The sequence below is a fragment of the Blennius ocellaris genome (assembly GCF_963422515.1).
Source record: "Blennius ocellaris genome assembly, chromosome: 7".
NCBI classification, from domain to species: domain Eukaryota; kingdom Metazoa; phylum Chordata; class Actinopteri; order Blenniiformes; family Blenniidae; genus Blennius; species Blennius ocellaris.
Window position 1 is genome coordinate 13,862,247 of NC_137656.1, and position 144,179 is coordinate 14,006,425.

At 39.7% G+C, this 144,179-nt stretch overlaps 7 protein-coding genes across 8 annotated transcripts; 4 read left to right on the top strand and 3 right to left on the bottom strand.

Annotated features, from left to right (window-relative positions):
- Positions 1 to 557: 557 nt before the first annotated feature.
- Positions 558 to 10,343, bottom strand: golm1 (golgi membrane protein 1). Its single transcript, XM_080498937.1, has 11 exons — positions 10,193 to 10,343; positions 8,321 to 8,462; positions 6,746 to 6,925; positions 6,540 to 6,594; positions 6,333 to 6,435; positions 5,859 to 5,979; positions 5,478 to 5,616; positions 5,214 to 5,363; positions 4,449 to 4,613; positions 3,941 to 4,039; positions 558 to 3,004 (listed from the first exon to the last, which is right to left on the bottom strand). Exons 2-10 carry the CDS (start codon positions 8,447 to 8,449, stop codon positions 3,942 to 3,944), a joined length of 1,140 nt encoding a protein of 379 aa, XP_080355063.1. The 5' UTR covers positions 8,450 to 8,462; positions 10,193 to 10,343; the 3' UTR covers positions 558 to 3,004; position 3,941.
- Positions 10,344 to 12,427: 2,084 nt separating this feature from the next.
- On the bottom strand, positions 12,428 to 22,248 carry LOC308132965 (G-protein coupled receptor-associated protein LMBRD2B-like). The gene is made up of 18 exons (XM_080500198.1): positions 22,193 to 22,248; positions 21,220 to 21,437; positions 20,946 to 21,055; positions 20,102 to 20,197; positions 19,835 to 20,002; positions 19,522 to 19,732; positions 19,278 to 19,352; positions 19,043 to 19,147; positions 18,217 to 18,397; positions 17,166 to 17,347; positions 16,803 to 16,936; positions 16,509 to 16,614; positions 16,248 to 16,345; positions 14,263 to 14,366; positions 13,808 to 13,854; positions 13,547 to 13,655; positions 13,108 to 13,198; positions 12,428 to 13,027 (listed from the first exon to the last, which is right to left on the bottom strand). Exons 2-18 carry the CDS (start codon positions 21,409 to 21,411, stop codon positions 12,964 to 12,966), a joined length of 2,073 nt encoding a protein of 690 aa, XP_080356324.1. The 5' UTR covers positions 21,412 to 21,437; positions 22,193 to 22,248; the 3' UTR covers positions 12,428 to 12,963.
- Positions 22,249 to 32,807: 10,559 nt separating this feature from the next.
- On the top strand, positions 32,808 to 47,290 carry LOC308132931 (excitatory amino acid transporter 1-like). Its single transcript, XM_080500148.1, has 10 exons — positions 32,808 to 32,941; positions 33,484 to 33,773; positions 34,579 to 34,716; positions 41,641 to 41,845; positions 42,149 to 42,191; positions 43,395 to 43,663; positions 43,781 to 44,014; positions 44,362 to 44,556; positions 44,910 to 45,044; positions 45,623 to 47,290. The coding sequence occupies exons 2-10, from the start codon at positions 33,590 to 33,592 to the stop codon at positions 45,828 to 45,830; spliced, it is 1,611 nt and encodes a 536-aa protein (XP_080356274.1). The 5' UTR covers positions 32,808 to 32,941; positions 33,484 to 33,589; the 3' UTR covers positions 45,831 to 47,290.
- A 1,335-nt stretch (positions 47,291 to 48,625) lies between these two features.
- nipbla (NIPBL cohesin loading factor a) lies at positions 48,626 to 73,737 on the top strand. Of its 2 annotated transcripts, none has more exons than XM_080499678.1 (49): positions 48,626 to 48,923; positions 50,432 to 50,504; positions 51,857 to 52,006; positions 52,265 to 52,430; positions 53,240 to 53,340; positions 53,447 to 53,558; positions 53,765 to 53,928; positions 54,673 to 54,821; positions 55,088 to 55,178; positions 55,497 to 55,718; positions 55,888 to 56,142; positions 56,238 to 56,989; positions 58,774 to 58,987; positions 59,112 to 59,288; positions 59,443 to 59,616; positions 59,889 to 60,050; positions 60,150 to 60,253; positions 60,339 to 60,425; positions 60,613 to 60,844; positions 61,295 to 61,446; positions 61,541 to 61,621; positions 61,822 to 61,922; positions 62,246 to 62,375; positions 62,468 to 62,550; positions 62,937 to 63,069; positions 63,619 to 63,762; positions 63,912 to 63,998; positions 64,281 to 64,501; positions 64,653 to 64,755; positions 64,851 to 64,949; positions 65,096 to 65,242; positions 66,122 to 66,256; positions 66,369 to 66,467; positions 66,563 to 66,616; positions 66,702 to 66,810; positions 66,981 to 67,111; positions 67,246 to 67,386; positions 67,494 to 67,587; positions 67,789 to 67,943; positions 68,209 to 68,299; positions 68,592 to 68,765; positions 68,999 to 69,189; positions 69,309 to 69,416; positions 70,095 to 70,295; positions 70,656 to 70,802; positions 70,909 to 71,294; positions 71,390 to 71,564; positions 72,120 to 72,317; positions 72,483 to 73,737. In XM_080499678.1, the coding sequence occupies exons 3-49, from the start codon at positions 51,943 to 51,945 to the stop codon at positions 72,843 to 72,845; spliced, it is 7,659 nt and encodes a 2,552-aa protein (XP_080355804.1). In that variant the 5' UTR covers positions 48,626 to 48,923; positions 50,432 to 50,504; positions 51,857 to 51,942; the 3' UTR covers positions 72,846 to 73,737. The 2 variants fall into 2 exon arrangements, with proteins under 2 accessions (XP_080355804.1, XP_080355805.1); XM_080499679.1 differs by having other exon boundaries at positions 56,238 to 56,413.
- A 1,229-nt stretch (positions 73,738 to 74,966) lies between these two features.
- On the top strand, positions 74,967 to 81,221 carry ndc80 (NDC80 kinetochore complex component; the record flags this gene model as incomplete). The annotated part of the gene is made up of 17 exons (XM_080499997.1): positions 74,967 to 74,974; positions 75,627 to 75,722; positions 75,949 to 76,032; positions 76,160 to 76,286; positions 76,440 to 76,612; positions 76,869 to 76,971; positions 77,116 to 77,205; positions 77,325 to 77,418; positions 77,581 to 77,681; positions 77,794 to 77,938; positions 78,367 to 78,572; positions 78,831 to 78,980; positions 79,619 to 79,708; positions 79,800 to 79,892; positions 79,981 to 80,111; positions 80,238 to 80,340; positions 80,866 to 81,221. The coding sequence occupies 17 exons, from the start codon at positions 74,967 to 74,969 to the stop codon at positions 80,992 to 80,994; spliced, it is 1,923 nt and encodes a 640-aa protein (XP_080356123.1). The 3' UTR covers positions 80,995 to 81,221.
- Positions 81,222 to 97,819: 16,598 nt separating this feature from the next.
- LOC308132010 (glial cell line-derived neurotrophic factor-like) lies at positions 97,820 to 99,192 on the bottom strand (the record flags this gene model as incomplete). The annotated part of the gene is made up of 2 exons (XM_080498945.1): positions 97,820 to 98,391; positions 98,979 to 99,192. The coding sequence occupies 2 exons, from the start codon at positions 99,190 to 99,192 to the stop codon at positions 97,820 to 97,822; spliced, it is 786 nt and encodes a 261-aa protein (XP_080355071.1).
- Positions 99,193 to 111,026: 11,834 nt separating this feature from the next.
- On the top strand, positions 111,027 to 139,396 carry egflam (EGF-like, fibronectin type III and laminin G domains). Its single transcript, XM_080499727.1, has 24 exons — positions 111,027 to 111,196; positions 117,381 to 117,490; positions 118,555 to 118,641; positions 120,121 to 120,147; positions 120,264 to 120,381; positions 120,490 to 120,625; positions 123,365 to 123,531; positions 127,590 to 127,702; positions 127,966 to 128,240; positions 128,891 to 129,078; positions 129,264 to 129,364; positions 129,461 to 129,561; positions 130,205 to 130,349; positions 131,218 to 131,407; positions 132,745 to 132,870; positions 133,236 to 133,479; positions 133,881 to 133,992; positions 134,474 to 134,590; positions 135,170 to 135,350; positions 135,894 to 135,972; positions 136,106 to 136,249; positions 136,682 to 136,765; positions 137,151 to 137,254; positions 137,364 to 139,396. The coding sequence occupies exons 1-24, from the start codon at positions 111,091 to 111,093 to the stop codon at positions 137,513 to 137,515; spliced, it is 3,207 nt and encodes a 1,068-aa protein (XP_080355853.1). The 5' UTR covers positions 111,027 to 111,090; the 3' UTR covers positions 137,516 to 139,396.
- The last annotated feature ends 4,783 nt before the right edge of the window (positions 139,397 to 144,179 follow it).

Consider the following 144,179-nt stretch of genomic DNA (forward strand, 5'->3'; position numbering starts at 1 on the left):
TACAATAGTGTCTTTGTGTAGTTTTTAGTAAGACGTGAACCTTTAACACATTTCCCTGCCACAATCGATACTGATCACCGCAAGAAGGTCGTGGCTTCAAATATGGCCCGTGGCCTCTCTGTGTGGAGTTTGCATGTTCTCACTGTGTGTGCGTGGGTGGGTTTCCTCCCATATTAACAAAAACCTGTCCATGTTTTAATGCAGCTCCATATTGGACAATTATTGTATCTTTACAGAAGATATTGGAGCTTGTACATTTGCTTTATTCATTTTGCTTTCCAATTGCAGGAATATTGATGCATATTTGTTGTAATGCTGGCAAGAGTCAATGTCATGAGAAAAAAACCTGACCTGTGTCCTTTTTGTTGCAACTCCAGTGTGATTCCAGTGTGCAGCTTGAAGTCTCAGCGGTGAGACACTGTTTGCTTGCAGATAACCGTTTTGTCTCATTATCAATCTGACACAATGTACTGGCGTGCGCACACGCCTCAAGCTCAACCACTATCGTTTCAAGGATGTATAACAAGTAACATTAACATAAAACAATGGACACCATATCACGGTCATAATGAAAAAACTATTTTTATTCTCTTATCAACAAAAGCTATGGTTATGTAAACCTTTCACAGATGTCTCCAGCTGTTGAAAAACAATTAACATTTAATCAACACAAAAATATGAATCCCATTAAAAAAAAAAAAATCATACAACAGTGTCTTCAAATGATTCACTCCAGTGTCACAATCACACAGACAAAGCAGAAGCTCTTCAGGTTTTACAGCGTCAGACGGTGAAAAACAGCAATAGTATGACCTTGAAAAGACAAAACATCGAATTAAGTCCCTGGCAGGATGTTTGAGAACGAAGACAAAGTAGAAGAGAAGTATTTGTGTTTAACTTCTGGCATGCTGTTGTGAGGTTTTCTGCGTTGGCAGGTCTGAGGCTGAAGACATGACATTCATTGTTTTAGGTTGTTTTTTTTCTCACAACTATTCAGCATTTGCTGATACAAATTGTATTCAACCAGTTAAAAGAAATAAAAAAAATCTATATAAATAAGAAAATAAGTTACCTTGGCTTTGGTTGGGAAAGATAAACTAAGCTGATTTCTCTCTGGGTAGGTTCCTTCACCTTTTGCAGTTTGCATTAAGTTCAAAAGCTCAAATATTGATGAGAGATTGAGAAATTTCAATATGTGATGACATGCTGTGTAAAATCCCATACAGACTTCTCAACAAGTTGAATGACATCAGTGTGCTGACTGAAGATGTTGAAAGAGAGGAGGGAGTTCTGAATAGGAAACCTCAGATGACATTTTGGAGACCGTGTCCCTCCAGTTACTTCTTGTGCGCCAGTCAGATGACAATATGCATCACAAAGCATTCATGTACTCAGTCCGTCTTCACTGAAGGTTAAAAAATAAGTAGTATTATATTAGACCAGCGCATTGGACATCGAGACCGGGCATCAGTTCAAATCAACACGTTTCTGAAATCAAATGCCAGTTTTCTCCTTCAGACCCATTCGAAACCAAGAGCATTAAAAATACAGTAAAATCCATTCCTTTGAGTTTAAAACTTCTACCTGCAGCATAAAGCAGCAATGGACGACATGTGACACAAAAAGTATCATTGTAAATATGGCTATTACAACTACCAACTGAGTACTCCGTCAATTTCCAGATTCCTACAGATTGCCGGATGTGTGAAGAAATATCTGTCCAGCATGAAACAAGGCAACTATTCAACCCACCTCAAAATTAAAGTACTATTATATTACATCTGATGATTAATATTTCTTAACATTTGCACCCTGCCCAATGACTTCCAGTTTAATGCGTTTGAAAGGACGACTTTGGACGAACTCCGCACTTTCAACAGAACTTAAAGTACACTTGATTCAACAAACCATAGAAGGGATCTACTATGTACAGTGGGGAAGATGACCACGTGCACAACTAGTAAGGCATCCGTCAAAAGTCATGAACATGTACAAATATAATCAGAGTGTTTCTAGAGATGGCTTTTACCATCATTAAAACAGTTTTGCTTTCAAATAAAATGAAGCCTATGTTTGATTTCTGCTGCTTCGTGAACCGACAGCTCAGAATTAATTCCCCGCTGCAGTAATGCTTCAGAAACACTTGCACTCTAAACAAGAAAAGTCCAGTTACAGCCATAATATACAACATATTCAAATCCTGGAAATTTAGCATGCAATTAGCATTTAAATAATGTAAAGAATTTCCTTTCTGAACTTAATAAAGCATTTTCTATTATACGCATGGGTTTCCTCCAATAGTTAGGACCTTTATCTTTAAAAATGGCATGTCGAATTTGAAAATTAGATTCCTTCGAGCATCAACAAAACATATTTGGAGTTTAACGATAAATCCTATCAGGTTCTAGTTATCTGCATTCATGGAAATAAACCTTCACCTTCCAATATTTAACAGCTGCTGCACCACAGAGCCAAAATCCAAACTATTCATGTGAGAGGCTGTTGCTGAGGAGACAAATAAGGCTTTTCTTTTAAGATGTCATTGGATCTCAGTAACAGAAGAGCAGTGCAACAGCGCCATCTAGTGGAAGAGTTGCGACATTGACGCCATTCAGATATTTGACAGTATTTTGCACCTTGTAGCTTCTACTTTATGTCTGCACACTGTCCGTAGCAAAGTGAACATTAACCCAACATGAAAATGTACCGATTCCAAGAAGTTTTCAACTGAACTTATGTCTTAAGTTGTGATTCTGATTCCCAAACAGCACTAAACAACATGTAAAAGAAAGTACCAATTACAAAAAGACAAGAAGAACAGGATCTTAAAATGAATGTAAAAAGCTGAAATTAACCACCCGGTTCATTTTTCCTAGAGAAACATGAGCCTCACTTTGTCCTGGGCGTAAAGTCTTTTCCAGGTTGCATTAACCTGTTTGATGTTGTGCTGTGATGTCAAAAAGGTCCAGTTGTCTTCGGTGCTGTGCAGGATCAAACTGGAGCCCTAAAAAAACAACAACAATATGATGAAGACCGACAGAAATGTATGATTGTGATCATATTAAATGTTGACAACATTGTATAACAAGAAACAACTGTAAAACACACAAAGCCATTTCTATAGATTCTTTTTTTTTTGTAATTTAAAATATTCAGTGGTTTTCCCCTACTTTCTGATATCATTAAAAGCAGCAACAGACGCACTATGGAGATAATTGAAACTTAACAATTTATCATGGCTGCTCAGATAAATATGACGAATTTAGCTGTGACTCGTTTTGTAATTGTGTTCATATTAGATCTCAAATGTAAACAATTAAGGCAAAAGTTTAACATAACTTCAAACTTTCTTAAAATTCAGGCTTTAATATCACAATGCACTTTATCCTTAACGGCAAGTCTCGCCTCTTTAGTGTAATTAAGTGGGATCATCTTGTTTCATGTTGTTGAGCTCAATTCAAAGTAGCAGGGAAGTAGAGCCGATCCCAGCTGATTATGAATGGAATAAGAGTACGCCTTTCTCTCAGTCAGCTGACTTGTCTGTATCCTTTACAATCCTAAAATAAGACCTGCTGTGCAGCATCGAAACCCGGATTCCTCGTCTTTGACTCCGTCTCCCAAAATCCCACAACACAAAGCAAACACACAGAGACACAAAGTCTCACACGTTCACCCCTTTAGGCCATATCAGATTCAACAATTCACCCCAAATGCATGTTTCTTAATGGAGTGGCTACAGAAACTTTTTGCACCCACAGGGAGAACATGCAAACTCCACACAGACAGGAAATATTTAGGGTCAAAGTTCTAAGCAACTGCATCACCGCACAGCCCGACGTGTTTCATTTAAAGAAGAAAATGTATTGGAGATCCACTTGTGTGTTCATATAATAATGATCTCAAGAACAAGAAAGCATGTCAGACACATCTGTGTGTGTACCTCAGAGATTAGTTAGCTCAGCTTGTTTGTCCGCTTCAAACTCTCCTTCGTTTTCATCATCCCCGTTGTAGTCGGCCGTCTCCTCTTCCATTTCTTTGTCTGCCAAACAGTCCATTGTTATATTCACATAACAAGCAAGACTTCCCTTTTGGTGTAGTTCCCAGTAGCAAAGCTTCATCTATGGCTTTTAAAATGTGACTCATAACCAGGAAAATGACAATAGAGACAGGATCAATTCATCCCTGGATTTTAACGCGCGCGCGCGCACACACACACACACACACACACACACACACACACACACACACACACACACACACACACACACACACACACACACACACACACACACACACACACACACACACACACACACACACACACACACACACACACACACACACACACACACACACACACACACACACACACACACACACACACACACACACACACACACACACACACACACACACACACACACACACACACACACACACACACACACCTGGTCTTCCAGCCATTTTCATCTGCTCTCGTTGCTTCTCCAAGTCAACTCCGCCCACTACAGGTTCGTCTCCGTCATACTCTTCCGGGTCCTCAATTTTCTGATCATTGCGAGTCTCATCGGCCTTCCCTTGAATCAGCATGCCTTCCATTCCTGGGTCGTCCTCTGAAAAACCAAGTCACCGTTTAGTTTGATTTTTGTTTGTTTGTTTTTTTTTTAAACGAAAAAAAAAATATTTCACTGTAAATGCAGTCAGGATCTGGAGACCAAATACTTTTAGATATTTTGTGCCGAGCAAATGTGTTGAATTCAGAGCTTCTCTGCTGGCATAATCAATTAATGTACGTCTTTTGAGTAAATACTTGCAAATTCATGCCAAATGATTTAAACTGTTATTTAATAATGAATTAGAAATGGTAAAAAAAAAAAAATCTAACCTAGTATTGTAATGTAAAAACTACAATTATTATTCATCATAAATTTTAAGTGCACATTTCAAATGCCAGTTCAAATATCTGAGAAGTACAATAGATTTATTTGGGGAGTTATTGTTTTATTGTATAAACCAAATTGAAGTTTGAGCTTGATACAAAGAGGCTCGTCCTGTCAGATAATCCAGATGTGATTCAGATATCATCCAGTTCCTTTAATAGCATTTTTTTCCCAGTATTGATTAGATGGGGTGAAAGGCAACAGCTTTTTATTTATTTTTTTTTTTTAAGAAGCAACTGCGGCTGTAATCAGTTATTAGAGTTACAACTCTACCTTCTTCCTGAGCATTCATCCCCTCCATCTCTCTATCCTCAGTCAGATTATTGTCCTCTGGGTTTCCGCCCTCAGCCTGGCCTTCTTGAGGCTGAGAGTCGGCTTGAGAGAGACTCTTCGTTGGACCCAGGTCTTTTGAGACAATCACAGCTGGAGGAATAACAATGAGGATTGTTGTTAGCACTTCTGGACCAAAATGAGTAAAGCTGAAACTAAAAAAAATAAAAACTCTTGACATAAAGTATGCAAGTACATGCACGTTACCTTTATCCACGTTGATGTCGTTACTCAGTAGCTCAGCTATTCCATTTTCTTTCTCTTCCAACACGACTGATGCATTACCTCTATCAGGTAAAGTCTCGGCTGGATCCTCGTCGTTTTTTACACCCGTGTCTGCATTTTCCTGCAATAGAGTGCACATCCCACGCGATGTGTTTTTTTTTTATGTCAATTACATCAGTGTGTTTTATTTTATATGTTTTTTTTGGGACAAGTCTCAGAAGCTCCAATGCAACAACAATAGTGGATCTTTTCTGGACACACTAATAATTGCAAATGTTAGATTAAAAGAGGAACACAGGCCTGCACAGAGGCTTGTGACGATCTAAGTGAATATGGTTTCCTTTCACTGAAAAGCAAACTGACCTGTGGAGCACCAGGAAGAACAATGGGCTTCTCCATATTGCTCTGAACTTCGAGTCTGGCTGCCTCCACTCTCTCGTCACACAGCTCCTTCTGTGACATAATCTGGGATTGACAGTGGGCCCTACAGAAGTATAAACACACACATGTACATGTCAACACTGAATAACTCTCAGGATACCCTATATTTTGATTTAGAACATACCTAAAAGTAATCAACTACATTTAGCCGAGAGGTTTGCACAAAATAATCGAGCTGGCTACACACAGCCTGATAAGTCTTGCAACATCATTTTGTACCACAAGATGGTGCAGTGAGTCACATTACAATTGAAAAAGTGGATTTAGGTGGAGCTAATGACTCATTGTTGCAACCCGCCAAACAAATCTCACATACTGCATCTACAGATATAAACTAGTTGATCATTCTTGCTCTGATCAAACATTAGTGGAAAATTAACAATTGTAAGGACTCACATGTCATAGGCGAGTTTGTTGTTCAGAATGTCGATGTTGCTTTGGCAACCCAGCAGCTCATTCTGAAGCTTCTCTAAGTTATCATTCAACTGGTTCAGCTGGCCTACGAGACAAATAGGAAACAAGGATGAGATGATGCAACTTTTCAATACAGAGCAAGTAACTGGTGCGGGGGTTCCGGCAGAGAGGTTCCATTTTAACAGCTACCTTTGAGTTCCTGGATGGTAATTGTACTGGAGGAAATGTTCCGCTGCATTGTGTCCTAGAAGCAAGCACAAAGCACGTGTCAAAATGTACAGTTGCTTTACAATTTGCAAGAGAGGCAAGGTCAAACAAGTGAATCAAACTCTAACTTAGTTAACATTGAGAGACAAAAGTCAATATCTTTAACTGTTTGTGGTGTTTGTGTGCACCTTGGCTTGGCTGCAGGTGTCATGGACTTCTTCCAGCTTTTGTTGGTAGACCATTTCAATGTGGTTGAGTTGCTGCTTCTGTTTCTGGATTTCGTCCTCGAACTCATTCTTCTTCAACTCGACTGCTCCTCGCTCTGCTGCTGCACGTCTCACCTGGCCCTCCAACTCATACAGCTTAGTCTGCAGCACACATATGATAAATGGATTAGAATAGGTACAGGGTTCGGTTGGTTTTTTTTAGGTCATTATTAAGGCTTTTCCACCAGAAAGAGCCAGGAGCAAGTTCAGGGCTGGTGCCAGTCCTTAAATGAGCACCGGCAAAGAACCAGTTCGTTTTCCACCGTGGATTAAATTATCTCGTCCCCTCATATTATTAATTTCAGGGAGCGACTTATTATATCGTTCCCACACCTTATTTTAATTTTTTTCTCTATAACTACTCTGGGGCTCCGTGTTCGCTGTCGATGTCAGAAAGCCGGTTCAACCTCTCTTCCGCCTTGGAGGTAGCGATAGCACCGGCGATAACTCCGCCCCCAGCTGATGACGCATCTGGCCCCAGTCTGGCTCCGCAAAGAAGTGCAGCCAGCGGAGCACCGATACCGCTCCTGTTTGGAGGGGGCTTTGGCAGTGTAAAGACAAAGAACTGGTGCTAAATCTGGCCCTGGGTCCGAAGTAGCCCCTGGTTCTCTCCGGTGGAAAAGCCTCATAAGAGCATCTGATACCATTAGACAACGGAGGAGGTAACATAAGCAATGATACGAGCATTTATCAAGAAAAAAACAAACAAACGGTGCATCATCTGAGAAAATTGATTTTGGAAAAAAGAAAAAAGAAAAAGTACATCAGTCCCTACATTTTTGACATGTACTTCTTTATGCACCCATTACATAAAACAGAATACAAAGTTCAGTATAGGGCCTGAAATATTTAAACAAAACCAGTTGTCATGTGGAATGTACTCTTTCTTGTTCTAAATCACATGTATGCAAATTCCCTCTTTACGTTCGTTATTTGCATCAGAAAACAACTTTGTGCCAAGTCTGCTTATGGAAGTCAAACAGTAAACGATCAGCTGAACAAAGTATAGACAGAAACCATAAAAAAACCTAAGAACCAAATGAAAAACACCATTTTACAGCACTTGTAAATGTGTACCAATGAAGCCGGATGAGAAATAATGTTCAACTTGACATAAGAAGTGACTGATAGATCCGCAGTAAGACTTTAGTTAGCATCTCCATCTTGTTTTCAAGTTTGGAGGCCTTCCTTTGTCGAGTTTGCATGTCTTCCCTGCGCAGACATGGGGTTTCCCCATATATAGCAGTTTCCCCACAAAGTCCAAAAACATCCACTTTAATTTGAGATGAATTGGTGACTCTGGCCATTTGTGCGTGTTTCCTCTGAAGCACTGGTGAGCTGTCCAGACTGCACCCTGCCACCATCTCCAATTCCCCACAAACTCAAAGGTGGAAAAGCAAAGTGATTGAACCCAGTGATTCCCAACTCAAGACTTTCAATATATTGTGCGTTGGTTTGGGGTTTTCTTTGCTCCAAAACACACGTTGATACCCCTACCTGTAGCTCTAGGTTACGGGAGCTCGACATCCAGTAGTTGAAGCCCAGAACCAGAATGCAGGCGATGAGAGCAGCGATCATCAGAGGTGGCGATCTTCCTCCACGGCGCCCGTTCCCCAGCCCTCCCATAGCTGTCGATGAACTGGATACATAAAAACACAACCAGAATAGTCACACAACATTAATTCTGCAACATGCTTGAAACAAACATTTCTAATAAATGACCATGAGGACAGCTGTTGACTATAGTGTGAGAAGGGTGCTTAGACTTGCAAGATGAGTCTAAGCAATTAAAAATGTTGTCAGCCCTTCAAATGGTGGTGACCTACTTATATTTAAGGCAGGCAAAAACCATACCAAGCCTCAATCCTGGGTCTCAGCAGAATCGGAAATGCTAATTGTTCAACATGGACCTAGTTGTTTTTTCAATCAATTTCAGTAGAAACACAGAAGTTTCAAGAACACTGACTCACTGCAGAACACAACTACTTACAATCAATATATAAATATTGAATACTAAACCATAATGAGGTTTGAGATGAGACTAAAAGTAAAAGCTCAAACAAATAGGAGGGCATTTCCAAAATCCAATAGCAATACACCCACACACACACATCATCATCATACCACAGATTATATAAGAGATTATATTTGTCTCATACCACATGTTATAGTGGGTCAGATATACTATGCACGTTATCTTTAAAGTTGATGTGTTGGAAGCAGTAAAAATAGGTATAAGGATGTGAGTGAGTAAGACTTGGACTGGTCTATGGCGGTCGGTCAAAGGTGGTCTCAGAAAGTAAAGTTGTTGAAATAGGCTTCCGGGTTGTGAGCACCCAAGTGAAGGCTGGTTCATGTGGTCTGATCCAAAGAACAAGCTTCTGTCATTAAAACTGCTAAATAAGTTAATACTGCTTCTGAGAAAAAGAGTGTCAGAATAAGCCGTGCATCAGTTTGTTATGAGAGAGACTGCAACGTGAGCCAGGCCACCATCACATGCAGATTTTCTCAGACTGCACGACAAATACATGATCAATCAATGAAAACCGACTGAGGAAGTGTTATTTAATCATGATACTACATACCTTAGAGCCGGTATTTCTGGCTTTCTATGCTCCTTACCTTTCACCTGTCTATCTGCAAAGTGGAATATGCAAACTTGTTTCTCTTTGTGAACCTCGACCCGATCAGAAAGTTTCCACCTCTTGAGCTGCTGTCCTGTTTCTTCCGGACGACAGGAACTTTGTTTTTGCACTTCATCACTCTCTCTTACACTTTCACATGTGGAAATAGTTTGGGTTCTTCCCTGTATTGTTTTCTCTTTAGTCCCATCAAATGGCGAGGTTTTGAACGGTCCTTTATGAATAAACTGAAATGAGTCGAGCTGATACTGAATTAATGTTCCTTTTTCAGCGGGACGTATTTAAGATTACAGAATATTGAGTGGGTGTGAATACAAATGTAATCTCTATGTTCCTGAAAGTGACTTCTACATCACAGCAACGGGTATCCAGAATAATTGGCAACCACTGAGATATACAAATGCTATTTGCTCTGGTTTCGGAGTGGGGTACATCTTACAGGGGTTTGTTAGTAAACAAAGGGAGATCAAGCTGTCAAACCTCAAATATTATCTTTCAAAAGAGTCACTGGCATAATCGATCATTCACAACCAGGTCAGAACTCCTGACAGCCAGCAAACAAGCTGCTCGGCTTCCTGAATGCCTAACCGAATAAAGAATTGATCTGATATTTTTACAGGTTGTCTTGCTGGAGTCCGGAGAGCTGCGAGCAGACGCTCTGCGTTAAGCTACGGTCGCTAGCGGAGGTTAGCATCGAGCAATCGCAAACAGCCGAAATTCTACTTACCAACTATCTTTCACAGTCAGAATTCAAAGAAATGTGTTTAATCCAGTGTCTACTGTGACGCGCAGTGATATATTCGACAATCTCAGACCGTATATCGCTCAGTTAAATATCCCATCCGCACTCGTTGGTTAGCTTCCAGTCCATTACTGCCGTGAAAGCAGCCGGTCTGAGTCCTCCCTGGTAACTCAATCAGGTGCTGCCTTCGCGTGCTGCACGGAAATGTCGTCATTTTCCATCAATGCAATTTTAATAGTCACAACTGAAAATATCAACAAATAAGTGCTTGCGAATGAATTATTTATTGAAATGAATAAAAATACGAGAGCTTTCTTATATGTAGCAACTAACAATCCAGACTACACGGATTATGTTTGTATTTGATTGTTCTGGGAGTGAACGATTAATATGTTCATACTTACGACGGCATGAAAAAGGCATCACCGGTCCCGAGTATCTCTATCCACTGGATAATACAGTTTTCCAATTGCTAACACACTAAAATGACATGCATAGCACAATTATTTAAACCGACACAAGTCTACAAAACCTTTAGCACATTTCCTGGCCATACATACATTTTGCAATTCACAATGGTACCTTTAAAATGCACTGAACACGGTTCTCTGCATAAGACTGCACTATAAAAAGACTACAGGTGCTCAGCTTTATTATTATTGTTTAAACAATAATGGAGAAGTGGTAAGGTAAGAACAACAGGGTAAGGAATAGTGATAAGAAGGGGGAGAGCTGGTTTCAAGGAACTTTCAAATGAAATCAGAGCAACCTTAAGTTGATCATGTCATCAACCCTGGGCTTATCATGCCAGAGGCTGGACAGAGAGTGAAGCCCAACAAATGGTTGTGTTTTTCTAAAAGACTAAGACAAAACCTTAGTAGAGGAAGGGGCCAAATGGTCACCAGGATCAGTCAGTATGTCCACATGGGTCACATTCTCAAGTGAAACCAAATCAATATGAAACAACTTTATAAGGTGCATTTTGAGACAAACTCAAAGACCACATGTAGATGTAAATACAATATATACATCTTTATTGCAGACACTGGTCCATATAAAAACAAGAACATACAAGTACACAAATAAATGTCCTGGGAAAAAAAGTACATACTGACTGCAGTAAGCTATAAGCAACATTGTTTACCAGTATATGACATAACACCACGTTGACTGATTTGTTTTTCTTTGCTTCAGAGAGTACTGGAAATGATGCTCATGCATCACACATGAGTTCATCTTCATATGAGGCTGGGTTCAACCTGACAAAGGCCAGAAGAAGGGGAAGAAATGTCACTGGTGACATATTATAGAAGTTCCTGGCCATGTAAGAGGCATGTGATGGAAGTGATGTTGATGCGATTCATGGATGGACCAGGCCCTCAAAGCCCTTCTTCCCTCGATGTCTGGCAAGATAAGATATTGGCTGTGACATGGACGAGGCGTTGTGGTCAGACCCAGCTGTGCGGCAAGATGCTACCTAATTATTTTCTATCCTCTTCTTATTTATGTGTCTATTTTTTTTCTGCGATTTTCATTTTCAGTTTACTGCTTTTTGTGAGCATATGTTTGTTCACTCCGATGTAAACGTATCTGCTGCGCATATGTTGCACTGACTTGTTTGGTAAAAAAAAAAAATATATATATATATATATATATAAATGTTTCAACAGAATGTGCGTATAACTGCAAACAATTATGTGCATGTGAACAATCTGAAGAATTTTCTACAATTTGAACTATTTTAAGTTGATTCTGACAATGTGTAGTTCTGGTTGCAGGGCTTTATTTTGTAGGAAGTAGGAGGTATTTTGCAGTTTGAGTGTTTGGTTTTGTGAATTATGTTAAGTAATTTGATGAAAGCAGCATAGTTTACAAAAATGTGTTTTAGCAAATGGAAACAGTAATCTAAATTAGATTAAAACAGGTGAGTTTCAATAAGTGCAATTTTCTCACTTGAATTGAACTTGAATCACAAAAGTATGATTATAGTTGTGGTATAATCATAATTATGGTAATTATAATTGCATTCAGTGACATGTTGCCTAATTTTCCAGGTTTGTATTTTCTACTTGTGGAATCAGAATATGTTAATTTAATAAGCAATGCAAATTTTGTCATGATTTACTGTGAAACGGAGTAGATAATTTTATACAAGAGCATAAGAAAAGAACAGTTTTATTGTAGGGATTATTTTTATAAACAAATTAGATTTTCTTTTAGACATGGAATCAAACTACTTTATTTGATAAATTATAGACAGATTTGCAGGGGATTGTTGTACAAGGTAATGTTCTTCAGTAAAATACAATGTACGTAGTCCACATATACAACATTTTCAACAAATTACAATTCCAGGCATTAGATACTGTCTCTTTAATTTTATTATTAAAAAAAAAAAAAAAAAGGAACAAAAAAAACAAGTATCAATAACAAATTCTCAGACACAATTTCTGACATGGACATGGCCATTTATCAATCTGTTTACAAAGCAGATGGGAAAAATATTCCTTTACACATTCTGATCTCTTTGAACCAGCAGAACCCTGCAGTGGCAGAAATCCCTTCATTAGAACTATTATCATTGTTACCATCGCTATCCCTTATCTGGTCAGACTTGTGCATCTCAATACTTCACTATTGTTTCCAGGGAGATGGACACATTGCTTCACACTTTCTTTATCAAAGTCAATTTAATCAACAAATATCATCTTTTCCCCCCCAGAATGCATCATGGAGCTTTCTGTATGAGCTCTTCTTCAAACATCATTAAATAGTCCTGTCATAGAAGGCGACAAAGATAGGTAACGTCCTCCAGTGGATCTAAGGTATCAAACACAGAAACAGGGAGTGATTGACAAATAAAACATCTGAGCATATTAAGAGACTGGTGAAAAATATACCTTCTGTTGGGTGATCCGTTCTCACTGGAGTAGTCCTGAAGTAAGCTTGTCTGCTGGTCGTCTATATTTCCATCTCTTCTGGTAAATGTAACTGACATGGGCAGAAACAAATTTATAGAAATCACTGTAAGCATGGAGACTAATGATAATATCATAATCAAATTATATATTTAGCAATATATGAGGTAATTGTACAAGATTCTCAAACACAACAACTAATTTAGTTAAAACCAACAACTTGAGATTATTGTGATAAAACCTCACAGAAATTGTCACTATTTTGTGTTTCTCTGTGTGTGGTGCTTTATGGCAAAATGTCAGATGCTGAGTTTGTGTGACAAAAACATGCACAATATAGTTCTAAACAAAGTGTATTATATTCGTTGCTGCTTGCAAGCATCGGAAAAATTATCAGGAAATGTTTTTCAATTGGGCCTACCACTTCTCTTGATCTCTGTTTCAGGGCTGTTCTGGTTATCCTTTATCTCAGTGTAACTTGCTCTGGACTGCCCGGCGGCTCCTTCAGCTCCATGCCGCTCCCTCCAGACCTAAAACAGAAAACAATATCTGTACTTGAAACACGTCAGCTCACTCAACGCAATCAAGAAGAGCCAGTCAGACAACATATCTGGCATACTTTGACTTTTGGTTTAGGATATTTAACATCTAAGAAAGATCTCAATAGAGTAAAAATGCTTACGAATCTTCGATTGTCTCCATCTTCAGCTTTCTGCCTTTTCCTCTTCTCTGAAAAAAAAAAAAGAAGATTAGAGAATAAATGTTTAAAAAAAGTCTGTTAACTCTTTGAGATAAATTCCAAATGTCTTCTTGTGTAGTGCAAGTGACAGTATAAAGTCATATATAGGCTCTCTTGTTGCAAAATGTATTGTCAGACTGTGTGTAAGAAAAGGGTAAACAACAAACAAACAAACAAAATATGTATTCCAAAATTCAATGTGAACATGAACCCGAGGAATCACATAAGAATAAGCCAGAAAACCAACTTAAAAAAGCAAAACAATACACTTTTTAAATAAGACCTAATATTGGACCCCTGGAAGACTAGCAACCACTTTGTGGGAGCTAATGGGGATTCTAATAAACAATAAATAGTACCTCACAAAGTAGCTAATGACAATTATTTGATTGTTTTACCTCTTCTGATGAGTTCCCTGCCTTCATCCACTAGGTCAGAGATCAGGTCGTCATCAGTGACGTACTGATGGATGCCCAGGAGGTTCAAACAGCGAGAGCCCAGTCTACAAACAGTTACAAACATATTATTAAATATATATTTATTTGTGAGCATCGTGTCAATGAGAATCATTTCTTTAATCATATCAGAGGTGAACGGCGCAGGCAGTATAGAGTCAAGCAGATAGGTTATTTGCATTCACAGCCAGAAATTGACAAAGTAAGTCTAAGAAGTTTGTTGATCGTAATAATGTAATATTGTGTCATTCTGATCTTCTCAGACTGTTCCAGTTGTTCAAACACTGAAGTTATTAATTCCACATGAAAAAAACTTTGGGAATGTTTCCACTTGTCAGGTTGGTATATCTTGCAAATACAATTCCGTCTCAATGCCATTGCACACCAAACAAGTAGAGTGAGTTTGATTGAAAAAACAGGTCTTTGACTTAAAACACAATTTAGTGACATTTAACTGAAGTCTGAACACTGCCTGGTTAAAAGGACTTCCAAAGATTAAATGCCACGCTATATTTGCCTCTGAATATTTCTGATGAGCACAAAGGAGACACTTTTGCCATTGGAGTCACAGTATTATACATTTTATAACCTATTTTGAAATGTCAGTTTATTGGCTTGGTTACTTTAGTACCACAATTCTCTGCATCGCATTTCGCTGAACCCAGCAGTGTTATGGAGACTGTTGCCATTACTTATTCTGACATCAATATCAAGCTAAGTCGTCACACACATTAGGATGTTGTGACAGATTAAGATCTTGGATTGTGATTGCCAGAGTTAAGCACTTTGGCGGCTGCTAAATCAGTGGAAAAGCATGGTATACCCGAAATCGCCTACTATTCACAACCAAAACATACTTTTGCTCGGTTATCACCTAAAAAAAGTGTGTTGAGAATGAAACAAATTCTGTTCTTTTTGCAGTTAAAGAATTACAATCAATAATTATTTTGCTCAAGCACCATTAGTTGTTTTGTTTTAGGGCTAGTTAGTAGTTGCACAGATCTCTATGTATATTTAACGTTCAGCTAAATGAGCAACTGTATCTTTCGATACTAAATGAATTTTTTTTATTTTTTTACATTAAACTTTATGAAAGCAATATCCACTAAGGTGGCATATGACCTTGTAAACGTTCCAAATGCAAAGACAATAAAGCAATCTGACTAACCATTTACTTGACACACCCAAACAGGTTTTCATTGCGCATCTGAAGGATATTAGCACACGACATATTGTATTGTTCCGATTATAAGCTGACATTGATGAGGTTTGTTTTTTGGGGAAAAAAGGTTTCACAGACCAAATCCTGTTTTTGAGGAGATATGAATTAGATTTTTTAGAATGAAGATAATAAATAGGGTTAAACTTTAGGGTCAGCTGTTCCTAATGTTGGCTTGCTCACAGACTTTGTCAAACTTCTTAAATGTTTCCTTGTTCCAAACGTTGTTATATTTGGACAACGTTGATAATAATAACTGATAATTTTATGAACATAAAACCCCATTTACAAATTAGTTAGTATTTGAATCTGAAATCAGGATGAAATGTGCTCAGAAGACTTTCATCTTAATGTGTTAGATTTTACTGGTTTTGCCCTCATGCTCCGGGTGTGTCTGTTCCACCATAGCATGTCAACCTCATTGCAATCCAAAGCATTTGAGATTTCAAAGCTTTTGGACAGCCAGCACCAGTATCTTACTCATCACTGCCAATGTATGATCACATTCATTGCGTGTACCCGACGTTTCACTTAGTAAGATGTCTTAGTAAGATTTTTTCTCCTGTTTCTGAGGCCTCTGACTGTGTATATTGGACCCCAGAAACATGATACAACCCACATGAAAAAAACCATGAAAAAGTGTGTTATATTGTATCTGTGCCAATATGACTTGAGATTGCTGTTTAATCATTAGTGGTTGTGGACATACTTGTAAAAAGTGGCGAAGCAGAGCAGCAGCACCAGCATGGGATAATAGATGTAAAAGCCATCAGATATGATAGACAGCAGACGCATCGAGCCCATAATCTGACACAGGGGAAGAGATATATTGTTACGTCACTTGTTCTGAACACATAAATATGTTGAAATTGTCATATTTCTTTTCATAAACATGTTGACGGGGTATTTATCTGTAAGAGGTGTGATTTACACATTTATCATTTGTGCATGAGCTGGCGCGTGAACTCACCGAGGTGTATGACGTCTGGATTCTATCCTGATGAGAGATTGCAGAGTCCATGTGAATCAGTCCCAGAAAGTTGAGACACAACGGAGGGGTCAGACGACAAAATAGCCTAAGCGGAAAGAACGTAAAGAGATGAGATCCAATAATAATCTATGGGTACTTAACTCAAACAGACCAATATATATATATATATATATATATATATATATATATATATATATATATATATATATATATTCTAAACCATATGTGCCTTTTATTATGTGAAAGCTACTACTCAGTTGATGGTGAACATACATGCCACTGAATTGCAGGCTGTAAGCATCAGTCTGATGATGGGGAACCAGGTTATAGTAATTAAAAAAGCGAATCCTGAACACTGTGGAGTAGACACACACGCACATGAAGAGGATGCTGGCAAAGCAGGCCATCTAGAGGACAGACACAAAACAACAGAAAGAGAAAGTATGCAGGTTTATATACATTTGAACATAAAATAGTATATTTACTATTTTTTGTGAATGGCAAATACATTTCCATGATCAATGATATAATAATCAGCAGCTACCATGCAATGATTAATATATTATAACCTATTATAACCCTTATAACCTATTATAACCAGAAAAGTGTGGTATCTCTCAACACATTTATACCTACCTCAATATAAATGTAGTTATATTGGTTTTCAGCCGACTGAATAAAAACAGCAAACAGAGACAGAACGGGGTTTGTGCTGAAGAAGGTGCACTCAGACCACACCACTGCTGCCGAGAGGAGACACAGGAGCGCAGCCAGGAGCCGGCAGAACCACTGCCTGAAAACACACTCCCAGTACCACTCTGAACAACACACACACACACACACACACACACACACAAAACCAATGTTATACATGCAATACAGGTAAAGAATAAATAGGCCAATCAGAATAACTACAACTTGAACGGATGTGCCTGAGATAGATCTTTCAAAATATAATACTGAATACTATCTGAGATCACGACAACTGAAAACAATAATCTTTCTTTTTAAATACTATAATTACATTGCGTTGCAGTAGTTTTTATGATTCTGACACTCCAGGAACACCAGAACATGACTAAGTCCCAGATAACCTTTTATGTTTAGTAACTTTTCAAACATAATGATGAGACTAAAAACAAAGTGTGTTTACAAATCCTTTATTATAGTATAAATTAAAACAAAAAGTGCTGACAAGATCAAACTTGTTGGGAAAAATTGTTGTTTGGCCTTTAGCTATCTAAACATAGACTGAATGTTTATGGTAAAACATATTACAGGACTATTAAGACTGAGGACAATAAAAAGCTAATTTTAGGATTACAACTATAAACAATATTTAAGTTAAAGAAAGTAGCAGGCTAATGAAACAGTTAAAATAACATTAAAGCTTTTATTTCAAATGTAATGGGGCTACCCTAGGGTGAACTATACGGCTTTGAGGAAAGGGGGGTGCCTTTCCTGACATGATTTTTTTTCCCTTTAAATTTTAAGAAGACATCTTGTTAAAAATAAATATGTGGAGGGTAAAATTAATAGTTATTATATAGCAACATTTTTCGATGTTTTTTTTTCTGTTTGATATAAAGTAACTAAAATGATTACAAACAAAAAGTACAAATGCAAAAAAGACTTCTTCACTTTGAAAATCCCTGGAATAGACCATGTCTCATAACACTGAACCCACCTACAGTCGGGGTGTAGATGAACCTGCGGATCTGACTGTTGGGAGTCGCAGGAAAGCTGTGGGTGAAAAGTCTGGTTGGGCTGCTCTGGCTCTTTGTAACATCTTCAAGATGAAAGGCCTGGTCTGACAAGATAGACCACTGAACCTGAGTCTGGCCATGTCTCTGCACAGCAGATATGACCTAACACACACACACACACACACACACACACACACACAGACAATCTATTAAGAGGAGGAACTCTCCGATGCACTGAAAAACTCAGAAATAAACTATTATATATTTTGAGTAGTGTTTCATTCCCATTGTAGTCCAGCTGCACTATAGTGCACTGTTGCTGCTACATTTGTTGCCCAATTTTGATCATCTATTAATCCATCCATCCATCCATCCATACATACATACCTCGACAGGTGACCAGTTCGACATATTGAGAAAAATCACTGCATTCACATCTGGGGGTAATTTATAATCACCAATTAGCCTCATACACATGTTTTTGGACTACTGAAGGGAACTGGAGCATGCAAACTCTCCATTTAAAGAAGCCCAAGCCACTGTGGGGCCTGATTACTGAATCAACCACATACATTTATTTATGCATTATGTCACCATTTGCATGAACACTATGTACAGAACTTTGACCAAAAAAAGATCATCAAAGTCGGAATCTCCATTCATGTGTCTTCAATAATACTCAGTGTCTAGTCATTGTCCATTATTCGTGTCCATATCATTGTCCATTGGGATTTTCTCACAAAATTTAAGATTCACATTTTAGCATTGTACAGCACAAAAACACATTAAAATGTTAAGAATACCTACTTTTTTGTGAAGGTTGATTAAACTTTTTTTAGTAGGAATGATACTGGGCTCTCCTCCAGAGCTTTCCACATTTCTTCCAATCTCTTCCTGGTACTCGATTGGACACTGAAATGAGATTATACTCAGTTAAAGGGGAGACCAGCATACAAACAGGGTATACACACTCAATTTAAGCAGGATTGTATACATTTGTGAAATCCAGCCAAAGGAACATACAGCTTCACGCGATTCTCACCTTTGTCAAAATGGTGTCGACACACTTTCTGAGACAGTGGTTATACCTGATGGATTCATGGACACCTGCCACCTCCTGAAAATAGGAAATGTTGAAGCCAAACGTTAATGAGAAAAGTAGAATTTCATTAAAATGAATAATGATGGAAAGTAACTTGCCAAATCTTCTACCAAACAACAGACTTTGTTTTACTGAATTCTGGAGTCTCAGCTCCTACAGTGCGGGGTTGATTCTGAATCCTCACCTCCATGATATCTACTAAGTTCTCTTCGGCCTCTGCTTTTTCAACAGCCATTTTTGCTGCTTTGAAGTAAGTCTTGGCGAGCAAGTAATCAGGGGAGGATGAGAGCCAATAAGAACGTGGAATCTCCACCAGGCCGTAGCCTAGCAACAGCACCAAAAGGAAGAGGCCCCAGGTATTGGCTGCTGTAATACCGATGGTCTGGAGCTCTGTCCTGCACATGTTTTAAAAAGCTGATCAATAAACTGGCGTTAAACCACTGTAGCAAACACATTAACACAGTCTTACATTAAAAATCAAGATGTACTTGACCTACCATGTGAGTCTCCACTTTAGGTGAGCGGCCAGGTAAATGAGCAAAGAGATGAAGATTAGGAGGTAGGTGCCATAATAAATAGCATTTTCAATCAGAGCAGTTTTCATCTTTCCCACCCTGGAGAAAGCTCCTGCGCGTGCGTAAGATTGCATGAAGGGCAAAAGCAGCCTGTGTGCACACAGATGAAACAACGGTTGATCACAGCACTTGTACTTAATGTCTGAGTACCACAGTGCATCTGTGGTTTATTCACTTGTAGGAGCTCACCATGTCAGGAACTGTGACGTCCAGTATACAACTCTCCAAAACACTGGTAGAACACCATCTGGGATATAGCTCCAGGGCTCCTCACACTTTGGTATACTGCGCGCACGCACACGCACGCGCGCACGCACGCACGCACGCACGCACGCACGCACACACACACACACACACACACACACACACACACACACACACACACACACACACACACACACACAAATGATGGTATAATTTAACAAGTTTGCCCCAGTTTTAATGTGTGCAAGGACTAGTTCATTCCAATTAACTGACATAAAAACTAAAACAGACATAGAAAAGTAAGCATAGCGCAACATAGAACATAACAAAGCACCACACATTGTTAAAAAAATTCAAGCCAAAGAAAACAAAGAATGTTACTGTGGAACATTATGATTGTCTTTCAGCACCATAAATAGACTCATATTCATCCTCACTGTTAGGATGATTAAATCTCAGACAAAATATTTCATTAGGGAAATAGCTATTTTTATTTAAAAGTACATGTGTTGTTGTTTTGCTTTGGAATAGAATAGTCAAGGTACAGGTAAGGGCAAACAATGTGTTGTAAATCATTTTATCTACAACATTTCTTGTCAAATCTGTAGAAAGGGTTGATCCCAAGGATCAGAGAATTAAGTCAAAGGAAAATATAAAAAAAATTACAGATATAGTTCATGGCTTCTGTGATATAAAATTGTGAAAGTGATTATCTGCAGATGAGGCAAAAAGCTGCATATCGTCTGTCATGTCTGTCTTGAGAAACTTTGTTTTGAAGTGAGCAAACGGTAGATCTAGTTTTGTTATGAATCAGACATGTCTTATTTACCTTATTGACAGATGAGAAGATGTGCTGGCTTCTGTCCGATTCGTGTGTGTTGCTTGAATTACAGGTGAAGTGTCTTTTAAATGGTCAAGAACACACTGCTTGTAGATTGTCTGAGAGAGGAGCAGAGTTTACAGTAAGTTAAACCCACTGAAAATAAACATAGTATAGGTTAGACACCACAGTAAATAGCATACACGAACACCATTTTGACCATCTGACATAAATTCACGACAAACAAATTTTGTTGAGGGGTGCGTCAGCTGTGGTCTCATACCGTGCTGACATCTAATGGCAAGATGAAGACGATGAGGAAACAGAGGTACCAGGACAGCAGTGTCCCCAACAGGACCATCCGCTGCTGCTTCCGCAAATCTCCATAACGCTGCAGGAGGTAGAGGGCTAAGAAGAAAACAACTACGACCACGACAGCCAACGCAGCACCACTCATCGTGATGATGGATCTCATAGAATTTAGGAGGTCATGATGGCAGCCTGTAGGGGATCACCACAGAGAGTGAGAGAGAGAGATGGGGGGGGGGGGGGGGGGGGGGGGGGGGGGGCACAGTGTTAAAGAAAGGAAAAAGTTGATAGGACAACTAGGAACAGATTGAATATCAGCTGTTATCTCCTGGATACCAGAGGAAACAGCTTGACCTGATGACTCAGACTAAGGATGACGTAAGGGAGACAAAGAGCTGGGAAGACAACAAGTACGATTTGACAAGAGAAATACTTTTAGGGGGAAAAAATACAAGCGTTACCGGACGGCATAACCTTATTATGCTAAGGCTATTACAAGTGCTGCTCAGAAGCATGTTGGTGATTTGATTTGTAAGAGATTAAAAAAGAATGAAATAGGGACAAAATGAAAGCAGCAGCTCCATAAAATCGGTAAGTGAGAAACAATATTAGTAATGAATTGTAATTTGCTTACTTAAACATATCACATATGAACGGTATGTCGAAACCCGGCAGCAATCTTCACAACGGGAATAACCGTACTATTAATTTATCAAATGAATTCAAACGAATTAAAAACATTTTTTAAACATTTTTCTTTTGTCGGTTTTCAGTCTGAACGTTGTCTGATCACTCGTTTTCTTAATAATTACTACAAGCCAACCAACAGCGACAGTTTGTTTACATGCGGTGGTCCGAGATTTACATTTATAAACCAGACTGCGTGTTATGGTGGGTTTGACACGCACACGGCATTTATAATTAGTAAAGTGGCTTTAAATCTTTACCTTTGGATGCTCTTCTCTCGGACCGGCGTCCTCACTGTGTTTACAGTCACATTGTGTTCCTCACACAGAAATCCACAACCTTTGACAGATTACGTAACTAACGTACAATGTCACGTGCTCCGAAGCACTGCGAGGAATTGTGGGTATTGGAGGCGAACTGGAAGCTTCGCTGTTCAGTTTTAATAAACAACTCGATATCAGAAATACGGCACTTTAACACATTTATTCTTTTTTCACATTTCACATCTGTTATACTGTATACCACATACACACATACCATTTTTTCTAAAAAAAAAAAAAAAAAAAAAAAAGCTCCATTATACGAAAAATACAGTCTTTGGATGTTAACAGCATTAGGTTTCACAAGCGTTTTCAGAAACAAACTCCAGTAAGTATTTCACATGTGCAGTATAAAATACACAGGCATGCATTTTGACAGGGAGTTATTCTATGCAAGAAAGCGACTTCACAGTACAAAACAATGTAAATTATGATCAACATGGAGTTTATACAACTTTAGCAAAGCTCGAATCAAAGGTCATACTCATTACCAATGCGGTTACCTCATCTCTCCCATTTTGGTGTGTATTCTTTTTCAGAGCAGACACAACTGAAGGCAAAGTGGAATTGTGCACAGTGAAAAGAACATTTTGGTTTTCCAGAAGATCTCTAGTCAAAGTTGATCAAAAATTGAATGGAGATAAGAAAAGGAAACGAGACATGTTCAGTCCATTTCAAATATGGGGGAACATCCATAGATAAGGGTCGTCAGCGAATAGTGGACCCATTATATTAAAACATACAGCTTGGTGCTCCAGAAGAAAGTCCATTTGTCCCAGCAGACCCAGAAACAAATGTTCCACAAGATTTGCACAAAGAGCCCAATCTTCAGCTGCTGCAGACACACCCAGTGCCTCCATCCAAACCGACCCCAAAATATCCAGAGATTCTGGCCAGTCCTCCAGAAGATTGTCGAATCGATTTATTTGGCTTGTAAAAAAATTAAAGCTTCCCATTTCTGATAATCTGGTAAATCCTCTGATGGTCAGCTGTATATTCACTCACTCAGGCCAGTTGAACAATCTACAGCATCTGTGTTTGTCCATTCACAGGCTCGGTTACGCCTCCATGTCGCTGTGGCTCCGTCTTGCTTCTGCAGTGCTCAGCTTATTGACCTGACCCAAACCATTGCAGTGCAGATAAAACCCAGTCAGGTGCTTAGTGAGGCCATCTGTCAGCCTCACATTATCCTAGTCTCTCTCTCTCTCTCTCTCTCTCTCTCTCTCTCTCTCTCTCTCTCTCTCTCTCTCTCTCTCTCTCTCTCTCTCTCTCTCTCTGTCTCTCCATTTTTTTATGACACCAACAGTGTGATGGGACATAAGTAGGATATTTCCCTGTAAGGAAAATGGCTCAAAAAAACAAAAACCCTCATTCACTGCAAGATTTTATGTTGTCCTTCCTCTGCATCTTCTATTTAATAATTAGAATAATTATGATAAGTATTATCAGATAAAATACCTTGAATCATTTACAGTTTATAACACTGTCATTTGATGGCAAGGATGCTGAAAATAAGTCACTCGTTTCTCTGAGTTTGTATGTTTTCCTCATGGTTATTATATCCAGGGGTTGTTTTTATTTTCACATGTACTCTCGTTTCCTTCCACAGTCCACAAACATGCTTTTGTTGTAAACTGGTGGCCTGAAATTGCCTTTTGGTCTGAATATGGGTCTGTAAGGTCTCTCGCTCTCTCTTTCTGACCTTTGATGGGTGCAACCGGCCCTCACCTTCTGTTAGTTGGATGGATGGATGGATGGATTCTCAACACCAGGGATACTAGTGAACAATGAATGTGGATGGTCCATGAAAAACGACTGTTGTCTCGGGCCGAGTAACTCCAATTGCTCAAGTAAGTGAAATATAGTTATGCATTCTCTTACAATTCAGTACAGGAGCTGTTATTTATTGACTTGGTGGACATCTGATAGTAGCCGTTGTTCACAATTTCTACCACTAGGGGGGGCAGTGAATTTGCTCCTCAGTGTCTTCACCGTCCCAGGTCAGACGAGCGCTGCAGACAAAAACACTAATTTTAACAAGAAAGTGAGAAGATCGTTGCTATTTAATCATGTTTTTTTTTTATCATTATATAATCTAAGAGGACTTAAAAGAAATACAATTAAAACATATGAATTCAAATTGTGTATCCCAAACATCCATGGCCATACACTCACATGCATGCCTATAGACAATTTCAAGTTATTAATTAACCTTATATGCATGTGCTTGGGCTGAGGGGAGGAACCCAGAGTATACAGAAAAAAATCCGCTGTCAAGAATAACGTGAACTCCACTTAGAAAGTAAGTACATATTTAAAATGTATTTTATATGGACCTGCCCTGGACTCAGAACCACAATGTTCTTTCTATGGGGCAAGGATATAAATCTCTACAACACTCCACAGCTCTATTGAAATTGTTTAATTTATAAATAATTGAAAATGATTTATATTATGTAGACAGTGACACAGTTCCACATGATGTCATTATGCTACTGACTCTGAACATAATGACTTGTGATTCATTTATTCAGAAAGATTAAATGAATCATCCATCATCACTGAGCCAAGGGAGGATTCTCCATTACTGTTAACCAGTCCATCACAGGGGAAAAAGCACAGAGAGGCGCACAGCCATCACACCATTCAGACCTATAATTTGTAATTATTCTATAATTTGCTTTTCAAACATGGAAGGAAAACCCATATATTGAAAGGAGAACGTGCAAACTCCACACCATAGGGCTCCAAAGCCATTGTGATTTTCTTGCTGTGAAGTAAGAATGATTAATATACCCTGGCCTTAATCCCAGGTCAATGCGGTATGATTGGCACTTCGTCTCAGAAAGGTCAAGCTGATTGAAACTGGCATGTGGTGAAGTCTCACATGTGTTCATGTTCTTGTTCATATGTACTTTGTGCTATTGTCCTTTTTTGTTTATACAATTGTCATCAATCACATTGATTCTTTGGAGAGATTGACTTGATTGTTTACAATCAATTGGAGGGTGTCATGTTTGAGGACCTCAGACACGTCTCCCACAAAGACCCGGTCGGGTTTCTGGTCACTCCCTTGGCATCACACAGTACACAGATTATTTGGGGAAACTCGAACCTCATATCAAAGCTTTGTATTGTCTAAGATGATTTATAGTGAAATTTTATACATGTCACCCAGGGTAGTTTACTCCTTTGCAGATCTTTTATTGACTTGTTTTTTTTGTACAGTGTGGCTGTAACAATGGCCTTATTATATCTGCTGTTGATTATAAAGAATATTTTGAATAGTCTCAGCATTGATAGATGGTAAATTTCCTCTTTGTCACTTTATTATGTACTTGACTTAAATGGGTGGGAGTAATTTGTTGCAAATTCTGTTAAAAGTCATTATTAAACCTCAAAACTATCATTTGAGGTTCATGCTGCTTCATCAAGTAGAATTTCCTTGTCTGAGAGAATCTCTACAGGTATGGAAGTTGTAAACCAACCATTATTACTCTTATAAGTCCTGTTTATGCTATATGGTGATATTGGGGGAAATACAGACTTATTGCCTTTGAAGTAAGTTCCTTTTCCATCAAATCCCAGGTTTTTCTTCATGAATTCATGGATGTGGCTCTCAAATTGAGTGAGATTACTGTTTTTAAGTACAACTTATTATCGTGTTGTTGTCCTGTGACTCTGTAACCCTTAATCTCAAAATGACAGCTGTTCCAGTGACACACAGTCCCATGGTCAGACAGGAATAGGTACAATCCTATTTGATTTCCACACAGATTTTCCATGCTTTGATCCTGTACACAAAATGATGAATCGAGGCAGCAACTGATCAGAACTCATTATTTGTGATTTTCCGAGTTTTAATTTAATCATCAATCTCCAACAGGACAATTGTGCAAACTAAGTTACTCACCTAATTATATACAGTAATTCAGAGAAAACTATATATTATAACTATTGAATGTCATTATAGTCGTTCATGGTTATTAAAAAGGCATGTCTACTTGTTTAGTGAATAGGTTGGGGATAGGCACAGACATGCAGTATTCCAACCCTGTTTCAAAACACATGGATATGGATTGTGTACATGTATAAAATGCACATTTATTTTGCAGTAACTCAAATACATAGATGAGCTTAGTTTCGGTCATCGTTACTGCACTCTGCATGAGATCAGCTATTTTCCAAACCATCCAGCATCTCATGCAACTATTTCGGAAAAAACCTGCAAGAGACTGGATACAACACAAGCTTAAGTTATGTCAGTGATGTTTCCTTGTTTGTCGGTAAGGGAAGTCTGTTTTCCTGTGTGGTGAACTGTAATGCTTATGAGCCTGCTCAGTGAGTGTCCAGACTTCCTCTCTCTTTTGTGCTGTTAAACTTTCTTTCTGTCTTTGCGGCTCCACAGCAAAGACATATGATAATATTGTCACTTTGTAGAGTTAAATTAACAATTCTAAAAACGACAATTCCTGAATACTGTGAAAGAACAAAGGCTGAAAAAAACCAATGTTTAGTCCTTGTTTTTACTCATGTGGTGCTATGCATACTAATGCTATTAATTCATATTAATAATGAATCATTATATTAATTTGCATCAATGACAGTTATAGTAATTTTGTGATATTTGTCATCATTTGGGAAATGTCTTTCTTTTAGCATAAATAGTCATTTTTAACTGATTTGCCATGTGAAACTTTGCAAACTTTAAAGTAAAGACAAACAGTGGTACTGGCTCTGTCAAAGTAATTCTCAGGTCTCTCACTCAAATGACTTGTATATTTTCCACATTAAAAAAAACACACTATACTCAATTGCAAAATAAAAAGATTTGAAACGCAAACAAATAAACCAAAAAGCATGCTCTATGAGGATCACTGAATGAGATGGAGAGGGGCAATAAGTACCAATGACTTTTTCTATCTGCAACCACAGAGGGGCAGGGTCAAACTGTACGTGGAGTTTATTTACGCTACAAAGATGTTTAAACAATGATCTGATAAATTGCTTCCAATAAACTAAACCCTGCTTTTAAAATGACATGTGGGTTTTTTTTTTCAACTCTGCATTTTCCAGATGTTTTGGAGACTCGTCATCATTACTTCTTTCCCGCTCTGCATCCAGACGACAAGCCACTGGGACGACGTCCAGTGTGGCCTCATTCAGATCATTGAGGAACGGTGTGTGAACAGCTTCGTCTCCCATCGTGCTCATTGAACAGCTATGAGTGCGCTGAGACCCCTGGTTTTGAAGTCTGTAACATTTGATCCATGGGAAACCCTTGTGCACAATGACGCTGGTGAACAATGGGGCCCCAGTTCTGTTGGTCCCCAGAGGGCCACAGTAGACTGCAGATCTTATAACCTGTCCTGGATACATCCCCCCCCTGGGAGTGGACCACTCCCATCTGAAACTACCAGCCTCTTAGAGCAGCCAGCAACAGTTAAGGTTACACACACTGATGTTGAGATTGAGACGATGTGTTTGAATATAAAATGTGCTTGTTTGTAAATGAGAGCAGTGTGTGCGTGTGCGTGTGTGTGTGCGCGCACGCGTGCATGTGTGCGTGCATGCGTATGTGTTGCCACGATTACTGAAGGTTTAAAGAGTTTATTGAAATCATCAGGTGGTGAAGGAATCCAAAAAGGGTCATCAAATGTTTATATACACAGGGGAAGACAAAGGTTAAACAAACTAACAACAATTAGATGGACAGAGGAAGGACAATAAAGGGATTTTCAGTGTGGAATGACAGGAGAGTATCAAAATAAAATAGGAAGAGATAAAATAGGCAAGATTTGACTAAGACACAGAAGGCGACGTGGCAGATCTAATTCATCCAACAGTCCAGATTGGCTTTTTTTGTTTCAATGCGTGACTCAGAATGTTTGTTTTTAATCTTTTTTTTTTTCATCTTTCATCCAAGCCATGATACAGGATATCGCTGTAAAACACATGCCACCTACAGTCAACAATGAATCAACAGAATGTCAGGGAGCCATAAGATAAACTCATTCTGTTGCACATTCTTTCAGTAATCTGTTTAACAGTGCTGAAACCAGATTGACTATCACACTATTGCTAAACTGCTTGAGAAGCAGAATCTCCCAGATCAAGGAGATTTTAATTGGGCCAAACAAGCAGAAAGATAGCATAATAATCAAAAAAATAAAGAGTACTCAAAAAGTGCAAAGCACTCTGATGATCTTGTGAAAATGCTGACTTTTTTCCCCCCGATGAAATTTGATTCAAAAACCATGGAATATATGAAATCCGACCTGTCTCATTTTTTTCTTGTGACTATTGTCTGTTAAAGCCTCTTTCTTAATGGGCTGCTAAATTCCTACAACTTTTAATATGCATACACTTGGCCTAATAATGTGGATTTCATGCTTACACAATTTTGGCTTTTACTGCTGCAATACTCTTTGTCATAGACTACTGTTTAGCTCTAAGATTAATTATTATAGCTACGCTCACTAAAACAGTGCAACCTTCTGTGGGTAATTTCAGAATAGTTCTTATTTATTACAAAAACAAAAACCTTACACATTCCATGTTGCTCTCAGGATGACTAAGTAAGTTTAGGATAGGATAAACAAAAGTGTAGCGAAACAGTAACAGAGCTGATATACACTTCAGAAAACAGCTCCAGGTAATGTTACTGCCAATTAATACTATTAAGTAACAAACACATTGAACCAGAGGAGACCCATGTTTACATTTTTCTGTTTTACCTGTTCTCCCAGTTTGGTGTATTTACGGTACAAACTTACGATACTGATATCTTTTGTGTATTCCGAACATGTAAAAAACAAAACAAAACATGATTGTTGTTTTTTTGTTCTTCAGTTTACAACACTTGCTTTGCAGTAGAGCCCATCAGCCGATTGTCTTGGTTTGCCCTCTGAAGACAAAGGAGTCTGTTGTGTGTTGTTGCTTGTGGGGATAGCAGTGAGACGGATGCTGTTTGGGTCACTGCGGTGAGGGGTGAGGAATGGTGGGGTGCTGATTTAAATCTTTCCAGATGAGCTGAGGTTTAATGATTTGAACACCAGAGATTTGGGCCTGTCAGATTTAGTAGCACACGCACGCACAAAAGCATGCATGCATGCATGCTCACACAGACAAACACACTATACTGAAAATCCTCTGCATTCATTAGAAAAATCCTGTTCACTGGAAGACTAAGTCATCCATTGGCACATGGGCTATAGTAAAGTATAAACATGGTCACATTAGGCAATTCAACAGTCAATGTCAATGGCTACTGCTGACCACAGATGTGAACCACATAATTGTATGCACAACAATTGTTCTTCCATCAGTGTAATTTGTTTTAACTGACTAAGTGTTTCTGCCATACAAAAGGATTTTATGAGCAGGACAGACTGCACTACTAAAAAAAATGTCACTGCACATAACAATAATCATTCCACTGAAGCAGTGAGGCACACATGGAGGATGGTAATGAAATGCTGACGTGAAAAGTTTGCCATTCGTTTGCCATTTCCACTCATGAATTTTCGGATTGAATTAAAGAAAATACAACAAAATTCTATATATATTTTGGTCTTGTAAAATCACTCATAAATGCTGTTTTGTCTAACTTGGTTGCAGAGAGCTGGAGCCAATGCTGGCAGCTCATCTCCAGTGAAAGAAATCTGCCAGAAATATTTATTTTTTCATATATTAGCCATGCTGTATGACACCATTGCTATAACGGACCAGCTCCACATCCTAGTTGGCTCAGCGACCCGTTATCACCAAGGTGTATCACACAAGGCCACCAGCACTGGCTGGAATTCAGGTCTTTGTTGATAGTAAAAGAACACTTGCTAACAAAACATTTCCTCCTTGGTTTGAATAATTCAAGGGGAGGATTGTACTGTGGCTTGTTAATTTGATCAAACATTATGGACTGAAAAGAACAATGTGTCTCCTTTCTGGTTTCCCTCGGGATATTAAAACTATGCTCCAAATGTCTTAACTGAAGTCCCAATTGCTTTGGCAACCTGAATCCCAGCACAGACATTTTCCTTTGTTATACTGACTTTTGCTTTGAATCGGAAATATTTGGTAAGTCTTTCCATGTCATCCACCACTGCCGTAACTGTTACTCTTATGGTTTTGCACTAAAGCTTAGTTTATTATTTTTATTTATCTTCTGTACAAACAAAATCCTATCGGGATAGCCAGTGATTAAAAGTGTGGAGAGGAGCTGTTCAGTGCTTCTGAGGCCCATGGGACAACACATTGAGAACACAGCACAATACAAAACTGATAATCACCTTTTGTCCCCTTACAATAATTATCCAAGAATCCTGCAAGGTTGATCATTTCATTAATGACCCTGTGCCCTGGGCCCAGTCAAGTTAAGAATAATGACTTAGCTGTTTGAAGCATGTGCACCTTTTTGCAAAACCGATTGCTTGTTCTACAAACTCTTTTTTGTTTAATTAACAAGAAAAAAAAAAAGCTAAAACATACTCATCTAGACACTATGCCACCAAATTCTTATCAGTATTGCTGTAATGTCACTTGTGTTGATGTGATCAAAGCAGTGACAGCTTATTGTCTAATTCAAAAGGTCTACCCACAGGTTCTAAGAATAGCACATAGACTTTAGGATGCTTTCTGATATCAAAACATGGATGACTACTCAGAGAAAATAAATTGTTCACTGGTAATAAGCGTGTCGATATCTCAAATGTATTTCTCCTGAACTTATTTGTTAGCCATACCCCGTTGTAGTAGTCTCGCCTCAAAGATAAAATACACACAGTTAAAGTCTGTCTTGAGTTTGCACCATCACATGCAATCTTTATTTCTCCCAGTACTCTGGTTTCTTCACACACTTAAAGCATACATTTAAAACAAATTGGAAATCCGATATTGCCAGTAGCTGTGATTGAGAAAGAGTGTCACTGCCTGTGTGTGTGGTGGTCTATCCAGGGTGCATTTACCCTGTCTTCTTCATTCATATCTCCAGTGTCCCTCATTTAAATGAAGCCATTTCGAAGATGCATGAATGAATGAATGACCTCAGTTCTTCCAATTCCTCAAACAATCTGCTATTCTAAAGGTTGCAAACTAAGCTAAACCAAACTCTTGCACACTGAACAATTTGCAGTAACATGAGAGACATGCAGATTTTTCAGCTCCTGTCAACAGAAGTAAACTGTTGGCTGAATTATCTTCAAATTCTTGGAGCAACCGAGAGCCAGAGAGGGTATGTAATTTCAGTGTGGTCACATAAAGAATGAGACAATCTGTGTGAGTTTGTGTGTGTGTTTTGAGCGTGCACGTGTGCTAACGGCTGAAACATTTCACAACCCTGTTGCCATACATAGATTCCCTCGCAATGAGTCCGAAGAGATGCCATAACTTTTCTTCTCTCCTCTTTTAACTTCTTCAACCCATTTTCACACACATTGCCATACATCTTTTTGCACTACTTTTGTCTGTACTTCCCAGTCTTGGTTTTCAACATTTTATACTTAATAATCTATCTTCTCAACATTTTTGTATTTGACTCTTGTGGTTTTATTGCTGCCACTGAGGTTTCTGTTTGACATGTCACTGCTGCTATCACTGTGTTTTAACATTCCTACAGAGTGACAATAAAGTACTATTCTATTATATTCTATTCTCTTCTCTTAGTATAAATCCCATGGCACTTGCCAAACTGAACTCTTGAACTGTGCAGCCAAAATACATTTCTGATTGGCCTTACCTACCCTGTGAAAAGCCTGGGTAGTCATTATGTTTTATGGATCAAATGGTCACAGTTGGACAGTGAGTGAGCTCACTGGCTACCATACACCTCTCACTACTTGCACACACTTGTTTCTTTCATATTGCGAAGTTGAGTACCAATCTTGCTTCTGGCACTTGGTCAATATTTACCTTCTCTGTTTAGCTCCCCACAAAAAAAAAAAAAAAAAAAGTTTTTTCCAATGGGAGAAAGCACAGCCAAGTGGACTTTGTAAGCATTAGGCCTATACGCTCAAATAGAACAAAAAAGTTAAACCAAAACTAACTAGTGGAATGTGTACATAAGAACAATTATGAATGGGTAATCTGCTTCCATATTTATTGATGGCTAACGCTTTTTTTCTCGTTTTCCTGCGTATAGACTCACTCTGCAGGAATCTGCAATCAGGATGAAGCCACCAAGCGTGAAAACCTATTTGAAAGGGACAGAGGAAAACAAGAAGGTCCTTTCTCTGTTTCCTGCTTTGGAAAGCTCATTATTCATGAACCCCCCCCCCCCCCCCCCCCCCCTTTCTGTTGTAAAAGCACTCCCTCTCTGTACCCTTACTTTCTTTCTATTTTTCTTTTTTTATTTCCTCCTCCCCTCTATTTCCTCACCTCCTCAGAAATTCACGCTGGGCGAGGGACTAGTAGTTTCTCTCTCCTGCTGTGGCACCGCCTCCTGTCTCTCACTGGCTCATTCACGGTCTCGTCTCCCCCCCCCCCCCTCGACCGCTGCTGCTCCTTTCCTTTCCTTCTCTCCTCCTGCTCCTCATTGCTGGCTGTTCACGGCAGCCAGCGCGAAGCCAAAGAGCGCATCTGTCCTTCTCACACTGGCCAAGCATTTTTAACAAAAAAAAACCCCAGAACTTACACGCTGAAAACCTCAGACATTACTCCAAAGGAAGGCTTCTCTTCTCTACGAGGCTCAAGGTACAGAATCAACTTCAAGTTTCTGTTGTTTTTTGCAACGCATTGGATCATTTGACCAGTGTGTGTGTGTGTGTGTGTGTGTGTGTGTGTGTGTGTGTGTGTGTGTGTGTGTGTGTGTGTGTGTGTTTGCGGTACGAAATCTGGAAATCTGATTTTCAACCCAAACTGTACACGTGTGTGTTGCAGAGCACACAAGGGAAAATGTCCAGTGTTTCACAGCTGCATAGTGGTCTCACTCAGAAAGCTTTGATTGCCAGAATCATTGAAGTATTGTGTGTTGGTGGTGTTAATGTGTAGTTGAGAATGTTTTGGTTTTTTATTTTATTTTTTTTATTTGCAAAACATTCTCACCAGATGCTTAACGTTTATATATGCAGCATATATGTATTTTTTAATTTGCAATGTTTGTCAAGTTTTACAATCAAAAGATAATGAATTGACACATTTCATTTCAGGTCTGATTGAAGTGGAAGTGTTTGGTGTTCTTCTCGTGTTTTTGTTTTGTTTGACTAACCAAATTTTTTTCTCCCTCTCGTTATCAGGAAAGTTTTAACATTCAAACCAAAGAAGAGGTGTGACAGAGAGTACTGGAAACTTGGGAGTCAGGTTTCTGCAAGTTGGTAACTGTTGTGAGGAGGGAGTGCAGCTATGACTCAAAGCAATGGGGAGAACCCACAGAGGACTCAGGGGGGTCTCCGCCGGGTCCGAGACAGGATCCAGGATCGATCACTGCAGGCCAGGAAGCGAGTGCAGAGCATCACCAAGGACGATGTGAAGAGATTCTTCATTAAAAACGCCTTTGTGATCCTCACCATTATTGCTGTCATCATTGGTAAGTGTGGAGGTCTTCTAGGAAATTGTTTACATTTCAGACCCTGTATGGACACGAATCTCTTAAAAGTCGTGTACTTTATTTCAGAGGTGATGTTCTTGTATGTACCATTCAGCTTGATTGAAATCTGTAATTAGCAATTCAACATATTTTCTGTCACCCCAAAGAATCCTACCCTCTGTGGTGGCCAAAACACCAAAAGCAAGCTAACACAATTCACCGGATGGGAAAACAGAAGAGCCTGAAGTGAGCAGCCTGGCCTTCGCCTGGCCCTCTGGCTGACCTCTGACCTGTCACCATTAACCTTTAAATCTTACTCAGCAGGAAGAGGCCAGGCCCACCTACTAAATGCACTTTTGCAGCCCTGCTGAAGTTACACCATGCCATGACAAAAACTGATTAAATCGGGATACTTTGTCACTTCAGGCTGCTAAATCCGTCACCTGGACCTGTTGGTGGGTCAGTTGGATGAAGTGTTTAATGATACCAAAACAAAGAAACTACACCCATTTCATGCCCAAATGCAAATCTAAAAATAAACTAAAATAGGAGTAATGGTCATTGCACAAATCTTTTAAGTTGAACCCTTTACCCTTTATACCAGCAGTTGTTCATGTTTACACCTCATATGTCACATGCTGCTGCGTCTTACTCTAAAGCTCCACCTTCCCCATGACTGTATGTTCCTCCAAAGTATTTCTATAGTATTATTACATCATACACATGCTGAATTGTCGATACAGGGTCTTGTCTCCTCATGTCTGGGATAAAGTTTCTGTGTGTTGTCCTCCTCTCCACGCTGCAGGTATAGTCCTGGGCTTTTCCCTGCGTCCGTACAGAATGTCCTATCGTGAAATAAAGTTCTTCTCTTTCCCTGGAGAACTGCTCATGAGGATGCTTCAGATGCTGGTGCTGCCTCTGCTAGTTTCAAGTCTCATCACAGGTATTCACAGCATCACACTTCAAAGTGCAATCAAAAGCATATTTCATTTGTTAAAATCATATTTTGTATGGTGCTGTTCTTTCTCAAATTCAAATCTTTCCAGTGAGAAATGGACACACTTAGTCAGCCCTCCTGTGTAAGGAAATAATTGATTCGTAATGCTTAGAAATACACGACGGGGCATGCACACAGCACTCCCACATACTCGTCTCAGTATTTCTTCAAAAAAGAGTTTTATGGTTAGGGTTAGTCATTGTGTTTCTGCCTTTCATATGATCAAATATCTAAAATTAGCCCTTGCTTCATATTGTCAGTTGCTGCTGGTTTTGTTCTAAATTTAACACCTTTGCTGCAGCTCCCAAAACATTGTCTCTCACCCACACATCTGCTGGACATCTGTATGTGTGTGTGTGTTTGCTCCACATGGCTCCATGGCTCTCTTCACCTTTTGTAAAATAGTAGCCTCTAAAGAAATAACCCCCTGCCAAATAAAGTCTACTTCACTATCACCTGACACAGTATTTCAAGTATCTGGGAGTAGAAGTGCAAAAAACTTTTTTTTTTCTTCTTTTTGATACAACTCCTACAATAGTTGTTCCAAAAGCAACTTTGATAAGTGTGTGCTGTATAAATGAAAAACATTCCTGATACTTCATTAAAAGTTTTATTTTATTTGGCTCCATTGATCATCAATGAGCCCCCTATTCACACAGTGTTTTATTAGTTTTAGCATTTATTTATTCTTTTAAAGTCATGCGGTGGGTTAAAATGACCCTGTGAGCCAGAGAGACAGTCAGAAAGTTGCAATTGAATTTTCAAATCTTGACCACATGTGTCACACGTTGGGTAATGGTAGTGAATTATACAAGGACCAAAGTAGCTCAAGTGAAATACTATAGAACTTGTGAAGTATTCGTTTTTGATCCAGTATATCTGGAAGTGAGTTGCGTCACTGGATCACATTCAGTCACAAAAACACACCACTGGAGGTTTCCAGTTGACAATCCAGGTCAGACGCCCGAGTATTGTTCCTTCTGGAGGCAAATCAGTTTGTTATTAATTGCAGTCCCGCCTTGTTAGAATTGTTTAGGTGCATGCGGAGAACATGTGAGTTTCTCAAAACAGGGATCAACAGTGCTGAAAATAATGTCCAGTCCCTGAGCAATGACTGATGGGGAAAGAGGCCATTCTCCTGAAGGGATGACAGGGACTGATAATGACCTGCTTTGTGCTGCGGTGAGGCGTAGCGTCTGACCTCATGTCACATGACCACAGCTTCAATGTGTGGAAATCAACAGAGTGCTGTTTTGTTAGTCAAGACTCGACTGTGTACAGTATATATGCCTTTAAGCAGGTTGCTTGGTGTTTGCTGTGGACTTGACAAGATGAGAAAAAGCCAACTACTACATGACCACAAGCTCTCTATTTTTAAACATCTGAATGTAGTTTTCTACAACTTAGTAAAAGAGATAAATATCTGGCAATTAAAGTAAAACATTTTTTTTTATAGCTTTATTATCTAGCAGCAATTTAACTCTGCAGCTTCATTGAAATACATATGCACTGTACTCGAGCACAAAGCTGATAGTTGCATGTTTCTATGGAGCAGTACCCATCTAAACATACATTAACCCAAAAGGCACAGGATATACAGATGATTGGCTACAGGCAGATACACACACACACACACACACACACACACACACACACACACACACACACACACACACACACACACACACACACACACACACACACACACACACACACACACACACACACACACACACACACACACACACACACAAATATATATATAATATTTGTTCTTTTTTTGTCATTTTGTTACTCTCTGAATGTGACTAGAATAAATTACTGGGTTGGTTCAACTTGAAGACCTGTATTCAAATTTAATTAGGAACTATTTCTGATGCATTTTGACCGTTCGACCGATATTTTCTGGAAAGCCTGGTGAACTTTCACCGTGATAGTAAACAATTTTCTGTGAATGGCATCATATCCATCTATAAAACATCTCTATTGTTTCTCTTTCCAACCCCAAAATAAGTTTTTGTGTTTTACTTCTGTGAGACATAAAACTGACCAATAACATGTTGCAAGCAGAAGGTCAAACCCACTATCCAAATAAGCCAGTTTTCTGCAGCATAATCAGATTTCAGTTCAGTTGAGTTATCAAAGTCACAACAGAAATTTAACATTACTGCAGCAATAGAATGCAAAACATGTTGGAAGTCATAGTAACAGTAGCAATAAAGAGTGTTGCGTTATTCTGTGTAAAAAGCACACAGACGCAGAATGCCAGTACGTGCGCCAGAAAAGATTTTTCCACTTTGAAAACAGTAAGACGGGAGAATAAATCTTCTTATTAGATACACCTGAAGCACATTTTTCACTTTTTCCAGATTTTCTGCTGAAATTAATACCACTTTTTTTTATCACATTCGAGTAGTTCTCTCTGTAAAAATTCCCACAAAGATCTTTTTTAAAAAAAGAAGAAAAAAACTGTTTGACAAACGTAGCTGAATGTTTATGAAACACTGTGGCACTGGCTGCTTCTCTTGACTTTCTCATTTTATCCTGGGGCCCTCAGCCTTAATGTAATTGTGGTAAGTGCTATATACTGAGCCTTACATACCTGAGTTGAACATGTTTCAGAGCATTAGAACATCACAGCTGAGTTCCTATGACTTGTTTTCTATGAACACGTAGTCCCATTTGCAAAATGACAGTCATGCTTCCAAGACTGAATAGAGCTTCTGTTTGAAATCAGTGGCCCTGGATGGAAAGGACTTTCCTTTCAAATGACGCATTCTAAAAGTGAAAATGAATTGGCAGAAAACTTGAGCAGACTCCGGGGGGGGGGGGGGGGGGGGGGGGGGGGGTACTGAAAGGTATATTGAATACAGAAGAGCCTGGAAAAGTTAAGAAACACAGAAAGCAAGGCCATCAGTAGGGCAGACAGGAGCCCGGAGGATCAAGGATTATGAAAAGGGGGGTTTCGTGAGAAGGAGAGAGTACAAATAACTCTGAGGTTCACAATATCTTTGTTACTGTTACTGCATGAGCTCAGTCTCTCGCGGAAAAATGCTTCAATTGGACCCTTTACATGCCTTAAAATCTATACGTCTTTCTTTCATTTCATGGTGAAGAATGAGAGTCCGCCCCCGGGTATTTATAGAGTAGTCAGACGGGACGAGACAGGGGAAGTAGGTGGTAAAAGAGGAAAAGGATGGAATTAGAAGAGGTCACCCTCAGGCAAGTTTTAATGACCTTTTTGGGAAGGGAGAGTAAAGTGAGAAGACCAGGCCAGAAAAGATACATGCTTTATATTTCAAGTCAAATTTAGAAGGGTAAGCATGTCCAGGTGGCTCAATATGTTTTAAACATGTAGACTGTTACTCAAGACCTCCTACCATAACATTTTATGAAAATACCTAACAGTGTGTGAGAGATATTGAATTGACATAATAGCATGTCAGAAAATAAAAGAAAATATACCTGCTGAATTATTTTGTTAATTCAAAACACAACCTTATTTTCAAATGAGAAAACATTACACAATGTTAACATTGTTAAAATGTAGTCTGACAATGCATGAAAAGGTGCCACACGTCTTCAGTTAGATTGAAATTTTAAGGACATTTGAGTCAATATGAAATGTTTGCTGCAGTAAATACACTCAATGAACCACCCAAAAATGATTTGCAATCCATTTGAATATTTTTGTTTTCTTTTAAATCAAGTTGCTGTCCAATCAATCAACAGATCAGATCACATGGCCCATTTCCTAAACCTACAGCCAACTGTTACTACAGTATAGGCCTCAGGGTAAACCCTGGACAACTTGTCAGTCTATTGCAAGCCAAACACAAAGAGACAGATAACCAGACACACCTCTTCAAATACAAGATTTTGGACGGTGTCGAGAAAACCAATGGAGCAGAAGAAAGCCCACTGAAAAACTGAAAAATTCCACACAGAAAAGCTAAGAAGCCAAGCATGGATTTGAACCAGGTGTTCTCTCGCGCTAACCACTACACAGCATATAAAGGTAGATGATTCAGAAAATGGATCGTCAAAGCATAAGAGAGGGGTATTCTGCTTGTGTCCCGCGTTTCAACTCCCCCCCCCCTAAGTGGGCCTGCTTGCGTTTGATGAACATTCCCAAAAAGAGAAAGAAAGTCATTCTCCTTGTTCTCCTTCAATCTCTGTTCTTTCAGTCTTTTGAAAAGATGGGATTGGTGAGGCTGCATCCGTTGTTGCCTGGACAACAGGCTGGAGATCATTGTGTGCATGTGGGGCTGACTAAGTCAACAAGTTTTCCCAGGGCTGTCAGAAAGGAAATGGGTGGAAAGCAGGAGAGAGGGGGTGAGGGTGGCACTGAAAAAGGATTGCGGCAATAAGATCAGTGTTCATGGGAGAAAAAGATAAGGGAGGTGAGATGTAGGGTGGGAGAAGAGGAGGGGAGGGGAGGGACAGAGGTAATAAGGGGCTCCCTGAGACATGGGGGTATAGGCAAAGAATTCGGGTGAAGAAAATGAGGGAGGGAATGAGAACAAGGGGATGAAGAGGATAGAAAAAACAGGAAGAAAGCCAAAGTCTTGAGCATGTTGAGACAAGAGGACCAAAGAGGGCCAAAGCAGGGGCAGCGAGTACCAGTGCGTACAGTTGCGCACGTTGTAAGGATACTCTTTAACAAAGTGTATTCCTTCGCCCTCTAAAATCTTGGTTCCGAATTTTTCACATCCTTGTGAGTGGTTAAAATGTAATCATTAAAATGCCTGTGTCCCAAAGATGTCACAATCTGTGCTCTGACTAAATGAGATTACTCCTGAAAACAATGCAGCACATAAATGCTTCAACCCAGTAGCATCTACAGTATGTGCTGCATTTCATGTTTCTCTCTTGTATCATTTACTGTTAGTAAATCATTTTTGAAAAGTGGTCAAACTTTCTGGAGTGAGGTGGCAGTCTCTTAATGTTATCATAGACAGGGATATGAGTTCTACGGGTTCTGCTTTTCAGCTCAATCAGTTTGCAGGATGAAAACCCAGCTCAATGGAAAACTCTTACAGTAGCCGGAGTTAAACTTCATAAGTGGTCTGTTACAACATTTTGAGTGTAATTTTCTATTTGGTGTAATTTATGGCTAAGAAGATCTCGGCACATTGTTTACAAAGGCTTTAATCATCACACTGGATGGTTAAAAATCAACCAACATCTAACATTGACTTTAAAACCGAGGTGAAGTTCAATGTCTAAGGTTTCACAGTCATACGCTCAAACACACACACACACACACACACGCACACGCACACGCACACGCACACGCACACACACACACACACACACACACACACACACACACACACACACACACACACACACACACACACACACACACACACACACACACACACACACACACACACACACACACACACAGTATATCAAAGTACCACATCTGAAAGAGACAAACATCTTCTCCCACCACACAAAGCCTGCTTTTCCTCTTAGCGCCCGAAATGAAGATAATGGCCATAATTGAACTTGACACTGTGAAAATATAGCACCATTATCACTTCCATGCCTATTGAGGCAGCATGTCTGTTTCCAAACCCCAGTTGATTGAATGGCTGTTTTTCTTTCTGCCACCATTATTCTATCTAATTTTAATGCTATTAAGCTGTGGAGGATGGTGGAGCGTCCAGGCTCTGAGAATCCTTCTCTGTTATTGACTAGCAATAAACTGTTTTCTCCAACATCAGTACTTCACTGAAAACCCGGCTTTCCAAAACTCTTTCTTTTTAAATCTCAAATTCATTTGTGGTTTTTAATGGGTTGCGAGTAAATTCATAGTATCTGAGCTTTCTGCTAGGCACAGGAAGAAGTGAAGCTTTTATTTGCAACTGGATCGTCAGATTTGCCCTGATTCCTCTTGCAACATATATATTTTTTCTCTCCATAGAAAGTCACTCTATGCTGTTTTGTCCCAGCTACTCTAAATGCTTCCCTGTTCAGGCAATGTAGTAGACACATTTCTTGTTTATTTTTACCCATTACACAAACATTACACAAACATCGACCTTGTACATCGAACTGTAGCTGACATCTCTGTTCTCTGTGTTCACAACAAACAAATGTCACTTTTGATGCATCAGTACAGATAATTCTATTTTGCACAATTGCACAGTATTCTGTCAACGAGAAAATGCTCCACGGGACCTGTGGCGACATTTCAGATAGCTTTTGAAGAGTTCATCCAGCTGAAATTTTAAACGTTACCCATAAATGGATGTAGAATATGTTAACAGATTTGGCGTGTAAGATCTTCCCCTGGGTGCTTTGCACAGTTAGGTTTTGTTTTTCCGCCAGTAAAGGTCAGAGTCAGATTGTGTTTCCTGCTCTTTGTTGTCGCAGATAGTAATTCAGATAATCCAGATGGGTGTATCCCACATAATTATTGTACATCACTTTTCCTTGGATGACTGTTCATATAGACAAGAAAAATTGAGATATTAGAGATATATTTTGAACTTATGTTATGCAGCATCTTTAGTTCTTTCCACTGAAAACCAATTGTATACATGTATTTTTTTTTAAATACAAATATTATAAGTAAACATTGTTTGAAATGTGTTAGGCAGACAGTGAAATAAATGCTTGATGCAGAAATTGTTTATCGCCTGGTAATAGGACTAATTTACACAATACCCAGCTGAGCTCTTTATTTTTTTTAGCACGTTTGCTACACTGCGACTCCCTCTACAGGAATTCTTAGAACATGAACATCTCTCCATGCTTCTGGCCATAAATACAATTGCAGATACCAAATATCTGGTTCAATCTTGTTCCCCTCTACGACTGATGTATGTTCGTTGACTGTGTGCAATTTGTCCCCAGGGATGGCGTCACTGGACAGCCGAGCTTCTGGTAAAATGGGTATGAGGGCAGTCATCTACTACACCACTACAACCGTCATTGCTGTGTTCATCGGTATTGTCATGGTGCTCATCATTCAACCGGGAAAAGGCGCAAAAGACGGGTTTGCCAAACAGCAGCAGATAGAGCAGGTCAGCGCTGCTGATGCCTTTCTGGATCTTATCAGGTATACTCCAAGAACCATGTAGTTTCTCTTCCATCAACAAAAAAGAAAAAAGATCTCACTCACTGACTGGTCCTCTTTTGATCCTGATCAAACCTGATCCTGTTTGTGGGTATTCAAAGCAGGACATGAACATTTGTGAGCTCCTGAAGGTGTAAATTATTTCAAAAGGCCTCAGAAAAGCAGTGCAAGGTTTACATTTTTTTTTTTTTGCTGACATGCATTTGTAACTGGAAAGAACAAAGTTATTCAATAACTGATCAAAATGTGGTGCTTTTTTTCCTTTTCTTTTTTTTTTTGCTCTAGAAACATGTTTCCTCCTAACATCGTAGAGGCATGCACCAAGCAGGTACCTCTCCCACAACATACTCTCTTCTCTTCATGTCGCTGTCACATAGAACCCTTGGTTCCTTTATTTGATCATTGTGTGGTTTTGTGGAGTTGACAGGTTGCTTCTCGGTGAGAGAGATTTTTCTTCTTTCACATTTTTTTTTTATTGCATATTAATTTTTTCATACATAGGCCTCAATTTCCAATCCACCTGACATGGTAAATTAATTTAAAAAATGTTTTTGTAACTGTAGGTGGTGTTCTATGTCTAAAGATTCCCCTTCTGATAATATTTGTGGCTTGTTCTTGTACAGGAAATACATCATTGTTAAAGTTAAAGACCCAGCAGTCGCTTATGATTAAGTCAAGCCAAAGCTAACTAACATAATTGGCTATTTTACATGTCATTGACAACATTAAGAAATGCATGGATACAAATATGTTGGAAGAATTTAAAACATTTCATACGGTCCACCATAAAATTCTCGTCAAAACTTCACAAATATGTTTTACATTTGTTTTTCTGTTTGTTGTTCCTTCATCCTGTGCTATTTTTATTTCCATTATTGTGATTTAGAAATGTTTATTGATTCAAAAACAGTCTCTCCTGCACTGTTTGATTCATTCTTGTAATTGTGTAGTATTTTTTTTTTTCGTGGATAAAGGAAAAAACAAATCTCAATTTTGGGAATGAATGTAATTTTGGAAGTTTAGATATTCCACTAAAATAAGCAAAACAATTGCTTCAGTCATTCTTTCCTGCTCATGTTTACAACCAACCCATGCAATTTTGATTTAAGGCTCTTATCGTAGTAGCACTGTCATTTCCCAGTTTCTCAGGATTTCAGGTGATTTTATTTCATAATGTTATATTTAATTGTTTATTCACTCCTCCTGTGGGTACCCTGCAAAAATGTTCCATATTTACAAGATTATACTATTTACATTCTGGCTGTTTGAATTTCAAGGTCATTGTGACCTCAAAAAACAAATACGTGGCGACAATTCAAGAATCCACATGCTGTTTTTCTCAGGATTTCACACAAGGCGTTTTTCCATACTGGCTTTTACTTTTCAATTTTGCAATGTTTAATCACTTCCTATACTTTTTTGGACAATATTCTTCGATGGTACGACAGAAAGTGGTCTCTCTTGTTATGGAAATCATAAATCCGCTCATTTATCACTATTTAACAAGGTGTCTCTCATTTCAAATGTCCAGTTCAAGACACAATACGCCAAAAGGATAGTTCACATCAAGATGACGGTGAACGACTCAATGGTCACACTCAACGGCAACCAGAGCATAACAGAGGAGGAGCTGATCCCGGTACCCGGGGCAGTTAATGGGATCAATGCCCTTGGCCTGGTGGTGTTCTCCATGTGCTTCGGTCTGATCATCGGGAGCATGAAGGAGCAGGGTCAACCACTAAAAGACTTTTTTGACTGCCTCAATGAAGTCATTATGAGACTTGTTGCTATAATAATGTGGTAAGTCACAGAGAGAGAAAAAACCCCACATTCAATTTAACATGGATAAAGGTATAAAAAAATTTAATGTACTGTACTGTAAGTACTATATCTGTATAACCATCCTTTCATCCACAGGTATGCCCCGATCGGTATCTTGTTCCTGATTGCTGGTAAAATTGTCGAGATGGAGGACATCACCACCATGGGTGGGCAGCTGGGATTGTATACAGTGACAGTCGTTTCTGGCTTGCTTGTTCACGCCATCTTTGTCCTGCCAACGCTGTACTTCATCGTCACCAGGAAGAACCCCGTGGTTTTCATTGCTGGGCTGTTGCAGGCGCTGATCACTGCCCTTGGAACATCCTCAAGGTATGATGACTAATGTGTTGATAACAAATAATCGCACAAAAAGAGAATATGAAAAGGAAAGCACACAGTAAATAAACCTTGTTGCTGTTCTTTCAAATATCTTATGTGAGGTCATGATTTTTTTTATTACAAATGCCTTGCAATTATGGCAGAAAATGCATTTTATAGAATTGCTATCAGTCATTTGGAGGTTTTTTTTTCAAATTTAGAATTGTTTTTAATGCAATAGTAATACTAACAGTTCAAAGTTTTCAGTCTTTGGTTTGTTGACTCCATAATGGCGGTAAATATTTATAAGCTGCAACCTCTGCCTTGCCAATATCTTTCCTCTTCACCTGTCTTCTCAGTTCAGCCACATTGCCAATCACTTTTAAATGTCTGGAGGAAAACAACAAGGTGGATAAACGTGTGACCCGTTTTGTGCTCCCTGTCGGCGCCACCATAAACATGGATGGCACAGCTCTTTATGAAGCTCTGGCGGCCATTTTTATTGCTCAGGTCAACGATTTGGACCTTAACTTTGGACAGATTCTCACCATCAGGTATGTGATACATAGTGTACTAGTGTTTTAACTTTTAAAGTTTAAATATTTACTTTTTATGGGTTAATTCACTATTTCTATGGCTGAAACACAAATCCTCCTGAAAGGACTTAATTCAAGAAACTGACTTCAATGAAATCTGGATTTGCAAGGGATTCGCAGAAAGATATTTCTGTTACAGTTTCCTTTCATTATGACAAGAAACTTAACCCAAGTTAAGCATTTCCAGGCCTCTTATCTACAAGTACAAATTTCTTCCCAATAGTCTCACTTTTTGGCCAGTGATGACATTTCTATGTCTAAAATGTGTCTGTTGATAATTTCATTAATCTTTTTCCATTTTTTTCTTGAAGTATCACAGCCACAGCAGCCAGTATTGGAGCAGCTGGAATCCCTCAGGCAGGGCTGGTTACAATGGTGATCGTGCTAACATCTGTTGGCCTGCCGACGGACGACATCTCTCTGATCATCGCTGTTGACTGGTTTCTGTAAGTAACAACTATGTCTTGTTCTCGGTACCTTATTTTCGTAAAAAAAAAACAAACAAACACACACCAAACACCAAATAACACCATTTTATGTTTGAGTGTGCAAACATGAAAGAATTTTGGATTTTATTGTGAAAAAGAAAAAAGGTTTATTCTTAGGAAATCATAGTGACATTGGATGAATGTAATAAAATTCCATCCAGAAGCTTTTTTTTGGTTGTGCTGTTCACACTCAAGTGGATTACAGGGTGGCTTCCATAGACACTCCCATCACATTCCATGTCCCTCCACCCATCTGGTTTTTATTCAGTCAGCAGCCAACCGCTGTGCAAAGCCCCGCTTCCTCCTGTCGACTCACTGTGTTCATGGTGGTTCCCTTTGTGCGATTAAAAATATATCCCTCAGGATTCCCCGATTATTTTTTTTTTTTTTGCAAACACATATAGGGAAATCTTTGAGCATTTAATTTGACATGTTTTAACAGAAGCTGATTGATCTTGTTTAGTCTTGTGTTTCATTCCTTCTGGTTATGTCTTTTCTGTTGTACTGTTTTCATTGGGCCCTGTTGCTCTCCTCAGGGATCGTTTGCGCACCACCACCAACGTCCTCGGCGACTCCATCGGCGCTGGTATAGTGGAACACCTGTCCCGCCATGAGTTGAAGAAAAAGGACCCCGAAGTAGGCAACTCGGTGGTGGAGGAGGCCAACAAGAAGCCGTACCAGCTCATCTGCCAGGAGAACGAGTACGAGAACGAAAAAACTGTCAACAGTGAGACCAAGATGTAAGGCCGTGATATTTGCTCAAAGCTGCACAATAGTTTCTGAAAGCCAGTGCACTGTTTTGAAGCACTCGGAGCCTTTCTGAATGTTCAATCCTCTATCTCACAAGATTTTGATTTTAAATGAAATGGATCTACAGAGACAATATATTTCTGCCAAATAAGTTCCACTGATGTGCGAGGCCTCCCTCACCACACACTGCAGACATGAAATGGATCGCATTGTTTTGAGGTTGGTTTTTTTTACGAGTTTATGCTGAGATACAATATGCCAGAGGCTGGCAGCTGTTTACGATTAAGAATGAGTGGTCTGCAGGGCAAATCTAATTGATCTCAGAACTGTGATGGTTAATCTCAACCACTAGAGGCCAGTGTTGTTGTGAATCCTAATATCACACACATTTTCACTGGCTTTGTGTTCTTGATTTTGTATGTGGAAGAAGTCAGTGAATCTCATCTGAAAAACAGTATATATCATATATAAAAGGGCTATTCAACATTTTTGTGCAGACATCTCTGAACCTTTATGTTTTGATAAACATATTTCACCTTAAATAAAGAATGCTGTAAGTTACCTCAATGTCTGCACGTTAGTGTGGCTGAACTGTCCAAAGCAGCTTTGCTTTATGTCTGTCCAAAAAGCAACTACAGCTAAAACTTGTGTCAAAGTTAAAAATGATTATGTTTTGGCAATTCTTAAGCTTTTTTCCATTATGATATGTTTTCCCTCAAATTATGTTAACAATCACAGACAAATTCTCTCAGCCTCACACTGACCTGTGAATTGGCTTCGATGAGAATCTAATTTATCATAAGAGTAGATTTTGAGCATTTCGACCAAAAAAAAAAAAAAAAAATGCACCAAAAGTATGAACCAAATTTCTATAGTTTAGTCAAATTATATGCAAACACAGTGGTACCACCAACACGGGCATCGTATTAAAACATTTTGATTACAACATTCACATGTCAGCTTCGAGTACCTTTTATTTTTTCTATTTTACATTAAACAAGTTAAATGGAAGGTTGGATGTATAATTGTATTTTTGTAGTCTGCTCAGTTTAGTTTCCATTTCAGAGATTGCACCACAAGGCTTGATATCGTAAAGTAAAATCTAATTTCTGTCTTTTTTTCTGCTATCTGCTGTTTTGTTTCAATATCTAGTTTTAGAACATGTTATAACAAATGTAACATTTACATAGTAATTTTTTTGTATAGAAGAGTCATTTGAATATAGTGTGCGTGTATAGAGAATTGTAGATAGAATATGTGTATTAATGTAGATTTCTAATGTGAAAGTTGCTTTACTATTGTACATGTAAAGATGTTGTAAAAATTGCAATTACCAAACCAATCTAACAGTTTGTCTAGTTCTTCTGCAAACCAAACTCTGCAAATGTCAATGACCTTTTTCTTTTTTACATGAGGAAATGGGGTGATTCCTTTGTTTACAGTTGCTGGTGTCTCTTTCGATGTGTGTGATTATCTTATGAATTCATACATGCACACATGTACAACTGAATAATAGTAGATTTATCTTGCATCAATCTTTTCCAATAAAAAAGGTCATAATTTTATTCATCATTTTTCAATCATTTTATCTATCAAAATCAAAACAATGTTCGAATTCTAAGCTCAGATTTGTCAATTTCTTTGATCTCTTCTGATATAAGAATGTTTTAATAATTCTAAACGTGCTGAAGGCAAATTCTTATAAGCTATTCATACCTACCTCGTGACTAATTTTTGATTTGGAAGACACAGAAAACTGCACAAATTGCATCAGTACTGCTCATCACATCAAATAGATGTTGAGGTAGTTCAAGACATTTTAGTTAAACATTCTTCACTCAAATTAGATTTGTTTTTCTTTTCATCCCATGGGTTTCTATCCACTAAAGTTTTTCTTTCCTTACAGGGAAATATCCTACTTATGTCCCATCACACTGTTGGTGTGATGGGACATAAATGGAGAGAGAGAGAGAGAGAGAGAGAGAGATGGACATGGAACACATTTATGGACATTACGTGGTTTCAAGTCCACAACAATATTAGTATTTTATTTTATTCTTGTTAACTTATTTAGTTACTTATTTATCGCCCTGGTCCTTTGTTTTATTTTCATCTTCTAGTTAATTATAGGCTTGGGGACCAGCAAAGTAAGCTTTTCGTTGTACGGTGTTAATGTCTATTTGTCTGTACATATGACAATAAATATCTTGAATCTATTGACAAGTAAGAAAGGGCTAAAACCTTTGCCAATTAAAAAGTCAACAGAAATACAGAATACAGTGTTCTATTGTTGAAGGCTTTCACAAACGTCACAATTGTGCATTTCAGAAGTTTTGGAAAATGCATTTTGACACTTTTTGCACCCAAAAAGTTGAAAGAAGTCAATCAATAGATGGATCAATTCTTGTGTAAGTGTTATAAATTTAAAAAAATATATAATTTTAACAGGATAAAAGATGATGTATGAGGTATTGCTGTGTTACAGATATGTGAAGTCTGCTAGATACCCATAGACTTAAAAGACCTAAGATAATAAAAGCAAACTGTTGCAGATTGTTTATTGTGCAGAATAAAGCAGACTTTGGCGTTGTTGTGCAGAATAACGCTGTCCTGCACCGCCCCCTGGCGGCCCGCCCGCGGAACGTCGCGTGGCATTTTGTTTGGCGCCGATGGAGGGAGTCACTCCTGAGATCTTTGGTCAGTCAGACGGCAGAACTTCCGGTCGGCATTTTGTTCTACGAGAGGAGAGCCTCTTGATGATCGCAACAATCGTCATATTTCTCGTTTACTGTCGAAATTGGCTGCGCTCCCTGTTTATGTCGGCGCAGTCCGACTGAAACTCCGAAGAACGAATGTTTCCCCATGAATGTGCGGTGAAACATTCTCTCTCGGGTGACGGAAGAAGAGCGAATCGGTCCGACCCGGATTATTGTTGATAGCTAGCAGGCTAGCTCGGCGGCTAGCTGGCGAGCCAATCGAGTTCCTTCTGGAGGAGCTGCGAACGAGAAGAAAGGGGGAGCTAGAGATACGGACACGGACCCAAACCAAGCTAAAACATTCCCCTCCCTTCGAACGCAACATCCGAAGGTAAATACAATCGCACGTCTGGCTTTATTTTTGACCCAACTTTTTTTTTAAATTTGCAATTTATTGGCAATGACGCAAACCAGCGTTCCCCTGCAAGACCACCTACGGCGTCGTTAATCGTTGACCGGGAGGTAACGGAAGCTAGCGAACTAGCCAGCCGTGCTAGCTAGGTGTGTTTTTGCTCCGCCGAGGCGCACGGCCTCGGAGTGGATGTCATTTGTTGAGCCCGACGATTGGGCCACTGCCACGGGATTGCGATCCGTGCCGCTGCCTCCACATCTACTCACAAACCCCACGCTTTTTTTTGTTGTTTTGTTTTGTTTTGTTTTTTCTCGAGCTCCGTGTAATTCGGCTAACATCCTTTAACTCATCTGTCGCTTCCTCGTACTCTTGCATTTGCTTTGCCTTTATTTGAGCGAAGAACGACGTTAAAGGCTAACTAACAACACTTACAGCTAGTTAGCATCGCCAGTTAGCCGTTAAAACACGACTATTGTTGTTAGAGAGTGTAAAGCAGCGAACGCTACTGATCAGAGCTGCGATCGTAAGTGGAGGCAACAGCTTTTTGTTGAACCCGAGATCCAGACAGTTAACTTCTTTGCAGGGAAACGTGATGTTTATGGTTTTGTACGCAACAGTGCCAAGATAAACATTGGGAAGGATGCTAATTGCTTGTGGATGTTCGCTGGCTGTTTTGCTCCCACTGCGTTTGTGTCATTTGAGGTTTTACGCTGCGCGTTGAGTTTAGTTGAAACATCGGCATGGCAAACGGCGCATTTTTTTGGTATTGTTTTTTTTTTTTTTTTTTTAGCCGCGATCATGTTTTGAAATGTGCGCACCAACTACGGACCGAGCGCGAGTTGCTTTGGAGCCTGACTTTAGCATCCACGTTAATGTTGTTAACTCAGATCGCTCCGGAGCAGACGCAAACAGTTTTGATCGCGCTCCGCGATTCAGCCAGTGAGCAGAGCGGGTTGCTGTTGGCTTCTGGAGGATGCAGCCCCCCGCTCCTGCCGCCACCATCAGAGTGCATCTGTTCCTTTGTGCTGCCTCCTGCCTGTCAGTCTCACAGCTGTCAGCCAAGCCCCTGCCTACAGAGGGAAACCGCACCGTGCATGTTAACTCGACTGCTCGCTAATGTCATGTTTACTATGGACGTCAGTTCTCCATCTCTTTTGACTGATGTGTCAAACGGGGGGTGGGGCAGCAAAGTTTGAAAGAGTTTAGTCTGCTACCCGACTGATGTCTTGGTCCCAGGGCCGGTGTGTTTGCAGATCAACACGGCTTCTGTGATATCTAAAAGTTGTTCTGAGAAGTCCTTTAACTTGGATCACATATGCAAGCTTTTTTTTTGCAATGAAAGCTCAATGCATGCATGTGAATAAACAGTGCAAGTCTTGCTGTATGTTTATTTGTTGTCTCTGCTACTTCATTACTGTTTTGGTGATGTGCGTGTGCACCTTCAGTCCAAAAGAGTCTGAAGCAGAGCATGTGTTCTCTTTCAACAGATTGAAGGGGTAGAATTGTTTTCTCTGAAATGTCAGTGAGTCCACCAGCGACTGCACAGAGTTCTTCGGAAAGGTATTTTCTTCAGTAATTCACATCTCGCTTCTTGTTTGTGGTGATAGTATTGCTTGTTGGTGGCCTTTGAATACAATGCATGTCATTTATTCCTTATTTGAATGTCTTTTTGTGTGTAAAAGAGAATAAACTAAATGGGGCAAGTTAAGGTTCAGTAGTCTGAACATTGATTTCTCTATTTCTGTCTCGGGTTGTCATGTTGCCCACTATCATTTGATATTTGAATTCTATGTTAATTTAACATACTTAAAATATGTGTAATATGGAAACCTACTTTGTGCAGACCTTTTGTATTAAGCCATAAATCATTTAAAATTCACCTGGAGCCATATATGAGATATACTTCAAATAACTACTGGGAGTTACTTGAAAGTGATGGAAACTCATTGACAGCTGCATTGATGTTATACTGTCTTTACTGTTTTAGTTGAACAGACTATCAGGGTTCAGGCTTATTGTCACAGAGCTGTGTAGTTTTCAGAAAGTTTTAAAATATGAAGACAAAACTACTTTTTTAGTCCAAACTTTAAATTTACTGTGGTGCTCCCTCTCTGCTACTTGTTTTTTCCACATTTCTGTGTTAAAACATGTACAATGCAGGGAATGCTTTGTGTTGTATTTTTATGGTGAGCATTAGTACGTGTGTACATTGTTTATTATTGGAGAGCTGAGTAATTTGACGTGACATTCAAATGACTCACACAAACCATCAGTTATACTTAGACTGAACTAACTTCAGAAGGTGCAACAAGACCCACATGGGAACAGTGTACTGTTGCTGGAGGAGAAGCTTTATAAAACCATGGGGCTTTTTGAACTGCAGGATTTCCTTATAGTGACCTTGTTTTGTAACCTTATGACCCCAATTCTCTGTGCCTTTTGTTTTATCTGTCTTGAGTAAGACATCTAACCGTCAACTTGTGCTTGCAGAATGACATAACTGATTGCAGAGACTGCTGACATTTCCTCCCTTTCTGTCCAATACCTTGTTACTTGTTGTGTGGCACAAATTGATGTGATGATTAGATGTACACTGAAGAAGAAGCTCTCATATCTTGATTTGAAACATTTTGTTAAGAGATTTAGTCATGGCATGCAGACGATGCAGCAGGTATCCTGGATCTGTCATGTGAAATAATCAGTATGAAGGAAGGCATACTGTATGAATCTTTCCTTTTGTTGTGATTGTGTAGGTATGCACGAATTTCGGCGGTTAGTTTGTCTCAAAATGTCATTTTCTAAGTCGTTGATTTCTCTCCTTCGCCAGCTCTTTATCTGGTTTGTTGTCCCTCGCCTGCCTCGTGTCGTTTTCGCCCGTACCTCTCTTGCTTATGTTTTCCTCTCTCTCCCAGGTGCCAGGAGATGTGAGGACGGGTGTCGTCCATCGGCCCCCTGATCAGCCTGTGTATCAACACACTCCCCCACCCTCACCTTCAGCATGAATGGGGATATGCCTCATGTTCCCATCACCACTCTCGCTGGGATCGCTAGCCTCACAGACTGTGAGTGACACTCGGTTGTCTTGCAAAATCATTTTCACAGTGTTTGTTCCGCCTCCTCTCCTGCCAGTGTAAAATGCCAAGCTGAAATGCTCTGTCTGAGTAGATATGAATTTGCAATTGCGATTAGATTGTTTTTGTATCGTTTGATTCTTTCTTTCTTTTTGTAACTCTACCTTCACCTCTCTGCACGCGTCCTGAAACGTACATGCAGTATGATTTTCTTAGTCCGTCCCTCTGAAATGTGTCCTCTTGTCTCAGTGCTGAACCAGCTTCCCCTCCCGTCCCCTCTACCCGCCACCACCACTAAAAGTCTCCTGTATAATGGGAGGATTGCAGAGGAAGTTACCTGTCTACTGGGCTGTCGAGATGAGAATCTGGCATCCCAGTTAGCCCATGGCCTCAACCAGGTCTCCACAGAGCACATGTAAGTATACAAGTAAATGTGTCGCTGTGACAGAATGGTTTCTTGCTTAAACGAACGTCAGAAGCAACACAATTTGCATGTAAAGGCTGGTTGGTCAGTACATGAGCTTCTTGTTCACAACTTTGATTTAAAGCTAATCACAAAGCGGAGGAAATGCTGTTGTTGAATAGGTCAAGGTGGAGCACTGAGATGATATGTGATGCTCAGCACAGAAAACAGGATTATTGTTTATGTCTTTCATGGGAGCAGAATTGTCTGTTGCAGATTCTACATTTAAAAACCTTAAGTAGTGATAGCTCCAGCACATTCTTTTCTTTGAGTCAATAGAAGTTCATTTCGTCCAGGTCAAAACTGCTTGTGCTGTTTCGTCTATTGTGACAGGAACACCTGTTTGATCTTGTACGGAACAATACTGCACTCTCACAGTTTGTACTTAGTGCTCGGTGAGTTTGTAATGAGCAATGTATTGAATGCTGAACAGGTGGATGGCAGACATCAACTTGGTGCCAAATTCCTGTGAACTCAAATTGCATTTGTAGTGTTGACATTCTTTGTAAAAGACTAAAGCAAGTAAGCATGTTTAAAAAGTCTGCCTATTTCCTTTTGTGCCTTCACACAATATTCAAGTAATTCTTTATTGTTGACATTCATCTGTTGGCTTCAAACGGGTTTCTATTGACATATTTCGAGCGAGTGCATGTTTGTATTTATGTGTGAGCAATATTTTCTATTGTTTCTTCTAGATTGGTTTTTCCCCTATCTTCCTTAACCGTCTTGTGACAACAAAACATTTGTGTGTGCGTTTCCAGAGAGCTGAAGGACAACCTGGGTAGCGACGAGCCAGAGGGAGATGCACCACTGTTGCTGCAGACCATGCTGGCCAGGAACCCTGGCATCTTCAGGGAGAAAAGTATGAAGGCCTTTTGCACATTACTGTATTATCATGTTGGTGTAATGCAAGTGGTGCTTCATGTTTTTTGAACCAAAAAAATCTGCTTTGTTTTGTTTCTATTCAGATGTCATGCAGCAGCCAATGGTACCACCATTCAAGATCACCCAGAATTCCATGCATAGCCCTGCCCAGTCTGCAAACTACCAGCCAGCTGCAATTTCTCCCAATCCATCAAGGTGGGTCCGACAGCAAGACTGAGCTCAGTCTAAAGTATCACAACTCTACAGGTGGTATGAGTCCAATAGCTGAGGAATTAAGACCTGTGATGAAGACTTTTACATTCAACTGCTTTGTACTAGTATTCATTTACTTCAATTTGTTAATGTCCTTCTCTCCCCCCCCCCCCCCCCTCGGTTCCTGTCATCTTGTCCTCTTTGTCCAGCCGGTTTGTGCCGCCCCAGCCTGGTTCCAGTAGCCGGTACATGGGCCAACAGAACAGTCCAGTGCCCAGCCCCTACACTCCTCAGAGCCCAGCTCCTGGTTACATACAGCAGTATCCACATCAACAACCGCCCAGCTATAACCAACACCAACAGATACAACAAGGTAAATCTTGACTGTATGTGTGTTACATGTCCATTATGGACCCCAATCATTTAACAAACATGTCTTAAAAGCATTTATTTTAGTGTGTCGTCATGTGAAAAGCATCTTATGATCTGTAAAAAAAATTTCAAAAGAAATTAAATGACATAAAACCTCTTTGCGTATTTGTGCAATCTAAAATGTGACAATTTTGTGGGGCTTGATTTGATGGTGCAGTTGGGCTTACTGCGTTTTTTGTGGGTTCACACCAGAGTTAGTGTTATGGCTTAAAAAGAAAAACACTGTGTCCTCCCAGGATGAATAGAAGGTGTGATTAATTTTACGACAACTGTGACAATTAGAGCCGCTTTATTTCAATAATTGGTTGAAATCATAATTTCCTTTTGCAGCACAGCCTCTCCTGCATTCAATTATACCTTTCTACCTCATTTGCAAAATATACAATCAGGAAATCGTTTCTAGCATTTAATGATTAACAGCCATCTGTTTCTCCATCAGGTCGAGCGCTAATAATAACAATAAACTTGCAGTTCACAGAAAATACTTATTTTAACTTTGTGTACAATCTTTAGGCTTATACAAATTGCATTTGTTTTATTTAGTGGTCAAAATTACAATACATACCACTTTGGTATCATGAAACCTCAGAAGTTGTTACAAGAATTCTAGTTTTAATTGTAAACTCTGCAGTTTATCTAAGTGTGTTTCAAATGTCCTCTTTTTTTTTTTTTTTTTTCCTGTTAGTGTCTGTGGCCAGTCCTATGGTGCCCGGTGGGATACGAAATATCCACGAGGGCAAAGTACCAGGACAAATGGCCAATGCTGCCAACCACCACTCAGACAGACATGGTACTGAAGACTACCTGAACATCGTACACCGACTGGGCAATGAGGTACGACGCCATCGATTTCATCAGAACATGGATTATTTTTCTTTTTGAACGAGAGAAAATAAATACAAATATTTGTACAATATTATTGTCACTACGGTCAGTTTTTTAGCATTTATTTATTTATTTATTTAACAATCAAATCCCTGCGACTTGCATGTCTCTAATAGTTGTGTAAATGAAATGGAGAGCCAAATGGAAAGTTTTGTTACATCTCATACCTGCTGGCTGACATTTGTGGTGTGTGTGTGCGTGTGTGTGCGGTCCAGGAGGGCGACTCTGCCATGAGGAATCCTTCTTTCTCGTTGAGGTCTCCACACTCAGGCTGCTCCCCAGCAGGAAGTGAAGGCACGCCAAAACGTAAGGACACTGGGAAAATAAATGAGGCACATGAGTGCACAGACCTCCCCTCGCTTCTGTTCTTTAAGAAGGAGAGAAACTGGTATTTTCTTGGTTACATTCTTGATTTTTCATTTGCCAAGTCTTTTGAGATGTACATTTACAAGGACAAATTCGGGAACAGTATCAAGATTAGGTCTTTTACATACAACTCAAATGTGCAGCTTGTTTATTTTCACCTGGCTCTCTTCATTCGTTCTTCCCTGGGAATTCTTTGTTTAGCAGGATTTGGCGTTCTTTGAGCTTTTATCATCTTTCATTGATGTTGCTTCTTTGCAGCGGGTTCTCGTCCCCCTCCGATTCTCCAGTCGCCTCCTTCCTATGCGATTTCACCGAGGGATGGAGGACCTGACCAGAAACAGCAACTCCAACAAAGGAAGAAAACCCCGACGGTGAAAGAGGAGAAGGATTTGTATGACATTGTTAGCTCTCCAAACAAGGACTCAACTAAACTCACCCTCAAGTTGTCCCGGGTCAAGTCCAATGAATCTGATCCTGCAGGTAAGATTCTAAATCAGCTCAGTGGTTTTGCTGTCAATTAACCGCTTTCACCGCTAATTGCATCGGCTGGTTGTGCTAAAAAGAGATGTGCAGCACTTGGATTTTTTTTTTTTCATATTTCAGTGCAATCCTGTAACCTTTCTTTTTTTTTTTCTCCTTCATATTGCAGGGGATGTTGAAGGTAGCATGGACCAGAACTCGGATAACATGGAATCAGAACTGGGCTTTCAGCAGGTGCCTGTTCTCCAGCAAAATCTTGGAGCCAGGCTGCAGCAGCAGATTTCCCAGCAGGCAGGTGGTGCCAGTGGTCTTCAGCCTCCCAGTTCTCCTTATGACGAAGCGGAGCTGGATGCCCTTGCTGAAATTGAAAGGATAGAACGAGAAGCGGCGAGTGAAAAGTGTTCTAAGGAAGTGCAAGACAAAGGTGCGTAGGATGTCTCGGCATATAATCATGATATATTTAAAAACGGGTTCAGAAAAATCTAATGATTTCATGTCTTTCTTTTTTCTTCCCTTCAGACAAGCCACTAAAAAAGCGGAAACAGGACTCTTTTCCCCTGGAACCAGGAGCAGGGGGACCCGGTGGCCCCACAGGTGCCCCAGGCAGTGGATCAACAGGAGGGGGCAATGCTGGCAAAATGACCCCGCAGGAAGCCACTGCAGCTGGGAACAGTGCCAACCGCCCTCCCCTTATGGTGAGCATCGACCTCCAGCAGGCCGGCCGAGCTGATGGCCAGCTCGACCCCTGTCTGGCTGCCCCTATTCCTGCCCTCGAAGCCCAACGCTGGCCCGAGGAACCAGCTAGCGGGCCCGCCGCGGTGGAGGGTTCCGACACCGCGTTGAGGTTGAAACCAGACGGACGGCCAGAAGTCATCAAGAACAGGGTCGATAAACATGACAGCAGGAGAGAAGGTCGGGAGTCATCAAAGCACCGACATGATGAGAAATCCTCAGACAGACGGGGAGAGATGCCAAAGTCATCGAACCGAGGGGATCACGGACGAGACAGGGACCGCGATTCTGACAGGGATAGAAGGCATCGGAGCGAGGCTGGCGGCCGAGACAGGCGGTCCCCGGACTCTCGCTGCCGTAGCGATCGAGATAGGTCTGGCTTTCGGGCTTCTTCCACTGGAGAGCCTGGTCGGAGCAGCAATAGGCAAGATGGTTCCAAACCAGCCTCGTCTGCCTCTGGTGCCAAACTTCCAGATTCTTTTCCTGCTCAGCTCCTTGGAGGGCATAGTGGCGCACTGAAGAACTTCCAGATCCCTAAGGTGATCTGGGCTTACTCGAGCCAAACATCTACCCACCTATCAATCATTCAATTGTCACTGCCTGCAATCTCACAAAATCAAATCACACCACTGCTCACTTTTATTTATTTTTTGGTTTTTCCATTTGTAAGCATTGTTTATTTCTGGGTTTGGTTGGGAATTTCAATTAACACATTAATTCACATCTAACCATCTGTTAAACAGAGGAAATTCTTCTTCTTTTTTTATTTTGTTAGTTGTGAGTGTGTAAACAAACGCAAATATTTTAAAGAAATCTTCCACTGCTGTCTTTCTGGTATGGCATTGTGGGTCAATGATCATTTAAAGCATTTAAATCTGGACTGATAAATCAAACTTTCACCTTCCACTTTCTGCCAACAAATTGTCAACCTGTGACCCGAAGCACACTTAACACCACCATTAAACATGCAGCATGTCTGCTTTGTGGTTTTTTTTTGTATAGAAAATCAAATCACACGTTTGCACATATTCCATACAGTAGCCACTTTTGCCCATCTGTGGAGGGTCTGATGAAGGGATGATTATAACATTTTGTCTTGACTTTGTTTAGGCAGAATTCGCTGCCAGCTGATTGGTGTTGAATGTTGAGACTAATGTTGGTAGTTAATCATCAATCACAATATGGCATACTTGGACTGATGCCATGTTTAACAACAAGCTTGTCTTTTTGCAAGGGTGGTTACGCTGGTGGTTTTAGCTTGAAGTTGTGTTGGAAACATTGTGGCTGTCTTGTGTCTAAGTTGAATGGACGGACCTGCTGCATGTCTGTGATTGGAAGTGTGGAGATCTGCTGTCTGACAATGTGTTGATATTGTATAACAAGTTATGACTGTCTGCTAAAATTGATGGGAGGTGAATTTATAGGATAGGATATATTTTTGATCACATTGGTATTTATTCCCCGTGTTGTATGAAGAGAAATCAGACTTACAGCAGTTGTTGGCTTACCAGTGAAGCCAGTTTGTGGTTGTGATAGTTAGAAATCGTTATTGGACATCAGCTTTTTGTTTAACTGTTTACCAAATGAGATGTATGTCTTGCAGCTCTTAGCTGGTTCTAGCTCTATACTGCATTTACAATTTTGTGAAGATAACTTGTCCACATTGTTTTAACAAGAGCAATCACATTTTTGATGTCCGCCAAAGGTTGACCTGGACTCAATCTCGCTAAAAGTCATACAGACAGACAAACTAATATACGCTGATGATTTTATCACATCAGTAATTGATACAGCCTTCAGTGATATACTTACTGAAGGCTGTGTTAATAACACACAAAAGAAAACACAGTTAGTACATGCATTGTCTCGAGCAACTTTGCATCCGTGTTCTTGTTCAGTTGTTAACATTCTCATGACCTTTAGCATTTTCACTGAATACTGGCAAGCTGTTGCTATTTCATAGAGATGTGTAAAGATCCACATTTATCATTATTCACCCCAAGTGGCTGAGGGTATTGGTGATCTGGGCACTGCACTGTTGACAAGTATTGATTGTTAATCCTGCATACTAGGCCCTAAAGTGCATGTTGGCAAACAGTGGAATATATCTTTAGATCTTTGCTGTTCGACACTTCAAACTAACATCAAATTCACTCAACTCATGTCCGCTTGAATCATTGTATATGTGTTGTTTTTCTTGGTGTTCTGTAAACAAAGTTCATGAGTCCTTTCCATAATTACCATGTTTCTGTTAAATGATCTTAAACTAAAATGATGCAAAAAGTTAACCTAAAATCCCTTCTTTTGTTTTCCCACCACTCAGATCAACCGTGATAAGGATGGCAGCAGGTCGACTGAAACTCAAATCTGGGGCCAGCCTAAGGTTAAATTGGAGAGGCTTGGTCTGGTCCAAGATTTTGAGAAGCGACCCAAACCTGTGGTGGTTCTGAAAAAGCTTTCTGTCGACCAAATCCAAAGGATCATTCGGCACAGCAAGTCTGGAAAGAACAGAATCTCCTCAGGAAAGTCTGGTAAAAGTAAGAACAAATCGCCTTTCATCTGCATGAGATGTGCACATTTTGTTTTTATGCAAAGGCGTTGGTTTTTATCTTTTTGGGAAAAATTCTAAAATGTGTATTTTTTTTGTTTTGTTTTATTCAGGCGGTATGGACCCGGCAGTCCTAAAAGAACTGCCTCCAGAGCTGCTGGCAGAGATTGAGTCAACCATGCCTCTGTGTGAAAGGGTGAAGATGAATAAGAGAAAACGAAGCACTGTAAATGAGCGGCCGAAATACGCCGAGGTCAGCTCTGATGAAGACTTTGACGCAAACGGAGAGTGTAAGTGCCTTCTGCAATTCTTGTCACTTCTCTACCACTTCCAGCACACTTGGTCATCTAAATTGAAAAGGTAGAGGCTTGATTTGAAGGCAGGAACTGTTCCGAGATGGACTTTTGTTGTATGTAGTATGAAAAGAAATGTGCTTTTCTACAGCTGCAAGGAAGCGGCAGCGACGAGACAAAGACAGAAGTTGGGAGTTTGAAGAAAGGGAACGACGAGGCTCGGGGGAACATCGGAAAAGCGGAAACCGAGACAGCCGGCGAGGGTCTGGAAGCCGCTACAGAGACTCCTCCGAGGAAGATTCGCCACCTCCCAGTATGAGCGAAGGTATGTATTTAAATATCCGTCTGTGGTTGTCTTGGACTCAAAATGGATGCCATTGTCGCGCATGTTCAATAAAATCAAATATTTCGTAAGAGGTTCGGCTTTTCTCCCGAATATAGCAATATTTTGGTTTTTGGTCCCAGCTTAATGCGACGATGTCAAACAAACAAGGCAGAGTGCTTGCGAAACATGCTGAACTTGCAAAATAAGTTTTTGGTGTCTGCATATATGAAGAAAGTAAAAACTCAAAACTGGCTTCCCCTCACCCCTCTCAGTTGCCAGGAAAATGAAGATGAAAGAGAAGCAGAAGAAACGGAAAGCATATGAACCCAAGCTGACGCAAGAAGAATTGATGGATTCGTCCACATTCAAGCGCTTCTTGGCGAGCATTGACAACATCCTAGAGAATCTGGAGGATGTAGATTTCACTACCATGGGCAAGTATCAGTGCTGATGTTTAAATTGTCAAACCGCTTCTCTGAAATTAGTGGGCTTTTTTTATTGAGACGTCTTCCAACATTGTGTGTGTCGAGCAGCAGACGACGATGAGATACCTCAGGAACTGCTTCTTGGTAAACACCAGTTGAATGAGCTGGGCAGCGAGTCTGCCAAGATTAAGGCCATGGGAATCTCCAGCAGGGTACAGTATTATGTTGATTTAATACGAGAATATTTATTGGGTTATAATTGATGCGCAGCTCTAAATAGGTGCGCTGTTGTTGTAGATCCCATCGGACAGGTTAGTGAAACTCCTGAACATCCTGGAAAAGAATATTCAAGACGGGTCCAAGCTCTCTACTCTGATGAATCACGTAAGCGCCAATTCCCTCTTATTTTTGTGCATTACTGATGTGGGTGCACTTGCCACTGTTGCGGACTTAATTGTGTGAAAACTACAGTTTTTTGCTCTTCTTCTAGAAACAGTAAAAACTTTATTTCTAGTGTTGTGATTTGAAGTGCTTTAAAGTATTGACTGTCTTTGTCCTCGCTACTCTTAAGGACCATGATGCTGAAGATGAGGAGAAGCTTTGGAGAGACCTCATCATGGAGAGAGTCACAAAGTCTGCAGACGCCTGTCTAACAGCTCTCAACATCATGACCTCAGCGCACATGCCAAAGGCGGTTTACATCGAGGACGTCATAGAACGGGTGTTGCAATACACCAAGTTCCACCTTCAGAACACGCTGTATCCACAGTATGATCCTGTGTACAGGGTGGACCCTCATGGAGGTAAAAGAAGAAAAAACCTTGCTTTTTTGGGGGGGGGGGATTTTGCTATAGTGTAAACTTGCCACTATTTTTGAGGTGGTTATCAGAAATAAGTGAAGAACAAATCTGAGGAAATACTGCAGACCTCAAGAAATCATGCAGGCCATGTCTTCTGAGCATCTCCACATTTTTGAATTCCTATTTGTTCATTATTTCATTCCATCATGTTTACCCTCTGATCTAACATACATCCTGAAGGTGATATAGAACATATAATGTGTCTTGTCTTTGAATTGCCCGCCATTCACCCATATTTACTATATGCATTAATACTGCAATGTTTCTTAAACCAGATTAATGTGCTAATGTGAACCTGAAGCATCCCAATTGGTGTCTCATTTTTAAATGCAGTGTTCCAAATTGATCTGCAAGTACCGGTTCAACAGTCAACTCTTGTTTTGTTTGTTCTAGGTGGCATGTTGAGCTCCAAGGCAAAGCGTGCTAAATGCTCCACTCACAAGCAACGTGTCATTGTCATGTTGTACAACAAAGTGTGTGACATTGTCAGCAACATCTCTGAACTTCTAGAGATCCAACTGCTCACAGACACCACCATCCTCCAGGTAAAAACTGAAGCATTCACACATTTTCAACCACGTGAAGCCAAACGTCTCATTACAAATCAGACGATGGCTCATGTCTGCCTTGGTTTTCCAGGTTTCGTCGATGGGAATCACTCCATTCTTTGTGGAGAATGTCAGTGAGCTGCAGCTGTGTGCCATCAAGCTTGTTACAGCGGTAAGTCCTTCTGGACAAAAAAAATCAGTTTTTATCTAATGACACTGCCAGGAGCCTTAGATGCGAGTCCTTCAGTCTAAAATATTGCTCTGTGCAGCTTTGATGGTTAAGTATTGTCCCTCTGGCTTTAAACTGTCTCCCTTGTTGTGTCTCCATTGAACCATGAAGGTAGTTACAAGACTATTATTTATTGTCTCAAGGTGTTCTCGCGGTATGAGAAGCATCGGCAGCTGATCTTGGAGGAGATCTTCACCTCTTTGGCCAGACTGCCCACCAGCAAACGCTCCCTCAGGAATTTCAGGTAACTTTGCTTCAGTTATTTTACTCATGCGATTTAATTTAACCTTCATTTAACCAGCCAGGTCAGTCGGAACAGATTCGTATTTACATTAAGAAAAAGGCAAAGAGCCGAGGGGGAAAGGGCTGAAAGAGTTAAACATGTTGGACGATTTGGTCTTTTAAGGATGCAGCAATAACAAAGGTGCTGGGCTCTAATTCTGTCTTCATTGTGGCAGAGGTTTGGAACGGCGATTAAAAATACATTTACATGTTAAAATATTGTTTCCGAACCCACAGGCCGCCACACGGGAACTTATGTAGCATTGTGATCTCTTTTTTCCTCAGGCTAAACAGCTCAGACCAGGATGGAGAGCCGATGTACATCCAGATGGTCACTGCGCTGGTGCTGCAGCTGATCCAGTGCGTCGTCCACCTCCCCAATGACAAGGATAATTTCGAAGAGTACGACTCTAAGGTAAGACTATAAAGCGTCACACAAAACGTCCAGAAATCTATGCACATTTGTGGGTTAAATTTGCTGAAATGTCCTTTTTTTCTGTCTTCAAGGTGGATCAGGACGTTTTGATAACCAACTCTTACGAGACGGCAATGAGAACGGCGCAGAATTTCCTCTCAGTCTTCCTCAAAAAGTAAAAAAGCTTTTTATTTTTCACACCTCCCGAAAGTGTGGTTTGTTTGATAGTATTTCATAACTTTGACTGTGGAGTATATTTACTCACAGTGTAGAGCAATGAAGAAGGAAAAGGCCTTAATAGCTGCAGCTTTTGGATCATTGCCACCTTCTTCCTGGATTAGTCTCGCTTCTGGCAGAGTGCATGCTGATGCTGCTACAAATATAATCGTGACTGCCTCTAGTTGTCACTACTTTCTGGGCTCGGCTGGTTTATTCTGCCAGCTTCTTGAGTGGTAAAAATAGCATTCTCTGTTTACATTTTTTTTTTTTTTTGGGGGGTTGTTGACTTTTTGGACACTCTTGGAAATGTTTTCTTTTTTCTACTTCCCCCTTCTTTTTCAGGTGTGGCAGCAAGCAGGGAGAGGAAGATTACCGGCCATTATTCGAAAACTTTGTCCAAGACCTGCTCTCAACAGTGAACAAACCAGAATGGCCGGCTGCTGAGCTGCTGCTCAGTCTGCTTGGTCGACTGCTCGTGAGTATGAAAACTGGGATTTTTGTCTAAAATGTCAAGGACAAAAATTCACATCTATTAATCAGTCTGCTGTCAGCAGGGTTTTTAGTCCTTTTTTTTTTTGTTCACTCGCATAACTACAATAGATCCAACATCAAAACAAAGTATTCACACAGTCCTCTTGTCTTTTTCAGTCATTCATATCAGTCACCATCAGTAACTTTGGTATTTCCGGATTTTTCCATCATATTTTTGTTTTTATAGAGCTTTATGTAGTTTTAACAATGCGAGTCCGTTTTTCCATCACATGTATTATTTCTACTATGTCCAGGTGCTGTTGTAATGTAATTTAGCACTGTCTGTATCACTTCCTTGTAATAAATGTCTTACTAGCTGCCATTAAAACATTTTTTTTTATAGTTCCCACTTTAGGGATCATAGGGCTAGCAGGTTTTCTGTCATGGGATTAAAATGTTAAGGACACTGATGCCAAGACAAATGTATTTTTGTTCAGCAGTTACATTTCTTTGACATACCGTAACCGCTGATGCGCTTTCCTGCTTCCATCAGGTACACCAGTTCAGTAATAAGCAGACGGAGATGGCTTTGAGAGTAGCGTCTCTGGACTACCTGGGCACTGTGGCTGCCCGTTTGAGGAAAGATGCAGTCACGAGTAAAATGGACCAGAGATCAATTGATCGCATCCTACAACAGGTAAAACGACAGCGTCACATTTGATGAATTTCAGTTTATTTTTAAGGCAGCAACTTTATGTAAAGTTGAGAGCATGTCTTCCAGTTTAGTTGTGTTATGGCTGTTTTGGCTTGGTGGGTTGACGCATGTGTCCCTCCTGCTTTCAAAAGTCCCCGGGCAGTGATGAGACCCAGCAGCTGCAGAAAGCTCTCCTGGACTACTTGGAGGAGAACGCTGAGACAGATGCTTCACTGGTGGTGAGTTTACATGAGGCTCAATGTGACCCATTTTCGGACTTATTTCCTCACTATTAAACCTATTTAAAATCGGGAGCCCTGAATTATTTCTGTTTGCTGTTCAACAAATCGATCTGCCTGTTTGACGAGGATTAAATATTAATCACCCCACTGATTTCTCAGTGAATTAGTTGATGCCGATATGTTGTAAAACAAAAAAGAAAATGTTGAGTTACATGAACACTGACTGCATTTGTTAGTATAACGTGTAACATATTGTCTGACACCCTTCTTGTCCTGTAGTTTGCCAGAAAGTTCTACATCGCTCAGTGGTTCCGCGATGCCACGACAGAGGCCGAGAAATCCATGCGGAACCAGAATCCGAAGGATGAGGACTCATCGGATGGACCACAACATGCAAAGGAGATGGAAACGACGGGTGAAATTATGCAGCGAGCTGAAAAGCGCAAGAAGTTCCTGCGGACTATCATCAAGACCATGCCGGCTCACTTTGCCACACTGAAGTAAGGATTGCACTGTGCCTTAGTCACAAAACATGTTTCTTCTTCTCTTGTTTGTTTTGTCCTTTCTGTCTTGTCTGTTCTCACAGTCAGTCTCCCTGCCAGTTGTATTTCCGTCTCAATCCATAACTTTCTTCTCTGCTCATTTCTCCAGAATGAACTCTGACACTGTGGACTATGACGACTCCTGTCTGATCGTGCGTTATTTGGCCTCCATGAGGCCGTTCGCTCAGAGCTTTGATATTTATTTAACACAGGTAAAGTAGACATATTTTGCAAAATTCCCAATTTTTTCTTTTTTTTTTTTTTCTTTAAGATTAAGTTCATCTAATCCACTGCTGTCTTCCAATAGATCTTACGAGTCCTTGGTGAAAGTGCCATCGCTGTGAGGACGAAAGCCATGAAATGCCTGTCCGAGGTCGTGGCTGTGGATCCCAGTATACTTGCACGGGTGTGTGTAAAATTATAATCCCTGAAAGATCAGATTTGTCATACTATATAATAGCTTTGATCACTTTGTCTATGTAGTTTTCACTCGGGTTGTTATCAAGACTTTCTCACCCTGAGCTGTGCTCTCAATTTCTCTTGTGTCTGTAGTCCGACATGCAGCGTGGTGTTCACGGTCGTTTGATGGACAACTCAACCAGTGTGAGAGAGGCAGCTGTCGAGCTGCTGGGCAGATTTGTGCTCAGCAGACCACAACTCACTGAACAGTACTATGACATGCTCATAGAGAGAATACTGGTAAATTGCCCTTCCACATCCTTATCTTTTATGAATTTTATGTTGTCATCAAACATGTTGATGCGTCTCTGAGAAACAGCCTTCAAAATTATAAGTTCACAGCTGTCTACAATGTTGGCATCTGGATGCCCACACCCTTGGTGCGATTGTGGTGCTGTAATTACACTTTAATTAAGACAACACTTTTTAACCCTCTGTCGGGTCATTGATACGAGTACACTTTGGCTTTTCCACCACATATTATAAAATGTCATTTTTTTTGTTGCTATTATCTTTGAACGTCACAACCACATTGAACTCAGATATTCTTCTTATGTTATATCTCTGATGGAAATGTATCATTAGCCTCTTATAAACCAAACTGATCAAATTTCAATATGTTAAAAATCTTAAAGATCTTTATCCGACAATATTTGGTGAAATACTAGTGTGGAGGTATTGCTGCTACTAAACACTTAAAATATTTTTAACAAGCGTTTACCGGGTGAATTTTAGGAAGGCTTTGTTAAAATTTGAGGTTTAGTTGTAAAGATTTTGTTTATCATGTTGTTCAATAGCAGCAGCTGTATGGAGTAAACAGCTTTCACAGATGCCAGCGATGTGTGCTGCAGTAAAACAAGCTCTTGGTGGTAAAACGCAGCAAAACACAAAAGCTGTGTGACTTAAGCATCAAGGAGGTGAACACTTTGGAATTGTTGTATCTGTTGTCATGGAAATGTTCAAGAGGGTTCATGAGAAGTTCACTTTTTCTTCTGGTCTGATGCTGCCACCTTTTGGTAAGCTAATGTAATTGCAGCCCACACTGAAGTTTTCTTTGTAAATCGCGATTAGTGGGGAGGCTGTGCTTCCTTGATGTTCTAAATTGATGTTCCTCCACAGGACACCGGTATCAGTGTCAGGAAACGGGTGATCAAGATCCTTAGAGACATTTGTCTGGAGCAGCCGACCTTCAGTAAGATCACTGAGATGTGTGTGAGGATGATCCGCAGGGTCAACGATGAGGAAGGCATCAAGGTATTGATCCGCAGCATCTCATGTCTTTCGTTCCTGATATTTCTATTTCTGTTACATTGTTTTCCTGACTTGCACAAGATATGAATCCAAACTGGATGTTTGTTGTTCACAGAAATTGGTGAATGAGACATTCCAGAAGTTGTGGTTTACTCCAACTCCAGCTCACGACAAAGAGACCATGACAAGAAAGATTCTCAACATCACTGATGTGGTGAGTTCTGTTGTTTGCAGTAATATGAGAGCAGCAGAAAACTTCACCGACTTCATCAAGTTTTCATGAATCCTTGTGGGCAATTTCATTCTTAGGTTGCAGCATGTCGAGACACCGGCTATGACTGGTTTGAACAGCTCCTTCAAAATGTAAGTGTCTGTGTGGCTTCGTCAGGTGAGGAGACTGTTCTTGTTTGAAGATTTGTTTCAGTGAGTACCATTTCTTTTGTCGTAGCTTCTTAAATCTGAAGAGGACGCATCATATAAACCAGCCAAAAAAGCCTGTGTTCAGCTTGTGGACAATCTGGTCGAGCACATCCTCAAGTATGAGGAATCTCTTGCAGGTATGACCATTTATCATTTCATACTAGCCAAAAACTACAGCCAATATTCATATTGGCATGACTGCTAGTTCAGTCAGCTGTCTGCTAGCTTTATAGGACTTGACTGAATACTATGATTGTCTCATGTTTGTCATTGCTTTACGTGATTGCATACACTTCCTCATCTGTAGAAAACAAAGGGGTTAACTCCACACGGCTCGTGGCATGTATCACCACCTTGTACTTGTTCAGCAAGATCAGGGCCCAACTCATGGTCAAGCACGCCATGACCATGCAGCCATACCTGACCACAAAGTGTAACGTGAGTAATACCAAAAAATATACTTCCATTTTAGGTCATTTGTATTGAGTTCAACATTGGTTGTTGTTAAATGCTTCATATATCAGTATTTGTAACAATACTTATGCTTGTTTTTGTTTTGTTTTTTACTGTAGACTGCCAATGATTTCATGGTCATCTGTAATGTGGCGAAGATCTTGGAGCTTGTCGTGCCTCTGATGGAGCACCCCAGTGAGACATTCCTCGCTACCATTGAAGAAGACCTCATGAAGCTCATCATCAAATACGGCATGACGGTGCGCAATGTTGACTTTATAGGAAACGTATTAAGTTTTGCTTTGCAGGATGTGAACATTATTAAAGCCATTTGTGCTATAAAGTGACCTTTCCTTCTTTTATCAAGGTGGTGCAACACTGTGTAAGCTGTCTTGGAGCAGTTGTCAACAAAGTCACACACAACTACAAGTTTGTTTGGGCCTGCTTCAACAGATTTTACGGTGAGATTTTTGCAGCTCGGGTCTCATTGGTAGCACATTTTGGCAAGGATGGAAGAAACTCTGTCCTATAATGACATTTCAAGATGATGCTGTATGAATTCCGAATGTCGACAGTGTTTTGCTGGAGGAAAGATCCTGAAAAATGATCTGCTGAGTAATCACTTTAATCTTTTTTGTTTTTGTTTTGTTTTCTAATCCCAGGTGCACTTAACAAATTGAAGATCCAGCACCAGGAAGATCCAAACAGCACAACGTTGGTAGCAAACAAGCCTTTCCTGCTGCGATCGCTCTTCACTGTGGGTGCACTCGCCCGACATTTCGACTTTGACCTGGAAGAGTTCAAGGGCACCAACAAGGTGGGGATCCAGTTGTTGGCAAAAGTAAAACATTTTACTTTTAAGCCGGATGGCATTTTTATTTTAGTTTTAATTCAAGTTGCGCGTTTGTGGGCTTGAGGCAGAAACAGCCTCTATCAAAATAAACATTCCAGCAGATTAAGTTTTACTCACCGCTAAGATTAGTCAATCTTCAAAGCTTATTACACTCCAACATTTGCTGCCACTATAAAAGAATAATAGGAGGTGACTTGTCTCACAGTGTGTTCATATGTGTCGTGTGCAGGTTGTTATCAAGGAGAAAGTTCTTGAGCTGCTGCTGTACTTCACCAAACATGAAGACGAGGAGGTCAAGACCAAAGCCATCATCGGCTTAGGTAAGAGTGCCGCTTTTTAAAAGGATATGGTGTAAAAAAAAAGGGGGGGGGGGGGAAAGGTTTTTGGTGGGTTTCTATTCATTATGTGCAAAATGTCAGTGAACTTCCACTGTAAAGAAGCAGTTTTGTGTTCCAGAGTTGTTAACACACTGGTTGTATTGGCGACAACCTGGACCAGATGTGCTGCTCATTTTACTGATTTTTTTTCACCCGAGCAGGTGAAGATTGTGTCTTTGAAAGTGTGTGGGTGATTCTTTTTCACGTCTTTGCTGTTTTCCTCCGTTTCTCTCAGGTTTCCTCGTCATCATGCATCCCAGCCAAATGTTCATGCCTGAGGTGAAGTCCTTGTACAATGGCATCCTGGCTGACCACGCTTCTTCCATCAACCTCAAGATCCAGATCCTCAAAAACCTCCAGACGTACCTTCAAGAAGAGGACACACGGATGCAGGAAGCTGACAGAGAATGTAAGAAAAATTGAATTCGTGCAGTGTCAGTTTTTTCATTCTCCCCTTAAGTATCGAATCCACTGATGACAGGCTGATTTTGTGACGCCAACAACAGTTTACTCCAATTTAAAAATTTGTTTTTTTCTTGAGAAATGGTCTGCTCTAATTAACTTTTCCATTCTGTAGGATTAATAGATGGACACATTCTAATGGAATGGGAAATAAATGTGTCATGAATTTGTGCCTTGCAGGGAAGAAACTGTCCAAACAGGAGGATCTGAAGGAGATGGGAGACATTTCGTCAGGGATGAGCAGCTCCATCATGCAGCTTTATCTGAAACAGGTGTTGGAGGCGTTCTTCCACACCCAATCCAGCGTACGGCACTTTGCTCTCAACGTCATTGCCCTCACACTCAACCAGGGTCTCATCCACCCTGTGCAGGTAACTGCTGTCTTTTTTTTTTTTTTTGCGTAAACACCGAAAAATGACCTCAGGGGGGAATATATCTATAATCGCCTAACAAAAAAAAACCTAACAAAATTTCCATCCGGTCTGTGCAGTGTGTACCCTACCTCATTGCAATGGGAACAGACCCAGAGCCCAGCATGAGGAACAAAGCTGACCAGCAGCTGGTGGAGATTGACAAGAAGTACACCGGATTCATCCATGTGAGTATTTGCTCGCAGGTTTCTCGTTTCAAAATTGCTGCTCTTTGGGTTACTTAACTGTCGATCATCATCATCTATACAAAGCTACATTTTGAATGATCTCTGATCAATCTTCTCAAAGGCCTCAAAGAACATCTTTCACAAATCACATACAAGCCGTTTTACTCTTGATGTTTTGGTCTTGGGTCGTTGAGAGTATTTCAAGACCATGAAGCCTCAGCTGCTGCCACCTGCTGACGTGTTAATGTCATTGTTGATATGCGAGTTATAAACCACCGCAAACACTGGAAGCTGCTTATTATCATTCCAGCAATGTTTGATTAAAAAAAAAAAAAAAAAAAAAAGGTTTTTGGGTCAAACCTATTAAAACATGATTAACTTCCAGTTATGATTATTTGTTATTTGAACTAATAGTTTTGATGTAATACATTTACACAGATATGTGGAAATTCAAGTATAAATAATCTCTGAAAAGAACATGATTGACGATTATGATCATTTTGTACAACAAAGCCAAATTCATGCACACAGTAGCTTTTCCATCACAAACCATATTGAGCTTTTGGTCTTTTACAGACATGCTTGTTATTGGGGTGTGCATTTTCTCTGTCAACAGCTGTCTTCACAAGTTTGAAATGGTGAGTCGTAATTCTTCATTTTCCACATATCTGATCACAGATGAAGGCAGTCGCCGGGATGAAGATGTCATATGTTTTGCAACAAGCCATCAATTCGTCTCGTAAATCAATCATAAGAGGCTTCAGACAGGACGAGACCCACTCGGCGCTCTGCTCCCACCTCTTCACAATGATCCGAGGGAACCGGCAGCACCGGAGGGCTTTCCTCATTTCACTGCTCAACCTCTTCGATGACAGCTCTGTAAGATAACTTGGGTCCATCTTTACAGACTTTGGTTCTGCTGTGTTTTTTGAAGCAGCATTTCCCCATTAAAACAACAAGTCGATTCAACTTGTGTGAAAATGCAATGACAGGTGTGAGTTTTATTATATGTGGCTCTGGGAGAGAATTTAAAGCAGCTTTCTTTAAAAAAAAAAAAAAAAAAGAAAGAAAAATGAAGGAGTGACTCCTGGAGATTTCAATCCAGAATTCAAGTATTGTGCAGATTTATGATGACTTGGCCAGTCTTGATTTTGCACTGTAACACTGGAAATGAAGCTTGTGCCAGACATTGATGCGAGAATTTGGTTGTTTTTTTCCCCCCCTCTTTTCTTTCTGCAGAGGACGGAGGTGAACATGCTGCTGTTTGTCGCAGACAACCTTGCTTGTTTCCCATACCAGAGCCAGGAGGAGCCTCTCTTCATCATGCACCACATAGACATCACCCTGTCTGTCTCTGGCAGCAATCTGTTGCAAACATTTAAAGAGGTAACATGGCGTCCAGTTTCTGAAAACGTACCATTAGAATGTGTGTCTCCTCAAATAGAAAGAAATCTCATAATTTGATTCTCAATTTTCTGTCCTTTCGCTTCAGCTCCTGCTAAAGGAACCGAGGCGCAAGGAGAAGAAGGTGAAGAAGGAGTGGAAGAACACGTCGGACGGGGAGGACGGAGACGAACGGATGAACTGCAACTCTCCCAGAAGTGACAATGACGGCCACTGCAACAGCGACGACAATGAAGCTAGAGATGATGAAGGTGTTGTACGGCGGCCTAAAAAGACGACAAAGCGCGCGAACCCGGAGAGCTCCGAGTCCGAGTCTGACCTGGAGGATTTGGATGTGGAGGACGCGGAGAAAGTGATGAGACTCCTTCCAGACAATCCCACAGGTCTCTTGGACTTTGCCAACGCTGTCCAGGGCATCCTACTCCTGCTGGTGCTCAAGCAGCACCTGAAGAACCAATATGGGTTCTCGGACAGGTAAGAGCTGGCCAAGCTCAAACTATCGCACAATATCATTTTGAACAATTCAGACCTGAAACGTGACTTCTCTAACTCAAATGTTTTGTCAACAGCAAAATTCAGAAGTACTCTCCAACCGAGTCGGCCAAGGTGTACGACAAGGCGGTGAACAGGAAAAACAACATTCACTTCCACCCACGACAAACCATGGACTTCATTTCCAACAACATCGCTCATGCCACCCTGACACACGATGTAAAAAAACGGATAGTCAAACAGTACCTAGATGTAAGTTTTTAAATCCTCAGACTTTTTTGGGGGGGAAGTACCCGTTTATAATTGGTTCGAATCATTTAAAAACAAATGTGAATAAAATAAAATGCATTATAAATGTTGCATATATTTTATATTCTAGAAAGATTTTTAGTCAAAGTCGACAATCTCCTTGTCAAATGACCAGGCAGCACAATGGTCATCAGACTAACAAGCAAACAATTTGAAAAGGAAAAAGGCTTGAAGAGTAAAATTTGACTGGATGAGGTACTTTTATAGACACAGCAGTAAGTGAAAAATTAGATGTGACCTGGACATCATGTACTTAACATTCTTTTTAAAACATGGCTTTACCACATTGAGGTGCTGTGTAATTCTAACAATGTTTTCCATGTAGAAGTATATTAGCTGTGACATTCGAGAAGTTATCAGAATTCTTCAAACCGATATCTCTTAAATGCTCCAAGCTCTAATTTCACTCTTAACGTTCCAAATGCTGTTCATGTGACTGCTGCAGGGTTAAGGTTTATTTTTTGTTTTTTGTTTTTTGTTTTTCTTCAATGCTCACAGTTCAAGGTTCTGATGGAACATCTGGACCCAGATGAAGAGGATGAGGAGGGAGAAGCATCTGCAAGCGCCAACATCAGAAATAAAGCCATAAACGCTCTCCTGGGAGCATCCGGACCCTTGTTAGGACCCAGTCCGCGCAATCAGGCGGGACCAGAGACGGATGACGACGATAGCGAGGGAGACGAAAGGACTCCAGGGGTAAGGCGCACACTTTCTAATAGAACGGCACGTCGTCACAGAGCTTTGTGTTATGTTCACAACATTGAGGCTAATTGATGGGAATAATTGTTAAAGAAATGCAATATTGACTTTCTAAAACGAGCCAAACATGAATGCGTCTTTCTCCGTCTGGTCTTTCTGCAGTCCTCTCGGAGGTCAAGGCGAGCTGGCGACTCCTCGGATCCCGGCCGCATGAGCGAGACAGTGGACGCTATGGATGTGATTGCCCTCTGCTGCCCCAAATACAAAGACCGGCCGCAGATAGCTCGAGTCGTCCAGAAGACCTCCAACGGATACAGCATCCACTGGATGGCCGGCTCTTACTCTGGGCCGTGGGCGGAGGCCAAGAAACGAGACGGTCGCAAACTGGTGCCTTGGGTGGACACTATTAAGGAGTCGGACATCATTTACAAGAAGATTGCCTTGACCAGCAACCACAAACTGAGCAACAAAGTAGTACAGACTTTACGCTCATTGTATGCAGCGCGGGAAGGAGGGGCAAGCTAATGCCTCCCGTGTTTTTTTTTTTTTTTTTTTTGTTTTGTTTCTTTTGTTACCAGTTTCCATTTCTACTTCATCAAAATCCTTCTCTTCCCTGTTCCCGCTCCTCCTCCTCCTCCTCCTCCTCCTCAACCCGCCACCTCCGACAACACAGCCAAACTTCACTGGATTCCTACCCTCACCCCTCTCCATTTTTGTAAGAAAACACCAGAGGGCAAGAATATTTGACACTACATACTTTTACATGAGTTATTCTTGCAAAAATGACACAAAGCGTAAGACTTATATTAGAGGGACTTCTCATGTTTTGTTTGTGTTCAAGTGCAGAGGATAGAATCCTGAAGGCATTAAAGGAATAATTCACCCAAATTATCCCTTAAAAGGCTATCAGAACAGAGAGACCTGGAGGGAAATGTTTTGTCAACATTGTTGTGGGAGCTCCTTCGCTGTTGTGCAGCAGATTCTAGTCGCTCATTTCTACTCCCACTGTATCATAGTTTAACACGACAAAAACTAAAATGTTTATATCTCTGAAGAAAAAAGCTGTAAAAAAAAGAATAAAACCTTAAGTGAATGTTGGAAATTAGTCTTTTTGATGTTCTTATTAAAGTGTTTTTTGGAGTTTATTATACTAATAGCACCCTCATGGTTTTTTCCTTTTAGCTTTTAGATATTTGAGAGAAAAAAAAAGAAAACGAAAAAATAAGAATTTTTATTTTTGTTCACTTTTATTTGTTCAAGCTGTAAAATGGCAGAGTCCTCTGAACATAATTTATTCTATTTCGAACTACGCATGCAGTATATGTGGCCTATTGCAGGAGGATATTTTGTAAATGTAGATTTTGTTGTATTAGGTCACCCTAGTAATAAGAGGAAAAGGGATTTATACCCTTTTGGTGGAACAAATACTGCAATAAATTTTCTACTTCTCTTTGTCACTTGTCTGCTCAAAGTCTTAATCTGATCTTTTTATTTTGCAAATACAATTATTGGATCTGGATAGTCAAAAGAAAAATCATTCACAGATGCTTTTGAGTCCAACGGGGGCAGTGGGTGCACTTATGGTCACTCGTACTATTGCAAATAAGCATAGAGAAGTTGCAGTAATCTTGCTTTGTATGAACAAAATGTAGGTGATTTGCTGTCCAAAACAAGTTCATTTAGTTGCAGAATTTGATTCATTTTGACACCATATGCTTAATTGCTCCCCTTTTTCCGAGAGGAGGAGCATGTGCTCTGCTTGTGGGGGCAAGCAAACCACAAGGAATATCTTTCTTTTAAGGTTTTTACACCTACAAATGTTTTGCATCATTCAGTGCGATAAGGGAAAAACAGAAGTATCGCTAGATGCACAGCAAGTTCAACTGCATTTTGAATTGTGTCCTCCTGAGCAATTTTCAATTTGATCTTCAGGCTGTCTATCGATGCCACTAAGACCCTCATTGCCATTAGTGATTTGTCAGACTTGGTTGTTGAAATCTGGCCACAGGGTTACATTTCATCTTGCCTATAAAACCTGACATCAATTTAGATACATGTTCAGCTGTCGTCTTTTTGAAGATGTAACATACAAAATGATTATTCCAAAGTTGTCCCACAAGCATCAAAATCTGGATTGGACCTCTTTCACAAGTAACTTTGTCACAATCTGAACAATCAGGCTGGGTCTCCTCTATCACTGAGTCAGTGTTTGAGGAAGATGTCTCTCAGCTTTTCTCTGACTTTTCAATGTTTTATATTGAGAAGAATTTTTACAGTAAATCAACAATGTCTAAAAGGTGTTGAGGATTCTGGCTGCAGCTGTCGAACATATTTCTTACACATGTAAACACACTGTCCAGCCTACTGAAAGTTTCTCTGAATCTTGTTAGTTCAGAAATCCTTTAATTAATGCAATGTTTTTCAGGTGGTCATTAGCTTTTCGTTATTATTATTATTATTATTCTTATTGTTATTTCAGTTTTTCTTCAAAAAATAAAAACTACGGTTTCTGAACATGATTCTTGGAACCTCCGGCTCGCCGTAGTAGCGTGATGACGTCACTGTCCTCCACTATTTAATTTTGGCGGGTTGTTGTCTGTTTGAACGTCGTCGGTTCGCTTACCTTTGCAAGCATCGGTCTACAACATGGAGCGGTATGTGTCACCTCCGACAAAAAAATATACTTCTTTCACTTTGTTTGAAGCTCCGAAAAACACACGTTTGCGGGTTCCGTTAACTCTGGATGCTCCTGTGACATTTTTAGCTCGTTGGAATGAGTCCACTCCTTCCAACGGACGTAAACCTCCCTCAGTCACTGCGAAGCGAAAGACCGACACTTGTTTAAACTCATCCATCCGTTTCACTGGGTCCCTTCAATGCTATAGAATATAAATTGAGGTAAATTCTGCACAGTTTAAATCCTTTCAAATAAACACTATAACATACTTTTAGTCCAAAATACAGCGACTCCTCATACCCGGAAATTTTAAAACAGTCCTTCACCCTTCAGACTTGATTTCTTCAACAGCTTCTACAAAAGGTCTGTTTAAACTAGTTGCAGACTCTATTCTCCCTGGGTACTTTGGTTTTCGTCCGCAGTTCAAAAAAACATGCTTAAGGGGTTATTTGGTGTGTTTGCCCTGTGATGGACCGTCAACATGCCAGGTATCCTGCCATTGCTCATATTAAGCTGTGATTGGCTCCAGTGCCCTGCTTCCCTGAACGGGACAAGGCGATATAGACGGGAGATGGATGTTAAGGAAGTATGATGTCATTAACGTATATCTGTTTCGTTTGTGTGTCTAGGGGAAGGATGAGTCGGACAGGCGGCAGGCCATCTGAGCTGCCCATGCGAGTGCAGGACGGCAACAGGATGAGCATGGTGTATACAACACCCCAGAGGTTGGTTTCACCACACTGATAAACTTGGATTTTATTATTGATCGGCACAGCTCAGTCTCTGACTTGTAATTAAATCTGACACTGTGTCTCCGTTACACCTTCCTGCATATGTCCAGGGTCCACAAAATGAACTCCCTCCTCATTTTTTTGATATGTAAATGTAAATAAATGAAGTGGAATTTAAAGATGCCCTATTCATATGTTTATTTGTGTTGATTCCGTACAGTAAACAGCCTTCGTTTGGAAAGCTCAGCATGTCCAAGCCGCAGTCCATGACTTCTGAAAAACGGACCAGCTTTTTTGGCGCTCGGTACGTTGAATAGAATAGAAATGATTATCGGATTGAATCATAAATCTGCTCAATTTTGATTTTGTATTTATCTCTTACTTTAAAGCAGACATTGAGATGTGGATGATATTGTATCCATTCCCTGCAGGACAAGCGGTGCTGGCATGCCTCGCAATAGCATGATGTCAGGGTTTGGAGGAAGTGAGAAAATCAAAGATTCCAGACCTCTGCATGACAAATCTTTTGTTCAGCAATGCATCAGGCAGCTCCATGAGGTAAATGTGTATACATATATATATATATATATATATGTGCTGTACATCCATACACTTTAAGATGTGGCGCACACAAAACCTTTTTAATATTAAATACTAGGTGTGAACAAGTCACTAACTTGTATTTCTGTCCCATATTTTTTTTTTCTTCAGTTTTTGACAGAGCAGGGGTACCCAGGCCCTTTGGCAGCCAAGACCCTGCAGTCGCCCTCAACCAAGGAGTTTGTCAAAATGTTTGAGTTCATTTACTCCCACCTCGATCCAACCTTTGTCATGCCAAACTCCAAAGTTGAGGAGGAGGTTCCAGCTATGTTAAAGACCTTGAGGTAAGAATGTCTGATCAGCTATACATATAGTGGAAAATTACTTTCTTCTTCTTTAGATTCTTTAGTTGCTTTTAATTTAAACCTTTGTCACCAAAGTCTTGACAATTGATATAGAAATAATTTCAAAAGGGTAGATATTCCAGAAAATACCAAATCAGGGTTTGAAAAACCATCCTACCAAGTCTTTGAATTCGAATTTGTTGTAAGCCCTTGTTGCATGCTCACTTTCTCTACTCGTCTCTGTTTTGGTATCAAGGTATCCATTTGTTCTTTCCAAGTCTTCAATGTATTCTGTTGGAGCGCCTCACACTTGGCCCCAGGCTCTGGGGGCCCTCATGTGGCTCATTGATTATGTGAAGGTGAGACACAAACACTTATTCAAACTGAGCTGCACTGAACTGAAAGAAAAGCAAACTCGGGAAGGAAATGCAAACGCCACACAACCATAGTTGTTTCAATCTATTAATGATCACTCTTACTAATTGCTTGTCTCTTTGTATCAGATCACATGGAGTCTGAGTAAACCGGAGCTGCTCTTCACTGACTTCAGTGAAGACGCTGACAACATTGAGGAAGGAGCACATTACAACAAGGTTTACAGAGTTTTTCTTAAAGGTGTACGGCTCAACTAAAACGTGTACAGGTGGCGTTGACCTCGCTGGTACATTGTTTCTTCAGATTTTTGCCAAGTGCTCACATTGTTTTCCTGCAGCTCTTCTCGGACTACACAGCTGAGACCTACTCCAAGTTCATGCAGGGTGACGACACATTTGAAGACGAGGATGAGGCCCTCCTGAGTCGACTAAGTAAGCGCACATGAATTAATTTCCTTTTCTCTCGTTGGTCAATGATCAACGAGAATGTTGGTCGAGTGGAGAGTTTTCATCCAGTCTGTACGTTATGTTGGTTTCGAAGGGGAAAATTCGAATTTTAGCATTAATCGATTAAAAGAGTGTTTCTCTTCACAGAGAAACTCTACAATGTCGACGATGCTCTGCTGGCCACGATGGAGGAAAAGCATCAGATTGTCAGCGATGAGGTTGAACGACTGGAGAAGGACAGTCAAACTGTAAGATTGTTTGCACAGCCTTATCTGCTCTTCATTGGCTTTGACATTGGTTGTCCTCTGGTTTTACACTTAGTTGTGGTTGAGTTCACTAGATTCAAATCTTTCTGTCCAGGACCGACTGATGACAAAGAGGATGGAAAAGGTGAAGCTGCAGGCGGATCAGAAGAAACTTCAGAGCTATCGAAGCAGCCTGGAGTCTTTTGAAGTCAACCTGAAGAACAAAGATTCCGAACTGAGTGATGAGCGGGAACACATCGGTATGCATGAGCAACACTTTGGTTCTCTAAAACTTTTGTTCCAACCCATTTATTATTCTCTGGATCTTGTGGGAAGCTCAATTGATGTTAATGAAATCTTCAGTGAAACGGAAACATTTTAAATGATCAAAGGTTAACAAATAAAGCTTCTAAGTTTCTTCATGAAGAAGTATTGATGGTGTTTGGACAAACTCAACATAAAGAAAGCATATTGTAGTAAATAATAATATTGATCTGTATGGAGAACTATATCCTGATAGCTTTTTCTCTTATGTTACACGGCCCACGTTCTGGGAGTAGCTGCAAGTTGTCAGGTTAAATGTGCCACAGCAGCATCGATGATCATTTTGATTCTTCCCAAATGGATGTTTTGCCTTGTACCAGACCAGAGGATTGTCCACTTCATACTCCTCTTGGTATTGTTCCAGCGAGTCATCTGGAATCTTTGAAGCATGAGAGAGATGAACTGCAACGCCTCCTGCAAAACCAGAAGTTTACTCCAGCGGATGTCGAAAGAATCAACAGAGAAAAGCGGGAGCTCCAACAGACAATCTCCAGTCTGAGCAAATCCCTTGAGGATGCTGAACAGCACAAGTGGAATGAAGAGATCGCTCTTGCCAAAGTGAAAGAGAAGGTAACCGATGTGCACCTACTGTTTTTACTCCATTTAACGACTGACCCAAATAATGCCACCAATGATTTTTTTCGCATTTGACATATGGATGCGGGAGTCAAACCTGCAATTGTGCCATTGAAAGATGGCTCCTCTACCAACTGAGCTACGGCGTCTCATATTGTTCATGTAGTGACAAGTCTTTCAACCTTTTGTTTTTCCTTTTTTACTCACTGAGTGTCTGATTTTTTAAATTTATTTTTACGCTTTTTATTCCAGGCGGAGTTGAAGCTGGCAGAATACCACAAGCTGGCACGTAAACTGAAGCTGATCCCGCTATCTGCAGAGAATGCATGTGGTCACGATTTTGAGATCAGACCTTTTGAATGTGGACCCGCCAGCATGGTTCAACATAAAGCTCAGATACAGGTACTAATCCTCCATCCTCATTGCGGAACTATCGTCGCCTTAAGAACAAACTTGGAACGTTTTGCTGAATCCTCGTTTTTGTTTTGGCAGATTCCGTACGTATTTATTCCGGGCTTTTGGGTTTGGGATAAGAATTGTGTTACTTTTGTCCGTCAAGTCTGATGTATTGTACATTGCAAAAATTCACGTGTCATGGAGTAAAACCTATGTGATCTTTTTGTGTCATTTACTTTACACAGAAAAAATCATGGCAGAAGACTTTCAAAATGAGCAAAAAACAAATAATCCAGATTTATCATGGCTCTCAATACAGACTGCAAATGTAAACTTCATCTTATGGAAACAATACAAAGTACTTTTAAAGTCTCTATCCAAACTTGGACAAAACAGATTTGTCTTGATTGTGCCGTTTCACACCAGTGTTGCAAAGTTGGGAAAATGACTTTCCTCACTTGAAAAATCTTTAAAGTTCCATTTCTTGGTGGAGAGGACTTTCCTTCAGAATGTAGCATCATTTCGTGAGATTGTGTTGATGGAACTTTTGTTGCAGGTGCAACGACTTCTGACCATTTGATCACTTGACACATTAGAAGAAGATAATGTGTTTTTTTCCCCCTTTTTTTTCTACTGTGTTGTAGATTCTCTTGAGAAAGCTGATCAGTGACGTTGAGGAGGAGAACAGTCGTTTAACCAACATGAGACTCAGTCTGGAAGAATCCAGTGAACAGGTCATTACGCTTTTCAAAACAAAATTACCAGATGGCATCTTATCCAAATTATAATTTTTTTTTATATGTATATAATTGTATGTGTATTTAGGTCAGTTCCAACATCATGGATAAGTCCAATGATATTAAGCAGCTGAGAGAGCAGATCCGCAAGCTGGACGAGCGGCTGGATTGTGACATGCAGGTACAGTTGTTGTCGTACGTTGTGACAGAATACAATCACTCACTTTGCTCGTATTCCCGCTTCATCTGGAATCTTTCTCTGTGTCCAGGAGCTGGCCCGTGAGGCGCAGGAGTGGGCTGAGGAGATGGAGGCAGTGGATAACCACCGGAAACTTCTGGAGAAGAAAGTGAATTATGGTTATGACGAGTCGGTGCAGCAACTAAAAACAGCACAACAACAGTGAGCACCAACTGTTTATTTACTACATCTCAAAAAATTAACGTGTGCATCTAGAAATTTGTTTTGTAGGTGTATGCAAATTAAATACCTACAGTGGGTTTGTTTTTTTTTCTCCCCATCTTCAAGGTACCACCTTGTGCTGCAGGAAACTAATGAAGAGAGACGAACAGTAGCAAACAACCTGGCATCTGTCTTCACTACAGCTGCGAACCACTTGTCCATCACAGAGGTAAACAACTATGATGGTTTAGTATTCAAAGTTTTACAGCATTTTAATCTTCAAATTTGATATTTCAAAATGAATTTTTTGGTCACTAATTAAAACTTAAACATCATTTGCTTTTTCATTTTAATTCAGTCACGGAATAAGCAGTCTTGAAGAAGAAAATGAAAATGCAGTTTGGACGATTGACCACTAATTTTTATTTATGAATGAGATAATGCAGTTTTAATCTAAAAATGTTCGCTTCCATAAACATTGACCTTCTCTAACTCTCCAAAATGAATCGAAGGGGTTTTGACTGAGAACACAGCGTTTGACTTCTCTGGAAACTGAAAGTTAAAATACTCAGTTTTGCACATTGCTTTTCTCTGAGGTGCGTCCACTTCTCTGGGGGTTGCCGCACAGCAGCAGCATCAAGCAGTTGTTGTAAAATAGCAGTTTATTTAATTTAAACTCCACTGTGTTGTGTGCCGTCTGTGTTTTCCCACTCTTGACACTACAAGCTGTGTTTTGCTTCCTGTTGTATGACAGAAGTGCCTGGAGGATCTTCATGGCAGGGTGCAGCGGATCTCCTCAAAGAGTATCGAAGATGATAAAGCTGCCATACAGAAGCTGCAGGAAACTTTGAAGAGCTTCAAGTCCAAAGCAAACTATTTATAAAAGGCAGCAGGAAGAGTTTCAAGTTTCCCCCAGTTTGTTGCTGTCAAATGAGTCAGCTTGTGTCTTCATTTATCTAATGCATATATGTAAGTGTGTTTTATATAATGTGGGATATTTTACATGAACAATATCCACATGCTTTTTCTCTCTTACGTATCCACTCCCTCTATAACTGCCGTGTTTTAATTTACAAGGATTTGCAGCCTGATGCAACTAGTTGTCTTGTATTCTGAGTCCAGTTTCTGTGTTCTGTTATGTTCACTGTAACAATGTTTAAATGAAACTTTTAGAGGCTTTTAACCCTCCAGTGTGTTTCAACACACCTACACTCGTTTTTAATGACGACTTTCTTTTTTTTTTTTTTGCAAAGTATTTCCAAAATAAAATAGTTTTAACAATCGCTCGTGTGAAACTGTTGTTTCTAACCTGCAGTTATGAAGCTGCACCACTAGGTGGCAGCACACACAACGGATTCTTGCCTAACAAACATTTGCTGCCGTTACTTTTTTGTGGAGGATAAAAAGACTAATAACATCACTGCCTTCTCTCGGTTAGTGGGCCCCAAAATGCAATCCATCACATCTTTAAAAGGAGGAATCTTTATCAATTCATTTTTCTTCCTGTCTGCCTCTTTCTAAATGTCTACTTTGAGCGTGGGGCCAAAAGTGAAGTTTATACAGGCAGGACTCCACAATATTGTCGCAGAATTGCTTTCATTTCAAAATGATGCATGACCACAGATTTGTATTGTATGAGACCTTGAAGTTAGTTTCCAGTTCTCATGTTTAATCTCTGACTATATAAAAACCAACAGTGTGGTAGTTGAATAAGCAACTAATGGCAGGCATAGTTTGTATTAAAGTTCTCCATGTCAGCCAAAATTCATAAAACAGATTAATTAATAATTGTGGCATTTAGATATTTGCAAGTTTTTGTTTGTTTTAGGAAGAAATGCAGATCACAGTGGGGAGACAAACAGGAAGTAGCACAGTCATGCTTTCATCAGTATTTGGTCGACATAGAAATTCTACCTGTTTTCAATGAACACAGAATTGTTGACGTCCAGTAGTTATTTATTTTTGTGCATCTATATTCAATCCAGATATCCTGTGGAAATTGCGCACACAATTCAAATTCTTGATTCTCTTCAGATTTTCAAAAAAAAAAAAAAATCTTCTTGGAGGAATGTGTCTATGCTGAAATATCAGCTCGGATCCAGAGCCGTCAAACAGTTGTGAAACTTGAAGGGTGCACAGTCCCCTAAGGCGTTTCTGAAACAAAGCTGTGTTTTCTAATGCAGCTTCTCTTGGACTCTGCGCTGTTGGATTTATGATCTCAGGGAAGAGCATCTTTCTGCAATTCTCTTATGGTGTTGCACATTTATACCCCATGTTAAACCAAACTTTAACTCTGTTATGGTACATCTGGCAACCTTTCTTTCATTTTGATTTGATGTTGAAGTTTCTTTTTTTTTTTTTTAAATCTTTGATATTGTAACAATGTGACAAATGAGTTGAGCTGCAGCAGCAAAAGTAATCTGTAAACATCCTTGAACAGAAGTTCCATGCTGCTTTGAATCTTCACTCCGCTGAACCTGGTGCTACAAAGACAAGTGAGCGATTACTGACATTACTGACTCATCTCATTGATGTCTGTACCTGATTATTTGAGGATCAGATTTGCACGTCAACGAAAATAAGTGAGATGCTTCCTCAGATGTAAAGCAGAACAGGAAAACTGCTCATCGCCATTATTTATACGACTCAATCTTTTGTTCATTTGAGAAATTGTGAGTCCACCAGAAAAGGACTTTCTGGTAATGTTTTGGCAAAAAACCAAGGTCTCTTATAATGAAAACAAAACTGGACTAAACCAGGAGATAACCTCCAATCACATCCCTACTGAAAATACATACACACCTTTAACCTTCCAACCTCATAGATGCTGGTGAACTATTGAAATGCAGCTTCCAGTCAGACCAGTGTGCCAGCTCTGGGGTTTAGTTTTGGGGCTGAACCCTTAAAGTCCACAGTGTGTCAATACAGTACAGCTTAACACACATTTTTTTTTTTTTTTTTTTTTAAACCAAGAGAATGTTTGAAAACCTTCAGCGGTGCGAGCGTGAGAGAAATGTTTTGGCAGATGTGATGAGGAGAGATGAGGTGACTGTGAGGGGCTCCACGGAGAGAGGGAATGAAAATGTGATGGATCGCTTCCACTTGTACTCGACAACTCAGGACTGTGTGCGTGTGTGTGTGTGCGTGTGTGTGTGTGCGTGTGTGTGTGCGTGTGTGTGTGCGTGTGTGTGTGCGTGTGCGTGTGCGTGTGCGTGTGCGTGCGTGCTAGGTGGGGTGGGGTGGGGTGGTGGATGGAAGTGGAGAGGCCTGTGCAGGAGGGTGAGAGGAAGGAGGGAGGCCGGTGCCATGTGCTAACAGCCACAGACTTAATTCAACTAAACAGGACAAAGCCGGGTGTGTTTATCACATCCCATATGGACAGGTGGCATCTATAAAAGTCCTTTTACAGGACCTGTCTTTGCATGTGTGAGAAAATGACTGTCATGATTTGTGTATTTCCCTCGCCCCCGGAGGCGTGTACGTGGTGGCCTGAACGTGTGTGGACTGCTCGCGCCGGATTTTGCGTGCTTATTTCTACACAAACGTGTGTTTGCATTCTTGTTGTTGTCTGTTTTTCGTGCTCCCTTGCATGTTATGTAGTTGTGTGTGTGTGTGTGTGTGTGTGTGTGTGTGTGTGTGCGTGTGTGTGTGTGTGTGTGAGAGTTGCCAGTGGCCATGTTGCCCTTGGCCTGTGCAGACCTTTTTCTTTTTTTATATCATGGATCATTGCATTCAATGCACCATGAAAATTCTTAATACATCTAATGTTCCCGTTCCCACAGAGGGCGGTTCAGTTTGACCGGGTCAAGGGCAAAAGCCTGACGTTTGAAGTGTGTGTCAGTGTAACTCTCAAGAGGGAGGTGAGGAGGAGGGTACATGTGACTGTATGGATGTGTGTACACGACACTCGTACAAACAAAGCTAAGGCAAAGGTTATCTTGGTCTCTACTCCCTGACCTGCAGAAGGTGCGTGTTGTTGCTTAATGGTGTTTCGTGAGGCTTTCAGCAGCTAATTTGTCATAGCTGGGGACAGCCAGACACGGTAGAGCCTTGAGGTGTTAATGTGGAGTCTTATTAGGGGTTCATTTCCTCCACTGGCCCTTTCAGTGATCTATTCCACAGATGTGGGAAATGGACGTGGAAAAAGATACAGACAGAAAAACAAGCTCTGTTGTATATTTCAGCCGTGCTCCGGCATATTCTCTTTTTCTCCACTACCTACATGTCAAAACACTACTATATCGTTGAAATGTGTATTCCTTTGACCCATATGATGAGTCGCTGTGGCATTTTGATTTGTCTTCCAACGACCATCTTTTTCCAGAGTGAGAAGTGAGATTGAGTCCTGCTTCAGCAGTACTGTTGTCATTAAGACTCAGATGTGAGAAAGCTCAGTATAATAATCAGCATGAATGCCAATGACAATCACAAGAATTATTTCACTTAGTTTTTTGACCATCAGGCTTATGGCGTACATTCGCTTTTTGCAATATGTAATTGATTGAGCTGCCGTGTAATGGGCAGCAGATGAATTCTGCAGGTTTTACCACATGAAAGCTGTCAAATATGCTCAGTTTATTCTTCGTGTCCCGGGGAATAGTCACCGTCTGCTTGTCTACATGGTTTGAAATGATTTATAAATGAAGACTTGCAGACAGAGAAGAAATGTTGCTCAGATGTAAAAAAATAAATAAATCCATAAACAAAGTACATGAGATGTGTTGCCTCATGTTGGGCAAAGTCCCGTGAACGTTAAAGAGGAACTTCTTTCACGTGAGGCAGTGTACTTCGCTGTGATGCCGAAACAACATGGAAGGTTGAGCGTCATCAGCCTTCACCTTGAATGCTGATCCTCACACCTTGTTCGTGACAGGAGAGAAGGACATGAACTTGCTGGGTGGCGTGCGCCGCCCATCAGACTGAAGTAGCATTCGATGTTCGCTCCTGTCATCACAGGTGTGTGTCATGCCAGGAGCAGACAGCTGTTCTTCTTGGGCTCCACTGCTCCATGTGCATGTGAGAGGCCAGTGCTTCCCACTTGTTGTGGCTCCTTTGATGGCTGTGTTGACATTAAGGCAGCTTCCTGTGAGTGCTTCACTGCATGTTGACAGCTCCCCGTGTGCTCGGCGTTGTAATCACCGTATCTTTTGTGGAATAATACATTCATCGAGTGACCGGTTTCAACACGGCAGGTTTTTCCATCTCTGCTCGCTCATAATGCAACTAAGGCATGAAACATACAGAGACATTCTGAAATGTTATTTTCCACTTTCAGCAAAAATGTATTAACTGAAGCTACTGGTTGGATGGAAGACCCACTGTAGATTTAGCCAGAAAAAAACAAAACAATAGGGCAGGGCCATGTAAAGATCTTTAAAGACAGAGAAACCCCCCACAGTTTAAGACAGTTTTAAAACCCACTCAAATGTTCGGGGGAGCAGAATAGAGAATTTTTTGAGGCTTACATTCATGTAGCGAATTCTAACGAATTGGGAAAAAATGTCATGTATATTCAAGTCAAATGTTATTATAGTCAACTAAACATATATACAGCACAAGTGTAATTCTAAATGCTTGAGCAAAAACATGTCCATTCATGATTTTAAGTTATTAATTGGGGACATTTTCTCATTTTGATTAGGCTGGACAACAAAGCTGGACTGTATTTACAAAATACATATATTAAAAAGGCAGTTTCTTCTTGATGAAGTAAATGACCAACATTTTCTTATGTTTACTGGTTGTCAAATATTTGACTTTTTTATTTGCAATTTGAAAACTAAAAGTGATTGTAGATTCATGTTTGGAGGAATGCACAAAGATTAGTTGAAGGATGTTGCAGAAATTGAAGACGTTGCCTCTACATTTGGCCTGTGACTACTTTAACCTGTGGGAGTGAAAAGTTTGGGTTTTCCCATCCAACACCAGGGCAAGGTGTTCCTCTTCTTTTTCTGTTTTGTTTTGTTTTGTTTCTGTCATTGTGCGTCCCTCAAAGGTTAGAGCACTGCAGAACATAACACGACAGAGGGCAATGTTTTATTTCCTGTTCCACTAAAAGTGTGCCTACTTCACAGTGGGGCAGAACACTTTCCACCATGTGGCACAACTTAAGTGACTCAAAGGGCAAGTAAACATGCCGTGAGATTATCCTTCCCGTTCTTTCCACGTTCTGAGAAAAATGGACTTCAGACCTACAGCCGTCAGACATCAACCAGTGTGCGTTTCCTTGTCCACATGAGGGAGTCCACGTTAAGTGTCTGCATACTTAAGGGCGGAGTATCCTTGCATATAAAGTTTTGACAGAGCTTGGTGATGTGTGTGAGCGACTTACAGAGCGAGAGAGTACGGAATATCACATTTCCACTGGTTTTGTCTCACTCACCGTGACCTGGACAGGGTTCATTGAGGCACTTTGAGGGGTCACAATGGGGTCATCTTGGAATATGAAAGGTTATGTAGGGGTTATGAAAAGGGCATGAGTCAGAAGTTTGAACTGTTGGCTTCCTGCTTTTGCTCTGAGTCATTTTCTGACTTGGTGGGATCCATTTCAGGGTCCATTCACCTCAGGGGGGAACAGATGTTTGTTAGGGGATCAGAGGCTTGTAAATACTTTTTTATTTAATCTTTTTATTCTTTATAATTTTTTGATATGACATAGAGCAATGTTTGGCACTAATTTGCTTTTTAAAGTTTCATCCCATTACATTCCGCTGTATTATTCTGGTACAGTTTTGCATTTAAATGAATGTCTGAAGAACTTACATTGGCTGTGTAGCACTCACGTGGATTGGTGTGACGGTATGGGTGTCCAAAATTAATATTATGAAGATGTTTTTGTCTCATATTATTTTCTGCAACCCATTTTATGAAAACTACATATGTGCACCATTCATGTGGAAACAGATCCCTTTCTTCTCTGCTTACGGTGTATTTTTCATATAAAGACAAAGATGAAGAAACATTTGTGCAATGCTGGAGGAATGCTCACTAACAGGTTTGGGATGCCTGTATTGCTTTAGCATCCTGATGAGTGATAGATTTATGTAGGCACACATGGTCTTATGGTGTGTCAATTTTTGGCAAGTTGCAGTCTTATTCTGTCCAGTTTATAGTATGAATATGGTTTGTATTAGGAGATAAGAATACAGTTTGCATGTACAGTGTGTCAGTGTTCTGTTGTCTGTTAGATGCTGAACAGGACACATGTAATTTGACATTTCCTAATTTGAGTAATATTTTGCGTTGAGTAGATTTATGATCTTCCTCGGTCTGAATCTCCACTTGAGATGCGGGGAAAAAATTCAGGGTCCAAAGTCACTGGTTATTCACAAAAGTGAGTGGGGGTGAAAACATCTGTATCCAAATTTAAGGGTGCTCCTAACCATGCCTCCTGAGTGGAAATATAATGTTCATCATTTTATGCTCATCAATCTGACTTCATAATGTGGAACTTCTTTCCGGTTCTTGTCATTATTATTACAGCCACTCGATATCGCTCTATGCAGAGAGTTTGTTTCAGGGTTGATGCTATAATGCAATAACAGCACAACAGATTAATGGACGAGCATTTCTTTTCCATCTCATATGTGAATCTGCTCAACCGTCTCAGGCAGAAGTGGCAACATGTCACTGAGTGATGCTTCCACATCTCGGCCACACAAAGTGGGTTGCTGTTGAAAATCACACACCTGGAGGCAGCGATACCATCATTTTATGTGATTAGCTAAATGGCAGTGACAGGACTGTTATCTTAAGATGAATTAAATACCTGAGGTTCATGTTGCTCTTTTGACCTGTCCATGGCCCACCCAGCTCCAGACCTGTGTTGGATGAAGACGTGTGGAAGATTTATTGATTATGTACTTTGGGTTATATCTGTTATGATTTCACTGAAACTGCATAAAGGGCATTCTTAATCATGTTCTGTAATCAACTAGACATTGGTTGTTCATTTCAAATGTATTTCCCTAATTCTTAAATGATTACTTTTTTTTTTGGGGGGGGGGGGGGGGGGGGGGGGGGTATTAACCCTAACCCTAACCCAGATAATCGTCATCATGACAACCATAACTTTGGTTGTCTCATTTATAAGGAAGTTACAGAGCGTGAAAGAATCGGAAGCCCTCGCTCCAGATCCTCTGCATGCCACTGAGGTGTTTATGGAGGAAGTGAGGGGTTCCTCCCTTTAACACTGGGGAGTATACAGACACGAACACAAGTGTGGATTCACAAGAACCAACACTGGAGGCTCCGGGCAGCGAGCCAAGTCTTCTGTTTATTCCTGTGGAGTCGAAAAAGAAGACGAAAACAGAAGAACAGGGGCCGAGAGACATTAATGAATGAAGCTTCATTACTTCAGCTTGCATGGAAACGTGATTACGAGGGACACAGTGGAGGGGGATGTGTAGAGATGTGGGAGGTAGTGAAAGAAGCAGGGAGGATGGAGGAATAGTAAGGAAAGGGACAGGGATAAAGGGAGGTCTGCTGTTTCCTCATGAGGGTAGGATGAATGGTGAGTTTCGGGTCTGGTTTACCTCTTGGGGTCTTAGACACACATGCACATACACACACACACACACCACTACTGTGTTTACAAAGGAGATTAGAGCAGTTCCACTCTGTACCTCAATGTAGCAGAGGTGCTTCGGAGCCATATGTGTAAACGATGAGAGGAATGTACACTGAAGTATCGGCAATTCATGCCATGTGCATTCTTTAACATTTGTAACCTTTATGACCCCAAAGCCATATTTTTTGATAAAAACATGGCTTGGAAAATAATACATTTTACAAAAAAAAGTCCTGGTTCCAGCTGTTTAAATTGGTGTTGTTTATTGTTGTTCTTTGCAAGTTCAACATGTTTTTTGAGGCCGCCAATGATTCTGCAGATCTGTATACATGCTCTGGGTCTGATTGCCCACGCTATTTCTTTTGTGCCAGGAAATTTAAAACACATATGATACACATAAGGGGTGATCAGCTTCGGAGGAATGGTGACCAACCTGAGGTCTGGGCCCCACTTGAAGGGACGCCAGAAATCACGAAGAAGGAAAAGCATTGTGGTTGTTCAAATCATAAAATAGGCTATGTCAGGTGGGATGAGCCCCAGTCTCTTGCAACACTGCGTGAGCTCATGTGGTTTAGAAGATAGTTTTTAATGTGAAAACAATAGGAAGAATAACACATTTCAAGAAGACTAATTGCCTGAGAGTTTTCATATGTTATTTGAAGTTTAAAAGCCATTTATATGACTAGTACTGTTTTATCTATTGGTGAAGTAGAATTGAACATATGTCAATTATTTCAAAACGGAAATCAAATATAACATGTTTTGTGTGTGCGTGTGTGTGTGTGTGTGTGTGTGTGTGTGTGTGTGTGTGTGTGTGTGTGTGTGTGTGTGTGTGTGTGTGTGTGTGTGTGTGTGTGTGTCTTTGACAGTGTCAGTCAGGATGAGTCGGTTACATCATGTCAGCGGCTGCCACCTTGCTTGATGTGCTCTGTCACATCGGTTCAGACAGCTTCCACTCTAGCAGGGCTGCTGCCTGTGAGCGGCTCCTTATCTTTACACACTGAGACAGAAGCTGACAGAGAAACACGTCACCAACCAGCCTGTCTTCACATCTGCAGCTTGCTCTCCCTGGGGTGGGAGCAGTCATTGCTTCTCCTGACCACTGTCAGGAGAAGCAAAGGTTGAACGTTGTGAAGGATTGGAGACAACCTTTCTTTTAGTTTTAAATGATTGTTGGAATCAGGCCAACATGTGGTCTTGTTGATGATAGCCGTTCGTGATGATTTAATGTGCTCATTTTAGCACATTACACAGTTTTCCAGTTTTCCTTTGGAGCTCACAGTTCAATTCCCAGCTTTGAGATATACAGTAAATAAATGAAGACATCCATTTCATGTGGACCAGTGGAAGTGTGTCACGGTGGAAGAAACTCATCTGTTGTAATTATCAGTGTTGGACTGGTGACTAAAGATTAAATGACATTGGATACACTGACTAGTTACTTTTCTGAAAAGTTGCAGAGTTACTTTACTCATTATCTAAAATGAAATAAAATAACCCGGAAAAGAATAGTTTGGGTTTTTCAGCCTCTGCGATAAACAATTCCGTTAAATTTCCACCACTGAAAAAATGGAGCGTTCAAACTTTTGCAATGGGTTGGTGTAGGTGTGAGCCAAAGGAAGAAAGTTGTAAAGCACATTCTCAGGTTTCCCTTGAATATTTAAACAGCTGTGCGAACAAGTCTCAAACAACAGCATGCAGGAGATAGAGTTACATTCGCACCACTAGCCTCGACGAGTTATTATTACTCCTTCCGCATGTTGTTAACATCTGATCAGATGATTGCATCACATTGAATGCAAGCTGAAAATAAATCTCAGATGCTGTTTTGCCAAAATAATCCCTTTTGGCTACATTTCACTGCTTTAAAAAGTGAAAATACACAGTAGTTTCTTAGCAGTTGACCTTTTTAAAAACATGACGCATACAGTACGACACTGATACTACTGTGTTTATGGGATGGTGATGACTGTCTCACTGCTGTGGCTCTCAGATTGATCCAGTTGTAGTACAGTGAAGACTGTGTGTGGTTTTAAGTTGGGGAGCCCCCGGCTGGTGGTCCAGACTGGGGTTTGGCGATAGTCCATGACGAAGATGATGATGGTCAGCGCAGTGCGGTTACAGCTCCGTGTTAATCCCCTTTGCCTCTGCTTTGTGTTGCAGTTCTTCCAGTGACAGCAGAGTCTCCAGCAGTGCTGAGCACTGACCAGGTGGCAGACTGGTTTCTCATACCTTTTACAAACACAAGTGATTTCTGCTTATTTCTGACTCTGGAATTGTTGAACCTCTCTCTTCCTTTTGTATTGCTTGTCTGTCAAGTGAGGACTTCTGAAGGTTGTGAGGTTACAAAGATGTCACATCTTGGAACTTCTTTTTATCTGAAAACCCCTCAAAACAAAACAGTGTTAGATAGCGTTGGTATTATGTTGTCGCCATGCGTCTCAATTCTGTAGCTTTATTTTTTTTCCAGCTGTGATGACTCTGGTTTCATCTTTTGTGATTGTCTTAACAATCGTCCTGTCATGGAGCCTGAGTCATGCTGACAGACTCCACAGCATCGGCACAAAGTGCTTCTTGTAGTTTGACAGATCTCCCCTGAACCCCTGACATGTTTGATATACCCATGATTACATTTAGCTTATCATTTGTATCGTTTCTCACGCCAGCTGGCACAATAGTGGCACACAAGGCTTTGCCCACAATCGCTTCCTTTTGTAAACAAGCTGGTTCACTGAGACGGGATTGAATGGATGAGAATTTGGGCCACTGTGGTGAGATTTCTTCTGATTTGAATGTTGAAACCACCGCAATCTCAGCATGATGAAATGTGAAAGCTTCATTTTCTGTCGAAGGTCAGAGAGGTTGGTGTCTCAAAGCAGCGTCACCACTCTGGTTTGGAAATGATAGCAGAAATGAACTTCATATTCACCCCAGTATAACTACTACAATCTGACTGCTCTGCTGCTCGAACATTACACAGTGAGTTCATCCAGCAGCAGAACTTAAAAGTAACAAAATACAAAAAGCTTAATGGTTTCCATTAACATATGTAGATATGGGCTACCTTTACATACTGTACTTTAAAGTACTGGTGGTTCCTCCTGGAGGTCGCCGGACCGTTTGAGGGTCAGAGGGATGCCTTTTTTCTGCATGATTTTGCTATTAATCTTTTAAGAGTAATTATAATGCAGAGAAATAAGTGGTAAAACTTGTGATAATTTTATTAGAACACACATTTGTAGAACGGGATTTATTCTTTTTTTTTTTTTTTTTTTTTTTTTTTATTATTTTTAAATACTTTACAGTCATTCCAATTTGCTGTTATAGAGAAAATAGAAAAGCCCAACATATCCACATGAGCAAGCAGGTGTGTTTGCGACTGTGGAAAGGAAAAACTCCCTCAACAAGGAGAAACCTTTGCAGAAACCAGACTCAGAGGTGGCGGCATTCTGCGGACCGGTTGGGGTGAGAGGATAGAGGAGAAGAGAGGAGAGGAGAGACAGAGAAAGGCTTGGTGAAACAAAATAAATACAAAAAATACAAAATACAAAATACATACAATACCCTTGTTAGTGCTACATACAATTTTTTTTATTTTTTTTTTTATAATACATTAACCACAGTGATCTAAATATTTTCCAACTGCCATGAGATTAAGACCAGCCTGAGCAACAACAGAGCAAAAGACCTAAATAATGACAGCAATTATAACAAAAGCAAAAACAAAAAGGACATAGAACAAAAATAAATAAATAAAACAAACAAACAAACACAACAACAACAAAAGCAAACAACAACTTGGTTTTGATAATTAACAGAACAATCTCGTCAATGAGGAGTGGAAGTGTGTGTGTGTGTGTGTGTGTGTGTGTGTGTGTGTGTGTGGTTTGTCCTCTGGATGTGAATGGAACTGTTGTGGGGGGGGCCGCAGCACCACCCCGGAGCCCAAGGCCACCAGGGCCGGACGCCGCCACTCCGGCACCCAGCGACCCGCCGGATCCAGGGAGGCCCCGACAAACCCCCCCGGAGAGCCACGCCCCAACCCGGAAGGCACCAGATGGAGCGCGCAGAGAGGACCCCCCCAGGCCAGAGGGGCCCACAGGAGAAGGATAAAGGGTGCAGAGCCCCGGGCCCCGACCGAGCCGCCAAGCCGGGACCGGCCAGTGCAGCGCCCCCAGGCCACGCGGGCAGGGAGCCCCCCCGGCCCCGACAGCGGAGCCCGCCGCACCCCCGGGGGCCATCCCCCCACCACCCCCCCAACCACCGGCGGGACAGAGAACGCCCCAGCCGCCGAGCCCCAGACCAGCCCCCGCCAGACCAGACCAGGAAGAGCGAAGGCCCAGCCAGGCCCGGCCGGATGACAGCCGCCACCCCCCCCCCCCCACCCCCCCCACCCCATCACCTAATCCCAGCCCACCCACACCCTCACACCCAAGCATACGCATACACACACACAGACATACATACACACCCACACAGATACACACACCAAGCATACACATACACACACAGACATACATATCTACATATATACAGACATACGTACATACATTTATTTGGTTGGGAGGGGGGTGCCCCCCACTCCCCAGGCCGCCAGCCAGGCCCCCACCAGGCCACTACGGGATCTCGTCCTCCACCAGTCCAACTGTGAATAGGGAGGGAGAACCACTACCCAGCCCCCCCGGAGGTGCCACGCCCGAGCTAGCGTGCCCCCCGCACTCCAGCCGCACTCACCCCGGAACACGGCGGGACCACAGCGGGAGGTGCTGGGGGGAGCCCCCACCCCCCCTCCACCCTGTGGGGTGTTGGGTGCATGTGGATGTATGTATTTGTGTTTTGAAGAGGTAGAACGGGATTTATTCTAAGTGTAATAGAGACAAGTTTTAATCAGAAATGAAAATCAAAATTTAGTGGTTGTAGAGTAAACAATAAGGGCTAAAAACAATTGTGTAAAGAAACCTTCAGAAGATTCTGTATTCAGTTGGAAATTAGAGTTTGGCGTGAGACAGTATATGTTGTCAGAGTAATGCAGGCCTGTGAGGGGATGAAATTGATCTGTGGTTTTGCATTAGTTTTATAAATATCCTAACATAAATTACGAGTGCTTTTTACCATTTTTTAAATACATATCTTCCATATTAAATTCCTTTGATTCATTCTAGGCTTCTTGTCTTCCCTTCCTCATGTCTGATTGGCGTTTGCTTCCCTGATGTCTTTCACCTGTGGTGCCTGAGTGTGTGATTGTCTTCACCTGGTGGCTTTGGTATATATTGGTCTTTTCTTGTGTGTCCTACTTGTCTGTGTTTCAGTGCTGGTTATATCTGTGTGATTTCGGTGCTCTACGCTTTTCTTTGTGTTTGTGTTTTTGTCTTAATGGCACAGCTTGGTTGGCTGCTTGCTGCAGTACTTCTACTAAAGCAAGCTGCTGTGAATTAAAGGCCAGTGTTTGGCCAAATGAGCCCTTCAATCAGTGATACCTGACATATATACAGAAGATATTGTAGTTTTTATTTTACTTTGTGTTTTGAGAGTAACCCCCCCCCCGTTCCCATTTTAATTGAATTGGTTTATATTTTTTTCATTTCATTTCACCAGGAGCTTATTTCAGAGATCATGTGACAAACTAGACGCAACTTGCAAAGTCTTTATGATGGCCAACAATATTTTCGGATTTCTACAATGATTTTTTTTCTATTACTTTTCTGTGGTTCAAAGCTTTGTTAAAATGTTTCAGATTTTTTGTAACCCTACCAAGTTGTGTGTGGTTAGATTATTTGGGATTCTTTTGTATTCATCACCATGGTTAAGTTTAATGGGGATGAAATGGGGGCAAAAAAAGAAATGCCAATGACACTAGTGCGTATAAGTCAACGTGAGTGTCTGAACGTACCTTCAAGGTGTCAGCATTTCCGCTGGTATTTAACACCTGTGTGGTCACCATCCTGCTCACACTTGTGTTGTATTACGCCCCAGTGAAATATTATCCTTCATTACAAGCTCCTCTGACACTGTGAACAAAAGAGCTGAAGACTCATCCAACTAATGAGACTATCTTCTGACTCATTCATCTCCAATTAGCTTCTGCTTGGTATGACACACTTCTGATTTAGATTCGTGAAGAGTAAGCTCAATAACCAACGTTTAGTACTGTCATTGTTAACTCTGTGGTATGTTTATATGACCTTTGGCAAACTACACTGTGGGTGTTATTTTTTTATTTTTTATATTTTATGTTTATTTCTAAGGTTTTTTTTTATTGCCTCTGATTAAGAGGAACAGCTGGTTCATCTGTGGCTTGGAAGCTAAAATAATGAGGAGAAAAAGGAAATGTCACAGCTGTGGAAAGTGGGGACTGCCTTTGCTGCTTTTTCTAACAAGAAAGTGAGGTAGCCCAAAATAAATTCTAATTTAAGGTCATATAATTAAGCAGAAAAGTTAAAAGCTCCATTTTTTTTAAACAATCAAAACATGGAGACATGCTTGAATTTGATGGGTCAAATTGTCACAAAGGGGAGACAAAGTGCTCCATGACTCAATGTTTTACATCAATGTCTCAGTAGAGGGTTTTCCATTGAAGTCCTGACCACCAGACTCTATTACAAACAACTCTGAGGATACCTGGTGAGCCTGTATGTAAAATGTCTCATGCAGACTGACAGAATGTGTTTGCAGAAATAGGGATTTAGGCTAAAATGTGTTCTTGTTAAACGAGGTTATAGTGACTCACAGTTCAGGAGACAGCGTGAGGAAAGGCTATGAAATGTGAGAGAGCCATGGTGGATCAGGTATCGACCACACACATCTTCTTTTCTCAAGCTCTCCAACTGCCACATCTTTGTCTTCATTATTTTCTCCTATACAGATCCGCCAACCTTGAATTACATTAATTGCATATCCATTATTTCTTTGAACAAATACTTCAGCTCCTCACTTCACATTCTTCAAAGTTTGTCTTGTTTTGTAAATGTTTTAACACCGCATATTCATTATGTGCCAGTCCTGCCTTCCTTTTCTTATGACTCTAAAGGTGCTGTGGTGTACATATGAATCACCTCGTCTACTCAGTATTGAACGCTTCTTCCGGTCATTTGATACCAATACCAGTGTCTCTTCATCTTTTGTTTTTCTTCATTCTTTGCAGAACCCAATACAGTTCAACAGTAACCTGTTGTCAGAGTTTGCACAAAAAGTGACACAAGTACAATGATTAACCCTGCTGTGATGTTTGTACATGGTTTCCTTCTCTCAAATACATATTCACATATGACACACAGTCATAGTTTTATGACAGCAATATGGAGTAAAAGTGGAAACCAGACTGTTTTCAGCGCCTGGGGTAATCATTAAAATGTAACAGCACTGTGTGACGTCTTTAAAGTTCATCACAGGAGTGCAGTTTACACATTGCATACTACATACTACATAGTCTTATCACACATTTAATAACAATAAAAACAGACAATTTAGTCATACATGCTTGATTAAATCCAAGCTAGTTTTGTTAAACTGAGAAAAAAAAGTAATTTAGGAAAATATAAAGGACAAAGTTACAATAAAATACTTTATTATATTGTTTTATTAACTTATTGAATGGTAAAAAAAAAAAAAAAGTACTGAAATGTCCTACATTGTAGGTTTTCCTGTTAATAAGAGAGTACCCTCTACTATAGAGCCATTTTTCAAAGTGGATTTCACACCTTCTGTCTCAGATAATCTTGTGATCCTCACTTGTCAATGAATTTTTTTTTATATGGAAGTATCTTTAGTCACACCTGAAGAATAAACACAATATGTTTTCAAGGGAAACTGTTCATAAGCAAGCAAAATAGGAAACACATTAGGGTGTGTTCATAGCTGAAAGGTTTGGCTCAATAGATTTATTAGTATGGCTCACACGAAGAAGTGTTAACGCTGCCATCTGAACCCTGAAACACATCCAACAAGTCAACCGAGATTCCACTTGAACAGCAAGGCCCAGGTCTGTTCGCCAACAAACTCTGGTGGTTTATTTCTCTATGAATGGAGCTCAGAACAAAAAACCTCTAAACAAACCAAGCACAGGATGTAACAGGTGTCACAGCCCACATACATACATGTGTTTCCTGATAAGTCCAAGATAGAAATTCCTGCCACTGTTTTGAATTTTTATACATTTCAGATGTTTTAGGGAGTTTTCCAATGGAAAAATACTGCAACAGCAAAGCCATGAGAACATTTTCTGTGAAAGTTACATAATATGCGAGGGTTGTCCTTCTATTGCATCTTCTGATTATGCATTACATATGCTTTCAAAATGAATTTCAGCTTGATTTTCTGCTTTTTTTAAAAAAAGTTGTTCTTTATAAACCAGTCAAATCGAACCTGCACGTGCTGGCAGGTCTCTTTTGTAATCAATATGATGTACACAGTGCAATACAAGCAACATTTATAGAACCATTTTCTATATATTTCATCAGAAACATATCTCCAGTCCGTTTATGAAGAAGAGCACACATGCACGCGCACATGTATCCACATACTGTAGATGTGATGCTAAGGTATAAAGGATCTTACTGCAATAAAAAAACTTTTATGTGAAAATAAACCATTTCAAATATAGCTTTGGCAGACTGATATATCATGTCGCATTAATAAATAACATTTATTACTTAATGTAAAAACAACAAAATAAATATTAATAAGTTAATAAATTCAAACTTTCATAAATACATTTTAAGTGGGTGTATATTTGTCATACAGAGGACAGAATGAGTCCTGTGGTTGGTTGAGCCTCCGCGGGTCACCAAATCAGAATGAACACATTTCTGTCTCAGTAACTGTTAATTAGAAACAATATACTGTGGGTAAAATCAGGGTGCTTGTGATGAAGCCACACTGGATGAGAAACTCTGTTCAAAGAAATATAGTCGTGTATTAAATAGCTGTGCCATTATGTTTTTGTGTAAATTGAAAACAACACACACACACACACACACACACACACACACACACACACACACACACACACACACACACACACACACACACACACACACACACACACACACACACACACACACACACGCACACACACACACACACACACAAATATACGTCAAAGTTTGATAGGAAAACGTGAAGCCAGACAGATCCACGGTTGCTACACACAGCCACATTTTCGTGCCGAGTGTTTCCGCACGGTGTGATAAATGAGGCTATCATCCAGAAAGGAGAGGTCATCATCAAATGCTATGGGCCTACAGCAGGCCTGAGGGGGCGTGTCTTTGAGAGGAAGCCTCCTGTCTTGAATGAGGCTGGACAGGATTTTATCATAGTTGGTTTCGGACTTCCGACAGGGTCCGGAGCAGTACCTGAATATCATCTCTTCACTGGAGAGGTAGCCGAGTCCGAGGTCCGACACGTTCAGGTGAATCTGTTTCAGCATGCAGCTATGCCCTCGACCCCCACCACCTCTTCCGCTCATCCTCCTCCCCGTTTTCCCTCCTCTCGATTGTCCCCTTCCTGGTTGACCATTCTCCAGGCTTCCTTGTTTCTTCTTCTCCCTTCTGTTTCGAGTCCTGCTGCTCAGTTTCTCCATAGGGGAAGAGGAGGTGGTGGAGGATGTAAGTGAGGACACAGCAGATGAGGATGAGCGACGTATTCTACTGATGGTTACTTTTATGAAGTTTACTACATCTTCAAACTCACTCGGGATAGGCTCCTCCATGGTATCTGAAAAGTACATGTTGTTTCATGTTAATGGTTCACTGTGATTGAGGTCCTGTGTCACTAAATCACACATTCAAACACCAAAAATGGTGCAAACTAGTTAAATTTTGTAGAACAATTTATTTGAACCCTCTCATTCAACCTCTGGATCCCACTCTTTCCACTGAGGGAGCACATCAACAGGAGCACTGGAATCAATAAGCAATATAGGCTTGGGGCAAGTACCATTAGCTGGAAAATTGAATTAATTTAATAATTTTTGAGTTGATAAATATAGTTATTAACATTATGTAAAGTTGTAATGTTGATTCGTGGCTGACACAAAGCAAAACATACATGTAGCTTTTCTATTCTGCTTCAACACTGATTAAATTCAACAATTACAAAACAAATAAAGTGTAAAAAATTGCTGAAAAATTCAGAATTCAGTCAAAATATTGTATTCCAGAGTAAACATGCCAATACAGTGATGCGTTCCAGGTGCTTTTAATTTAAGAATTACTTCCCAATTAGACACAGGTGATTAAAAATACCATAATGAATCATTGCGCGTCGGGGCAATTTACTCCACATAAGCCCCAGGGACTCACATGAATCTCCTGCAGCCGGCGTCTTGCCGCTTCCTCTGGGATCAGACCTGCTGATTCCCGTGGAATCAACGGACAGGCTGATCTGAACCGGCGGGAGCTCCAGGGGACTTTCGGCGGCGCGCCCTCTGCTCCTGGTGGCAGCGCGCTCCGGAGGGCTCGTGCGCACTGCGCTCAGCAGTATCAGACAAGTGGCCAGACTATCCCATAACTTCATTGTCCACTCCGGTCCGACAGAAGGACATGGCGCGATGCAAAACCAACGGGTATCATCCGGCGAAAGCGATGAACCGCATGGCGAGGACGCTCAAGAGTTGGAGAAAGTTGAGGCTTTCTATCCTGCCAAAGACGCGGCGTGGCGCAACATCAGCGCGCAAGAAGCGCAAAAGAAAAACAAACAAACAGAAGAAAGGCAGCGCCTCAAATTCCAACTCGGAGCTGTCGGTAAAATAGTTAAAAAAAAAAAAAATTAAAAGACAGTATTCCCAGTTCGCAGTCTTTCATTCAGGTTTCCTCATCACTGTTTCTCAATGCAGCTGAGCCGAGTCGCGTCATTCTCACCATCAATCCTCACTGAGCATCGAGGAGAGGAGAGACGAGCAGAGCCGTGGTGACGTCCCACCGTCCATCCTCTGCCTCTTCCTGTCTCCACCCATGGGATCAAATCCTGACTGGACCCAAGGTAGGTGAGAGCAAAGGAGTGGTCAGTGTATGAGTCGTGGTGGGAAGATGAATAAAGACCGGGCATTTACTCTGGCAAAAGCAGAGGGATTTAGTTACTAGTTACACTACTTTGACAAATAATGAGAATTCCTGAATAGTGTGCATGTAGTGTTGTTCTGACACATTATCTGAGCTGTCAGCTCTGTGGGTCAGTCTCTAATGAATGATTCACTCATGTTCAGCTTGAGTTACATCAGTTACTTGGCATCGTGGCTCGCAGGCCTTATTTCACTTTGTCTGAGTTAATCAGTCATGATTACACTGCCACGTTTTCAACTGCATGCCAGGGGGATGCAATTTTCAGAATTTTGAAAAAAGTACGCACAACACTTTTTCTTCAAGAAAATTGATTGAGGAGCCACAAAACAGTATATATATATATATATATATATAATAACTACCACCATGCAGACAGCAGGCGTATACAGGTGAGCTAATGCTACTTTAAAAACTGCAAATGCAACTCTGACAAGTTAACATCTGCCTCAGGGAGCTGGACAGAGGGAGACAGCAGCTCTGCAACAATTTTCATGTGAAATTTCAAACTGTAAATGAGTTACGAGTGCGTTACCGATTGAGTGGCAGTTCTGTAAAAGGAGAGAGAAGTTTCTCTCTTTCCACCAACTATATACATTTCTAACCACCAAACTTCTTTTTGAGTTTGGTGGATATCGGACCCAAAATGTGTTTCCAATCAGCCAGTCAAAACAGACTGAACAGATTTTGTTGCTACTTATTACCACAGTGTGCTGTTTTCCCATTGATGCACAGAGTTTTTAACGCAGGACTCTGGTCTGATATCAATTACAACGTAACTTGAACAACTCTGCCAGTAATTCCTGATGAAAAGTCTTTCTTGTCTCAGGAGTAGAAAATCTAATTTCCAAAAGACTAAAAAAGACAAAAAAAAAAAAAAAGTGTTGGCAAGACACACTTCATTCTATTGCTTTTCTCTTGGCACAAATGGTGCGAACATAAACTATAAAGATTAAAATACTACTTGAGATTTTCAGATGATTTATTTTTTTAGCGATATCTGAGGCATGTTTGACATTCAGTGTAAATGTTTCTGTGAGAAACTTTGGACAGTAAACAGCTTATAGATCAGCTTACTGCACACGTGTCCTGCAAGTATTGCCATTATACAAAGCAAATTCTGAGTTTTTTTGCAGTGGCTGTATGCCAACTGTAGTAAGTGCCAATTTGTTTCTTCCACCCTTTACTGAAAAAACATTGAACCAGACCAATTCCCTTATCTTATCTCCTCATGCAATTCTGCTGTTATTTGTACATCTCTACTAGTTTGCTTTAGTGGAGAACATAACAAGGGAGGGACAAAGACAAAACTATGTTTACTGATTGAAACCAGAGCAAAGATGAGCGAAAGTGATGTGAAGAGTTTCTATGCCTGCGTGTCAACTTCTCTTCATCCAAGAGTAGTTAAACGTTGTTTATTTCACTTATTTGACAGTAAAACTGCCCTCCGACAGCTGTTGTGTTTTAAGAGTTTTTGTTCCGGGGCATCGGCAGAACAAATAGTGGACAGTATATCGTGATGATCTAAAGCACATGAAGCATTGTGATTCAAAGTCCAGATGGATGAAGGTCCACTTCAGCCATAAAGACATGACCAAAACATACAGAGAGTACAGATATGGGAAACAAAACAAAAGACGACTTGAGTTGCAAGGATCTGCACACGTCACTGTACTGTGGGTCGTTTCATAGAACAAGCAAGACGATAACGTTTCTTTTCTCTTTTCTTCACAAGCTCTGATGTATGCACACTTTTTCCAGCAAAATCTTACTGTTTCCTTTTGTCCAGTTTAAAGTAGAACTTTAAACTTTACAGCTTTTGCCAAACAAAGCTGATGTGAAATACATCACTCCAAAGGCATTTGTGCAGCGTATGCACATGTGTAAACATGCATGCACATCTTGAAGAGCCTGGAAGTATAGCGTTTCATGATGAATCATGCTTGTGTCAGTGTGTGCACATGTTATCCACATTGGATTGCAACTACACGAGTACACCGGACATGCAAAAGCAATTGAGTTTTCTCCTCTTGAGTTTTTTGAAGTTACCCTACTAATCACTCAGAAGAGGTTTCTTGTTCATCTCACTTGCTTACTTAACTGTATGGAAATGCTTTATGCTCAAGCAATTACACCGATGCCAAGCAACAAATACACCAAGCAGATGTCTGTTTTCCTTCTTGTGAGATGTGGGGGGCTTCTCAGTGGTTGATGTGCAGTTGAATCTGTCAGTCATTTGGATGCTCGGTAACGGGCTAATTGCACAGGTCATCATCATCATAATCATCATCATCATCGGCCAAGTGTGACTGTATGTGTCTGTGTTGTTTTGAGATGGACTGATGACCTGCACACTGTGTACTCTGCCTTTGCCCATGGTCAGCTGGGATCCTTTCCTGTCCCTCGCGACACCGAATTGGTTAAAATGCTGCAGAGGATGGACGAATCTGTATTGGTTTACTGTCACATCTCTCACAAAGAAGCATGTTTTGCATGTCGGAAGCATATGTTTTGTCGGTTGGCTGGTCCTCCACTTTGGTCCCAACTGAAATATGTGAAACAACTATTTGATGGATTTCCATGACATTTCATGCACATGACTGCAGCATCCAGAGAATAAGTCCTCATCACTCCAGTGAGCGCTTTATTTTTCACCCCAAGCCAACAACAGGTCAAAATCATAATTTGTCATGGTCTTTCCATCAGTCTCAGCTTTTTGAGCTACACATTGACTAAGCCGTGTAAACACAATATGCCAAAAATACTGAACTGGAGAAACATATTACCTGTTCAGCATTAGCTCAGTAGCACTTTCCTTATTAGAATTCAAACAAAAGTACCAAATTCAGATTAAAACGTGCCAATATGTCTCCACACCATTTCACAAATACCAGATGGATGTACAATTAGTGAGTCAGCTTGTTTATTTTCACAGTAGCTGCTGAGGTTAAAGCTCAAGGGCAGGTGATCACTTTTAAGCTACAAAATCAACTTTTGCACCAATGAAGGAGGCTCAGTTTCCTCTGGATTCACTGACAGAGGCCCCTCAGTCATCTTAAAGGATATGTAAAAATACTCATGATAATTTTTAGGGGTGTTTTATCACCAGGTATCACAGAAGGATTGATTTCATTCAATTTTAGACATTTTTGCAGAGGAACAATATATCCATCAGAACCCTTTAAATATAGGCAGTTTTGAATTACTCTGATATATAAGGGGAAATCAAAATTTTGAGTGGATAGAACATTTAAAATGAGAAGTCAACTAGTTGCCAAGAAAAAGTGTGTTCATCAGACGTCAGCTATGTGCATTGTTGCTTTTTCTTCATATTTAGTCACTGCGTGGATGCCTCAGATAAGTATAAATGGACTGCTTTACTGAAGCAGCAAAAACTCTGCATAGATGGCTTTACGTACAAAAAAGGTTCTGCTTGTAAGATCACTGAATACATAGAATAAAGTGGCTCCTTGGTGAGCCACAGCACTGTTTAGAGAGTAATCTACACCATATGTACTCTGGTGCTGCTGGAGCCTCAGGGTGAGTGATCAGACTACGGGAGCTGTGAGTATGGATGCCGTCTGTCGAGCTGAACCACAGGGAGTTGGCTTAGAAATGTTAATGTGAGGTCAGTAACAGCTATTATGTCTAAGTAAACATGCCATTTCTCTCCAGTTTTCAAATCTAAATGTCTGATTACATTTGGGGAATTCTAGAAAGGAGAAAATCACATTTTGTTTTGCTGTGTATTCGACCACACTGCTTCACGGTGTGTTCCACTTGCATGCTGCCACTAGTGGGCGCTGTTTAGTGCAGATTCTTTGACCAATGAACCTGTTGAAAGTCACTCATGTCCACGTCTACAGCACATTGCTTGCATTTACACATGGGAGTAATGTTATTTTTTAATGTGTAATTGCATATCCAGAACAAAACACCTTTGTTTTTGTCATGGGTGTAAGTATTTACTAGTTAATATATGGCAGAGGATTGGGAAGTACAGGTCTCTGCAAGAAAGGAATATTTCTACCATCATTATATTATCTCTCTCTAATTCATATTGATAGTTTTGGAGATCTTTGTTGTGAGGTGACAAAGAACCAATTAGTTCCCCTAACATGTAACAAAACACGTCACACCCTTTTGACTTCAGGCTGCTGTTTTTCTCATCAAACTCAGCAATTTTCCAAACCACCAGTCTGGTGAATTTCCTTGTTTGGAGTAAATTAAACACACTGTCATTCTGTGTTTGGCTCTGATTAACGTGGGTATGGCTAATAGGCAGGCTGACTTATGGTTTCAACATGGCCCGAATGAACTTTCTAATTACCAGAAGAAAGAAATCGTCTATTGTAAATAAAATAATGATATGTTTTCTTACTTTTCAACAAACTAAGATGTATCCCTCAGCTGTGTCTTTGGCCCTGGTGGTCTCCCCGCTGCATGTGACTGTATTTGTCCAGGAGATGGAACCATTGAGTTCCTCATGTTTGGTGTGTTCGCCCATCATGCTTGTCTTCTCTTCACTTGTTGAAAAACTTCCCTTATATTTGAATATTTTAAGAACAACAATTCCTCTTTTTTAAAACATTTTTTTTTGTGCATGATGTTTGTATGCTAAATATAAAAATCTTCAATTCTTTTTATTTCTGTTTCATTCTGATAAGCACTGGTTTATATTGATCAGCTGTAATCATCTGTCTCACCGTTTAAGGCATGAGGTCCAATAAGTTGATCTCTTTTCTGCTCTTTGAACAACTTTTGATAAATACAGACCACTACAGACCTTAAACACTCCACAGAAGCAACAGGATTGGAGATGCTCTCACCCAGTTGTCCAGTCAGCATAGATTGGCTCTTTTCCAACATGTGAAATGCTCATGCATATCCATTTTACTGCTTCTAGTGTGTCGACAAAATGTTCACCTGCTGCCTCATATGACAAATACCATGATAAATAGAATCAGTGCAAGTCTCTATATGTTACGGCTGCTCTGTGTATATTTTTGTGTAGACATTCTATGATAACTAATTTCAATGAAAGAAGCTTTGATTTTACAATCTTTGTCACCGCCATAAAGTGTAGCGAGTGATCAAATTACCAATCCACAATGAAATCTTGAATAACAGTATTTCTATTCAATTCATACAGACGAGACTGAGCCTTGTCCTGATAGTGTATAAATCGATGATGTCTGATGATGTTTCCTCTCCCTGAGATAATTTCATTGATTTCAGGAGTTAGTAATGTAGCTGTGAATACTGTGCTAAAAAGAAATTAATTAATTTACTATTTCAAGTGATTTCAGCTGAGCCATGTTCCATATTGATAAAGACTTGTTTGTGTTGAAAATACCAGATATGCTTGTCTATTTTCGTTGCCTGTGGAAAATCATCACAGTGGCATTCATCACTATCATCATTGTTAGGAGATAGTGCCCTGACACAGAAGACAAATTCTGTTACTGAAAAGAAGATGAAAGATGATTTGATGAAGGCAATCAGCACTTCTTGCCCCTGCAGTCCTCACGGGAAACATGAGTACGACGTGCAAGAGCTTTTCAGTTTATGTCAACAAGCATTTTAGTTTCATTCTTTCTCCACACACACACTCTCTTTCCAAGGTACTATTCTCATTTCACTCTTCAACTGTGTGTGTTCACCTAGCGATGAACTGACAAGATTACATGATCAAAGAATTACACTTTAACCAGCACATTGGCCTCCTCCTCTTTTAAGTGCTGCATTTCCACTTTTCTGTCTCAGACTTTAACATTTGTAGCTGAAAATAGGTTTCATCCATGATTTGAACAGGCTGCGTTTCTCCCAGCTGGAAACTCACCTCAGTGTCTTTGAGGAGAGCATATTGTCAAGAAGAGTCACACACAGCCACACTTCTCATGTCTCTGAACTCATGAAGAGACAGTTTTATTGAGCTTTTACCCACAGGAATAGGCACCTCAACAGTAAGGTGGATAATCACAACAGACTTCACACACTGTTAACTCTGAACGTCACGATGCTCGTTCATACACACTGACCTACAAACAGAAGCCAGAACTCCCATATGAAACACATGTAACACACAAAACAGCAAATGTCCTTTGAAGTCCAACTCCGTGCAGTCATGTGACTCTGACACGGCTCAGCATGAGATGTCTCTGTCACTAGGGATGAAAACGAAGGATTCACATTTTAGAGCGGTAACCTCCCAAACTGTCTCAGTTAACTATAGTTCATTTCTCAAGCTATTTTTCATTCAAGCTCTTGACAGTGGGATCATAGACTTTGAGTGGCAAAAGACACGTCAATGTTTATGAGAGTCATATACAGTATATTGTAGTAGTTGTGGTATGTCATGGTTGACGGGAGCTTGAGTCACTGACAGTGAAATGTCCTCTTGCAAGAGTGGCTTGTTTGCTTTCACATGCACAGCTAAATAAAACAAGCAAGTTGACGAAATAAATCACCACTATTCTCAGAGTGCACTCTGGGCAAAATGCATTGGGGTTGCAGGGTAGGGCCCGATCGTCTGCCAGACAGGAAGAGGTTGCCCATCGCAGGGCAACTATAAGGGAAGAATCAACCTTACTCAAGAAGATTCTCTTTATATTGCGGGAGGAAGCCACAGTACCTAAAAAAAACCCTTCAGCCGCAGTAACAAAAGTCAAACTCCACCCAGAACTGACCCCTGAATTGACTACATACAACTAGATAACTGTGCAGCATCGCACATAGCATTTTACTGTGAACCTCTACAGAAACCAAACTATAAATATTTCGTTATGAGAAATTCTGTCATACACAGACTTGTGGCATTTTTGTGACAAGCATAACTGCTCAGAACGAGACGAGACTTCAGTGAACTATGATTATTTTAATTGTGGATACTTTGCCAATACGTGAATTGGCAAGAGTTAACTGCACACTAACAAAGTGCTGGGTCATGAAGGTCGGCCCCGTTCGGCAACAATTCCAGAGTTTCTAACCACAGACATCACAGACGCTTTGTGTGAGGGTTTGAGGACGGGAGGCAGTCTGACAATCATTGCATGGCGCAGAAGGGGAGAATACAACTTTAAAATGCATTTTTTTTATTTCTATAATTAGCTCGAGTGCTTTCAGTCTTATGCTGTTTTCATCTTCCTATGACGTTATGAAGCTTGAACAGTGAATTCAGTCAGCAAGATCCTGTTCTCACACTATCCCACACTATCCACATTACCTGACTCTCAATTTCTTTGTCTATTGAGAATCTGTTCTTAATTCACTTGTAACAAGCCAGGATGAATATTGTTAAATGAAAATCAAGCTTCAAGTCTCAAATGCCTGTTCTGGCTCTGTGCGACTCGAGCGAGAAAGTGTATTTTGTTTACATATTAGCTTGATATTGCCGAAGCTTTGTAGATTTGAATGGTTCTTATTTGATTCGCTTGGTCCATACACAACATAATACTCGAAGCAAAGGCGGTGCTGGAGGACAATAACAAGTGAGCAGAAAGCCAAAGAGCAAGATTTAATCTCAAATATAGCTTCATGAAGTGAAAAAAGGACTGTTATCATATCTTCAATGGCTCGGTAATCAGGAACCACACTTTGTCTTGTTGCATTTAATTGATTTGGCTGTTTATCCATGACCAGTTATCAAAAAAAAAAAGTCAACCCATTTTGACAGAGGTTTCATCTGTGGGAATCAGAGGGTGATGTTAACAGCACCTTCGTCCACTGGTTGTTTTGAAGTGCTTTACATTTTGATATTTTTCAAAAAAAATGTGTGAAACTTGTCTCTTGAAATGATTATTTTATGGCTCATCGTTTCACAATGGGATACTTTTCTCAGGTTCTTCATCTCCCAGCCCACCAGTGGAGCCTACTACTTTTAAATATCCTTTAACCTCATGGTATTGATACCGCCTCCAACTGAAAACCATTTTGAGGTTACATGAACAAGAAAGCATATCCTGAGGTCTGCACAATGATTGACATTAAGAGGATACAAACTTTTGCTCAACAGAGAATTTTTATTCGGCAATAATTCTAATAAAAACCCAAACAGATCTCCTTGTTTAGGGAACGTGTCAATGTTTCATTAAAAAAAACCCAAAAAACAATGATACATCTGTAACCATTTTCATCATCAGATTTTCTTTCATTTTTTATGAATTGGCTGCTACTTCCTGTGCCATTTACATGGATCCACTTCAGAAATATCTACAGTGAGCATGCAATACCATTACATACGTCATAGCTGTAATGTACTGTACACCCTTGAGATGTGCTGTACATTCTAATTGAAAGGATCTGTTCTTGCTGAAAGTGTGCATCAGAGCAAATGAATCAAAATGAAATAAGAGGATTCTCAAATGATGCTCCACAAATAGAGGGTTCGCGTAATCAGTGAATTCCCCCTGCTCGCCTTGCACCAAGGTGTATTTTGGCTGGTTTGCAGCATTACCGTAAGCTGAAGTGGATGACTGGCTGAGCAGAAATAAAATTGGCTTAACAAATCAAAGTAGCTCCTGGCTCTGGGTTAAATTTGTCTATGGCAGTATGTCCAATAAAATATGATAATATGAAAATGGAACCAGGCATAAAAAAAGAAAAACTAACCCTTATTTTTAAGAGTCAGGACACAGCTCTGTTTGAAACCTGATTAGTGAATTAATAGTAATGGGTTTTGTTTATTTATTCTGTAACCAAGTGAAGTTGAATTAGGATTTAAAATGGTATTGTCACACATTCTGCAGTAGAGAAGCCTGGGGAAAGGATAATGGACATCATTACAAGCACTGTTGCACAACACTCTCAAAATCTGCTCTTTATCACAGTAACTAGTTGTGACTTTTAAAAGTTAATGACTTACTTTAAAAGTTACTGATCAGAAAATGAAGTAGCTATTCTGTCTATCCATTTTCTTGAAAAAATGGTAAAGCTTGGAAAAACAAAGAGCTTTATAGCTCATGTCTCATCAGCACAAACACAGAAAGACAAATGAATCATGCATTCAATTCAGTTGAAGTTACTGTTGGCTGCCAGTCCAATGTTGTTTTGGTATTCTAAGTGTCCCTAACAAGGGAATTTGTTTAGGCAGTGATGCAAACCTCACCATGTTATCATCAATGATAATTGTATAATTTGAAAAATTCATTGTGTAAATGGATGGTTTTCAAATTTGGGTGTCAGTCGAGGCTTTTCGACACTGTTTGCTTGTTTTGTAGCATTGGAAAGTTATTATGAATAAACAACGAGAATGATATTTATATAGGTTGTAATAAAACCATTTGGAAAATGCCAAATTAAAAATCTTGAAATAGGACAACATTTTCACGGTATGTCTTCAGAATGTTTTACATTGCTTGATACGCCCCCTGAAAAGTTATGTGTGGGTGTTTTTTTTAGTAGATTTATGTATTTTGTAATTACCTTGATCACCTATAACATTTATTCCTAAAGAAACTAAATATGAAAATGGCTGTGTATGGGCAATTCAAGGATTCAGCTTTTAAAAAGTGGATAGAAACTCATGCTAATGGTCCTTATTGTCACTGATGTTTCACTTGTGTCTGGAGGACTCAAGTCGAGTCCTTTATTCATCCCGCTCAACAATTATACATAGAATAATGTGCAGTGCAATGCTTTAAGTTCATGTTCTGCACTGAAACAACAGTTTTTGTAGGATAAATGAATAAGAATAACAATGTTGAACTGAGTTAGTTCAGGATTAATAATCTGCCTCTCTTCCTTCAGTAAACAGGAGTTCAGTGAAATAATATATTTGATCACAAAGCTTTGAATAATTCTGAAGCAAATAGTTGACATTATCCTGCTGTCACAGTCTGTCGTCACAGCTCCGAAATAAACATTACGTTACTGCTGTCTTCATGTTTGATCGGCGCTACTTCGTGGCTGCTTGTTATTATTGCTGTGGAAAATGTATTAATGGGTCTCCTTTAAAAATTGGTGTTATGCTTAGTTCTAATGTGCGTTGCATCTATATATACACACAGCATCCTGAATAACACTTCCTAAAATGAAGATACAGTTAAAAAGTAACACAAGAGTTACTTTTCAAAGTAGTAATAGTAAAATGTTTGTATTTGTATTTGTACTTAATTCAAGTTTTTTTTTAATAATAATTTAGGACAACCATTGAATAACTTTCCAGCACAGGAATCAGGTGAAACGATCCTGAAGAATTCACTAAAAGTAACTGCATCATCAATTACGTATTAGTAATCAGTTACTGGTGCATTTACTTTGCGTTGCAATATTGGCTTGGGTGGCTTTCTCTTGAGGACTTTGAGGCGCAGCAACAGGAAACATCTTAGGGTCAGGGGAATGCCTTTTCTAGCACTGAACGTTTGAAAATAAATCTTGAAAAAATAAATAGATGAAGTGTTTGTTGTTTTTTTTTATTAATAAATCAAAAACATTTTTTTTTTAATCCCTGAAAGCTATCTAAAGCCAGGGGCTCGCAACAGAAACAATTCTATTTTCTACTGCCTTTATACAGTAAACCTTGGACAAGAGTTGGGGGTGGAATGTTTGGGCTGGTCATTTTTTTAATTCAAAATTCACCGTCAGAATGAAATAACACCAGATAATCAGGAAGGTTACACATAAGTTCGCAACGCCTATAATTAATACATTCATTGTTTTTGACCAGTGCATGCGCGCGCGCGCGCGCGCACACACACACACACACACACACACACACACACACACACACACACACACACACACACACACACACACACACACACACACACACACACACACAAGGTATTATTATGGAGTGTCTGTTGCACGAGTCGCTCCTCTGCGTCTGCGTCAAGACATGCTCTCCATCTGTGTCCAGTGCGCGGATTAGACGCTTATTATCCTCTTAGCTCTAAATGGCCCCACGTTCCTGCACTTGGTTGTCCATCTTATTTGCTGCCCACGACGCGGACCCGAGCGTGACACGCAAAGCCATCCCCACGCGTAAAAATGATCGTGCCCGTCATCCAGTCAGTGTCAGTCAATGCGCATTACGCGTAAATTGTTGTGTCCACCTCTCAGTCTCCGCCGTCCGTCAGAACGCCTGTCGGGGCACGGGGGGGTGGCTGCCCGTCCCTTAACGTGTCCGTCCCACTGATCTTTGTAATCTTATCAGTGTCAACCCGGAGCTGCCCTTTCCTCTTGTGCACAGCCTGCATGTCTTTGGAGTGCGTTTACTCCCCAATTTTAAGGGCACAAGAGGCGTTTTGTTGGAGAAAACTTTGGCCGCCGACTGGACGAGTTTCATTTACACGCGCGTTTGAATTTCAGTGATAAAATGAACATTTGACCGTCAATTTTACAATCGAAAGAAGACATGGAATCTGCATGTAAAGAAAAACGTCTTTTATACTTACTTATCTTTGCAATTTGCACAGTCAGCGTTTGTTTTTGTGCAAGAAGATCGAATGTTCGGAGATCTGGTAAGTTCATTAATTACACTATTTCAATAAAATGATAGCTATAATTAAACAAATATTTTTTTGGTTGTATTGATGCTCGCAGCCTTTTTTTGTTTTACGATCGAGCGTTTTTTTTTTGCTATCGAGGTAAAGCCATAACGGCTATTGAATGCACATCATTACAAAACACGTAATGATTTTGTAATTGTAAGGATCTAGGATCTTAAAGATGTTATTTCTCCTCTCTTAGCTGCATGGAAAATAGCATCTTTACTGTAATCACTGAGCTACAAAGAGCCCAACTACCATTAATCTGAACAGTCTGAAAAGTTTTTGGCACAACTTTTTAGCGGAAACCAGTTTTACTTTCGGATTTTAACACTATAATTGAGCACAATAGAACTAAATCATAATAATAATGATTTTAAAAAATGAGGAAAGGAATAGGATTCAGTGCGACCTCAATTTCAGTAAGTATAGGCAACTACAAAAAACAAAAAACACACAAAAAATCTGTAGATATAGATACATTTAAGAGACAAAATTGATTGATGACTTGGTTGTTCAGTGTTCGTCAGACAGTTGTATGTCACTTTAACTGGACCATATACAATAAGTGCTCATTAATAGCTCATTACCGATCATTAGCTAAGATGTAGTTTGAATAACTATACTGTCTTCGGAGTACATTAATCTAAACTGTATAACCTGCAGGAAAAAGCTTATAATAATGAGATTATGGTTACCAAATTAGACATCGATTTGCCAAAATTAAACAAATTGGGAAGATAAGACGTGAACAAGCTCTCAAAGAGAAAATGGGACTTATTTGGAAGGATTTAATTAAAAACCAAATCTTCACAGGTATATTATTCTACTCCATCAATCATAAATGAGCCTGATGCTATTATACCTTACATTTGGCCTCACCATTCAGCAGAGAAAATACACTAATATGCTCAAAGCGAATTAAAGGATTTTCCTGGTGAAAAGGTAACATATTAATAATTGGACTGTGCAGACTGAAGATGGGGTAAAAGGCTGAGAGATCCCACAAGAAGAGAGCATCACCAGGATATGAGCATCATATCCTCATATCAAAATGCCTTAATCAGCCAGTCTTTGCAAACATCTCACTGCCTCTTGGTGTGAACAGCAGATAAGGTAATTGACCTGTTCATAATAACTGCACTAAATTATTGCAGTCATTGTTCCAGTTACAAGTTCATATTTAACATTGTGAAACAGAAGGAGTCTGATCAGGTCAAGGCGCCAAAATCAGAAGGGTTTGGTCAGAATAATTACATAAGTTACATCACATGGATGAAGTATGGTAATCTAGCATGAAGTATATCTTCTTCAATATCTCTAATGCTTTTTATAACCTATTTCCTGGTATCACCAGACCTCACTTTAAATGTAAAGGTCCTTATAATAACAGCCTTGAACAATCAAAACCTGATGGGCAGGACCTATTTCGATGGAACGTATAATCTGTATACGTGTTTAATTATATTCATATATAATGTCCACAACTAATCACATTTGTCTATAAATTAAAGTGAGAAGAAGTCCTATTCAGCTTGATATCAAAAGCATTTCAATAGGGGGTTCCTATGTGCTTCTTTGGGCATAAATGTAGACATTTTCAAATCATCTTCTCTGCACTTTCAATTCCAGAGCTCTGTAGTCTGATAAAATGTAAAATGATCTTTCAATGGGTTTCTAACGTTAAAGCTTGCGGTGACAGAGCTGACACTTAAATAAAGAGCAATTTGTAAAGGATTTGTCACATCCTATGATGATGCCTGAGAGGTGTCTTCAGGTGCATAAGCAGTCAGCTAACAAAGAATAAATCTTAACGAAAAATAAATATAACAAACACAATCCAATGATCAACATATTCATTGCAGACAATATAACAGATGTTGCATTCGTGCTTTTAATTGTTTGGTCATTTTTATTATTATTTTTTTTTTGTCTTAGCTCTTTTGTCATTACTTTTTTTGTGGTTTTCCAACTTCTCTCCACATCTTTTGCTGTCCTGAATAAAGCTTCTTAAATGTGGCGAATGGAACATTGCAGCTTTCATATTTCATAGCAAAACTTTATTCCAACCTTTATGAGCCATGTTATTTGATTTTGTTTTGCAGCTCTAGATTAAGTTTATTTGATGGAAAGTGGGCACAACATGGTGTCCTGCCTGTGAAGGTTGAAGCCCCTCTGGTCAATTCTCTCGTTCTACATCTGCCTCCATCTTATTTTCTGCCTTCTAATCCCTGTTATCTTTTTCCCCTTTCTTCATATTTCTCTCTTTCTATCCCCTCCCCCTTTCTCTCACTGTCATTCTGTCTGTCTCCGTCTCTCTGCTTCACCCATTTGAACCCACAGGCCATGGTGGGCAGACGCATACATCTGTCTGTCAGCTCAGTGAAGTCACCAGTTTAGGCTGCCAAACAGAGGATGTCTGGTGTTCTGTCATCATGACATTTCTACCATTTTTCTTTGTTGTTTTGAGGTTTACAGACCTCATTCTGAGGTGGAGAACGCCAGCAGGGCTCAATGTCCAGACGCATCACATCATCCTTAAAAAACAGAGCTGGTGGCTTTATCAAAGGGTTAAATTTGAATGACATCCTTCCTCAAGCTGGTTTTTCTTTGTTGAGGTTTTTGACAGACATATTCTCTGTTAGAAAAAGCTATTGAATTAATAATAGAATATTTCAGAAGCTTTATTTATTTATTTATTCATTTTTTTTTTTTTACCAGTCTGCTACTAATCTGAAGTTATTTGCGTGCATTTCCAGAATCTTCTCCATCACCTCTCATGGCAAGGATGAAAGAAAAAAAAACAAAAACATAATAAGATTGCAGCATATCTACTTCTCTCTGAACACAATGCATGTTAAAGACCACTTCCTCTTGGATGACTCAGACCTGGAAAGAGCAGCGCGTTAGCGCACCTGTCTTTGAAAGTTGAGCAGGCGAGCGAGTTTGATAAAACAGCTATCACAATATGAGACTACAAGACTGTTCATCAAATGAGAGTCAATATTTATGAGAGAATGATTCTGTTTTGTGGCCGGAATGTTATTAAAACATCAGAAGCTTTGCAATCTCACACAGCCTCAACTTGAATGGCCTGAAAGCGAGAAAGCTATATTTGATCCAGAAGATTAAAGAGGTTCCATATTTCTGTGTTTGATACTGGTATAGAGGATCATACGTAGCAGTGACATGTGGGACGGCATGCTCTGAAACTAAACTGGTATGAACTGAGGATGCATTGAGTAACAACCAATAAAAAGTTAGGAATAAAAAAGTCCATGAATAAACTGATGTGTTTGAGGTGATTTAGAATGTCTCCATTACATAGTTGGTCCTTTGTCTTAAATAAATAAATAAATAACTTGGTGGTAAATACTGGTGGAAATTTCAAAGCCAGTATTTCAACTCAGCATATATCTTGTTAATATAAGAAAAAATATTATCAAGACAAGACATCAGTAGATTCCTAAAAACCTCAAATATTCAATCACTGGAGTTGGCCTCGGAAGTTCATTTAATTAGCTGAGCTACTATTTGCACAATGCTTCAGCCACTCATTTGGTGATGAATGTGTGATTTAAAAGAAAATATCACAGGCTCATTCATATCTGTCATCTCACAGATAAGCGGACGCTTGTGTTACTCAGCCCAGATATATATGAGGAACTGCTCCTTTATGTCTCATTCAAAGAGCATCACAGTGTGCAATTATGGGACAGTTTGGCCTTTGGTGGTAAATTTAACTTCACTAAGATGTGATCTGCAAAGTCCAGCAAGTAGTTGGTGGTTCAAGCCCCCATCTCATATTGTACATGTGCCAAAGTGTCGTCAGGCAAGACAATGAGCGTGAGAATCATGTTTGGCAATCCCCCAACACAAGAGCTGAATATCTGCAAACAGAGGAAAAACCACAATCTCAACCAATTCACCTGATTTATCAAGTGTTTATATTTTAGACGCTATGCTGTTGGCAACACTATGAGTGAATAACTGATCATGGAAAGCATTTTGAGACCTCATAAGTAGTGAATGTATTACATGAGTAAATTTCATTGACATTAAAGCATTTTTTCCCCCCACTCAAGTCGGTTACCTTTCTCTTCTCTATGGTTAGGACGACTCTATGAGTAGACAGGAAAGTGCATCAGATATAATTTCTTTCAGAATTTGTCTTCGAGGTGTTTTTGTATTTATACCTCTGCTCCTCCAGAGTAGAAATGCATTTCTAATCACTTTGAATTATGAAAAAGATGTAGAATTTAAAGATAACAAAGCATGTCTGAATGGTATGTTAGCCGCTGCGGCTTTATTGCCTTATGTTCACTAAAATCTTGCAGACATTTAATGTTTTTGACCATAACATTTTCTGAAAGGGTTAAACAACCTCCAGACAGGGTTAAACAACATCAAATCCACTACTACTGCATAGAAAAAGGACAATTTCAAGGATGTTTAAGAATCTCAAGATACATATTGACAAGAAAAGGCAATTGTCCATCAGTTCTGAGTAATTACTTTTGCAGCCAAACTACAACCTATGTAAACTATCGCAGTTTTTGTATGTTGATGGACAGTCAGCTGACGATAGAAACTCCAATACTTTGAGTTGAGTTCAGCCATGCGTTGGCAGGACCACACCCCGGGGGAACTATAAACGATCAGGGAATTCAGCTGACATACTGCATTACCCACTCAGATGGAAGGGCCGTGAAAAAAATAAAAGAACAGAGGGGAGATGGAGACAGGAGAGGATTGAGGACGATAGAAGAGGGGGTCGTCCTTCGAAGGAGAAGAGGGCAGCCACAGGACATAAAGAGGAGAGATAAAGGAAAGTGAAAAGTGCAGTGTTGTCGTGACATGAGAATTCAATTTACAGAGCTCTCCTTTGCTGCATTTGTTTTTGCTTAGTCCCCATGTCTTAAAGGTAGTCTTCTCTGTTGTCAGTAAGAAAAAGAAATATCAATATGAGACAATTAAAAAAAAAAAAAAAAAAACACTTTTGTACTCTGCTACAAAAATATAGTTTATTTATAAATATCATTTATAAATATCATTGAAAGTACATTCATTAAAAAATGAGGAAAAAAATGAACATTGAGTTGTGAGTAATCTGAGTAAGATATTCAGCTTCCAGAAATCAGTCGACCACCACATTATGACATGATTGGGCTTTGTGAGGGTCCTTGTCTGCTCCTGTTTCTCCACTAAAGCCTGGTGATGCATATACAACATCTTTTCACAGGCACTGTTGATCTATAGACATTTCTCATTCTCATTTGTGTTGAAGGATCCTCAGATCATGGCTGGCTGCCAGAAATGTAATTGCAAAAACATTTAAGAGTCACTGAAGTACTCAGTAGCATAAAAATAATGTTCTTATCAGCATCTACATAAGTAAGCTCAAGAGATCTGTTATTCCAGTCGTGGGCTGAAGTTGAAACACAGTCAAGGGTCTGTTTAGACCCTCATTGCCTATAATTCTGATCTGAATGTTGACATGAAAAAAGCTCAATGTAAAAATGAAAAAAATATAATAATCAGTAATAATCATAAGCATAATCATAATTCTATATACCATATTAGATTTTATATTTGGATATTCCACCCTTAACAGGTTGATTAGTAGTAATGATATGCAAACAAATGGAGGTATGTTTTTAAATCCATAAAATCCCATCCCTTCTATAATCTAACAACCATGTTTCGTTATTTGATGCACTGCAGTGCTATTTTTTTCTTCTCCTGTGGCAATATGTTCTAAATGAGTGAGCAGAAGTGTATTGGACTACGATCCGTAATCACTTTGTCAGATCCTGGTGTCAATAATAGGAAAAATACCTTGGAAGTAGGCTTGAACGAGACATTTTGTATGGACAGAATTTCGGACTGTTTAGAAATGCTTTTGTATTTTTCACACTGTAATACACTTTTAGCTTGCTGGTGATCATAACACACTGATTGACAAGATAATATCACACGTTTTTTTCTGTTTTTCAAAGACTGACGACCTTCCATACCTTAAAAATTTTAAAAGTCCAACTTGCTGTCTTGTTATAGTGTAATGTAACAGTTTTTAACACCTGTTTAAGTAGAATCAAGCTTCTACTCTACTTTGCATACACACATAATTAATAACGTTTGTCTTTGTGTAAACCAGACCGTTTGAGTCCTCCGCTGGACATTCAGCTGGAGTCGGTCAACTGCACTGCTTTCAGTGTACGATGGAAGATGCCCCGCAGACACGTCAGCACCATCACTGGATATAAGGTAGTAATGAGAATTGACCTTGGATCTAATTCTTGCTTGCATAAAAAAATGTGTTAATTTATTGTGGTGTGTATCCTGTTTATCTGAGGGAAAGGTCCACCTTGCAGTTTATCTCTCTTAACAAATGTTGTGTCGTTGTCCTTGTTTGGAGGATTTCTTGTCAGGTGTCACATGTGCAGCAACACCCGCCACAGAAAACCTGAGAATTTAACGTTACTAACAGTGAACTGAAAACGTGTGATCTTTTACAGAACTGTCTTTTTCTTTATGGCAATAAATGGAGAGGTTTTCCACCTGGCAAACACAGAAAAACACCTCTCGAGCATGTCACAAATCAAATTTCCTCTCTTTTTTTCTTCGGAACAGATGCCATTTCATTCTTGGAGCCGCTGACATGAGTGGCCCCCAGCTTCTTATTTCTGCTCTTAAAGTGCCTGTCAAAATCACTGTCCAGTGACTTGGCCTTGAGGCATAGATTGATATTTCGAATTTCTGGTGCTGAATCTAGCTCCTTCGGTACTAAAATTTATGGCTTTTCAGGAGGAGTGCAGCTCCCAGAAATGTGGTAGCAAATCTTAATTTAATGTCTTGTCAATAGATGTTGTGCTCTCCTCTTGGCAAGCTCGACTTCATGCACATTAAAGTGGAATTTGCTTTTCTTGTAGCAACACGCACATAAAAAAGACAAGTGTTTATAGCAATTCTATATTGTTGAAACCAAAAGGATGATTACAGAATTTCTTTATTTATTGTCGGCCTCTCTTCTTAGCTTTCTTCCTTCGTTACTTTGTTGTGTTCTTTCAGTCAAATATTAAGAAATTGTGGATTTGTGTGTGTGTGTGTGTGTGTGTGTGTGTGTGTGTGTGTGTGTGTGTGTGTGTGTGTGTGCATGCGTGTGTTGACCATATGTCCACACTAAGAGGATTACTCAGCTCCCTAGCTTCTCTACAACTCAGTGATTAGCATGCATTCATTTAGGAAACTGTAATTAGCCATCTCCACCTCTCCACTGTCACGACTTCATAAATCTTCTCCACTAACATTGATATGTGTTTCTTATGTAGGTCTTCTACACAGAGATAAAGGGCGGTCGTTCAGTGGGCACAATGTCCTCGGTGGAGGTCCCTCTAAATTTGGACATGCTGACCACTGTAAGTATACAGTGAGACCTGATATGCACTTCTCGAACACTTGGAAAAAGACTTTCAGTGGAACTAAATTACAGTTTATTTCTGACTCGCGACTTACCTTTAAACTATACACTGTAAAAATGTAGCTAGTGGGATGAAAAATAAAAACCTTGCTAGCAGAAATAAATGTCAGCCAATATTGGTATTAAAATGACATAATGAACATACCTGTTAAGGTTACAGATAAAATGAAGCTTTCATCCACCAAATTGTTTGATGTTTAACTCAGTAACAACAGCACAAAACAAGTGTGTTCGGGAAAAGGCAAATTCATTAATGCAGTGCCATTCAGACCCAATTCACAATGGTTTGCAAGGCAAACAATCGTGCTAAATTACAAACAAACAAACAAACAAACAGAAAAGCACAGACAAGAAGACAGCAAGTAAGAAGGCCATAAATAGGAAAATAAATAAAGACAAAGCTTAAACAAAATAAAGAAAATGGAAATAAAATAAGTAAATTAAATTGCTTACTGGAAATCCTGAAAAGTTATTAAAAATTTAAATTAAAAGAGTGTGTCAGCTGTCTTCAGGTATTCAGGAAGTTTGTTCCACACTGTAGTGACGAAAAGCTGCTTCACCTTGTTTGCGTCTCTGTAACCACGGAAACCTCCTGAGACCCTGATCAGTCTGGATGTTGTTTCATATTGTAAAAGTGAAATATGTATTTAGGCCCAAGACTATTCAGTGCCTCAGAAATAAATAGAAAGAATTTGCCTTTTCAAAAAAATGTTAGCTAAAAAAGGCAGATTTTCTATGATGGTATTATGGTTTACTGTAATTATTAACTATCCAGATTTCTCTTCTTTTTAAAGGTTGAATTACTACTGTCTTTACAACATTTGGTTTAGTTTTTGTCTGAAGAAAGCTGCCGACTAACCTGATGTATTGAACAATATTTCTAAGAGCTGCACAGTTCAGCCTGAGTGTTATTGTGTCGAGGCACAGATGTTGGGGTCATAATTCCTGAAGCAGACTGGCCGGCTGTCATTCTTATCTATGCAAATCTTTTGGTGAAATATACCTGAATATATTGTAAACATGCTGACAAACCTTGTGTTCCACATCTTTATCTTACAGTGGGCTAAGACTGCAAAAGTAGCTCTCATGAAATGTTCATTTCACAACCGATGACACTTCATTTGCTCAGTCAAACAAATATTAACGGTTATCAAAGCTGATATCTGCAGAAATTAAGTTTGTGATGAAACGAGACAAATAATTATTGTCCAGTTGAAACATTTCCATTGAAAAATAGCTGGTATTTATTCAATAATATTGTTGTGTAGAGGCACACAAATACTGTGTTGTATTTGGTGCTAAAGCAATAAAGTTGAATTGAATTGAATTGAATTGAATTGAATTGAATTGTGTTGATGTTAGTGAACCATGTCATTCACTGAAAATGCTAATAAACCTCTGCTTTTATTCCTCAAAGGGGCAATTTGATGGGCAAGCGAGCTTTGTACGTAATCTTTTTCCTGTTGCCTTGTACCTCATTAATTCTTTGCCATGTAATCATTCCTGCTTTGCTTCTCGTCTGATATACATTTTTATCTTGTCCCTATACACTGCTCTCAGGATGTGCTCATTGGTGACTTAAAAATGAACACTAAGTACAGAGTGAGTGTTGGAGCATATGGCTGGGCAGGGGAGGGGAGACCCAGCATGCCCAGAGACATCAACACTGCATCACATGGTAAGAATAAGTGAGTAGAAGAAGTCCATTTCACCGCCCATGCCCTTACTTCTGCAGCACTAACGTTAATGCCTTCTGATAAAATTCTGTTTCTTTCTCTGTCGCCAGAGAAGTGCATGCCCCCGTCGCCCCCTACTCAGCCTGTTGTCATGGCTGTATCCGACACAGAGCTGGCGTTGTCGTGGCAGCAAGGAGAGAGCGAGGGGAGTTCGCCTGTTCTTCACTTCCTGGTGGCTTACATCAGGTCAGTCCTCAGGGATTGATCGTTCACCCCCCCCCCCCCCCCCAAAAAAAAAGAAATACAAATAAAACGCAGTTAATACAGATTCATCCTTATGAAAGATTAACAAAGTGCATTGTCTATCTGTTTGTATATAAACCCTTCATCACAGGGACACACATTCAATCACTCACGCTCAACCACACAGAGGACACCCACATAAATAAAAACATCAATAAACCAGCTTGTATTGGCATTAATCAGGAGGCGAGCAGCCTGAAGTGGTTGTGTTGAGGAGGGAAGGGAGAGAATGAAATGAAATGCTTTGCTCCAGCAGGAGGGAAAAGTAAAAGACTGACAAGCTTTATCGACTTTCAGTTCATTATTATGATTGACAAGCTGTCAGCTTGCTTTAAAAAAAAAAAGAAGAAAAAAAAGAACAAACAATAAAAACCCTGTACTGCTTCACAGATCTACTCTTGGAAATATTTGCTTCAAGTATGTTGCTTCGATACGTGTGTAGATTTCAAAAATCTTTAATTCCACTAATTTACCCAGAAATTCTGGATAATTCATACCTGTGAAATGTTCTATTTGATGCAAAATTATTGTCGTTAGAGTAATTTGTTTGAACTTTTCTGGATTTCTATAAAGAAAATGCTTGTACTTGTTTTCTCTCATGAATGTTTGATTTTAACGTGAACACCACTGTGACATCCATAGCAAATGTCTTTCAGAAACTGAAATGTCAGCTTGTGATGCTGTGATAACCTCTGCCGCAGATTTCTCCTCCGCAGCCTCCTTATATAGCAGCTCCACTCTTAATGTGTTGTACCTTTTAAAAAATATACAGCCTAATCAATTTGTTTTTATGGGGTTACTGTAATTGCTGCCAACCAGATACTGTGGTGAACCTATTACTTGTATGACACTGTTGAATCAGTCTACCTTTTAGAAAAAAACAATGTTGTTTGCTGCTAAAATGCTTTGCATTGTGGTCAAGCGCATGCTGCGCAAATTTTATCGGTTAATAATCGCATTTTGTTGGTTTTTTTGGTTTTGTGTGAGGTTTAGATTTTCTTCCCAGTACATGCAACATGCTCCATGCTATGTTTTGATCAAATCACTGGGTAATGCTCAATTTTGTTGTCAAAAACATTTTAAATAAATTGAGACGGATTTTTCAGTCAGTATGACCAATATAACTTATCATCATACAAACTTACACAATTCCCAGTAACATTGGTTGTTTAGTAGTTAACTTTACTGATTATGTGATCTGAGTTAATGGTTTCCCCTTACTTTAAGCACATATGTGAGCATTAATTCATTTATTCATCATGTTCATCTGTTTTTGACAAAATATGGATCACACAACATAGAGGTTTTAAGGTTAACGTTTAAATAGTGAGTATTTGTTGTTGAATCATTGTGACTATGATGAATTCATTAATATTAGCATATCAGAGGACAGAATATTTGTGATTTCTGGCAGCAGTGTAGCAGTGCCTCAGTTCTTTCCATTTACAAATGCACCACTAATTGAACTGTCCACTTAAAACATTGTTTTGAACGGAACTTCTCCACTTACTAGTTGGCTGCATATTCAGCTCCAACAATCAGACTCTCTATAACTATGCCTCCTTTAAAAAAATCACTCTGGTATGAAAGTCTGGTTTCTTCTTCACAAGACATTTCCCACTCTGTTCAGTGTAACCATTTGTGTTACGACACCAGGGCTGGCAGGGGCATTCGAAACAATCAGTTCCATTCTCTCTTATAGCCTTCAACCTCACACACACTGAATGAATGAACACTACGTACACACACACACACACACTGTAAAGAGCGTCTCTCGTGTCTAGATGACGGCCCTGGTGAAGATGAAGGGGAAGTTAGTCACACTTTGTTTGTCACAAGTCCCCTGATGGTTTTCCAGATAGAGAGTAAATGAAGCATTCAGATTGAATTGAAATAACCTTCAGAGGAAATTAACCGGGAGGGGGCTGAAAATATTTAAAGATGGTGTAAAGATTGAAATGACATTGTTGCACTTCAAGGTCCAAAATGAGCATTCTAGACTGTGAGCAAAGAGATAAAGAGCGAGACAGGCAGGGAGAGAAACTGCTGCTTTATGTGAAAGAGTACACATGATTCAGAGCTTGTTTATGCATGTGACGTATTTCCTGCACAAAAGGCTCAATCTGAGATCCCTTACATCAAAAGAGCACTTACTGAACACAGACATTGAGTGTTAAATAGCTCCATGCAACATGTACGTAGCTGTAGCTCCAGGCTCCCTTCAGATGGAAGCCAGAGATCGTAGAAGAATAAAAGTTCAACAGTTCATATTTTGTGCCTGACATATCCCTAGAGATCAATGCAGAATAAATCTGAAAATAACATTTGAAGCCTGTGTCAAAGGTAGCACATAAAGGGAAAAAAAAATAATTGCAATCAGTTTCTTATGCTGTCTTTGAACAAATTGTTTGGGAGTCTGACTTATTCAGAGCTACAATTTCAGATTATAGATTTTTACAGAAATCTGTAGCAGTGGGACCCTAATCACTAGAGACAGCACATCGCAAGTTTAAAACTTCCTCACAAAAATCACCCTCAAATCGATTACCCCAAAGATGTTTCAAGAACAATGCTTCTTTCAGAAATATTTGAAACTTGAGAGAGAAAAAAAAATCCCAGATTTTGTATAATGGAAAAATGCTGTGTGTGATTTATTTATACCTTTTTTTTTGCCTTTGGCAGGCCAGAGATGGACACAGAGTGGACATATATCCGTGAGCCCATCGAGACAAACTCCATGGTTTTGAAAGGATTGTTACCAGAGACAGAGTACCAGTTTGTCATCAGGGCGGTCAACATGCATGGAGTCAGCCCACCGAGCAACATCAACAGCCCCGTGCGCACTCTGGGTAAGGCCCAATGTTGATTGCTGGGACAATCATGCTCTAAAGAAAGCTCTCGCATAAGTTTGGTTTTGACCACGTTGTAGAAAAATCGAGTCTTAAGTTTGAACAATACACCAAAACTAAACTAAACAGATTGTGTGTTCTTTATGCAGCAATGTAGGAAACCACTGTAGTGTAAACCTCCTGAGCTACTGTGGAGATGGGAACAGCTTTCTCACTCATTGAGTGAGTCTCATTCACGGAGAGCACACAAGCATTAAGATCAGAGTTCATTCTTTATCATTGTCACACATTTTCAGTCAAACCTATTTTACTACTGCAGTCACACTGGATGACTGCAGGGTGAATTCTTGTTTGAAAGAACAACAAAAAAGAAAATTGATTATTTAATGGGTGATCATGGACTCTAATCTAATCTGATCTAATCTAATTTAATCCCAATAAAACAGTGAAAAATCCTATCTGCCCTTTTTTTCTGTTTGATTAAATTTGACATTTCCCTCAACTCGTTGGATTCCTACACAGCTCACAGAACCATCTCAAAAAGCCATGAGTAAGTCTTTATATGACAGTTTATAATCTGTTGAACATAACAATAATAATAGGAACATTAAAAACATTTTTCCCTACTAATTTCACAGAGGAAAGTTTAGTTGCAGTGTCACATTATGTTCAGATATTCTCCTGTTTTTTTGCGTAAATGTAGGTCAGCACCTGGCAGTGTGTCAGTGGGTTTTTGTCACCGCAGCCTATGATGATGATGATGATGATGATGATGATGATGGAGATGTAGCACAACACAGTCATTAACATTATTATTTTTGATGAATCTCACTACTGGCTGTATGTTGGGGGGTTGGGTTGTGGGGGAGGGGGGGGGCTGCTGCTAAGATATTATGATATTAAAATGCATGCACATGCACACAGGTGTCTCTCATGCACACACTCACGCACGCACACATGCACGTACGCACTCACTCACTACACTTAATATCATCTAATGGAAAGAGATCCACACGAATCACTTATAGATTTCTGGGCTGGGTTATGTGCAAGTATTATACGTGTGTGTGTGTGTGTGTGTGTGTGTGTGTGTGTGTGTGTGTGTGTGTGTGTGTGTGTGTGTGTGTGTGTGTGTGTGTGTGTGTGTGTACTTAGATCCTTGTGCTTATCAGGGTTTATTAGAAGAACTATATATGACTACAGGAATTAAACACAATCACATTATTGTGGTATGTGGCCGGGCAGCCTGACATGCCATGTTAGCTGTCAGAGTAAACTGCCTGTGATTGAATTAGGTGCTGTAAATAGTGCATGACTGTTTAGAGACAGAACTCACAATGCAGACAGGGAGAAAGATTATGCGAGGAAGACATTGTTAGTGTAAATGTTATTTAAGGTTTCAAGAGACCAGAGGAAACGAGCCAGTTAGGGAAACACAAAGAGACAGCCGGACAGAAAAGGAGAGATAGAGAAGCGTGGTTTCTCAGCAGGGGATAAAAGCGGGTTACGTCCGAGTCTCATCAGACAGGATTAAGGACGAGATGCCAGACCCCTTTCCGGCCCATCCACACTCCAAATGGATGCGCACACACATGCACACAATGCACCGCTGCTTGAGTGAACAGCAGGGGTGGGCTTGACTGATGACATACTTTACTTATTGCTCCCTCTGTGACAGTTTTTGTTCTGTGTTGTTGAGTGTTGTGGAGAGACTCAGGGTGGTATTGATTTAGGGGGGATTGTTACACAACAGCAGATTAGTGTTGCTGAGGGTTTTTTTGGTCATCCCCCCTCCTTGTGGGCCAGCACTCAGCATCAGGGTTTAATGTTATTAGGCTTTGCTAGTTAGCAGTTTAAACCTCGGCTTCCATTCAAGCTTAAATATCAAGTTTCTTGTGATATGTTTGACCTATACACATATCTACTATGTTGCTCCAGAGTAATTCATTTGGAAAATGACATTCATTTCTATCCCTCAACTTGCAACATATGATATATTGATACAATAAAGATGGATGGGAATGGAGTAAAGAGAAGAGGGGGATGGAAGGAGGTGGATGTTATGTAAGCTAAGATTAGGCTTTCTAAGAGTAAGTTACATTACAGGAGATGTTATGTTAAACATCTTTGTTGCATATGATTTCTAGTATTCTGGTGTGTAAAACAGATATTTCAAACACAAAAAAATATGAATGTGCTTCAAACGAGCAGTTAATTGTCTGGTTACTTCTTTTAAAAGTTGTGGCTTTACTTTCTGAACACATCAAAAGTAAGTTGTTTGGCTAGGTCTGTCGAGACAAGGTTTAAATTCAGGTTAAGTTACATAATTTCTTCGGGCAGTTCTTGATAATGTTGTTAACATCATTTACATTGGAAAGATTATCTAAATTCAGCAAGTATAGGTGGCAACACAACATGCTGGTGAACTTATGTTGAGTGGAATGTGTGAAGCTGTTCACTCACTGTTACAGCCTCACATCCGACATTGTTGCCGCCTAAATGGTCGAGTTAGTTAAAGATTACAAAAGGACTTCTTCCTGAAGTAAAGAGACAATTAGTCAAATGGTGAGAGTTTCTCATAAATACAGACACTTTTTCTGCGAGCAACTGCATTTCTAATTGAAGTAACTAATTAAAAAAAAAAAGACTGACATCGCAGCCAGTTTTATCATTTACTACATTTCTATGTGCTTTTTGTTGGCAGTTACAATGTAAGGTTACTACATTAATTATATAATTTAATTGCCTACTGATAGGTGTTTAATGTGGCCAGTAGAAATGTTGTTGATAGCTTTCAGGTCTGTGTTTGTGGTGCTCATTGTCTCGTCTTGTCTTTATTCATTATGAGCTCCCTATGGCGCAGCTCAGTATCGAGGAGATACTTTTCAGTACGTGGTGCAGCGGCCGCGGTACAGGCTATCAGGTATACTCACCAAGCTAACAGCAGCTCCATTACCTTTGCCCTTCTATCATCATCCTCAACATCACGGTGAAATCCGAACACATCTGCCCGCCAAGATCATTTGTCATCAGAAAACAATCATCACCACACTCTTAACATCATCCAGAAATTCAGCCATTGTAATTCATTCACTCCTCCACTATTCTTAGTCGCTCGAGCTGCGGTCATAGTGACATAGTTGTGACGGAACTGGCATTGTTTACACAGAACATGGTGGTGGCGGTGGTGGTGTAAATATGTCAGAAAGGTTTAAGCATGTACCACTAGTGAGACTGTGTATTTATTTGAAATGCCTTTTCAGTTTTTTGGGAAAAGAGTTTAGTACCTCAGAAATGTAGCTGAATATTCCTATTCAAGAAGAAACGCAAATGTCAAGAAAGAGAAACAATGTTTCATGTAGATATAGACATATGAATAGAGGGTTAACCATGACTTCACACAACACAGAAAAATATAGTTGTGTGCAAAATTATATCCTGGATTTAGATAGTAGAACAAGACAAATTTCTACAAGAAATATGAATCGAGAAACATCTCAGCTGTTCTGTTCTTTGGTGGTTCTGGTCTTGTGACTCGCTGTGAACTGGATGATCGGGTCAGGTTTATGTGTCCTGAAAAGCAGGAAGGAGGACACTCCAGGAGAAATGTGTCCATTGATAGACTAGTTTTGGACCTACTGAAAATAAATTCAACCAAAAAATGTTGAAAAACTGAAAAAGATCAAAAGAAAAGTGAAAAGAGCAATAGTTGATGGCCTTTTTGTGAGTAATTACTTTTTAATATCTATTTTAGACATAAACAAATCTTAATTTGCTCTTAATGGACTTGGGTACAAAATGATTTGAAGCAATCGTGCTATTGATCACTGCCTTTTTTCTCTATAGCAATTATGGGATCATCCTTAAATCAATATGAAATCCTTGAATATAGCGTACAGCTTAGTTTGGCCACAGTATATAGCATCATTTTCATATTTTCCAACACTGTCATCTGTAATCATGACCTTTAACATTGACTGTGGACACTCATCTGATCATTAACATCCTCAAGCAGCCTGAATAATTGTCATGTCATTTTAATTGTTGACGCGTTTCAGGTGCATCAGAGGTCGGAAGCGGTGATTACGGGCGTTACGTCACTGATCCCCAGTTCAAAGATGAGGATGGATTTGATATCGATGACTCAGATTATGATATTTTTATAGAAGAGGTGGGTCCTCACAGAATAAAGGATACTCATATATATATATATATATATATATATATATATATATATATATATATATATATATATATATATATTTACACACACACACACACACACACACACACACACACACACACACACACACACACACACACACACACACACACACACACACACACACACACACACACACACACACACACACACACACACACACACACACACACAGTATATGGTTTGTAATTTCCTTTTTCTTCATTGGATAGTTGAAGCCTTTCCCAGGTATCAATCAGAACAACAAGAAGTCCCAGTTACGCTCACACCCTGCGCCACCATCTGGACGAAACGTTGTTTATCGTATGAACACCATCACTCCTCCGAATGCTACTGACCCTGACGTGTCCACCATCACCACCACCACCTCCAGCACGACAACCACCTCCTCTATCCTCTCAGAGTTCACAGATCTGGTTTTTCCAGAAAACCTAGGGACAAGCGTCACGCCTGACCCCACAACCACAGCCCCTCTTACCACTACCAGGTGAGAAGTTGCTTATAAATGTATCTATAAGATTATTTAACGCAAAGTGTGGCTCATTGAAGGCATTGGTTGATAAGACATCAGTGGTCTTTATCAAAAACCAGATGAGGTTCTGGACTGACTTTTTAATGTAGAAGAACTGGTGATCCATCTACATGGAAAAATAGAAACAGGGTCATCAATATGAGAGTATAGAGCTGGTCCATGTTTGTTTTTTTCCTCAACAAAATTACTGTTCTTATTGTTGTTCTTCTTGCTCTCTGAATGCTCAATTTCCATCCATCTTGACTCTCTGCTATGCAGTAAAAGCCACAAACAACTGGCTTTTTCCATGCTGTTCCACTAAATTGTGTGATAAAGATAGTGAATGCAGCAGTAAATGTGATATAAATTTAAGTTGTCAGTCATTCTAACTCTATAGCATTTTCCTTTTTACTGTGTGTTTCCCTCCCTACACCACAGGGGACATAAAGTATCTTCACAGAGATGGGCATCTTCAAACCAAACGCCACCCTTAGATAACTTTGAAGACAGAGCCAATAATGTATTACCTTCGTAATTTAACAGGATCCAAAAGTGAATTATACTTTTCAGATAAAAGCACTTTTTTTTTTAGAGACTAACTTAAATTCCTCATTCTTGTCTCTCAGCGTAACTTTTCCCACCACCACTACCACCCCGACCATGTCACCCTGGAAAGGGGATGAACCTCGCGTGTATGACTTGACCTGTGATGATACCGTGTGCCCCCCGGATAGCTTCTGCCTGAGTGACTTTGAAAGTGGGGGGTCGCGCTGCCACTGTAATCTTGGACGAAAAGGGGACACTTGCTCAGAGGGTAAGCTGTACAAGGTCTCACTGATAATTATATAATTACCGTCTTAAAGGAGTAAAATGAACCAACTTTTAATAGGCATAAGCTCTAAAAGCTTTCAGAATTGATACTAAGCATTTCTCTCATGTGACGCAATGAACATTTGACAGCTGTCAACATCACGAATTGCTTTTGTTGTTTCTTTTCAGTGATGTCAGTGACATTTCCCCGGTTCTACGGCTACTCTCATATGACCTTTGAACCCTTGAAAAACTCCTACCAGACTTTTCAGATTACATTGGAGTTCAAGGTAAGACATTGTTTTAATTTGATAGCTTTATTTTGTTTTCATTTTCCCTGATCTGTAATGAACAGGAGTCTGAGGAAGTTTCCCTCTCTGGTACAGGCAGAGTCTGAGGATGGGCTGCTTCTCTACTGTGGAGAGAATGAACATGGCCGTGGAGACTTCACCTCACTTGCCCTGGTTCGGGGAAAACTTCACTACAGGTTAGGAAATGAAGCGTTGCACTTTCACACAAGTTTTACTGTACATTAGGATATATGTGAAAGCAACAACGGATGTTGAGTGACCTTTTATATTTGCAAATAGTTCCATGATTTGCATGGACATACAGAATTTAAAGGTCCAGTATGTAAGATTTAAGTCATGCCAATTTTTGTGCTCCAGGTGGCAGCAATGAGCCACTGTTCCTTGTTTCAGCTGTTTGCAGTTGTTTCATTAACCTCATTGGAGAATAAAAAAATTCCTCTTTATTTAGAGGAATCTTTAGATTCCTTTTTATTTTGCCTTTATTCTATCAGACAGTTGCTGTAAATCAAGTCATCTCTTTTGAAACAAGCCCTGCTCTCTGTGACATTGTCTTGAGTTAAACATGCTACTCAGTAGGATAATAAATGTTGACCTACATTTAAAAGCAGGTTTTGACTGGTTACTGGTTACTTTTCCAGCTTTTGTGATACAAATCTCTATGTTTGTTAGATTGACGACTTTTGCCAGCTGTTCCTTATTGTTAGCAGGGATTGGCTCCAGCCAGAAACCGTACTGAAAAAGGAATTGATGGATTCCGAGTGTTGTCTGGGTCCTTTTCATGACAGAAAATTCAGTGACCTTCCTGTTCTTTGTTTACAGGTTTAATTGTGGTACAGGAGCCGCTCAGATAGTCAGTGAGAGTCGTATTGTTGTTGGTCAGTGGCACACAGTCACTGTATTCAGAGACGGCATGAGTGGCTGGCTCCGGCTGGATAATGACAACCCCATATCTGGACGCTCACAGGTAAGGCGTAAAACAAATGAAGGGCAGATGTGAGAAATCATAAGGCAAGGCAAATTTATTTATAGAGCACCATTCAAACACAGGGTAATTCACAGTGCTTTACAAAGAAATTAAAGAAATACAGAAAAAGTTTACAAGGACATAAGAAATATATTTAAAAAAGAAACACATTAAAGCTTAAGTAACTATGACGAGCTTTAAATGTTTTCATTCTACATAAATACACTTTAGGTCTCTACAGATAACCAGTTATTTTCCTCACATTGATATTGTAACACAAATATTATTACCTTTTACTTCTTACATTTTCTTGGGCCTTCATTACAGTTTAAAGCGGGTAAATCTTCTCAGATGCCAATTCGTTGAATTACTTGAATTCCCGTTTCCAGATCTGATTTTAACCTAAAGAAAAATACATTTAAAAATGAAAACTCTTGTACAGATGGGTACTTTCACTGTCATACAGGCCCATGAAGGAGGAGATACGTATTATTCATCCATGTTCATATTTCAGTAAAGAAAAGAACAGCAACATGCTGCTGAAAACACCTTTAAAGGGAAACTTCTTATTTCAATCCTTTTACAATATTTTAGAAACTAAACGTTTTTATTTTTTCTTAGATAAGAACGTTGATTGAGTATGCCTTCTTTTTTTGTTTGCAATAACAGTGGAAAGCTGTTTATTTCAACTACAACTGAGAATAACATACATGAGCAGCCTCCTCTTTCACTTTCCCTTCCCTGTTAATTGCAAAGCTTGAGTCATCTGTCATAAACAACTTCTTTGGCTCTTCCAGATCAGAAGTATCTTCAAAGCCTCTGTAGATGACGCACATTGTTGTTTTCTTTTTCAATCTCGCCCTTTTAGGGCCAATACACAAAGATCACTTTCCGCTCCCCGCTGTACGTGGGTGGATCTCCAAGCACTTATTGGCTGGTCCGGGCAACCGGGACAAACCGTGGCTTTGTGGGCTGCATTCAGAGTCTGACCGTCAACAGCAAAGCGGCAGACATCAGACCCTGGCCGCTGGGCAGATCTCTAAGTGGGGCAGATATAGGTGAGGAGGCGTGCAGGTTGTGTGACACATTGTGAAAGGAGTGTTATTCTTTGGTTGCTGTCGCCGGAATATAATTATGATCTACATTACCCGTCATGTACTGGTTTTCCTGTCAGGTTTGGCTTCATATTTGAGCAGCCGGGCACAAACATTTTTAAGTTCCGTACATCTCCTGTTAAAATTGTTGAAGGGCTTCAGTTAAATATGGATGATGGCGCTCATCCATTTCACAGCATGGCACAATTGTCATTTCATTATGTTAAAAAAAAACAAGAGCAGAGCATGACTTATAATGACAGTAATCATCCATTCATTTTAATATCTGGCATAAACAATTCAAGACAAACAAACACATTCATATATTAGAAAGATTTATTGTCAGTTTAGATCGCCCTTTGTCACAATGACAGTATAAATGAAATATTTTTTAATGGCTGGATTTCCCCCAATATGTCATTGAAGCAAGAAGCAGAAACGTTTTGCAAATTATTACTCACAGATCATTGAAAAACATTGAACACGAACCATGGCAAGAATGTTAAACATGATTTTTGGGAGATGAAATAACCTTCTAAAACAAAATAGTGTGTTACTTTTTATGCTGCATTAAACAACAACAAAAACAATTATACATGTTTTACAACATACAGTAATGTCTTCATATTATTTTGTTGATACTCATATGACTTGTAATTTTTTTATTATTTCTGCTTTGTACAAATCACATGTAGCCTCAGTACCAAGTAAAATAGTAAGTATATTGTAATTGCTTTTAAAGGCACATTTAAAAGTTAAATCTTCCCATTATTAAATTCAAACTCTGAAAGTTTTTCAGTTGATTCTGCTTCACTGAAATACTTTTTTGTTTGATCAATTATAGTTTTAGCTTAATGGTGTTGAAAATCAAAAACACCGTACTTCAAAACATTACAATATTTTCAAAATTTTTATGGGATTTTTTTTTTTTATGGCAGCGCATGGAGCCAACCTTTAGTCCCCATGAGTATTATTAATGGTTCAGCTCTTTTCGTCCTTTCGACCCATTTTGAAACTCAACACTGGCAACAAAAAAACACCCCACAAGAGCGGCAGTTTGTGAAAAGCTCTGATTGAGTCATCTCGTCATCATACTTCAGTCAAATTCAATCAAATCTTTATACTTGCTCTTGTTTCCCCCTTCTGACACAACTTTGAGGACAAAATATTTGTTTTCGACCAAATATATTTCACCAACTATCAGGAGCCATAACAAAGACACAATCGGTATTACTCACATCAGCCGTCAGTGTCATAATGTGACAGCTGTTCACCGTAAAGAGTTTCTTTTCATCTGCCAGGTGAGTGCAGCGACAGTGTGTGCGACCTGGTCAACTGCGCCAACGATGGAGTCTGCTTCGCAAACCGGGCTGATGGCTTTATCTGTCTGTGCCCGCTTGGCTTCAGGGGAGCACTTTGTGAAGAAAGTGAGTTTTTCTGTAGTTTCTTGTGAAGGAGACTTGTAATAGTATTGAAAGTTGGAGAAAAAAAAGCACTCAGGTGTGTTCTTTACACTCAGCTATTATATATTATTACATGGACCTTTTAAGGTAATCACTCCACAGTTTAGTGAGTGTAAGACCAGCGTTCACACTATAGCACTTTTTACTTTCTTCTCCTAAAACCCCAGTCCTTTGTTCTCATTTTCTCACTCAATACCATCATAATTTTCCTCCTTGTCACTCTTATTGACCCTTATCCTCACACCTCTTCTACCAACATGCTTTTTTGTCTTTCCCACTACCTGTTTTTTTTCATTTTTTTTTTCACATTTCTTCTTTTCAATCCTCAGGTTTCTCACTGTCCTCACCGCTCTTTAATGAAACCGTGTTTTCATATGCTGTCCTCCCGTGGCCGCAGTCCTCACAAAGCTATTTGTCCTTCACGGAGTTTGAAGTGACATTTCGGCCCTCGATGCCCGACGGTGTGCTGCTGTACAGCGATGACGCACAAAGTGGAGACTTCCTGGCAATAAACCTGGTGGACGGATATGTGGAGTTCAGGTTTGACTGCGGCTCTGGAGGCGCTGTCATAAGGTACCAGACCCATCCAGTCTTCTCATCTGTTGAAGTTTCTCACATGTTTTGTTCTCTTCCATCATCAAGATCTTGCCAGATCTAGTGTATCAATCAAATGAACTAACATGAAACAAACAAATGAACTAAATGCAAAAGCATTTCAAAACGGATGTGAATCTGATTTCAAACCTAAAGCAAGTCGAATTGCTTTCGTGACCGATTAAAAGCTGCTTCTGGTCATTTTCCTAATTCCACTCAATACTTGAATGTCTTGAAAGAGAGAGCTTCAACTTGGACCTTTCCGGTTCAGAACTTCTCAGTTTGAATATTTTTAAGGAGGCAAATTCACGAATCCGACTGAACCACCTTTTAGTTTTAGTACATGACACATGCTAAATGTGTGATGAAATGTGCCACAGGAGTGAAGAGCAGATCAGTTTGGACTCATGGCATGAGCTCAGAGTGTCTCGTACAGCAAAGAGTGGCATCCTGCAGGTGGACAGCCAGAGGCCCATAGAGGGGATTTCTGAGGTATTTCAGCTTATTTCATTGTACGGTGGCGATTGCATCTTCCTTCAGGGATACATTTGCATAAGTACATGTGGAAATAGAATTTCTTCTCACATCGTATAACAAGTTCTCTATAGTTTGTTGTGTTTAATCACGAGAGGACAGTCAATTTTGTAACTGCAGCAAGTGAGGTCCAAACACACATTTTTTTAAATGAAGTTTTCGTAGCAAAAACCTGTGCCCATCGATAAAAGCGCTTTTTACAGGGTGAAATAAATCCATTTGTGGAAATATTTACTTCAAATATGTTTTGTTATGACCTTCATGTGAAAGAAACTGAAATATAAATATTAAACACCTTTCTTATTTGATACATTTCATTAGAACATTTCATGAGAATTTCATTAAAGACAATTCATCAAATCACAATATGTGATCAAACTACATTTATTTCCAAGTGTTGAAATAAGCTTTCTTCCTGTATGTCATATAAATGTTTCAGGGAGCTTTCACTCAGATCAATTGCAGCTCCCCTCTCTACATTGGTGGAGTGCCAGAATATGATAAAACTAAGAGGATGGCTGGCGTCACAAAGCCCTTCACAGGAATCATTCAGAAGGTGAGCGTATCTCTCAGATATGGGAAATCACAGATTTATGATATTGTGGATGCAAGATTGTTTTTTCATTCCTTTCCTGCTCACTAGTGTAGAAAAACCCTGCAAAAAAATATTTTTTGGTCAAAAAACACATTCCTTTTGTAAAAATATTTTCTAACATCTGGATCCAACATTGCAAACATGTGTAACTCACGGTTCACAAATATTAATACATCATTTTTTTTCACAGGGAATGGTAGGATTATGGCTATTTTGAGCACAGTTGAACACAGTATCAAAATGACTTGAAATTACTGTATTGCTGAGTTCCTTTCAATGGAATCATATCAAATACAACATGTTAACTGCAATTGGGGACATATCGAAGCTGGATCATTGTGCTCGACCTTTTTAAGATGAAATTGTTACATTTTGATCGTCCCTGCTGTGGAGTCTGAAACAAAAACAATGTTTTACTTCGCCATCTTTTACTACTGGTTGTAGAACAAATTGCCCCTGGGGCACCTTGACTTTAAATTGTTTATTTTCTTTCATCCTTTCTTCTCAATCACTGTTTTTTTCTTACTTTCACTTCTCCAGCTGCTACTGAATGATCACACCATTCCAATAACAAGTGGATACGCTGGTGGAGTTAATGTAGCAAACTCTGCCCACCCATGTGTAGGAAGCCCCTGTGCCAATGGAGGCACATGCAGGCCGAAGTGGGATGGATATGAGTGTGACTGCCCCCTAGGGTATGATGGGAGGCACTGCCAGAAAGGTCTGCTTCATTCATTTATATCACACTGAACATTTTCTTCAGATTGGTGTTCCCAGCCACCTGCACATCTTAAAGGTTGATGGTCTTGTATAGTTTTTTTTAATTTTGTGATCAGGGAACATTTGATTTCATCTTTGTGTCATCAAGATGTTCTGCTGCTGCTTTGTAGTTCATATATTTGACCCCTGTGCCTTGCATTTCCTGTTTTCCGTTCTTAATTCTGGTCTTGTTCAACTATAAAATGTCACTTGAATATACTTAATTCCCTGAAGATTATGTCTTCTCTGTTTAATGCTTTCATTGTGCAGAGTGTGGGAATTACTGTTTGAACAGTAAGTTTTCTTATCTGACTTTTTCTTTCAATTAAGACAATTATTTCCAACCTGTACATTTAAATATTTCATCATTCTCGCTGAAAACTACAAGATGTTTTAAAATGTTATTTCTTCCTTCAGGATGTAGTCTCTTAGCTCAGCTGTCGACAGTAGATATACCGATGCTGCCACCTTGTGATGATTCTAATTTATTTTGCCTCATTTTCAGCTGTGACTGAAGCCATAGAAATCCCACAATTCATTGGCCGAAGTTACCTGACCTATGATAACAGAGATATCCTTAAAAGGTAGGTAATGAAATGTGTGTAAGTTCTTGTATTTATGTTTTTCTAATTTTTGTTTTTTTATTGTAATCCTTAAAACTCGTGTTTATTATGCTGCACACACTTTATTTGTTCTTAAATGTTCTTGTGTCTTCAGAGCTTCTGGGTCCAGAAACAATCTTTTCATGCGTTTTAAGAGCACAGCTAAAGATGGTTTGCTCCTGTGGCGAGGAGACAGCCCAATGAGGCCCAACAGTGACTTCCTTTCAATGGGGCTTCAGGATGGTGCGCTCATCTTCAGGTATTTGCCATCATTATGAAAAACAGCACGAAAGAGTCAAAGAAAGTGCATGAACTTATCAGGGTAATCTCAAAATAAGACAAAGTGCTAGATCTCTGTGCTCTGTGGCTTCCCAGCTGTCTTAGGAGTTTGGGAGAAAAGGACAGATTTAGGCAAAAGAAGAAAGTTTAGTTCAAAAGAAGGAAGAAGATGATGGAGTGGGACACTGATCCCACCAAAGGGTCGCTAAAGCAAAGCAACCCGTAAAGGCAGAGCAAAAAAAAAAAAAAAGAAAAGCTGTCGAGTTTGAATCAGGACAGTGACCCTGAAGGAACTGGATTTATCTGTACTGTAGCCTCCAAAAGAAAATCCACCGTGAATGTTGTAACTGGCTTGATTCCTTATATTCACTTTGCTCTTGCGGTTTTTTTTCTTTTTTCTTTTTTTTGGTAGTTTTAACCTGGGGAGCGGAGCAGCTGACATTGTTGTTAACGGGACTTTTAGTGATGGAAAGTGGCACAGAGTGAAGGCTGTGAGGTAAGATGCAAAATGGTTGATCTTTAAGAAATGTTGTGATATAAACGCCCAGATTGGAACACGTAATTCGCTTGTTTGTTTTCATACATGTTCACAAACACATAGAGACTCAATTGACCTCTTGAAAGCATTTTAAAACAATATAAATGCTTACAAACTGTTGAAATCTAGTTATAATGCTCTGCAGACCTATTAAGCAAATCTAGCAACCTAATTTAACACGAGCAAATTGTTTCTACAAATATGGATGAGTTGGATATCGGCGTCATATGAAAATTGTACCATCAGGGAATTCCCTTTAAGGGAATTTGATATTTATCTTGTTTCAACAAAGGCTTTATTTTCTGCGGATGATGTGTTTTACCATACTTTCTCATGGCTCCAGGGACGGCCAGTCGGGAAAGCTGACGGTTGACGACTACGGAGCAAAGACAGGCAGGTCACCTGGCATGATGAGACAGCTCAATATCAACGGACCCTTATATGTTGGTAGGTGGAGCTCGTACCTCCTCAACTAACTGAGATACTGCAATCCGTTGATGATGATGATGATTCTGATGACTGTTTTCCCCTCCTCTCCCCTGTCTGCTCCTTGAAGGTGGCATGAAAGAAATAGCTCTTCACACAAACAGACAGTACATGGGAGGCTTGGTGGGCTGCGTGTCCCACTTCACACTCTCCACTGACTATCACTTAGCGCTGGTGGAGGACGCCGCTGACGGCAAGAACATCAACACCTGTTCCAACTAGAAAAAAGGCTTTGAGACATGGAGGGTCCTTTTTTTTTTTGTATTTCCCAAATGATTGTGTGACTGGACATCTTAAAAAAAAAAAAAAAGCCATGCCAGTCACAAAAATCTGAAAAATCTCGTTTTTCATTTTGGATAATATGAAATCCACCAAAATAAATGTAATCTGGTTTTGACACAAACTGGAAAATGTTGCTCTCTCAGTTTGAGTTGCATGAATGTTTTTTTTTTTTTTTTCCTGTGCAGAGAGTTTCAAACACAGACCTGCCAAGTTGTGAAGTTTACTCTAATGTTGATAATTTTCTCTGGATTGACATTTACAACCCATGGCTACAGCAAAAACAACTGCCTTTCTTCAGAGAGGATATTACAACGCACAAGTACTCTGTGAAAGGGGAGCAAAAGCTTAACATTGTGGGTAATGAGAGGCTTTGAAAAACCTTATGAAGGACAGTTTTTTATGGAATGATTCCAATTGTAACTTTATTTTTTTCTACTGTAAATCCTTCTTTGATTGCTAGAAGAACGAAGTGATCCAAGGGATCAAGAGTCATCATGAACCTGACCCAGAGCAGCGAGCAGAGACAAACTTCTTTTTAGAGGATTTTGCTTTTGGTCTTAGAGGATATTTGTTATTTTTGTTTTTGTTCTTGTGGCATTTGTATTGTTGTCTGTGATGTATTGTTGGTATGTAGAAAGATACATTTTCTAAAGTGTGATCGATGTCAGTTTTCTAAAAGTTTCTAGTTTTGGAGGGTGAAGATGCACAAAATATTTCTTTTTACCTTCTTCATTTGGTTTCCTAGCTCCTTTTGTCAAATCTTGTTGATACTTGTCGCATAAAACACTGAAGCAAACAATTATGTTGAAGAAACTATACATGACGTTCATGCTGTCATCTGACAACAACCACAGAACCGTGGACTTCAATGTTTAGTTCACTTTCACCTTCTTTGGCTTTCACGCTGGTAAATAACTATGCATTGCATACCAATGTGTAGATTTTGAGAGTTTTACTCTTTTGAAAGCTTTCATCCACATTATGTTAACTGATATTGTTTTTCATCATATGTGGTGAAATACCACAACAGATACACCAATGTCCAAAAAAGAAGTGTTGGCCAGTGAGTGCTATGCTCTGGTTTCACCTAATGTGGTGTGAATGTGGCTACATTTCAAAAAAAAAAAGTCTGATTTAAAAAAATAAAGTTGCATATAATGAAAGACACTGATGGTTGAAAGTGAACAATCATAGTCTCCATTGTTTCCCACCAGTGTCATAACATGAATTGATTTACATGACATGAGTTACATGAATTGTGCTGTTTGAGTGTAGTCAGTAACCATAGGCAGTAGGAAAATATGTATGTATCTGTGGTGTCAGCATATGTGTCTGACAGCTGGTTTCAAAAAAGTTGCTCAAGGTTTATGCTTCCTGCCAATGCTGTTTGCTAGTGAAGGTAGACAATCCAGTTATGTGCGTAGGTGTGACCCGTGTGAAGCTCCAACCAGAAGAGCAGGCAGAAACTCCCCGGTCTGAGTGTGCACACAAAGAAAACTAACTTGAGCCTTAATACGCCCCCAAATAAACACCCAACAATTACTGAGCATCATAGCATCCTATAGAGGTTTATCCAGGTGCCAGCGTTTGATATGTGATGAAACACTGATTGTAGGCATATCGAAAATTCTATTTTTACACGTGTTGTCTCTTCCAATTATCAGATGGTCAAATAGATGAAGCAAGCTTGCTCATGTTTCACTTGCTTTGCAAAAACCTTGCATTTGTTTGTTTATTTTGTTCTTTTTTGTATTTGTAACTAGTACTCTTGACAGCTGATTGTCTAAATCCAGAGACTGCAATTAAATGCAAATTAAATAACCTGTTGATGATAAATTTGCTGGTTAAATTTCTAAGTGTGGTTTCACTCAAACGCTTGTGGTTTTGATGTTCAAACACTGGAAGAAACACATTCGAGTGTGCGCTATTATGTGTTTGTAACTCAGTCCACATTATGTATTAGTTTACGCCCCAACAAAAGATTATTCTGTCATAGTTTTACTCAGCTTGCAGATGGCAGAGGCGTATTGCTTAAATCTCCCACATTCTTCAAAAGGTCTCACGGAACCCCCAAATCATCTCTGAAAACAGTACTGTCTTATAGAACCCATGTCTGTAAAGATATAGAATATTCTTCTTGAATAAATCCAGATATAGTGAATAGACTATTACAACTTCTCATGTCCATTTTAAAAAGAAGGGCAATTTCTCATGTTTGTGCATATGACAGATTTGAACTCCTAATGTTTAATGTCTCCATTGGTAATGTGATCAACCTCAAATGCATAACAGAATAATTCTATTGTAATGTTGGCCAGCTTGTATGTGCTAATGGCTAACACCCATTTACAATAGATTAGCAAGGCACAGAAAACAGAAAAAGCTTGCTAAAGTCTGAACTGTTATGGGATATATGTGTTATTTACTCTTAAGTCCACAACTCACACTATCAGAAAGTAGATTTACTTGATTCAGTTTCAAGATTAGTGTCAGCTAAAGAGAAACTGTACTTTAGTCCCTATTTTACCAATACCATATCTTACTTTTACATCTATTATTTGTTTTGTGTGTTGAATCTTATTTTTTTCAGATTTTTGATAAAAAAAAATCATAAAAAAATAAATTTTAAGTACACGCTATAACTACCGGTAATACTTCATTTCAATGAAACAGACTGTTTAAAGTGTAGTATTTAAGGTAACGGTCCAATCCAATCCATCTTTATCTGTAAAGCATTTTAAAACAAACAGTAAAAAAAATAGCACACACATGCAAAAAAATTATTAAAAACACATCAATAATTACCAGCAAAAACCATCACCTCTGTTTAACTGCTCTTTGAGCTGAAAATGTTAAATAATTCACTTTATTAAAAGTTCTTAATGTGATCAAGAAAAGCTGAAGTTTGGTACTGTAACAGTGTGACATGTTCAGAGGCATATACAGTAGCTGACTATCATCTGCATATCAGTGGCCAGAAACAGAGGGGTAATTATGGATCCAAAGGGAAATAAAAGAGAGAATGAAGAATGAACCTTGTGGAACCCCACAAGGGATGGAAGTAGTGGCAGACACACAGGATCACCAAGTGGTTGAAGCTTCCTCTAAACGTTCAACATTCAACTAATGGCTCCAGCTTAGCTTGAGAAAGACACATATGGCATGTGTACATTAGTTCACAGCAAAATGCACTCATCAACTGCTCAGCACACGAGCCAGCAGGCCTGTCTATTCACCGCTCCATAATGTAATTCTGTAATCAAAGGCTGTCCATTGTTTCTTATATAACCTGGCCATATCTGCAGCTTTTCATGTCACCAGATGTCATTTCACATATCCAGTAAATCGAAATATGTCAGCATCAGACAACCACTCGATGTCTGCCATTTCTACATGACATTATAAGTGAGCGTTGTCAAATTTAATTTATCCCGTGATTAGGGCTTGTAAGTCAGAAAGGAAAATGGCCCTAAGGGTTTCCCTTTACCTCGATCACACAGCTCACATGATGTCTTTTTGAGCTGATCATTTCTGAATCAACAAACTTGAGACTTCAAAAGCAAGAAATGCAACAAATGTTCATGTCTGCAACTATGGATAGTACTTTCATACAAAAAATATTATCAATCAAGCTGCTTCTGACTCATGTTATCCCTCAGAACTTCCACTTATTGTGTCTGTAAGCTGTTTTAAGCGGGTCAAACCTGAAGATAAGAAAGCAGTCATGTCTGATTCACCATAGATGGCATGTCACAGGTAACAGTGACAAGAAAACTGAATAAAATCAGAGTTCACATGCCTCAGCTTGGTATGTTTTCAACATCTCCCTGCACAGGCTGGATCATCTGGCTTTCTGCAGAGCTTTATTCATTTACGTAGGTGTTTTAGAGAAATAATTAATTTCATACCTGCAGGACTGTGACAATTTCGGACCAGAATTCACCTCTGGACACAATATCTACAAATGAAAGCAGCTGCAGCTCCTATCAAGCTGTGTGGACAACAAAGAATCCAACATACACAAACTGGTGGGAATACAGAATATAATAGAAGTTTCTTATTACAAATTCCTTCATAAAAAGGTTTCATTATTTGACTGCAAATAAAGTTGCAAGCCATTACAACGTGTATTGGTCATTGTTCTTTATTTTTCCGTAGTTGTAACATTGTGTTTAGTTGATCATTTGGCTTTCTATGTTCTTAGAAACTGCATTACCAGCTTTATCACATTTAACCACAACACATCTTATAAACACTGTTTATGGTGTTGTGTTTAAGTTCAATAAGAATTAGTGATGGCCATTCAACATCTATATTGTTTAGGAAAATTAAGATGGCAATATATTGCCTTGGTGAGTTTTCTTAAATCATGATTTGAAAATCAAAACATTTAAAAAGAGACGCCTGATGGTGGTTTGCGTTTCAGCAGCCTCCTTAGGCTCTGTTTAATCCACACTTCCTCATGTCTTTTCCCCTGAAGAGAGTACATTGATGGGTTTATGCAAAGAAGGACATTGTCTTAGTTGAATTCAGCACATGACTTCATTAGAATAAGGTAACTCTGCCTCTGATTAAAATTCTCATTGTGATGTAAGGTGATGATAGCTAACGTACATCTGGCTCCTCATTTCACATCAGCACTGATCCAATAACATATTTAATTGATGACCGAGTTTTCCTTAGTGGAATTTCACCGGTGCCATTGTGTGAAATATTTCCAGGTTGAGCGCCAGGATAACATTTCTCTCTGCCAGAAACTGATGATCAGATAAACTGAGAGCAGCAGCAAATGATCAGCGGCAGTTTTATTGAGATGAAACTATTCAGTCATATTGAGGTCATTCACATCTTATCACAGTTTTAGGTCAAAGGTAAGCAGTGGCACAAACTGAAAACCTCATTTCTGTTCAATTGTTGAACTTATGATGAATAATCAAGGATAATTCATTTTTATCTGGACATTCTGTATGCCCCCCCCCCCCCCCCCCCCCCCTCTCTCTTTCTCTCTATCTCATTTTTTTTATTTTTTTATTTAAATGAATGCTGTTACCAAAACCCTTACTTAACCTGGACCCATTGTTCCATTTAGCATAGTTTACCTTAAATAAAGTACCAAATCTCATAATATATTCCAGGAACATCATAACCCCATCCTGCTCTACTTGCAGCTGCCACATTTTAAACAGATTCACCCAAATTACTTAAAAAAAAAAGAAAAAGAAAAGACGGTGCCTGGGGATGCAACTGACTATCAGGAGCATATTTTATATTTATTAGCATGTTACAAGTAACTGAACATTTGCACTTACAGTTGCTAGTTACATATTTTTTTAAATAGTTGAGTTACTTTATAAGTTACTAAAGAAGCAAAATATTTGCTTACTTGGGAAAGTCGCTCATATGTGACTTCATAGTGCCTCATTTTGACCTAGTCTTTTTGTTCCATCTGAAGTGTGAATAATCTGTGCAGTCTCTGGTGTATTTATGCAGCTAATCATGTTAAATTAGAAGATATCCAATAGCCAACGTTATGTTCTTCCATGTGTCCTAAAGCCACCATCTCACCAAGTGTATGTACAAGCAACACAGGCCAACCAGTAACAGCTGAATCATCCAGGGTTAACTAAACTGTACTCAATCAGTGATCTGCGGTACTCAGATGCACCCGACAGAGAATGAACGGAGAAAACCTAATTCAGTTCTACGACACTCACAGTTGAATGAGAACATAGAATTTATAAATGTCCATACCTGTTACATTATTTCCATGAGTGTTTATTAGACACATTAAGCATGATAAGCTATGTTAACAGGATTTCTGCTGACTCAGAGAACCTCAAGCCTTCAAGATGTTGAGAAGTGGATGGAAATAAACAAGTCAAGTCCCTTGACCCTCTGCTAATTTTGATCATTCACATAAACTTTGAGGAACTATGTTAACAAGTAAGTTTATATTACCAGCTGAAGATTTATCTTGGCAAACAAAACAAAAAACACTATTCAGTCCTTTCAAATGAAGATTTATGTTGTATTTCCTCTCACTTTGCATATACAAATGAAAAAGAAAGAATTCACTTTTTAGTACACAACATGTTATTTTTATTAGAAAGCAGGAACGGTTGCACAATCCATGGGAAATGAATTAGTCAATGTGCATCCCATCAATAATTCAGTTATCAGCTGGAACAAAACATTAATGCTCGACAAGGTCAGAAGTCCAGAGTTTGAGAAGGAGGCGTCAGGCTAAACGCTACTGTAATGCTGCTGTAAGTTTTTTTAAATTATAAATCCTGTGATAAATGATGGAGGAGTACAGTCCAACTTCCCAGTGAAATAGAATTTTAAACAGACAGAACATGTATCAGGAAAAACACATTTTTAGGTAAGTGAAATATCCACAGCAGTCAGGTGTCTACCTCCGTTTAGATTAAGAGCACCGTCTGCCTCTCACTGTTGATTTCTTTCATGCAGTGAGGAATAATCTTTTATTTATCTATATCTTTGTTTTTGATAGAAACAACAGATTAAACTAGTTTTAAGAACACGAGGAAGAATGCAATCAGTTTTTTTTGGGTGACCTGATGACAGTACTATGAAAGAATAA

Excerpts from the sequence above, each read along its gene's own strand:
- golm1 (XM_080498937.1), bottom strand. The coding sequence starts at position 8,449 with ATGGGAGGGCTGGGGAACGGGCGCCGTGGAGGAAGATCGCCACCTCTG. Across the intron at positions 6,595-6,745 it reads ACACCTGCAGCCAAGCCAAG|GACACAATGCAGCGGAACAT; the intron begins GTGCACACAAAC and ends GCTTGCTTCTAG. Across the intron at positions 5,617-5,858 it reads TTCTTCCTGGTGCTCCACAG|GAAAATGCAGACACGGGTGT; the intron begins GTCAGTTTGCTT and ends ACTCTATTGCAG.
- nipbla (XM_080499678.1), top strand. The coding sequence starts at position 51,943 with ATGAATGGGGATATGCCTCATGTTCCCATCACCACTCTCGCTGGGATC. Across the intron at positions 55,719-55,887 it reads CAATGAATCTGATCCTGCAG|GGGATGTTGAAGGTAGCATG; the intron begins GTAAGATTCTAA and ends TTCATATTGCAG. Across the intron at positions 67,944-68,208 it reads AGTTCAAGGGCACCAACAAG|GTTGTTATCAAGGAGAAAGT; the intron begins GTGGGGATCCAG and ends TGTCGTGTGCAG.
- LOC308132931 (XM_080500148.1), top strand. The coding sequence starts at position 33,590 with ATGACTCAAAGCAATGGGGAGAACCCACAGAGGACTCAGGGGGGTCTC. Across the intron at positions 33,774-34,578 it reads CATTATTGCTGTCATCATTG|GTATAGTCCTGGGCTTTTCC; the intron begins GTAAGTGTGGAG and ends TCCACGCTGCAG. Across the intron at positions 44,557-44,909 it reads GGACAGATTCTCACCATCAG|TATCACAGCCACAGCAGCCA; the intron begins GTATGTGATACA and ends TTTTTCTTGAAG.
- LOC308132965 (XM_080500198.1), bottom strand. The coding sequence starts at position 21,411 with ATGAGATCCATCATCACGATGAGTGGTGCTGCGTTGGCTGTCGTGGTC. Across the intron at positions 20,198-20,945 it reads TCTTCTCATCTGTCAATAAG|TATACCAAAGTGTGAGGAGC; the intron begins GTAAATAAGACA and ends GCGTGCGCGCAG. Across the intron at positions 13,656-13,807 it reads ATGGAGACAATCGAAGATTC|GTCTGGAGGGAGCGGCATGG; the intron begins GTAAGCATTTTT and ends TTTCTGTTTTAG.
- egflam (XM_080499727.1), top strand. The coding sequence starts at position 111,091 with ATGGAATCTGCATGTAAAGAAAAACGTCTTTTATACTTACTTATCTTT. Across the intron at positions 128,241-128,890 it reads GCCCCTCTTACCACTACCAG|CGTAACTTTTCCCACCACCA; the intron begins GTGAGAAGTTGC and ends CTTGTCTCTCAG. Across the intron at positions 130,350-131,217 it reads CCATATCTGGACGCTCACAG|GGCCAATACACAAAGATCAC; the intron begins GTAAGGCGTAAA and ends TCGCCCTTTTAG.